General features: G+C 50.2%; 6 protein-coding genes across 41 annotated transcripts; 4 read left to right on the top strand and 2 right to left on the bottom strand.

The window, feature by feature from the left end:
• Positions 1-941: 941 nt before the first annotated feature.
• On the top strand, positions 942-26,154 carry SEC24C (SEC24 homolog C, COPII coat complex component). The gene is made up of 23 exons (XM_065893725.1): positions 942-955; positions 2,710-2,909; positions 5,583-5,718; positions 14,313-14,488; positions 14,698-15,072; positions 15,383-15,519; positions 18,367-18,478; positions 18,708-18,835; positions 19,986-20,124; positions 20,330-20,445; positions 20,624-20,748; positions 20,908-21,099; positions 21,305-21,398; positions 21,614-21,730; positions 22,072-22,242; positions 22,746-22,842; positions 22,932-23,077; positions 23,301-23,439; positions 23,592-23,710; positions 23,808-23,987; positions 24,249-24,440; positions 24,676-24,765; positions 24,910-26,154. The coding sequence occupies exons 2-23, from the start codon at positions 2,738-2,740 to the stop codon at positions 25,048-25,050; spliced, it is 3,294 nt and encodes a 1,097-aa protein (XP_065749797.1). The 5' UTR covers positions 942-955; positions 2,710-2,737; the 3' UTR covers positions 25,051-26,154.
• A 199-nt stretch (positions 26,155-26,353) lies between these two features.
• On the top strand, positions 26,354-29,622 carry FUT11 (fucosyltransferase 11). The gene is made up of 3 exons (XM_065893726.1): positions 26,354-27,061; positions 27,440-28,065; positions 29,475-29,622. The coding sequence occupies exons 1-3, from the start codon at positions 26,354-26,356 to the stop codon at positions 29,620-29,622; spliced, it is 1,482 nt and encodes a 493-aa protein (XP_065749798.1).
• Positions 29,623-35,267: 5,645 nt separating this feature from the next.
• On the top strand, positions 35,268-36,550 carry CHCHD1 (coiled-coil-helix-coiled-coil-helix domain containing 1). The gene is made up of 3 exons (XM_065894584.1): positions 35,268-35,417; positions 35,543-35,661; positions 36,252-36,550. The coding sequence occupies exons 1-3, from the start codon at positions 35,294-35,296 to the stop codon at positions 36,363-36,365; spliced, it is 357 nt and encodes a 118-aa protein (XP_065750656.1). The 5' UTR covers positions 35,268-35,293; the 3' UTR covers positions 36,366-36,550.
• Positions 36,551-38,372: 1,822 nt separating this feature from the next.
• Positions 38,373-52,531, top strand: ZSWIM8 (zinc finger SWIM-type containing 8). Of its 4 annotated transcripts, none has more exons than XM_065894685.1 (26): positions 38,373-38,890; positions 41,017-41,170; positions 41,417-41,511; positions 41,685-41,857; positions 42,033-42,140; positions 42,253-42,334; positions 42,455-42,575; positions 42,980-43,181; positions 43,330-43,505; positions 43,880-44,873; positions 45,633-45,764; positions 45,897-46,076; positions 46,179-46,362; positions 46,573-46,671; positions 47,268-47,392; positions 47,841-48,081; positions 48,180-48,338; positions 48,447-48,675; positions 48,853-49,142; positions 49,295-49,518; positions 50,026-50,517; positions 50,762-50,921; positions 51,049-51,225; positions 51,386-51,505; positions 51,827-51,937; positions 52,066-52,531. In XM_065894685.1, the coding sequence occupies exons 1-26, from the start codon at positions 38,683-38,685 to the stop codon at positions 52,512-52,514; spliced, it is 5,685 nt and encodes a 1,894-aa protein (XP_065750757.1). In that variant the 5' UTR covers positions 38,373-38,682; the 3' UTR covers positions 52,515-52,531. The 4 variants fall into 4 exon arrangements, with proteins under 4 accessions (XP_065750757.1, XP_065750759.1, XP_065750755.1 ...); XM_065894687.1 differs by having other exon boundaries at positions 51,759-51,937; XM_065894683.1 differs by having other exon boundaries at positions 50,762-50,945.
• A 119-nt stretch (positions 52,532-52,650) lies between these two features.
• On the bottom strand, positions 52,651-60,763 carry NDST2 (N-deacetylase and N-sulfotransferase 2). 2 transcript variants are annotated; one of them, XM_065894971.1, is made up of 16 exons: positions 60,653-60,763; positions 59,928-60,025; positions 58,497-58,538; positions 57,068-58,398; positions 56,788-56,875; positions 56,315-56,469; positions 55,944-56,129; positions 55,554-55,682; positions 55,240-55,422; positions 55,057-55,153; positions 54,567-54,690; positions 54,265-54,439; positions 53,896-54,066; positions 53,681-53,790; positions 53,381-53,483; positions 52,651-53,286 (listed from the first exon to the last, which is right to left on the bottom strand). In XM_065894971.1, exons 4-16 carry the CDS (start codon positions 58,070-58,072, stop codon positions 53,161-53,163), a joined length of 2,652 nt encoding a protein of 883 aa, XP_065751043.1. In that variant the 5' UTR covers positions 58,073-58,398; positions 58,497-58,538; positions 59,928-60,025; positions 60,653-60,763; the 3' UTR covers positions 52,651-53,160. The 2 variants fall into 2 exon arrangements, with proteins under 2 accessions (XP_065751043.1, XP_065751044.1); XM_065894972.1 differs by lacking the exons at positions 52,651-53,286; positions 58,497-58,538; positions 59,928-60,025; positions 60,653-60,763 and having other exon boundaries at positions 53,422-53,483; positions 53,718-53,790; positions 57,068-58,072.
• Positions 60,764-63,161: 2,398 nt separating this feature from the next.
• On the bottom strand, positions 63,162-115,841 carry CAMK2G (calcium/calmodulin dependent protein kinase II gamma). Of its 32 annotated transcripts, none has more exons than XM_065894366.1 (22): positions 115,653-115,841; positions 114,208-114,302; positions 103,089-103,148; positions 95,753-95,807; positions 94,816-94,881; positions 92,522-92,594; positions 92,274-92,376; positions 91,762-91,845; positions 91,232-91,326; positions 90,532-90,654; positions 86,839-86,922; positions 86,574-86,616; positions 84,005-84,067; positions 81,998-82,041; positions 72,615-72,641; positions 71,361-71,405; positions 69,840-69,888; positions 68,495-68,608; positions 66,406-66,481; positions 65,944-66,038; positions 63,976-64,220; positions 63,162-63,366 (listed from the first exon to the last, which is right to left on the bottom strand). In XM_065894366.1, exons 1-21 carry the CDS (start codon positions 115,715-115,717, stop codon positions 63,988-63,990), a joined length of 1,692 nt encoding a protein of 563 aa, XP_065750438.1. In that variant the 5' UTR covers positions 115,718-115,841; the 3' UTR covers positions 63,162-63,366; positions 63,976-63,987. The 32 variants fall into 32 exon arrangements, with proteins under 32 accessions (XP_065750438.1, XP_065750446.1, XP_065750451.1 ...); XM_065894361.1 differs by lacking the exon at positions 63,162-63,366 and adding an exon at positions 74,777-74,809 and having other exon boundaries at positions 63,988-64,220; positions 72,573-72,641; positions 115,653-115,717; XM_065894363.1 differs by lacking the exon at positions 63,162-63,366 and adding an exon at positions 74,777-74,809 and having other exon boundaries at positions 63,988-64,220; positions 115,653-115,717.
• Positions 115,842-116,264: the final 423 nt, after the last annotated feature.

Raw genomic sequence — 116,264 nt, 5'->3', positions numbered from 1 at the left:
CAAAAGGCTGGGGGCATTCTAAGAGTAGAGATTATCAGGCTGTGGCAGTGCTCTGCACCTAAACCAAGGCGCTCTATAAAAACGGTTAACTAATAACGAGTGACCTTTACTGAGCACTTACTACGGTGCCAGGCAATCTTTGTGGCCTAATCCCATACTCTCAACAAGTTTTTAGAAGGGCATTCATATTCTCTTCATTTTACAAATGAAAGAAACTGAGGCCGAGATTAAGTTGCCCAAGCTAGGGAACTGTAGAGCCAGAACTTGAACACATGACCCCAGAAAGCAGAATTAGTGCCCTTCAACGTTACAGGGTTCTAAGGGAATTCCCTGGTGGTCCAATGGTTAGGGCTCTGCACTTTCACTGCCCGGTGAATGGGTTGGATCCCTGGTCAGGGAACTAAGATCCTGCAAGCCTCATGGGTCAGCCAAAATAAATAAATTTTAAAAAGATATATTACATCAGAATAATTATATTAAAAAGAAATTGTACGTTCCGCTCCGCAAATCTCAAGACCGGCAAAGGTCATGGGTGAGAACCTCCAAGACGGAAATCAATGGGGCCAGGGGTCAGCAGGAAATCGCTACAGGACTCTAAATCAGAGGTTTCTAATATGTCATAGGAAGGAGAGTTACTAAACATAGTTCAATCACATCTCAGCTGGTGGGACCAAAAGGTTACCAGGACATCTGGGCAAAACAAAAACAAAAACAAAAACGGAAATGCATAAAAAACTGCGGAGCCCCTAGGGGGCGGCCATCACAAGAGGGAAAAGTAGCGCATGTGCGGCATCCGGGTTCCTCGGCGCGTGCTTACTGCCGACGTGGCAGAAGGAGTGGCCTTGGAGCGTGGGGGTGGAACTTCCGGGGGCGACGCGCCGGCCCCCTCGGAACCGGAAGTGGAGCCTGGGAGCCTTGACGTTAGGAACGAAGTCGAACCTGGATCTGGAGCCGGGTGAGGAGTGGCTTCGGGAGGTTGGTGGGTAGGAAAGCAGAGGACAGGCCGGGGTATCACTGGCCAGATCGGGGTCCTGTCTGAGAAGGAAGGGAGGGGCCCGGGGGCGGGGCCCGGGGAGAGACCCTCACCTCATGCATCCACAATCCAGAATCAGTCCTAGACCCTCCCTTCTCTTCTCCCGGCCCAGATTCCGGCTCCCGCTTCCTGCCCTGAGCCTGTTGAAGGGCGCAAGACGCTCGATCTCCTACTTAGTGGAAGTCTCTCTCATCGCGGCCCGAGAAGCTGGCTTGGCTTCTCGGTCTTGATCCCCGGCGCTCCCAGCCTCCACAGCTCGACTACTTTCAGAGTTCTAGGAAGCTTGCCCCGCCTCCTGGGTTGTCACCCTCGACTGTCCACCCAGAGTGGAGTTGAAACTTGAGCCTGACTCCAAACTCTTGGGTGTGTTTGAGGGGATTATTTCCTCGAGAAGAAGCTCCTTTCCTACCATCCCCACCCCCACACTGACTTTAGGAAAATAAGAGGAGGAGGACATCTGTCAAGCTTCATGTAGTGACCTGTGTGAAGTTTAGGATTTGGAAGAACAGCTCCTGAGATGGCTTTGAATTTAAAGAGTTCTAGTCCAAGAGCAGCTCAGCTTTTCTGTAGTCAAGATGGCCCTACCTAGCAAAGGGGAGAGGCCCATTGTTCCATTGCAGTAGCTGTGAGCTCTTATGCTTCCTGGCTCCCTTCTGTCTATAGGATAGTTGGAATGATCAGGCTATGAAGAGTAGATGTGATCAGATAGTCCTGTTCTTGGAAGGACCTTGGAAAGGCTCTCCAATTTATTCCTTTGTTGCTGGGCAAGATTGTAATAATTTTGGTGGTGGCCTAGATTCATTACAAGCATATAAGAGCAGAAACAGGAGAGTTGGAGAAGTGCATTGGGATTTGGAATACTTATAGTCCCCTCTGCTAGAAGGATAAGGTGAATGATCTTTTTCCATGAAATCTAACTGTGCCACTGATCTTTGAACTGTTTCCCTAGGTTATTGTGAGAAGTTTTTGTGCCAGGCCTGCACTCAGTTTTAATCTGATACCTTGCTAGAGTTTTGAGCTGTCCTTTACATTTAGTGATTTTAATACTTCAGTTCTAAGGTCCATACACTTTTTTGGTGGGAAGACTGGGGATGGTGTAGCACTTGATTTACTGCAGTTTAGCCAAAGAATGTCATTTTTCTAACCGGTTACTCTAAAATTTGTCTTTTGAGGGGGAGGGAATTTAGCCAATCTGTTTTAGACATGTAGTCTGGGTGATTAAAAATGACTAGCACACTAGAGGGTATTCAATTTTGTGGAATGAATGGATGCTAGAGTGAATGAATGGAAAGTGGGAGCATTGTTTCATTTACCTGTAATATCACAATAGTTTATCAGTGGCAGGACTTCTTGTATGACTAGACACTAGAAATCATACCACTGGGGAATGGAGGCTGCTGCTCCATTCCAATGGGCCTATCTGAGGTTGAAATTTATACCCTCTTGGCAGTGACAAAGCATAGGGTTCAGAGTAACAAAATCCTTACTTTGAGGAGGCAGTCTGTCTGCTGTCTGGGGAAGAAAATTACAAAGATCCTGTAGTAGTGTGAGAATGATTAGGCTGATCACTGCCTGATAAGGTCAGTCCTTTTCTATTTCTACTTCCTACTGTGAATAGTGCTCTCTCTTTAGAAAACTGATTTTGACTAATTTCTCTCTTCTCTCTCATCTAATAGGTGAAACCAAGTCGGGGATGCTCTCATAATGAACGTTAACCAGTCAGCTCCACCTGTGCCGCCGTTTGGGCAGCCCCAGCCTGTCTACCTAGGGCATCATCAATCCAGCTATGGTGGGCAACCGGGGTCCACAACTGCCCCCACTTCCTATGGAGCCTACAATGGCCCAGTACCAGGCTATCAGCAAACCCCTCCCCCAGGTATGTTTCCAAGCTTCCTTTGAGCTGAGGAGGGGAATTAGTAGTCTTCAGGTTGGGTTGTATTGCCCTACCTAAGCTGCCTAAAAGGTTGTGGTGACTGGGATTGAGCAACATGAATCTGGCTCTTGGTCACTGAGAGTCCTGTGGGCAGTCTGCCCTTCCCTGTTTTTTTTTCCCTTTTGGCCGCATCACGCAGCTTGCAGGATCTTAACTCCCTGACCAGGGATCGAAACAAGGCCACAGCAGTGAAAGTGCTGAGTCCTAACCACTGGACTGCCAGGGAATTCCCACCTTTCCCTCTTTTTTTGTAAGGTGACTGTGTCTCTGCCTTAAGACATCTAGTGGGAGCACATCTTCCAGGTTCAATGGCAGTTCACTTCCTGGGAGTGTCACCCTGTGCAGCCTCACCTGGCTGCATTGTTCACAGCTGGATGGAAGGGTTGTGGTCGCAGCTCGTCCAGAGCCTGTGACTAGGATTAATTATTTCTGTTGACCTAAAGTCTCTCTGAAATCACTTGTTTCTCATGTATATTGATAAGGCCTCTCATCGGACTCATAGTTCTATCCATAAATGACTCTGGGACTTGGGGAACTAGTTCATGGATGAAAAGTGTGATATTAGTGTGCCTGATTTTTGGTGCCTCTCATATCTTTCTGCTGATATCATTCCTTTTCCTTTGTTTGAGTTTCTTGGCTTCTTAGATATTGTCTAATATCAGGGAAATAAGAGGAAACCAATCTGGTGCTGCCTTAGGATCAGTGTTTGGCTTTTACGTTACTTTTTCATGAAGAGCAGCTGGTAATCTACAGATTATATTATTCGTAGGAGTTTTTTAGAAAATGGTTGACATTTGATCTTTGGTTAGGCTAGCTAAGGACTTAGGTATACCAAATGCTTTATGCTTTTTAAAACAGTAAATTCCATAAAGGGATATGGGAAAAAGAAGGCACCAAGGAGGCATAGGTAAGATTTGGGAAATGATTGAAGTTATGACCATTTTAATTATGACTTTGGAAAAAAAAATTGCGAAGTGGTGAGATTAGGTCTCAGGGCTTTGGAGAGCCTTACTCTGGGTTGGGACTTTGGCTGGACAGAGTCCACCTCTGATCTATCAAGTCCTGGCTTATCAAGATGGAGTTTGGTATTGCCGCAAGAGGAAGCTCTGTTATTGAGAGGAAAACATATCTGGTTCTTTGATGGCTAGTGAGCAGGTTCAGATTAATCATATTCCTGTAGGCAGGTTCTATAGTGTCTAATCTCTACTGGGGGCAGAGCAAAAGAAAAACAATAGTTTGAACAGGGATCAGCAATATTTCCAAAGTGATATGCCAAGTAACTAATTGCTTTCTTCCTGCATCTCATGCGGGAAGGATGCTTGGGGGGAGTAGAAGTAGCTTTGATGGCAGCTCTGATGAGCAGAAAGGATGGAGTACAGCTTTTGTGACGACATAGTGACAGCAGTAATTGGAGGGCAGGTGACCTGTCCTGACTGAACAGTTGGGCAGGAACAAATTCTCCAACCCGTGGGAATACTTTCCTGAGCCATGTGCTATTGGGAGTGCCAACACTTAGAAATGGCTGAAAAGAAGATGCGTAGGATGAGTAGAATATATGAAGAAGAGGTTGGCAGAATAGTCTTCCTAATATTTATTTATTTATTTTGGCTGCGCCGTGTCTTAGTTGCGGCATGCAGGATCTTCATTGTGGCATGTTTAGTTGTGGCATGCGGACTCTTAGTTGCGGCATGCATGTGGGATCTAGTTCCCCGAACAGGGATCAAACCCAGGCCCCCTGCACTGGGAGCACAGAGTCTTACCCACTGGACCACCAGGGATGTCCCGAATAGTCTTTCTAAGAGGTGCCTTTCTTTACAACCTAGTTTAGAATGTTACTTGGTCACCTTCTGTGCCACCTTTCTCAAGTATGCTCTAAGTTTCTGAGTTCTGGAGTGGGATCCTTTCCTTTTTTTAAAAAAAAATTATTTATTTATTTATTCTTTGCTGTGTTGGGTCTTTGTTGCTGCGCTCGGGCTTTCTCTAGTTGCGGTGAGCGGGGGCTACTCTTCATTGCAGTGCGCGGGCTCCTCATTGCGGTGGCTTCTTTTGTTGCAGAGCACGGGCTCTAGGCGCATGGGCTTCAGTAGTTGTGGCTTGAGGGCTCTAGAGCGCAGGCTCAGTAGTTGTGGCTCACGGGCTTAGTTGCTCCACGGCATGTGGGATCATCCTGGATCAGGGCTCGAACCTGTGTCCCCTGCATTGGCAGACGGATTCTTAACCACTGTGCCACCAGGGAAGCCCCAGATCTTTTCCTTAAAAGAGTTGACGTTTTGTCTAGGGTAAGAACGTTAGACTGTCCTGGATTGAGTGAGAGTGTATGGTGATAATAGGAAGGCCCTACATTTTTGTGGCTCTGGCTACAGCTTCACCTGTAGTATACCTGTCTAGGAGAGTAGAGGCTCTCTGGCTGGGCATCCATGTTCAGAATCTCCTGTAGCTGGAGTTGCATGTTGATGGTGTCCTTTTCATTACCAAGCTATGGTATTATGCTTGTGATATTGCAGTAAAGGTCTGAGCTTATTGGTCTGAGCTTATTGATTCTTGCTTTGCATTCCTTGCTCAGGGTGGAGGAGAAAGTTATTTCCCAATTGCTTAGTTTCTCTTCTTTACCCTCAGGTGTTTCAAGAGCCCCACCTTCTTCAGGGGCACCTCCAGCCTCGACAGCACAGGGCCCTTGTGGCCAGACTGCATATGGCCAGTTTGGACAAGGAGATGTACAGAATGGGCCAAGCTCCACTGTTCAGATGCAGAGGTACATATTTGTTTTTTTTTTTAAACATCTTTATTGGAGTATAATTGCTTTACAGTGGTGTGTTAGTTTCTGCTGTACAACAAAGTGAATCAGTTATACATATACATATATCCCCATTATCTCCTCCCTCTTGCCTCTCCCTCCCACCTTCCCTATCCCATCCCTCTAGGTGGTCACAAAGCACCGAGCTGATCTCCCTGTGCTATGCGGCTGCTTCCCACTAGCTATCTATTTTACATTTGGTAGTGTATATATGTCCATGCCACTCTCTCACTTCGTCCCAGCTTACCCTTCCTCCTCGCCGTGTCCTCAAGTCCATTCAGAGGTACGTATTTGGCTCAACCTAAAATTGGTCTGATGAGATTGGAAGAATTAGGAATGTGTGAGGGCCTGTTTACTTTACTTTTCTTTTTTTTTTCTTTGCTTTTCTCGTACATCCCTTTTCCTCTTCCCTTCATCTTTTTGTATTTTGTTCTCATTTTTGCAGGTTACAGGTGCTGCTAATGTCCACCCTATGGATTATTGACCCATCTAAGTACCTGGGTTTTTTTCATATTCTTTCTATTTTTGTGAACTTGGGTTTTTTCCTTGACTAGACATATCTATAATCATTGTTATGGTCCTTCTGAGCTTACCCTACGGGAAAAACAGGAGAAAAGAACCTCAGGATTATTTATGTCTCTTCTGACTTCCCTTTTCCTTTAGATCAGGCACTTAGTAGGACTTATTGGTTAAGTTTGGGTGTGACCAGTTATGAAAGGAAAGATACTCAAAGGAAAACTACATAAATGATGAAAACTTTGGTGGTGCATGACTCAGTAAACCCTTGTCTTTGCATGGAAGTCCATTAAAGGAGGGCAGTCATCTCTGTTGGAATGCTGTTTGTTTTTTGGTAAACAAAGAATAAAGTATAACTACGCATATGGGTATGTGGTAGTGGAAGAGTCACTTAGTGACATTTTTATTAGGTGTCCAGAATATACATTTTTAACATTGAATGTAAGCGCAGAGAAAGAGCCTAGGAAACTCTCCCTAACCCTCTGTGTTGGAAAACTCTGAGAAGCAGTATAGGGAATTCATTAGTTCATTCATCCACTTAAAAATATTTATTTTGTACTACTATGTGTCAGACGTTGTTCTAGAGCTTGGAGATAAAGCATTATCAAACAGATCAAGTCTCTGCCCTCGTGAGCTTATAGTCTCATGGAGTACACAGAAGATAACAAGTAGTCAAATGTAAATAAGAAATAAAACAGGGATTCCCTGGTGGCGCAGTGGTTGATAGTCCACCTGCCGATGCGGGGGACACAGATTCGTGCCCCAATCCGGGAAGATCCCACGTGCCGCGGAGCGGCTGGGCCTGTGAGCCATGGCCTCTGAGCCTGCACGTGCGGAGACTGTGTTCCGCAACGGGAGAGGCTACAACAGTGAGAGGCCCGCGTACTGCAAAAAAAAAAAAAAGAAGAAATAAAACAGAATAAGGATATTGAGAATGAGTAGTGAGGAGGTAGGAAGCTGTTTTAAATACATTGGCCAAGGAAAGCCTCTCTGAAGTGATGTTTGAAACCACAGTGAAATGATGACGGGAGGTACCCAGAGATCTGGGGGATGAGTGTCTTAGATAGACAGAACAATAGTGCAAAGGCCCTGGTAGAGAAATTAATTTGGTTGATGTGAAGAAGAGCAAGAATGCCAGTGTGTCTAGAGGAGAGCGGAGGAGATAAAGTAGGTACATAGGCAGGAACCATATCATGTAATGCTTTCTAAGCCATAGTTAGAAGTTTAAATTTGATTTTAGTTGCAGTGGGAAGCCATTGGAGAGTTTTAAGCTGGAGAGTAATATGTTCCCCATTTATTTGTTTGTTCACTTATGTGATGAATCTTTTCATTGTAATGTAAAACACATACACAAAAACCATACAAAACAAAGGTATGGCTTGGTAAATTTTCATAAAGTGATTACAACCCAGATCAAGAAATAGAACTCTGCCACACACCCCTAAAACCCCTTCCATGTGTTCCAGTTCAATCATTGCTCTCTCCCTCCCCCCATAGGTAACCATTATCCTAACTTTTTCTTTTTTGGCCATGCGGGATCCTGGTTCCCCAGCCAGGATTCGAACGCACGCCCCCTGCAGTGGAAGTGTGGAGCCCTAACTACTGGAACACCAGGGAATTCCCTTCCCTATCCTAACTTTTTTTTTTTTTTTGTGGTATGCAGGCCTCTCACTGTTGTGGCCTCTCCCATTGCGGAGCACAGGCTCCGGACACGCAGGCTCAGCAGCCATGGCTCACAGGCCTAGCTGCTCTGCGGCATGTGGGATCTTCCCGGACTGGGGCACGAACCTGTGTCCCCTGCGTTGGCAGGCGGACTCTCAACCACTGCGCCACCAAGGAAGCCCTATCCTAACTTTTATAGTAGCGACTTTATTGTGTTTTTTTAAAATAGTTTACATCCAAAGGTACATCCCTAGACACCACAGTTTAGTTTTACCTATTAAGAAAAAACAACTTGATGTGTCTTTTAAGTCCATAGGTTCCCTTTTTATCTCTTTCTTTTTCTTACTGTTTATCTGTTGAGGACTCCAAGCTAATTGACCTGAAGAGTTTCCCACAGCCTGGATTATCTGGGTTGTATATTCATGTTGCAGTTAAGTATTTTCCTTTTTCCTTTGTATTTCCTGCAAATTGGCAGCTGAATCCAAAGACTGGATCCAGATTTGATCCCTGTGGATAGGATGGAGCAAGACTTTGAAGGCACATAATATCTTTTTTTAAATATAAATTTATTTATTTATTTTTAGCTGCATTGGGTCTTTATTGCTGCACATGGGCCTTCTCTAGTTGCGGCGAGAGGGGGCTGCTCTTTGTTGCAGTGTGCGGGCTTCTCATTGCGGTGGCTTCTCTTGTTGTGGAGCACGGGCTCAAGGTGCGCGGGCTTCAGTAGTTGTAGCTCACAGGCTCTAGAGCGCAAGCTCATTAGTTTTGGTGCACAGGCTTAGTTGCTCTGCGGCATGTGGGATCTTCCTGGACCAGGGCTCGAACCCATGTCCCCTGCATTGGCAGGCAGATTCTTAACCACTGTGCCACCAGGGAAGCCTGGCACATAGTATCTTTTTTTTGCGGTATGTGGGCCTCTCACTGTTGTGGCCTCTCCCGTTGTGGAGCATAGGCTCTGGACCGGGGCACAAACCGACGTCCCCTGCATTGGCAGGTGGACTCTGAACCACTGCGCCACCAGGGAAGCCCCACACATAGTATCTTGATATCTTTCTTTTTATGATGTTACTAGTTGTTGATGCATATGTATGTTAATTCACTGGGTTTACAAAATGGTGATACTCTAATTCTTCTGTTTTCCTCATTTATTTGTTTGAATACCATTTTAGACAGTTCTTGTCATCTGTTATTTGGTTACAGGTTGTGCAATTCATGTAGAATAAATGCTTGATTCTTTACCTTTATTTCCTAGTTTATAGGGAAATGAGTTGGTTCTCTGTTATGTACAAGGTGACCAACTCTTATTTTTAATATCATTATGAATTTATAGTTTTAAACATATTTGATGGGTTTCAAATCACTGCAACTATCATCATTGTTGGAGTATAAAGTGTCCTGTCTTTGACCAATGCGAGCCTCTTCAAGTTGATTCCTGAGTCCTTTTGACATGACCCTAGTAATCTTTAGGTCTAATGAGATGTTTCAGGCTTATCTTGTACATTTATATTCTAGACCAGGAATTACGCATTTTTCCAAGAAATCCTTTATTTTTTTGGTGAGAAATGTTATTTTGTGACTATAACCTGGGCACTAGGAATGTTCATTGCTGCCTGATTGGTCACTTCCTAGGCCTCTTCAGTGGACATAGCTAAGAAATACATACCTACATATATTAAAGTTACAATACCTCATTAGTTTAAATATGTACTTTCAGTTCAAATTAAAGACTACAGAACCTTTACTTAACCTCTTCATTATATCTGTATCTCTTTTCTTCCATACCAGGAGTCTTGATTCTCAGGACTGTGGGGATGATGGAATTTGAATATTGGAATATCCTACAATTTCTCATTTATTTTATCCCTTATTATACACAACAATCTCAGTATAACAATACTAATACTATCACAAATGTGATTAGTAAAAACATTACTTTTTAAAAATTTTGCTTGTGCTCTCCTCATTCTCTAATAATTAAAACAAATATATTTATTTTTAAAAAGAGGTCACGGGCTTCCCTGGTGGCGCAAGTGGTTGAGAGTCCACCTGCCAATGCAGGGGACACGGGTTCGTGCCCTGGTCTGGGAGGATCCCACGTGCCGCGGAGCGGCTGGGCCCATGAGCCATGGCTGCTGAGCCTGCGCGTCCGGAGCCTGTGCTCCGCAACGGGAGAGGCCACAACAGTGGGAGGCCCGCATACCACAAAAATAAATAAATAAATAAATAAATAAATAAAATAAAAAAGAGGTCACTTTGCTGAATTCAAGAGTAGAAGTAGGGAATCCTATGAGGAGGTTATTGCCGGTAGTTCAGGTAAGGGATGATCTTGGCTTGGTTTAGGATGGTAGTGGTAGAGGTGGTAAGAAGCAGTCAGATTTGGGATATATTTTGAAGGTAGAGTCGGTAGGATTAGATGTGAGTTAAGAGAGAAAGAGGAACTCTGGATGTCTTTTAACCTGTTGACTTAAGCAATTTGGTAAATAGTGCTATTTACTGGGATGAAGAATATTTGAGAAGGAGCAGATTTGGGGGGTGAAATGAAGGGTTTTATTTTGTACATTATAAGTTTAAGAAAGCTACCAGCTACCAAGTAGAGATGCTGAATAGGCAGTTGTATATGGATCTGCAGCTAAGGAATAATGTCAGGACTGGAGATACAAATTTGGGAGTCTTCAGTATAGAGACATTATTTAAAGCCATGGGACTAAATGAAATCACTTAGAAAGTGAGCATTGAGAGTAAATAGTAGAGGTGAGGACTGAACCTTGGAGCTTACCAACATGTAAAAGGCAGTCAGAGGGACTTCCCTGGTGGTGCAGTGGCTAAGAATCTGCCTGCCAATGCAGGGGACACAGGTTCGAGCCCTGGTCCCGGAAGATCCCACATGCCGCAGACCATCTAAGCCCGTGTGCCACAACTACTGAGCCTGCGCTCTAGAACCTCCAAGCCACAACTGCTGAGCCCAGGTGCCGCAACTACTGAAGCACGTGCTCCTAGGGTCCATGCTCCGCAACAAAGAGAAGCCACTACAATGAGAAGCCTGCCACGAAGAGTAGCCCCTGCTCGCCCACGTACAGCAACGAAGACCCAACACAGCCAAAAAGAAATAAATGAATAAATAAATTTATTTTTTTAAAAAAAAGGCAGTCAGAGGAGGAGCTATCAAAACACAATGAAGGGGCTTCCCTGGTGGCGCAGTGGTTGAGAGTCCGCCTGCCGATGCAGGGGACATGGGTTTGTGCCCCCGTCCGGGAGGATCCCACGTGCCACGGAGCAGCTGGGCCCGTGAGCCATGGCCACTGAGCCTATGCGTCCGGAGCCTGTGCTCCGCAGCGGGAGAGGCCACAACAGTGAGAGGCCCGCGTACCGCAAAACAAACAAACAAATAAGCAAACAAAAACACAATGAGGAACTTCCCTGGTGGTCCAGCGGTTAAGACTCCATGCTCCCAATGCAGGAGCCTGGGTTTGATCCCTGGTCAGGGAACTAAGAGCCCTCATGCTGCAGCTACAGATCCCATATGCCACAACTGAAGACCTGGCACAGCCAAATAAAACAAACAAACAAACAAACACACTGAGAAAGAGCAGTAATGAGGTAGGAGATTAGCCATGACAGAGTAGCATCCTGAAACTAGGTGAAGAAAGTATTTTAGGAAGTCAAGAGAATAATCAGCTGTGTCATTTGCTGCTGAAGGGTGAGATGTAGACGAAGAATTGACTGTTGGGTTTGGCAAGGTTCGACATTATTGACAGATGTAGTTTCAGTGGAGACATGAAGGCAGGTGAGAGAATTTCAGCTGGTAAGTAGATTAATGTAACCTAAAACCCTTCTGCCACAAACATCTAGAAAGGGGAGAGGAAATAGAAACAATTCTTTTTTTTCAAATACATAATCAAGCTTAAAAGAAAGAAAGTGAAATCCTCAAGTGCCAGAGACAAAGTGGGAACTGAAAATCAGAGTGGTAAGTTGACACTGTGGCTACCTGTGGAGAGGGTAGAAATTATTATCTTGAGAACCTGCGGGCTTAAGTTTAAGGGCAGAGCAACTAAGCCCGTGCGCCACAACTACTGAGCCTGCGCTCTAGAGCCCACAAGCCACAACTACTGAAGCCTGCGCCTAGAGCCCGTGCTCTGCAACAAGAGAAGCCACCGCAATGGGAAGCCCGCGCACCGCAACGAAGAGTAGTCCCCGCTTGCTGCAACTAGAGAAAGCCCGTGTGCAGCAACGAAGACCCAACACAGCCAAAAATGAATAAATAAATTAATTAATCAATTTATTTAAAAAACACACAACAAGATACTCCTGTGTATCCATCAGATTGGCAAAATTAAAAAGTCTGACAGTACTAATTATTGCTGAGCATATGGAGTATCGGGAACTCTCATCCACTGGTGGTCAGATGCAAATTAGTACAACTACTATGGGAAAATAACTTGGAATTATCTGTTAAAATTAAAGATATGCATATCATATAAACCAGTAATTTCACTCATAGCTATATGCCTTAGAAAAAACTCATGTGTGTATAAACAAGTTGAATATATGATTGAATATAGCAACATTATTGATAATATCCAAAAATTGGAAAACCTCCAATATCCATCTGTAGTAAAATGCTTAAGTAAATCATGGCATATTTATTTAGTGGAATAATATTTAGTGATGAAAGAGAATGCTAAATGCAACAGCATAGATGAATTCATAAACATGGTTGAACAAAAGAAGCAAACTCAGAGTATGTACGATGTGATTCTGTTTACAAAAGTTTAAAAACCTGACATAGCTGAATTATATTGTTTTAAAGATAAGGGAACAATTATCAAGAAGTTGGGAAAGTAGTTATCTTTGGGAGAAAGGAGAGGGCTGTGATGGAGGAGAGGCACACTGGGCCTTTGGTGTATTCTATTTCTTGAATTGCTTTTTGGTTACATGGGTTTCTGTATTATTCAGCAGTACGTATATGTTTTATGTATTTTTTTCTATTTATGTTATATTTCACAATTAAAAAGTAAAGTATTGATACATTGGACTAAGAATTGTGTCTGGGTTCTAGTTCTAGAATAGTCTGCTACTTATACCCTTAGTGTCTTAGTTTTCTATCTGCTCTGTTTCCCTCATTAATTTGCTGTGAGAATTAAATAAAGCACTTAGAGATGCTTTGTAAATTATAAAGCTATGTACAGATAAGGTGTTGGTTTATTGTTATTATGGTATGTGATACAATACCACTGGGTAGTGGAGAGTATTATCCATGTTAATAGAGTAGTACCATGGAATATAATTATTTTGACAAGGATTTATGAGCATCTGCCATGGGGCTAACAGTATGTTTGTTGCTATGGAAGACAAAAAATGCAAAGCCCAACAAAGAGCTTAGGGAGGTAAGTTTCACTAGCATATTGCCCAGAAAATACTAGTTAAATGAACAAATGAAAAGTGTGAAACTGCAGAACTAGTAGAAGCTGACCACACATAATAAAGTTCTAGTTATTTAGTAGAGACAAAATAAGCAGGAAGGATAAATCAGAATTTCAGTTTAACAGGCTATCGTTGTGAAGAATTTGATTCATTCTTGAAATCCCAGAAAGAGCTTGTTATGTATAATAATCTATGTTATAGATTTCTGCAGTAACATTACTGTAAAACACTGTTGCAATTGCTAGTTGGTATACAATGATATTGGAATGATTTTGAATTTATATTTTAATATGCCATCTGATACCATGGGAGTATCCAAGACAGTTATCCAAGTAACGAGGCTTTGCTAGATAGACCCAGCTAGAAGGCTACCTGGTTTATGTCCTGTTTGTCTAGTCCTTAACTCTGGTAGAGTTAGCATCATCTTTCTGCTTAGCATAGAATGCCAGACTTAGCTGACCTGCTCTTCTAATCTTAAGGATATTTCTAACATCTTTCCCAGGATTAAGTGATACTTTGGTTTAAAAGTTAAACAATCAAACTGCATTTGTTTGAGCCCACATTATTAAGCTCCTGTCGTGTTAATGCTCTGTGCACCTTCCCTTCGACTCCTTCAGTGCTTCAGATTACAGAACTGAGGTGGTCTGTCAACAAAGGATTAAGGCAGAGGAGGTGATAATCTAACGAGCAAAGTAAATAATACTCTGATCTGAGGGTGTTCAACACATGTTTTTGGAGTGAACCTAATGGAAAACAGTTTGCCATGAATAATCAGTGTAGATCATGAGGAATGTAATTCATTCACAAATATATAAAAATGTGAAGCCATATAAGAGCCCAGATGAGAGTAAGATGCTGTAAAACAATATAGTTTCCTATATGATGTGGAGTTCCTGCCAACTTTGAAGGGTATCTCAGCCCACTAGAAACCTCTGCCTTCCTTCTCTTCACAGGCTCCCTGGGTATCAGCCATTTGGGTCAGCCATATTGGCCCCTGTGGTCAGCCAGCCAGCTGTGCTTCAGCCCTATGGCCCTCCCCCAACAAGTGCACAGGTGACGGCTCAGCTGGCCGGAATGCAGATCAGTGGTACTGTGGCCCCAGCCTCTCCACCTTCAGGGCTAGGCTATGGTGAGTAGCTGTGACCACAGGAATACTGTCCCCTTCTTTTTAGAAGCATCAGACTCTGGGGCTATACCTGAATCCCTTTTATTTCTTGTGCTTCTGAGCCCCAGCAGATGGGAGAAGTCATTCCTGCCCCTCATGTGGAAAGGAAAGTGATTTACTGAACAAGGAGGCAGAATGACTGGGGTTCTGACTCTACTTCTTCTACTTCTCAGGCCCACCAACATCGCTGGCCTCAGCCTCAGGAAGTTTCCCTAACTCTGGTCTGTATGGCTCCTATCCTCAGGGCCAAGCTCCTCCCCTTGGCCAGGCCCAGGGTCATCCTGGGACCCAGCCTCCCCAGCGATCTGTCCCACTACAGGCCTCCAGCTTCACACCCCCAGCTTCAGGGGGTCCTCGGATGCCTTCGATGACTGGTCCTCTCTTGCCTGGACAGAGTTTTGGGGGGCCCCCAGTGAGCCAGCCCAACCACGTGTCCTCACCTGCTCCTCAAGCTCTGCCCCCTGGCACCCAAATGACTGGGCCCCCAGGACCACCACTACCACCTATGCACTCCTCCCAGCAGCCAGGCTATCAGCTGCAACAAAATGGTGAGTTTTTCCCAAGGTCTACCTAGGAGCCAAAGGCTTTAGCAGTTCACGTGTTTTTGTTGTTTTTATTTGCTTTTAGTATTGCTTGCTAAGTGGTGAACTAGATAGACAGCTTCAGGGTACTATTACTAGGATCTGGGGTTTATAAGATTTTTTTTTCTCTTAGTTCAGATAGTGTGGGCTTTCTCTGAATGGTCACTACTGTACCTCTCAATTCTGCATTTATAGGAGTCTAGTAATTTCCGTGAGGCCTTAAGAAGAGATAAAGAAGGAATAATTTGTTCATCAACCTTGTGTCCTTGTCTCTTAGGTTCCTTTGGACCAACCCGGGGCCCTCAGTCCAATTATGGAAGTCCCTACCCAGGAGCAGCCGCTTTTGGAAGTCAGCCTGGGCCTCCTCAACCATTGCCTGCTAAGCGCCTGGACCCTGATGCCATCCCGAGCCCTGTAAGTATATACTTATGTGGTCCTGGGGAAGGTGCTTGTGGCTGCCAGATAAGTGAGTCAACCTAGAAGAGATGTTTGCCTAGCCTTTTCTGATTTTCCTTTTCGTTCATCATCTTGTAGGTGTAGAACGTAGATGTAATTTTTGACTCTTTAACTAGAACTTGAAGTCCCAGAAGTCTTTTGGGGGCACTTTTACTTCATAGCTGGGCAGGAAAGGAAGGGAAACCAGGAGTGATCAGCAGTATCAGTAGAGCTCTGGGTTGAGTGCTGCATTCTGCCACTGCTGGACAGAGCACGGTAACCTCTGCTCTTCTGTGGAGTAGTGGGTGGGTCCAGGTCTTGTCCTCTTAGATCTAGTAGGATAGCAGTCTTCTTAATGGGTAGAGCTGGTGGAAATTCTCTGGTGTTAGGTGGTAAGAAAAGGAAAGCCTCTCTGGATTCTCTCTGCCCTTATTTGGACAGTGTTTTAGGAGGAAGCCTCCAATACTTTTGTTTGTTAGCCTGCTGCTGTGTGGATGGGGAATAGTGATCTACAATTTCAAGGGTGATGTGGGGAAGTTGCTTCTCCCAGGAAGAGGGTGAATCTCACCCTTAGAGCCATCAGAATACTCAGGCCTTCCTCATCATACACAGAATAGAGGCTGGTACTGTATTCCCAAGTGGAGGCCACTTTATAGTTCTGTCTGCAACATTTGCTATGTCAATTACCTTACCATGCTTAGCCATTGTCATATTCCATTCTGTTCTCTTCCCTCTTCCTTTGGGGAACTATCATGGTGAGGGACCCAGTTGGCAAAGGGGGACTCTAGAGGATTAAGCAGTCCCTCTTTCCTTCTCCCTCCTTTAGTAAGAAGGAGAGTCTGGTTGGATGTGAGGCTTCTTTCAGCATAAGAATAGTTCTTACATGGGAGGCTTGGCCTTTTGGAGGGAACATCCCTCTTCTTCCTTCTTAAAATTTCTCCCATTCAGCCCCTCCGTATAACCCCTCTTGCCTCCTATTTGCCCCCTTCCTTATCTTTCTACATCATAGCCTGAGCCATTAAAGGCTCTTTTTTGGCCCAGAAACATTTGGAATTTCTGATCTGGGGGGGGCCTGATTTCAGCAGTATGAGCTGGGCTCCATGGAGTTAGTATGAGCTAACTCCATGAGTTAGCTGTTCATGTCTAACTCATCAGGGCTGAGAGAAGTAACATCTGCTTCTTGTTCTTTTGTCTCCCTCCCTGTATTCCCCTGCTGCCTTTATTATTAAAACACTAAAAGCAACTCAATGAGCTGCCTCCTCAGCAGAAAACCAGACACAGAATAGACCCTGATGCCATTCCTAGTCCAGTAAGTGCAGGGGGTGGGTGTGTGTGTGTCATCCCTGTGTTAATGTCACCCATGCATGCCTGTGACCTCATCTTCACCTCATCCACCATGTCCATCCCTCCGCATCCTCTTCCCTTAGTCCTTCTAGACCCTTGCTTTTACAAGCTAGAAGGATGTGCATGCCTCGAGTCACCATATAATGAAGTAGTAGCAAGCTGTTAGCAGTGCCTTTAAGTATGGGATGGTAGAAGGTCAGGATCGAAGGGTGGGGTCAGATGGCATATTAAGCTTTGGTTTTAGTCCTGCTGGCTCCTCCAGGAGCCTGCATGTGACATAGGATGGAACAGGACAAAACTGAACAGTAGGGGCTTCCCTGGTGGCGCAGTGGTTGAGAGTCCGCCTGCTGATGCAGGGGACACGGGTTCGTGCCCCGGTCCGGGAAGATCCCACATGCCGTGGAGCGGCTAGGCCCGTGAGCCATGGCCGCTGAGCCTGAGCGTCCAGAGCCTGTGCTCTGCAACGGGAAAGTGAGAGGCCCGCGTACCGCAAAAAAAAAAAAAAAAAAAAAAAAAAAATGAACAGTAGATCTTTCCCTTTTGGGTTTGATTTGTCTACTGCTTGTTGTAGAGAAACATGTGGGTAGGTGGCTACTAATGTACAAATTTGGAAAACTCATTTCTTACGGGGAGGGGTCAGCTGGTTTGGGAAAGTGTGGGCCACTTTCTCATCTAGAGAGTCTGTGTGATATATTTCTAAGCTTCAACTCTTTCTGCTATGGGATACAGAGTCTTATTCTCCCTTTACTTTTTCTGATTTTACCAAACCCATCTTGAAGTAACTGACCAAAGGTTATCAGCCTGCATGAAGGTCTGATCACCAGCTTTGCAAAATCTTTTTTTTTTCCTTTGCTGGGTCTGTCAAAATGTGGGGGACTGAGGATTGGGCTATAATATCCTCTTCTCCCATATTTACACACTGATGCTTACCTGAAAATAAGGCAGCATCTGCTTCCTCACCTTACCTGATCATTTCCTGCTGTGTAATCCTCTCCTCACCCTGTCCCTTTTTCATTGAGTGTAGAGTCATTCCAGGTAGATTTCATTTTTACATGGTTACCGTTGTCTGTTCCCCTGCTCTGATTCAGAATGTGTCTTGGGAAGAGAAGGGGAGGCAGAGGCTTGATGGGGGAGGGAAGTGGAATCTGATCATGTTTGCAGGCTTGTGATAAGAGCTGGAGCTTTCCTGGAGTAGGTATTATAACAGGGTGATCACCATTTATTGGGATCAGGGCGATTCATAAAGAAGCCCTTTCTCAATGTTGCCTGTCCAGCATGTTGCTGCTGACTGTGGAGTGGAAGATTGGTATTACAGCATTTTATATGATCTCCTAAAGGAGAGCAGGCCTGGTGCCTGAGGCGTGTTCCTTGGCAAATTATTAGTTTCTGTGCTGCAGCTCCAGTGTTTCTTTCTCCTGGCTCTCTGCGACCTGCTACTCCCTTTTCATCTGTCACTTCATTCATTTCACCTCTTCCCTACAGATTCAGGTTATTGAGGATGACAGGAACAACCGGGGTTCAGAGCCATTTGTTACTGGAGTGCGGGGCCAGGTGCCACCCTTAGTCACCACCAACTTCCTTGTGAAAGACCAAGGTGAGAAGGGCATTAATTACTCCCTGCGGGGACTCTTTCTCCAGCATTATCAGCTTATGGTTGGGGCTTTGTCAGTCTTTAATCAGAGACCAATCCCTCATTGGTCTCTAGGGGGAAAAAGCCACCATCAGCTCTAGCATTTGTTGGGATGATGGGGTGGATTGGCAATGGAGAGCCAGTGTCTGGAGTGATTCTGTGATCTGACTCAGCTTTTCTACCTCCTCTTCAGGGAATGCAAGTCCCCGATACATCCGATGCACATCCTATAATATCCCTTGCACATCTGACATGGCTAAGCAGGCTCAGGTGCCCCTAGCAGCTGTCATCAAGCCGCTGGCAAGGCTGCCCCCAGAAGAGGTGAGTCAGGGAAGGGACTAGAGTATAATGAAAGGGAGGAAGGGAGGCGGATTGGGGAGTGAGACTTCTTCCTAGATGTGATTCTGGCAGTCACAATGGAAGAAGTCTTGGTTGGGCGGGAGGGGCGAATATCTTCAATAGCTTTCTATCACAGGGCCCATGCCTGAAGGGGTGGTAGGGATGAGAGTAAAAGCCCAAGAAATTGCTGGATGGGAGCAGAGTCCACAGGGGAAACACATTATGGAAAGAGTCAAGGCCAGCTTGTAGGGGAGAAGACAGCTGGTTGCAGGAACCTCTCATAGCATGGTCATCTCCAGATGATTAGAAGCACATCATTCTGTTTTTTCTTGTATGCTGTCCTGTCATCCCAGGTGAGTCGAGATGTTAGGACAGCATATTAAGGAAAAAGGTAGATTAGGATCCAGTAGTCCTTCTCTTACCTGGAATCAGCATTGAAAGAGAGAGCGCGTGGCAGCTGCTCTGCCAGGCCTTGGTAGGATACCCTCATATTCATGCCTAGCTTAATGAACTTGGGGTGGATTTCTCTATAACTGGATACTCAAGGCTCACTTTACATCCTGCTTCTCTGTCTTGTTCTGTGTTTTTCTCTTTCTTTTTTCCTGGGTCTCAGTGGGGATGGTTGGACACTTGGCTGCTGGTCTCTTATCTGTAGGGTGACATCTGCCTGGGCATCAGTAGGCTCACAGAAATCCAGGGATTGGAGAGGACAAATGTCATAGATACTTTGTTGGGAAAGGAGGTTGGAGTCAAGATCCTAGAGCAGGAGTGAAGGGGATTGAAGATTGGGCCAGAAATGAGAATCCTGGGTAATCTCTGGTTTTCTCCTCATACATCCATGTCAGCCCCTGGCTTGTTTGGGCCAGTTCCACAGTTGCTCTTCTCTTTCCAGAAGAAGTGAAATTGTAGAGATGAGGAGTAAGGAGAGGGGACTATAGAATTTAGACTCTTAGGGACATTCCTTAGAGACATTTGACATTTGTCCTCATTCCCCTTCTCTCTGCTCCCTCCCCAGGCAGAGTATCTGAGCCATGCCCTTCTCCCTCCAGGTTGTTCCTCCTCATCTGTTGCCACATATAGCTCCCTGCTGTAGCTTCCCTCTATGTCTGAGCCCCTCCCCTTTGCTCTTTAGGCTTCACCATATGTTGTCGACCACGGGGAATCTGGCCCTTTGCGCTGCAATCGCTGCAAAGCATACATGTGCCCTTTCATGCAGTTCGTTGAGGGAGGGAGGCGCTTCCAGTGCTGCTTTTGCAGCTGTATCAACGATGGTATGTTCACAGAGGCTGGGGTTGGGGGGGATCTGGATTGCATCTTCATTGTTCTCTTTCTAGTTAGATAGATGAGGGTCCGTTGGTTCAGGAGTTGGGGAAATAAGGCGCCTGTGGGGATGTGGGGCAATAGAGTGAGCTCAGCCAGGACCCAACAAAGATTGAGCGTGGACCTTTGAGTAACACTCTGCCCTACTCCCCACAGTTCCCCCCCAGTATTTTCAACATCTGGATCATACCGGCAAACGTGTGGATGCTTATGACCGTCCTGAGCTGTCCCTGGGTTCTTATGAATTCTTGGCCACTGTAGATTACTGCAAGGTGAGGGAAGGTAGCGTGGGGAGCAGCAGTGGGTGGACAATGAGACAGCTAAGACTTGCTGTGGTCATTTCCCTCACCCCGTCATTGTCCCCTTTGGTGTTGACTTCTCTCTAGTCAACTGACCTGCTTACTAATACCCCTCTCCCACCCCCGCCGCCAACATTTCCTTCCTTTGCAGAACAATAAGTTCCCCAGCCCTCCTGCCTTCATCTTCATGATTGACGTCTCCTACAATGCCATCAGGAGTGGTCTTGTTAGGCTCCTCTGTGAGGAGCTCAAGTCATTGTTAGACTTCCTGCCTAGGTGAGTTAGGAGCCAAGGTGCTTCCTTTGGATAATGATGCCTGGGGAGGGGGCTTAGGGGTGGGTGGCTGGGTTAACTCAGCACATCATGGATCCTGATGTCATGAAGTTGGGTGGTGGAGAAGGTGCCAACCGTGGGTAACAATGTCACCTTCTACAGGGAGGGCGGGGCAGAAGAATCAGCAATCCGCGTTGGCTTTGTCACCTATAATAAGGTGCTCCACTTCTACAATGTGAAGAGCTCATTGGCCCAGCCACAAATGATGGTTGTATCTGATGTGGGTGACATGTTTGTGCCACTGCTGGATGGCTTCCTGGTCAATGTCAATGAGTCTCAAGCAGTCATCACCAGGTAGGAGTTAGACTGTGGGGGTAAAGCAGGGGTGGGGTGGATACAACCACAGAAAGCCAGAAAGTTGAGCAGAGGGTTCAGCAGATGGACAGAGGCTGTGCCTCAGGAGTTCTCAGAGTCTGGGGGCCAGATGACTCTTCAGGGAATTGAGGGATTTGAAATTTGGATAGCAATTTTGATTGCCTCCTATCACCTATGTCTTCAGCTTATTGGATCAGATTCCAGAAATGTTTGCAGACACAAGGGAGACAGAGACAGTATTTGCCCCAGTTATCCAGGCTGGGATGGAGGCTCTGAAGGTAAGGCTTGAGTCCCTGGCAGCCACCTCTGCAACACTGTCTTCTGACCATCTTACCCCCTAGGATACAACCCCTGTATCTTCAGTGATTGATGGCTGTGCAGTGAGTCAGCTTGTCTGACATAGTTGGCACTGAGTAAATGACGAGGGAAGGGATGAATGAATAATGGATGAATAAAGGAAAGAATGGACAAGTAGATCTCTCTTCTTTTCTAGGCTGCTGAGTGTGCAGGGAAGCTTTTTCTGTTCCACACCTCCCTGCCCATTGCAGAGGCCCCAGGGAAACTGAAGAACAGAGACGACAGGAAGTTGATCAACACAGACAAGGAGAAGGTGTGGGATTGGGACTTTCTATTACAGAGGAACATGCTGTCTATTCACAATGCAGTACTCTTAACTTTCTTGAGGGGAACTGGGACTGGATCCTCTGCCCTTTCACATGTCACATCTGTGACTGCCAACCTTCTCCACTGCTCCCACACCTCTACCCCATCCCAAAGCCCTTGGTAGACTTTTTTTTTTTTTTAAGAGACTGTTCTGTTACTATTGCAAACTGAGAGGTGGATCTGAAGTCTTACATGTCCTTGAATATCCCACATTACATATACAGCATATACAGTTCTCAAGCAGGGTGGAACTGAGATCTTTGAACATTTTTTTCTGTTCTTCCCCAGACTCTGTTCCAGCCTCAGACAGGTGCCTATCAGACCCTGGCCAAAGAGTGTGTGGCCCAAGGCTGCTGCGTAGACCTCTTCCTCTTCCCTAACCAGTATGTGGATGTGGCCACGCTCTCTGTTGTACCCCAGCTCACTGGTGGCTCTGTCTATAAATACGCTTGCTTTCAGGTACGGCATGGGACTCTGGGTGGCAGGTGGAAGCAGGACTGGGAATGCCAGCCTGCATGTGGAGTGGCCCCTTAGCTGCTGACTCATTAATAGGAATAGCATTGGAGGAGAAGACTGCACAGTGTACAGAAGAGAGTGTGGCAGTCAGGAGCACGGGGCTTGGAATCAGTCCCGGGTTGATATTCTGGCCCTACTATTTACCAGCTGTATGACCTAGGATAAATTACTTAATTATTCTCTCCTTTGTTTCTTCATCTACAAAATGGGACTTTTATAGCTATTAATTAGGATTTGTCATCAGGATTAAGTAATTATATGTAAGGCACTTAATGGGATACCTGGCATGTAATATGTAATAAGTGCTTAAAAGCTATCATTATCATCAACATCATTATCTTCACTGTTACTGTCATTATGATTCTGCAGGCTTGTAGAGTGGAGGGGGTGCAGGGAGATTGTTTATATGTAGTCAGTGATGTGACTCTGAGCCTGGGGGGATGCAGGTGGAAAATGACCAGGAACGGTTCCTGAGTGACCTGCGTCGGGATGTACAGAAGGTCGTTGGCTTTGATGCTGTGATGCGGGTCCGGACAAGCACTGGTCAGTCCTAGTTGGAGAAGAGCAGGTGGGGGGGCTCAGTCTGGAGGGAGGCACCTGTCATACCTTTAGCCCTGTCCATGTGGCCTCAGGTATCCGTGCTGTAGATTTCTTTGGGGCTTTCTACATGAACAACACAACAGATGTGGAGCTGGCTGGGCTGGATGGGGACAAGACGGTGACTGTGGAGTTCAAGCATGACGATCGGCTCAATGAAGAGAATGGAGCCCTCCTGCAGGTAGGGGACAGGAGGCAGGGGTTGGGGAAGAAGTGTCCGTGGTCATTTCACTGGATATAAATAGGCTGTAGGGAAGCGGGTGAGGGATGGGTAGAGAAGACTAGAAGAGACTGGAGAAGGGATGGCTCCTGTCTGTCTTCTAGTTTAATAATACAGCAGAGGCAGTTTTCCAAGGGCTATGCTGAGGGAGGGGTGTGAATTCCGCCTTTCTCGCTTCCCCTAGTGTGCCCTGCTCTACACCAGCTGTGCAGGGCAGCGACGGCTCCGCATCCACAACCTGGCCCTCAACTGCTGCACTCAGCTGGCTGATCTGTATCGAAACTGTGAGACTGACACGCTCATCAACTACATGGCCAAGTTTGGTAAGGGCAGAGGCAGGGCAGGGTGGGATTGGGGCTAAGAGAAAGGTCCAGGATGGTCAACAGTTCAGCATTCCTGAGTGGGTGTGATGGTGGGAAGGCACATGTGATGGAGGGGCTGACCAGTGACTGTGCTGTCTCCCTTTCCCATCCAGCATACCGGGGGGTCCTGAGCAGCCCTGTGAAGACTGTTCGTGACACTCTTATCACTCAGTGTGCCCAGATCTTGGCCTGTTACAGAAAGAACTGTGCCAGCCCCTCCTCTGCAGGACAGGTAGGGAAAGCATATTGGTGGAGGAGTTGTTGGGATACATTTTTGCATTGGGAAGGATTTCTCATGATTATTGACTTTGTTTTGATAACCCCCTTAGTTGATCCTTCCTGAGTGCATGAAGCTACTCCCAGTTTACCTGAACTGTGTATTGAAGAGTGATGTCCTGCAGCCTGGAGCTGAAGTCACTACTGATGACCGGGCCTACGTCCGACAGCTGGTTACCTCCATGGATGTGGCTGAGACCAATGTCTTCTTCTATCCTCGGCTCCTACCGTTGGTGCGACTGAGTGCTGGAGTGTGAGACATTGTAGTGAGAAAGGGACATCATAGGAGGAGGAAGGGAAGGATTAATATTATCTGTGCCTGACACTCATGAATATTTTACCTATCTTATCTGATGTAATAATTTCATACTGAGAGTTACTCAGGTACTTAGCTTTCTGAAATTTCTTGTGTATGGGGGTGGAGGATGGGGGTGTGGGTGGGCAAACGAGTCTTATGGTCCTTGGTAACCGTTTGCCGCCTTCCTTTTGTCTAGACAAAGTCTCCCATTGAGAATACCACTGAACCACCAGCAGTTCGAGCATCTGAAGAGCGTCTAAGCAACGGGGATATATATTTGCTGGAGAATGGGCTCAACCTTTTCCTCTGGGTGGGAGCAAGTGTCCAACAGGGTGTTGTCCAGAGCCTCTTCGGTGTCTCCTCCTTCAGTCAGATCACCAGTGGCTTGGTGAGGGCAGGGAGTCAAGGAGAATGTGGGTGTGGAAGTAGACTCTGTGATATGAGTTAGGAGCCAAGAAAAGTGTGCTCATTCCCTTAAATAGCAGGGTACACTTAGAGAGGGAGGGTGCTGTCATTCTTCACAGGCTTCCATATTTCAGATAATGCATAAATCTGTGCTGTCCCATCTTCACTTCTGGATTCAGCATACCTTACCATAAGGATAAATGAATTTTGTGTTCCAGAGTGTTCTGCCAGTTCTGGATAATCTACTGTCCAAGAAGGTGCAAGGCCTCATTGACAGTTTGAGGGCACAGAGATCGCGGTACATGAAGGTAACACTGATCCGAACCTGGATTTCTTACCTTGTCAAGTCCTCACTGGGAAGGGGGATGGGGAGTAAGTGACTAGATAATGGGATTTTAGGGCATGTTTAATTCCCTTTAGCCCTGCCTCATGACCCTGTGTTCTGGCCGTAGCTTATTGTGGTGAAACAAGAGGACAAGCTGGAGACACTGTTCAAACACTTCCTGGTGGAAGACAAGAGCCTGAGCGGCGGAGCATCCTACGTGGACTTTCTCTGTCATATGCACAAGGAGATTCGGCAGCTACTGAGCTAGAGCATGTGGTAAACAGCATAGGGTCCAGGCCAGCTTCCAGAAAGTACCCCAGGACAGCAGAGAAATTGGGACAGTTCCATATATTATAAGTCATATAAGCTGACCTCAGTCTCTTTGGGGGGAGGGGGAGGTATAAGGAGACACCTTCTTTCTGGGCTCAAGTATCCTACCACTCTGTCATGTCCTGCTGTTGGAAGGTGCCCCTGTCCCCTCACTTTACCATTTTCCTGCTAATCCTGTCGTAATGAATGTAGTTTCTCAGTTCACTGTATATGATTTGGTGTTGGGGGATTTGGAGCCACCCAGACCCTGATAATATTATGTGTCCCTTTGGACCAGCCTCCAAGAAGAGAAGGGCAGACAGGAAGGAGTGAGGATCCCAGGGTATTACAGGGGGAGGGGCTGCGAAGTCAGCTCATTGTCATCAACAACTTCCTATATTAGGGATAAACATACTTACAGGTGCACAAGAGCTGGGGTATAGACCATAGATGGTAGAGAGAAAAGTGGTCAGTCTTCTTGGGCCTGGAAGTCAACAGCCAACTCAGAGTGACTGAGGGTGGTTGATTAGCTTTCTTGCTCTGCTTCCACTGATCTTTCTCTCTCCTGAAATGATTGGTGATCACTTGGTGAATAGAGGCACGTAATCAGAAATGAATGAGCCTGGGAACAGAGTTGCAAATTATATTAAGACCTGGTAGCGGTATCAGTCTCCTTTCTAGCTGGAGAGGCCCCAACACTGGATGGTTCTGTAGGGAGCCTGGCCATCGACTTGCAATACCTCACAGAGCCAGCCCGCATCCCACTCTGAGCTCCCGCTGGAAGCACTGCTCTCCAAGCTGGAGGTTGTTGGAGAGAGAGGCAGAGGTGGCTAGTCTCTCCTGCTAGGACACCACTCAGGCTTTCGTACTGACAGAGTGGCTGACAGTTCTCTTCCAACCCCACCTAGCTGGGGCAGGACAAGGGCTAGGCTTGATGGTGGCCAGGCTTGCCTGCTCCCAGCCCGGGACGCCCCTGCTCTGGACCTCTCATTTCTCTTCGTTGGTTTATTTTTCAATGCATCTTTAATTTGTAAAGAAATAAAATAAATTAAGATGTAACCAGCAGCCTCCGTTTTATCTGTGACGTACCACTTTCCTTGCAGTACTTCCTGCCAGGATTAGCGGCTCCGGCGAAGTGTCCGGCTGAGGTGGCCACTGAGCTGCGCATGCGCCATGTGCCCCTGCGGCGTAGGACCTCGTCGCGTTGCGACTCACCGCGAGGCGGGGCCTGTTGCTGAGGGGCTTCGGCTGTCAGAGTAGACATGGGGGCCGGCCGCACGGGGGCTGTGCTTGCCGCCCTGGGAGTGCTTAGTGTCTGTGCGGCCAGCGGCTCAAGGCCCTTGGCGGAGGGGGAGACCGGCGGGGAGGTGGAGTGGGCGGAGCCGTGGGACGGCGCAGTTTTCCGGCCTCCCTCCGCGCTGGGCACAGTGGGGGTGGCGCGCGGTCCAGGGACCCCGCGGCCGGGGAGGGGGGAGGCGGTGGACCTGCCGGTGCTGCTTTGGTGGAGCCCAGGGCTGTTCCCTCACTTCCCGGGCGACTCGGAGCGCATCGAGTGCGCGCGCGGCGCGTGCGTGGCGTCCCGGGACCGACGGGTGCGGGGAGACTCGCGGACGCGCGCACTGCTCTTCTACGGCACCGACTTCCGCGCGTCCGAGGCGCCGCTGCCGCGCTTGGCGCACCAGAGCTGGGCGCTCCTGCACGAGGAGTCGCCCCTCAACAACTTCTTGCTGAGCCACAGTCCGGGCATCCGCCTCTTCAATCTTACCGCCACCTTCAGCCGTCACTCGGACTACCCGCTGCCGCTGCAGTGGCTGCCCGGGACCGCCTATCTGCGCCGCGCGGCGCCTCCGCTCCCGGAACGCGCCGACTGGCGCCGCCGGGGCTACGCGCCGCTGCTCTATCTGCAGTCCCACTGCGACGTGCCTGCGGACCGAGACCGCTACGTGCGCGAGCTCATGCGCTACATCCCGGTGGGTGAGGGCGGGGCGGGAAGGGGAGGGTGGCGCGCCGGGCTGAGGCCGCGACCCCTGGTGTCCAGGCCGACGTGCCGTATCTTCTTTTTTTTCACATTTTTACTGGAGTATAGTTGCTTTACAATGGTGTGTTAGTTTCTGCTTTATAACAAAATGAATCAGTTATACATATACATATATCCCCGTATATCTCTTGCGTCTCCCTCCCTCCCACCCTCCCTATCCCACCCCTCTAGCTGGTCACAAAGCACCGCGCTGATCTCCCTGTGCTATGCGACTGCTTCCCACTAGCTATATATTTTACATTTGGTAGTGTATATATGTCCATATATACGCTACCCATACCCTCTTGACGGCGTGCTGTACCCCACTCAGGTGGACTCATATGGGAAATGCCTGAAGAATCGGGAGCTGCCCACGCCGCGGCTACAGGACACAGCCACAGCCACCACTGAGGATCCAGAACTCTTGGCCTTCTTGTCCCGCTATAAGTTTCATTTGGCCCTCGAAAATGCCATCTGTGACGACTACATGACGGAAAAACTGTGGCGCCCCATGCACCTCGGTGCTGTGCCTGTGTACCGCGGCTCTCCCTCTGTGAGGGACTGGGTGCCCAACAATCACTCCATCATCCTCATTGACGACTTTGAGTCGCCGCAGAAGCTGGCAGAGTTTATCGACTTTCTGGACAAAAATGATGAGGAATATATGAAATACCTGGCATACAAGCAACCTGGGGGCATCACGAACCAGTTCCTTCTGGATAGTCTGAAGCAGCGGGAGTGGGGAGTGAATGATCCTTTACTGCCTAACTACCTTAACGGCTTCGAGTGTTTCGTCTGTGACCACGAACTGGCTCGGCTGGATGCCGAGAAGGCCCATGCAGCCTCTCCTGGGGACATCCGTGTCCCTGAGCCTCATATTGCCCAGCCCTCACACATGGACTGCCCAGTGCCCACACCTGGCTTTGGCAGTGTGGAAGAGATTCCTGAGAATGACAGGTAAGGGTAGCTGGGGTCCCCTGTGGCTGTCAAATCAAATGATTTACTGACTTGCTTCCTGCAGGCAATAAATTAGCACTAGGTGCTGAGGGGATGTTGTATAAGGAAATTATGACATGGGATCACTCTGCCTTTAAGGTAACAAGAGTCTAGTTGTGGGGATAAGACAAACTGCGAAAGCTCAGTAAAAGATGTGAGATATCATTCAGGGCAACAGCATACAAAAATCAGCTTTTGTAAACAATGTTTGCAGTAGTTTAAAAAAAGCTTCAACTAGAGCAGAGGGCCCGTTCAGGGAAGCAATGGGGGAGAGACAAAGCTGGGCCAGGTTGTACATATGAATACTAGGCTCTGGAGCTGGACTGTCCTGAAAATCAACTCAGCTATTTATGGAGCACCTTCAGCATGGTGGGGCTGGGGATGAGAGATACAGAAGAGAGTATTCTGAGGGAGGTTTGTCTGCAACAGTCAGGGTTTATACCTGTTAACCTGGTGTAACTATTAACAGCACCTCCTTTCACTCTTAAAATTACCCTGATTTGGATGATAAATTATATGCTTGTCCTAGACAGAGTAGAAGGGATGCTTTCAAAGGATGATTAACAATGGTGGGCAGTGTGGATTGGAAGGGAAGTGAGGGGGCTACTGCAGTAGGTGGTGACATTGGGAAACAAGGTCAGCATGGGAGGTGGGGTGGGGAAATGTTGAAGCCGCTTGCAGCAAACCACACCTGTTGGGGGAGGGGTGATAAAAGATTATTAGCCGTGAGAAAGAGAGGCTGCTAGAATGTCCTGCAGAGATCACCTTGGACAGTGGATGGCAGCAGAGGGCTGGCTGGTCCTGGGAGTTTGGTCCTGGGAGTGGAGGTAATTTGTATCCAGTAATTTACATCAAGTAATTTGTATCTAGTTTGTGCTGAACATAATATTATGATTTGTCAGAGGAAAAGTGTAACACATTAAAAAAAGAGAAACATTCAGGTTCTGTCTCATCAAGACACTGGATACTATTGCACTTTCATTTTGATTATTGAAATAGGTGTAACATGAAAGGTAACCATCTAAATATGCCCCCTTGCTTTTCTTAAGGAGATTACTGTGTCCATAGTTTGGCCCCTGTCCTGCCTGCCTCTTAATTCCCTCCACATTTAGGGACCAAGAGCAGGCAAGTCAGGAAATTTAACTCATTGGGGGAGGGGGGGTGTTGTGTGATAAATTTGTGTTTGTGGCTTACTGCCCATCACTTGGACTAGTACTGGGTTTACTTCACATTTCCTTCCCTCAAAGCGGATCCCTCGTCCTAGCCATAAACCACTGTATCTGCTTAAGATTTCTTTGGCCATTCAGAGAAAGGTAGGACTCATAGCTGTGCTGAGGTTCCGTAATCCAACTCCCATTTTGATGTTTCAGCTGGAAGGAGATGTGGCTGCAAGATTACTGGCAAGGCCTGGACCAGGGGGAAGCTCTCACTGCCATGATCCACAACAATGAGACACTGCAGAGGAAATTTTGGGATTACCTAACTGAGATCTTCATGAAAAGGAACCAAAATCTCTAATTACTCTTGCAAGAGTCCTTAACTTGATAGAGCTAAGGAGATGGAAGTCCTTATTCTAGCGTGGGACATGAAGGGTATCTGCTACGCAAGTTCTTAATGAGCACTGTCTTACCATGAGTTCAAAGAATAAGTTATATCTACTGATATTTTATCCTAAAGATGTGTAGCCAGGGTCTCAGCCTATGGTAATAGGGCCTCTCCTCATGGAGAGATGGAGGCATCCAGTTCTTGGTTTAGTGGGAACCAGAAGCCTGAAACACCTATTTGATTAAAGGTGCTGATCAACAAAAATTTTAAAGAACTGCTTATTTCTCTAGCCATATCATCCTCTCAGTCGTGATTGGGACAACACGTTAGTACTTGGCTGTGAATGAGGTAAGATGGGCCAGGTTTAGCATCTTTAGAAAACTACTGTGCTATTCCTCAAACCACTCATTATTCAGTACCTTTCCCAATCTCTTTTCCTCATCTCTTGCTTTATAAACTGTTATGTTGGTGGTGAAGCAAAATTCCTTGGGGGTTGTATTCTGGCTCTCTGGAGTTGTATTTTTTATATCATTTACATTGCTTTTCATGTCAACCTTTTCATTTTGAATGGCTTTTTCTTTCCTGGTTTTCCACAATTTCTGATGGAGACGGAGTAGCCTTGCCACCATTCCCACATTCATTTTCCCCAGCATTAAACTGCCTGTAGATTTGACAGCTTTTCTTACTGCTGGTTTGCTTCTTATCTAGGGCATATCTGAAATTCCTTCTCCACTCATGAGTAGAAAGATTCAGTGGCTAATAAATGTCATGCCAATTTAATGAATTGTCCTGCTCTATTTTAGATTAGAGATGGAGTTTCAGGCTGGAAATGACAGCAGAAAAAGCTATAATGATTTTGAAATGTTGAAATAGGCCAATGTGAATCTAAGTGCAGATTTTTATAAGTCCTTGATCTCTTCTGTCTGCCTAATGAACTCTTCTATTATTTTTATATGCTACAAAAGTCCATTTCCCCCCAAAACTCATGAAAATTATGGCAGAAAAAAACAGCCCAGCAATATAGCTCTAGTAATTCTTTCATATTCTGTGGCACTTTTCACTTTAAGTGGGATAAATATTCCAACTTCATTCACTCTATTACTGTTACAACGCACAACTTTATAGTACTTACTGAGACTACATTTTGATGGAGCCCACCCACCTAAGCTCAAGGGCATGAGAAGCGAAGCAAGACATTTAAGCCATCACAGTGGCTGGCTAAATAAAAAGTTGTTAGTCAGATTTAGGGAGGTAGCCAGACCCTTCTATTCCTGTGGTTTAAACATACAGCTTAATGGACAGGGAGACCATTTACTTTTTCTGGGGCAGTGGAACAAGAAAGAATACCTTGGATCTTAGAACTACCCTGGTTGTAATGTATTAATGAGTTATCACTAGAGAAGTTCCATAGCTTATCAATATGTCTGGTTTAAATTAGTGTGTGTATGTATGTATATATACACACATTAATTTACAAACATATATATATAGTTGTAAAGACTGAAGAGGAAGATGATGCTTATGACTTCAGTACAGACTATGTATAATAGAATCTTGTCCTTCTATAAGGTTTTGTTGGGTTTTAATTTTTTTTTTACATCTTTATTGGAGTATAATTACTTTACAATGGTGTGTTAGTTTCTGCTCCATAACAAAGTGAATCAGCCATACATATACACGTTCCCATATCTCTTCCCTCTTGCGTCTCCCTCCCTCCCACCCTCCCTATCCCACCCCTCCAGGCGCTCACAAAGCACCGAGCTGATCTCCCTGTGCTATGTGGCTGCTTCCCACTAGCTATCTACCTTACGTTTGGTAGTGTATATATGTCCATGCCTCTCTCTCCCTTTGTCACAGCTTACCCTTCCCCCTCCCCATATCCTCAAGTCCATTCTCTAGTAGGTCTGTGTCTTTATTCCTGTCTTATCCCTAGGTTCTTCATGACATTTTTTTCCCTTAAATTCCATATATATGTGTTAGCATACGGTATTTGTCTTTCTCTTTCTGACTTACTTCACTCTGTATGACAGACTCTAGGTCCATCCACCTCATTACAAATAGCTCAATTTCGTTTCTTTTTATGGCTGAGTAATATTCCATTGTATATATGTGCCACATCTTCTTTATCCATCCATCCGATGATGGACACTTAGGTTGTTTCCATCTCCGGGCTATTGTAAATAGAGCTGCAATGAACATTTTGGTACATGACTCTTTTTGAATTATGGTTTTCTCAGGGTATATGCCCAGTAGTGAGATTGCTGGGTCATATGGTAGTTCTATTTGTAGTTTTTTAAGGAACCTCCATACTGTTCTCCATAGTGACTGTACCAATTCACATTCCCACCAGCAGTGCAAGAGTGTTCCCTTTTCTCCACACCGTCTCCAGCATTTATTGTTTCTAGATTTTTTGATGATGGCCATCCTGACTGGTGCGAGATGATATCTCATTGTAGTTTTGATTTGCATTTCTCTAATGATTAATGATGTTGAGCGTTTTTAATATTTTGAGCAGACTGCTAAGCTGTTCTGTGTGTGATATACCAGCTTTTTAAAAAATTAATTTATTTGTTTTTATTTTTTTTGTGGTACACGGACCTCTCACTGTTGTGGCCTCTCCCTTTGCGGAGCACAGGCTCCAGATGCGCAGGCTCAGCGGCCATGGCTCACGGGCCCAGCTGCTCCGCGGCATGTGGGATCTTACCGGACCGGGGCACGAACTCCTGTCGCCTGCATTGGCAGGTGGACTCGCAACCACTGCGCCACCAGGGAAGCCCATATTTGTTTTTATTTTTGGCTGTGTTGTTTCTTCGTTGCTGTGCGCAAGCTTTCTCCAGTTGCAGCGAGCGGGGGCTACTCTTTGTTGTGATGAGCGGGCTTCTCATTGTGGTGGCTTCTTATTGCGGTGGCTTCTCTTGTTGCAGAGCATGGGCTCTGCTTCAGTAGTTGTAGTTGTGGCACGGGGGCTCTAGAGCGCAGGCTCAGTAGTTGTGGCGCACGGGCTTAGCTGCTCCGCGGCATGTGGGATCTTCCCGGGGCCAGGGATCGAACCCGTGTGCCCTGCATTGGCAGGCAGATTCTTAACCACTGTGCCACCAGAGAAGCCCACCAGCTTGTTTTTAAATTTAGGAAATCTAGCTCTTTAGAGCTAGATCAAAGCTAACATCAAGTGTTTATTTAAAAAAATAATGGCACCTGCTTGGAATGGGGTGAAGATTTACAGAGAATTTACCATTTTTGGCTGACGTGAAACTATATAATATACTGCAAAATGGAAATTCTGCAACAGACCTCGCAATAAACATTTATATATATGGGGTGCTCATATATTGTTTATATATGAGATGCTCCAACAACTAGGGTCCTAAAGATGTGGCCAAGCAAAGCTATAATTTAGTCTGGGTTTCACTGCCAGGGTGGTTCTTTTTCCTTTTCCTTTTTTTTTTGGCTGTGCTGCATGGCTTGTGGGACCTCAGTTCCCAGACCGGGGACTGAACCCAGGTCCTCGGCAGTGAAAGCACAGAGGCCCAACCACTGGGGAACTCCCCTTTTTTCATTTTATTTAATAAAAAATGCCCTTCATAACAGCATGGAAAGTTTTCTGTTTGGACTTTTGCAGAAAAGAATAAGAGAGAAAGACAGACCTTCGAAAATAATTATGTTAAAATTTGATATAGTAAGGACTCTCACAAAAGAAGCCAAATTCAGGACTCTGATTTCTAAGCTTCCAATCTATTTAAATGCAGATGCTAGTTTATATAGTGCAAAATACATTATTACCCAAGTGCAAAATAAGGTTAGGACTCAAATTTCATTATGTGCAATGAAAAGGGTAGGTGATGGTTATGCAAGGTGTAGAATCATCCCTACCTCTCCTGTCTAATTACAACAGTTCACACTGGCATTACCTTAGCACTTTTATGTACAAAGTAGGCCAGTTTTTTATGAATGATTGTGGCTGGAGACTCATGCCTACTTTGTGGTCAGTGCTTCCCAGACTTTCTCCTTTATTCCTCTTACTATAACAGTATTCAAAACCAGGTGCTACATTTCTACAAGGGAAAGCAGAACCAGGAATAGCCACATGGCTATCTAACTAAAGGCTTCACTTTCTCTGTGGAGAAAGCAAGCAATGTGAATTTTCTCTGGATTGGGGCCCAGCCTGCTCTGTATACAGTAGCAGACTTGGGGTTATTGGTGGTAGAAGTTCTGATAGGAATTAGCTTTATTTGTGTTGCTGCAGTGGGGGTGGAGCATGGGGCTGATGCCTTTATTATTCCTGAGTTGCTTCTTCGATTATCACAGGTTTAATTTTGTATAATAAATGGCTTCTTTTTAAACATTGTCTTCTGCTTGGTTTTATTTCTGGGGTGAAGATGGTAAAGCTGGAGACTTGCAAAAATATTTCAAACATTTGTTCATTTAACAAGTATTTATTGGCACTACTCTAGGCCTTGGGGATAGCACTGAACAAGATAGACAAGGTCCCTTCTCTCATGATGCTTACATTTTAAATGGGTGTTGGGGGGTAAGGCTGTAAACAAACAATAAATGAACAAGATAATCCAGACTATGATAGGTATTCTGAAGAAAATAAAACAGGTTGGTGGTGGTTTGGATGGAAGTCAGGGAAGTCCTCTCTGACATGAACTGGGACTCAATAGAAGAAAAAGAACCAGTCATGCAGAGATAAATGGGAAGATTCCAAACATCTGTGATAAGTGATTAGCACACACTAAATATTGCTTCTCCATAGTAGTCATCTTATGAACTACAAGCTTGTCCAAGTTATGCTTCCATTACCAGAGACACTTCTTGGAGCTCATGTGTAAATGCCTTGAGAATGAGTGGTTCATCTTTGGATTGAGTTTTGTAAACAGCTAAAAGTCACTTGGTGGGGAGGAGGGGGCGGGGGGAAGAAAGTAACTTAGAACCAAGTCTGATTAAAGGTAGGCATCATAATTGAAGGGCCAAGTGTATAAATAGGAATGGTACTGCTAAGTACCTTCAGAGGATTGGCGAGAGGATTAACTAAAACGATGAATGCGAGAAAGTGCTTAAACCTCACCCAATCCAGTGAGATCACTACAAATGAACAAACGATATCTAAGCGCAGCAGCTGTTAGAGTAAATGAGCCTATTTTTCTTCGCGGCTTCAGAGTGGCTCTAAAGGTAATCAAAACCAACAGTTCTTAAAGGTTTATTAAAATAAAATCATTCCCAATGTAGCATCTTAAACTCTCATATTTTGGTTCGCTCCTATTCTCTCTGCCCTTGCCTGTGTCAATCACCCTCTAACCCAGACTTTACCACCAGAAACTAGAGTCCATTTATCAGGCCTCTTTCCTGGGTGTTCCCGGCCCAGTACTGCCCCAAGACTTCAGAGCCCGGAGCCTACAAGAGTCAGCGTAGATTCACAAAAGAGTCCCAAAGACTCCCCTCCTAACCTGCACACGGGTCTGCACCAGGCGGGATCCGAACCCGGCATCAAGACGACTCCGCCAAGAAAAGAAAAAGGTGCATGCTGGGGCGGGAGCGGGGGGGTGGGGGGGTGGGAGAGGTTGTCGCCGAGTCTCGTCGAGCTCGTAGGGGTCACGCAGGGTCACGCACGGCGCCGCAGAGCCTGCTGGGAGCTCGGTGAGCAATGGCGACGCCCAGCCTCCGGGGTCGGTTAGCAAGGTTTGGAAACCCGCGGAAGCCCATACTGAAGCCCAACAAGCCCCTCATCCTAGCTAACCGTGTCGGGGAACGGCGCCGGGAGAAGGGCGGTGAGCAGTCGGATCCGTGGAGGCCCCAGAGCGGAAGTCGGAGGAGTGCAGAGGGCTGCTGGGTGGGAGGGCCGGAAGGTAAGGGTCTCCTTATGACTGAGGGTCCCCGCGTTCTGCTCTTCCAGAGGCGACTTGTATCACGGAGATGTCAGTAATGATGGCTTGCTGGAAGCAGAATGAATTCCGCGACGAAGCGTGCAAAAAAGAGATCCAGGACTTCTTCGATTGTGCTTCGAGGGCTGAGGTGACAGGAGACTCCTGGGGTGCCCTTTTGGGAGGAAAATGGGGGGCATACAGTAATGGTTCTTACTGTCTCTTGCTAGGAGATAAGAAAGTCCCTCTCATTCTAAAAGGGCGAGGAAGTTTTTGGAAGCTACCTGAGTCACGCCAAAGTGGGAAAGGTTACCGTTTTGAAGGCATTGTGATCTTGAGCGATTTGTTTCACTGGTTTTAGCTTTACTTGGTGCAAGATGAGGTTAATATTAGTATCCACCTTACAGAATTTTGTGAGTGTCAAGTGAAGAGATGAATGGGAAAACCACTTTGTAAAGTTTAAATTGCTGTTCAAATAGACATTATTGTCTGAAGTAGAACTAAAGATAGTAAAGGACAGGTTGTTTGGTTTCCAGCCTAGACTTAATTGCCAGCTGGCATGGTAGCTTCAGACCATACAGTCATTCTTGGGTCCCAAGTCCTTCTGATGAAAGGGGACTGGGAAGATGACACAGATCTCCAGGCTGGTTAATACCTTAGTGTGATTTGGGGTGTTGTGAGAACTATTAGCTTAGGTCAGGGCCAACTTTGGAGCTATCATTTTAATTTTTGTTCTTTCAGGCAGCCCGAAAAGTGAGATCAATCCAGGAGGACCTGGGAGAGTTGGGGAGTTTACCCCCCAAGAAATTGAATAAGTTGTTACATAGGTTTCCTAACAAACCTCATGTCAGCTGAAAATGGAGAAGCATTTTCAATGACTGGACTATAGCTTCTGAGAACTATGCAGAGGCATTTTAGAGATGTTTGCACTGCCATGCTGTCTTTGAAGAGTAGGAGGCAAAACACTTTATTTTACCCTTTGGAATCATTATGTGGGTGGAAATTATGCTTTATGTTGAAATAAAATCCTCTGAAGAGAACTTGGCCTTTTGTTGTGGATTAGGTACTCCCACCATAGTTGAACCTTGTGTCCTCCCCTACACTCTGGAAGGTCTTTGCTCCCTAATTTGCACCAGGTGCAGGACAAAAACCTTTGTCTTGTCCTGCATTTGAAGTCCTGTATACCATTTAATGCCCTTGCCTTTGGATGCATTAAGGATGTTGGAGTCTGTCTATATGCAGAGTTTTTTGCCATCATCTGTAAGTATTTAGCGACTACCTATTTTGTGCATAACCCCTGCAGCGTGCTGCGGGAATAATCAGAAGTTCACAAACTGATGACCCAAAGTTACTGCAGATGAATTTTATTTGGCCCACACAGTTAAAATTTTGTTTTTAAATTAGCTGGCCACATTCAAAAATAGGAAAAATGTCATAAAAAGCCAACTTTTTAGCTTTTCTTAAAAAAAATCAAAAGATCTGGCAACCGTAGTTTCTTATTCCCACATGGAAATAAAGATTAATCAAGCAGAGCTGATTGTCCTTTGTCTCCATTCTCCAGGGATCTGGCCACAGGACTCTCCCAAATGATGAGACTGAGACTTAATTGGCAATTATCTTCTTTGTGTATCACCTGTTCACTTCTCTCATTAAGTTATCTGCCTAGCTGCTGAAGGCATTTACTTTTGTGACCTCCTGATATTAGAACAGTTGTATAGCATTTTATGTATACTCTGCCCTTCCAGGCATAACTGAGTTAACCTTTTCTATATACTTTACAGCATATACATCCCTTTAAATGTACAAAGGGATCATTGGGGGTTTTAAAGCTCCTGTGGGATAATTATTAAGATAAAGAAGGGGCCTCCTTGACCCCCCCACAGTTACCTCTTTCTATAGTCCATATACCCCATTGGTGGAGCACTGGGCAGTTGCCTAGTTCTGCAAGCTGTTAGGAAGAAGCTCAGTGCTTAGGCATTTTGGACTAGCCTTGGAAGTTCTTAACCTACAGTCAATAGACTCCCAGTAAGAGGTCTGTGAATATGGATGAGAAAAAAATTTTATCTTTAACCACAACTTAAATTGAGCATTTCAATTAGGGCGGTGGGAAACAAACCACAGTATTACTAGCAATACCTATGTGAAATCACAGTATCTCAATATTTAAATTCATCACTTCAATATTATGGTAGTTATTACACTTGCTGCTGGATCTTATTTAATGTATAAATAAAGAAGTACTATGTTACAAATTTGTTTTACAATTTTGATAATTGTATTTCAACATAAAAGGTTTCCTTTGTAATTCTTTTATTTTGTTTACTTATAAACAATCTGAGAAGGGGGTCTCGGGGCTTCACCAGGCTGTTAAACGGCCCATGGCACAGAAAAAGGCTAGGAACCCCTGGACTCAAAGGCCCCACTGACAAACAGTGCAACTATCTCCTGAAATCAAACGCCGCCTTTTCCTGTTGCTTCGCCAATTAAACCCCATTAAAAAGTCTTCTGGAATGCAGGCTTCTGAACTACAATTCCCAGAAGGTGATGCGGCCCCCGGGACCTATCCGGAGTTAGGACAATAACTCCACCCAATGGTTCCTGTGTTTGTCTCTTGACAGCCTACAACTCCCGATATGCGTGGCGGCTGCTTATTTCTTCGGGACATGATGGACGCCGGGTTATTGCTGGGATCTGTAGTCGTTTCGAATATTTTTGGGGGTTGGCTTCCTCTTACGGTATCTGGGGGTGGGCTCGAGGAAAAAAAGCAGGAAATGTAGCAATTAAACAGGTTCCTTATACCCGCGCGTACCGGCTCGGGTTCCTGGGCGCGCGAGGGCGGAAGTGGTGGTGGCCGGCGCGGCCGGAAGTTCAGATCAGCTGATGGGGGAGGCGGCGCCGCAGCCGCCAAGAGGCCCCGGCTTCCGAGCGCTTCGTCCGGGCCTTGAATCTCGGAGACTGGCCACGATCCCCGTTCACACCTCGCAGTTGGGCAAGGCCCCGTCCCGTGTCTCTCCCAGGCCTGAGATCCTCGCCCGGCACGGCCGCCCTGAGCGCCCCGGCCACCCCCAGCCCCGGCTCGCCCCTCAGGCCCCGGGCCTCCCCACAGCCCCCGGCCGGCGGCCCAGGCCCCGGATCCGCGGGGGGGGACCCGGCCCCGGGGGGTGCGGGCCCCATGGAGCTGATGTTCGCGGAGTGGGAGGACGGAGAGCGCTTCTCTTTCGAGGATTCGGACCGCTTTGAGGAGGATTCGCTCTGTTCTTTCATCTCCGAGGCCGAGAGCCTCTGCCAGAACTGGCGGGGATGGCGCAAACAGTCAGCGGGGCCCAATTCCCCCACTGGCGGCGGTGGCGGAGGTGGCAGTGGCGGTACCAGAATGCGAGGTGAGGATGAGCTGGAAGGAGGGGAGCGGGCAGGCCCTGCTCCGGCCTTGCTCGAGAGCTGTCCTTGCTTGGGAGCTGTCCCAAGCTGTCCCTGCTCGGGAGCTGTTCAGGACTCGCTTTTCCGGTCTTCCTGGGGCTGCCTTCTCCACACCTGCCTCTGTGTGTGTGTGTGTGTGTGTGTGTGTGTGTGTGTGTGTGTGTGTGTGTGTTGGAGTGATGGCTGGGAAATTCTGGGTTGGATAGGATTAAAGACAGAAAGTAGATCTTCTGTGGTTCATTTGCCGTAAGAGATGGGGTAAAGGAGAAGAATTCCCTCTTTGACTTGGGAGTACTTACCGAGTTCAGCCTGAGGCAGGCCAGAAAATAGAAAAGAATGTGGGTAGGGGGTGGATTGTGAAGAAGTGACCACTTGAGGTGTGTCACCCCATTGCAAAGTGTATTGGGAGCTTCTTGATTCAAGGTGATGATCTCTGATCCCCGATGCACCAAGAAGGAATTCCACCCAGAGCAAAGTGAAGGTGAACTGGCCTACGAGAGGGGTGTCACATAGGTTTAGATCAGAGACTTGGTTCCTGGCCATATTGAACATCTGTCAGAAGCCAAGCCTGGGACCACTGTACTAAAGCCTTAGATTTCCTTCATCTGGGGCCTGGGGAAGAGTGTGCGTACTTGACTCTCGAGTCTCGTGAAACACTCTTCTTGCTTTTCACTTGAGTTTCTTTCATCCTTGGGTCTTTCTGATGAGTGCTGTGAAGAATTTTGCTTTTGTTAAAGAAGATGGAGAAGAGAGTGATAACAGAAGCCCCGCAGACTCATGACTCACCACATTCTTGCCTTCCTCAAGGCACAGTTTGAGCTTCATTGGAAGTGGACATTTTTCACCAGTTGAGGGGTTTAATTTGTGATTCTACTCTGGACATGCTAAGGTCCTGTTTTCCAAAAGGCCCCGGAGAGATTTCCAGCACCCCTTAGGGACAGAGGGAAATTTACATGTGTCACTGTTTAGGAGTGGTAATATTTACCTTCATTTGGAGAGATAGCATATGCCCTGTACACACACACACATCATAGGTAGTTTCGCTATGGGTCTTCTATGGGCTCTTTGCTTCTTTCATATTTGCATGTGTGGGTAGGCTTAGAGCTCCCTCACTTTGAGGGAAGTAACTGAAGATGGTGGTGAAGATTTTCAGCATATTGGTATCTTTATGAACAGGTTAAAATCTAGGAAAGCATGGCATTCCCCCCCTCCCCTGCCAACCCTACCCTTTTTCAGTTGCTCATTTATAAAATAAGACTGACTTTTTTTTTAGAAAGTTTCCTTTCAGCACCATTATTTTCTATATGTCTTTTAATCTGACTAGCAATTTGGTGAGATATGCAGTCTGTTGCGTTTCACTGCTTTTTGATTAAAACAGTGTGGGAAACTTTGAATGGTAGCTCCATCTTACTCCAGGTGAGTCCAAGAGTGACAGCCAGGTTCCCTCGGGGTAACCTCTCCACCCCCAACCCACACCCCAGGGCATCCACTGTGGGAAGCCAGGGCTCAGGTGTGCCAAAGAAAGTGCAGACTCTCTCTTGCTTCTGGAGGTCCCTCTCAACTCTTCTGGCCTATCTTCCCTCCTTAGATGGAGGCATGGAGTCATTTAGAGGGATAGTTAAAAAAAAAAAAAAAAAAAAAAAAAAGGGATAGTAAAAAAGAAAGGGACAGTAAAAAAAAAAAAGCACTTAGAGAAGCGAATGCCAGGGGAGATATATACACAATGTAATATGAATCTCAAGTGCTAGGTATATGGGAAATTAGATGCCAAGCCAGGTGAAACTCATTACTTGCTAGGATCCTGGGATACACCTGTTTGGCTAGGAGTTTCTGGGATATCCCTGGTATCTTCTAGCAGGCTGTAGGCTGGGGATTGTTTAGCTCCCCTTCCCCAGATGGAGTCTTAAGGGTTAGTGTATCCTCACAGGAGGGTCCCTTGGTTTTTCATCCAGATGTCCTCTTTCCTTCATAGTGAAGGCGGGGAGGGGGGAGGGCGCATCAAGATGAGGCATTGGCATTGGTGCCAAGTAATCATGGCCCTTTTTGTTTCCCCTCCTCTTTCCCCTTACCTCAACCTTTGTTTCTAAAGATGGACTGGTGATCCCGCTGGTGGAGCTGTCAGCAAAACAGGTGGCGTTTCATATCCCATTTGAAGTGGTGGAGAAAGTTTACCCCCCGGTGCCTGAGCAGCTCCAACTCCGAATTGCTTTTTGGAGCTTCCCTGAGAATGAAGAGGATATTCGGTGAGGCTAAAGGACTGACGGTGGGGAGTGGGGTCCTGATGTTCCACACCGTGCGCTGGGCTTCCTATGGAACAAAGGGCACCGTACTTGGGGCTGCGGTAAGGAGGCAGCCAGGGCAGGGAGTACCTGGGATTTTCCCCAGCACGATGTGACACTGGGGAGAGTGCCTGGGGCGTGGTGGTCTCTGACAGGGTCTGTGGAACGGTATTTGCTGCATTGTGGCCATGTCTTCTTCTTCACTCCCAGACTGTATTCCTGCCTGGCCAACGGCAGTGCAGATGAGTTCCAGCGAGGGGATCAGCTATTCCGCATGAGGGCTGTGAAGGACCCCCTGCAGATTGGTAAGGGCCCCTCACCAATTGGTACTTCCTGCTCCTTCCACCCCCTGTGTTAAGAATTAAGAAACTACTGCAAGAAGCTGGAGCGGGTTGTCTGAAGAACTGCAGGGCCAGGGTCAAGGGCAGAGACCTGTGTCTTGGTGGCTCTCCCTGACCATACCTATGTTTCTCCCCAGGGTTCCACCTGAGTGCTACAGTGGTGCCACCTCAGATGGTCCCCCCCAAAGGGGCCTACAACGTGGCTGTGATGTTTGACCGCTGCCGGGTCACTTCCTGCAGCTGCACCTGTGGGGCTGGGGCCAAATGGTGCACCCACGTCGTGGCACTCTGTCTCTTCCGCATCCACAACGTGAGGCCCTCCCAATTTATCCTGGCCCTATTCTCCGCTCCACCCCCCCTTCTCTGCTGCATGCCTGGCCACAATGTGAGCCCCCTCTCCTCTCCTACTCTGCCTCCCTGTCCCCAGCTCCGATGTCAGCAAGCCTTTTCCCAGATTGTTTCATTTCTCTCGGTGTTCCCTTCAGGCTTCTGCAGTCTGCCTGCGGGCCCCAGTGTCAGAGTCCCTGTCTCGACTGCAGAGGGACCAGCTGCAGAAGTTTGCTCAGTACCTCATCAGTGAGCTCCCTCAGCAGGTGAGGGAGGTTGACACACCCTCTCTGACTAGTCCAGGGCTGCATATTAGCCTTCCTGTTAGGCCCAGGCCTCCTTGGGTCACCTCTGCCTTTGTGTCCCTTTCCCCCTCAGATCCTGCCCACAGCCCAGCGTCTCCTGGATGAACTCCTCTCCTCCCAGTCAACAGCCATCAATACAGTATGTGGAGCCCCAGGTGAGTGTGGTGAGAAAGAAGGGCAGCAGGAAGAAAGCAAGCTTGGGGGTGCAGAGCGCCACTTACTAAAGGCGAATCCAGGCTCCTACCTCTAGGTGACGGACTGCCTGTCACCCCCAGACCCCACAGCAGGGCCGTCTGCCTCCGATCAGAGTACTTGGTATTTGGATGAATCAACACTCACTGACAACATCAAGAAGACACTGCACAAGTTCTGTGGCCCCTCCCCTGTGGTGTTCAGGTAAACAGGATCTCTTCATGCCTGTGTCTATGGTGGGAGGGGCACATCCCTCGGGCCATGGCCAGTTTCTTTGTTTTAGTAATGCATACCTCTCCCACTCCCCCCCCCCCCCCACTCAGTACACTGCCTGGCGCATACGACATGTTACTAGTGAAATCAGTGGGTGATGATAATTTTATGTAGTCACAGAGTGGTCTGTCCTTAGGTAGAGCAGGAGTTATTTTGCTTCCTTTCAGCGATTGGGAAACTGAGGCAGAGGGCGATTAAGAATTTTTGTCTGGGTCATACTTTTTCCCCTGTACTCTGTATTTTGACCCCTTTTGTGTCAAAGTCCTGTTGCTCTTTCACCTGCTTTATTCAGCCCCATCTTAGGGTCATCATTTTCCACTCTGCGACTTTCACAGTGATGTGAACTCCATGTATCTGTCTTCCACGGAGCCTCCGGCTGCTGCTGAATGGGCATGTCTGCTGCGCCCACTGAGGGGCCGCGAGCCAGAGGGAGTCTGGAACTTGCTTAGCATCGTGCGGGAGATGTTCAAGCGGAGGGACAGCAATGCTGCCCCCTTGTTGGAAATCCTCACCGACCAGTGCCTCACCTACGAACAGGTAATCCCGCAGAGCTGGGGAGGCCCGTGCTGGCTCATCCTCTCCCTCCCTTAACCGCACTCCCCTCTTGCTGACAGGGACACTGCGTGGGGCTCCTCTGTCTTCCTCTAAGTTGTTAGGCTCATCTCAGAGTCCTCTTTGTTTCCAGATAACAGGCTGGTGGTACAGCGTGCGCACCTCAGCCTCACACAGCAGCGCCAGTGGGCACACAGGCCGCAGCAACGGGCAGTCAGAGGTGGCGGCCCACGCATGCGCCAGCATGTGTGACGAGATGGTCACACTGTGGAGGCTGGCTGTGCTGGACCCTGCGCTCAGCCCCCAGCGGTGAGTCTCCCCCAAGGCTCACCACCGCCGGGAGATGGGGCCAGCCCTGGACAGACCGAGCCCTCATCTCCTGTACATAGACACACGTACCATTTTTCTAGTCCTAGGGAAGTGGGAGGTGCTGAGCATTAGGGTTTCCAGTGATTTATGAGTTCTTTTCCTGAGAGGCTTTCTTCCATCCCTCCTCTAAATAACCCACTTTCCCAAATCCCTGAGTATTCGAGTGATGTCTATGGGGCTGGCTCAAGAAGCGCTTCCTGGGGTCCTTCCCTGTGCCCCGCTTCCGGGGAATACCATCTCCCCGTTTCCTCCCATCCCTGCTCGGCGCAGTGTAGGCCCCACAAGCCCTCCTGGCCCCCGCTTTGTTCCCACAGGCGCCGGGAGCTGTGTGTGCAGCTGCGCCAGTGGCAGCTGAAGGTGATTGAGAACGTGAAGCGGGGACAGCACAAGAAGACCCTGGAGCGGCTCTTCCCTGGCTTCCGGCCGGCGGTGGAGGCCTGCTACTTCAACTGGGAAGAGGCCTACCCCCTTCCCGGTGTCACCTACAGTGCCACTGACAGGAAGCTGGCCCTGTGCTGGGCCCGAGCCCTGCCCCCTCGGCCAGGTGCCTCCCGATCCGGGGGCCTGGAAGAATCCCGGGAGCGGCCCCGCCCTCTTCCTGCCGAGCCAGCTGTGCGGCCCAAGGAGCCTGGGGCCAAGCGCAAGGGATTGGGTGAGGGGGTCCTCTCATCGCAGCGGGGTCCCCGCCGCCTCTCGGCCGAGGGGGGAGATAAGGCTCTGCATAAGATGGGTCCAGGTGGGGGCAAAGCCAAAGCATTGGGGGGGGCTGGCAGTGGGGGCAAGGGCTCAGCAGGCAGCGGGAGCAAGCGACGGCTGAGCAGTGAAGACAGCTCCCTGGAGCCGGATCTGGCTGAGATGAGCCTGGATGATAGCAGCCTGGCCCTGGGTGCAGAGGCCAGCACCTTTGGTGGATTCCCGGAGAGCCCACCACCCTGCCCTCACCCTGGTGGCTCCCGAGGCCCTTCTACCTTCCTTCCTGAACCTCCAGATACTTATGAAGAAGATGGTGGCGTGTACTTCTCAGAAGGGCCTGAGCCTTCCACAGCCTCTGCTGGCCCCCCTGGCCTACTGCCCAGGGAGCTTTGTTCCCGGGACGACCTCGCTTCCACAGATGAGAGTGGCAATGGGCTCCCTAAAACCAAAGAGGCAGCCCCTGCGGTTGGAGAGGAGGAGGATGACTACCAGGCGTATTATCTGAATGCCCAGGATGGTGCTGGGGGCGAGGAAGAGAAGGCTGAGGGCGGGGCTGGGGAGGAACACGACCTGTTTGCCGGACTGAAGCCACTGGAACAGGAGAGCCGCATGGAGGTGAGGGGGCTTGGAGGGGACTCTGAGGGTGCCTCTTAGCCGTAGCTGGGAGAGGGACCACCTGCCTCTGGTTGCGATTGACAGGACTGTTGTGTGACTGTTAGAATCCTGCAGCAGGCTCCTAACTGGCCTCGCTGCCTGCAGTCCATTCTCTTCTCTCCATGTTGATCTTCCTGGAATGTATAATTTTGTCACTCTGCTGCTTAAAACTCTTCAGTGGTTTCCCATTACCCTTAGGGTGAAGATGAAGGTCCTTGGCATGACCTATGAGGCTTCACTTGTTCTGAACTTTGCCTGCTTCTCCAGCCTCATCTAGCTACTATGTCAGTTATACTACACTCAGTTGAGCCGTTCCCGTAGCTTGCCATGCTCTCTCTTACATCCATAGTTTTGTACGGATTGGCCTTTCTGTCTGGAATATTCTTACCTCATCTTACCTGGTTAGCCCCTGTTTCTTCTTCAGGCCTCAGAAATCTTAGAGATCATGTCCTCTAGGAGGTCTTCCCTGAGACTGCCCCTCTGCCCCAAGTCCCATTGAGGTATCCTGCCCATCTGCTCCCCTCTGGACCTTTCCCAGTAGTAGCCAGCTTCACACCTGTTTGTGTGTTTATGTGTCTGTTTCTCTAATGTGCTGTGAGTCTCTGTGGTATACCCAGGACTAGCATAGGGCCCAGTGTATAGCAAGTGCTCATGGGATATTTGCTGCATGAGTGAGTATGGTGTCCTGCAACATGTTTGGTGCCCATGTCCTCTTTCCAGATATTATTTGCCTGTGCTGAGGCCTTGCATGCTCACGGCTATAGCAGTGAGGCCTCCCGCCTCACCGTGGAGCTTGCCCAGGACTTGCTAGCCAACCCACCTGACCTCAAGGTAGAGCCGCCCCCTGCCAAGGTGAGAGAGAATCCCCCCTCCCTCCCCAGTTACCCATAACCCTCTCCCACGCCCCACCCCAGGCTAGAGTCTCCTCCCTCCACCAAGGCGAGTCAGACTCATCTGCCTGCCTCCTTGTGCTTCCCTCTTTAGGGCAAGAAGAACAAGGTTTCTACGAGCCGTCAGACCTGGGTGGCTACCAACACCCTGACCAAGGCGGCCTTCCTGTTAACAGTGCTAAGTGAGCGCCCAGAGCACCACAACCTGGCCTTCCGAGTGGGCATGTTTGCCTTGGAGCTACAGCGGCCCCCAGCTTCCACCAAGGCCTTGGAGGTCAGAAGTTCTATCTGAGTCTTGCCCTGCCATCTCCTCAGAGACTCACACCTTGATCTCCATTGGGGTGATTGAGGTCTTAGTTCCTCCCTATGCCCTCAGGTGAAGCTGGCATATCAGGAGTCTGAGGTGGCCGCCCTGCTCAAGAAGATTCCTCTGGGTCCGAGTGAGATGAGTACTGTGCGCTGCCGGGCAGAGGAGCTTCGGGAGGGGACACTCTGTGATTATCGGCCTGTTTTGCCTCTCATGTTGGCCAGTTTCATCTTTGATGTTCTCTGTACTCCAGGTATGATGCCTGACACTACAGAAAGGGGAACTGGGGCAGGGGTAGCTTTCTCTAAAGAGAAACCAAGAGCCCCAAGGCTCTGAATCGCCTGTAAGAAGCATCGGGCAGCTTCATGGAAGGATCTGGAATGATGAGTGTCTTGGGTTTCTTCCCTTTTCATTCTGTCCCATGCTACTTCTGTCTTCTTAACTTACCCCAAATTTTATCCAGTGGTTTCTCCCACGGGTTCCCGGCCCCCAAGTCGCAACTGGAACAACGAGATGCCTGGGGATGAGGAGCTGGGATTTGAAGCAGCAGTTGCTGCCTTGGGTGAGTCTGTCAGTGTCTTGAGCACGTCTGTGAGCTAAGCCTGGCCCAGGCCTTGAAGTGCATGAGACGTGAGCCCTCTTCTGAAGGGGCTCTATGGTAAGGGGAAAGCCAGCATGACATGTATGTGCCATGACACATAGTGCCTACGAGACTGAAGAATTGAGGGCAAAAACGTGGGCTATGAATGTTCGGTGTTATAAGGACAGCAAAACAGGACTCTAGGGAAAGGCCTTAGGAAGGGGATAGAGTATTGAATATGGGTTAAAAGATCAGTTAAGTTCTAGGTAGGGGGACAAAACACTGTGAATAAAGACACAGGGGCAATCAAGTCTTCATGAGAGTGGGGAGCCCAACTTCCCTGAAGTGATGGATATGTTGGGGTGATAGAGAAGGCCAAATTATGAAGGTCTTAAAAAGCAGACCAGAGCTTAGGCCGGATGTATTAGGCAGTGGGCACCTTCCATAGGGAAGGTGGGTTGGACCAGGAGAACTCCTTACTTCACATGCTAGTGGCTGGGGAGCCCTGGCCTGTTTACCCTTGGCTGTCTTGCAAGTTATGGCTACTCACAAACCCCATGAGCGCCTCTTTCTCACAGGCATGAAGACAACAGTGAGTGAGGCGGAGCATCCCCTGCTATGTGAAGGCACACGTCGGGAGAAGGGTGACCTGGCCCTGGCACTAATGATCACTTACAAAGACGACCAGGCCAAACTCAAAAAGGTAAGGGGTTGAGGTACTGGGATTTCGACAGGCAGAGAGAGCAAATTTTATCACCTTTCTCAGGGGTTACTAGTATAATGGAAGGGCTATTCTACCTACAGGAGATACCGGGGGAATCTTGGGAACACCTCGTAAAGAACGTGAGAGACCAATGGTTCTTATAGGAATGCTTGGGCTTGGGGTGGAAGAAGAGAAACAGGGGGCATAAAGTTGTTCATTCATTCATTTATTTCAATATATATTGAATATCAATATACTTAGTCCTGTGGTAAATGTTATAGGGGATACCAAGATATGTAAGCCAGCCCCTGTCTTCCAGCAGGTTCTCCTGTGGTTAGAACTGGGAAAGTCTTCCTGAGGAGGAAGTATTAAGCTGTTTCAAGGAGAAAGAAAAGTAATAGAAGTCAGGAGATAAAGGGCATCCAGTCACCGCTTCTCTGTCTTTCAGATCTTAGACAAACTCTTGGATCGAGAGAGCCAGACGCATAAACCACAGACACTGAGTTCGTTCTACTCATCTAGCCGCCCGGCCACAGCCAGCCAGAGGTCTCCTTCAAAGCATGGGGGCCCATCTGCTCCAGGGGCCCTGCAACCTCTGACCTCAGGCTCTGCAGGGCCTGCTCAGCCAGGGAGTGTGGCAGGGGCTGGGCCAGGCCCCACTGAGGGCTTCACAGAGAAGAATGTGCCTGGTGAGGTGGGGGCACTGGGCAGGGGGGATGTGTGGTATGGAGCTGTGTTGGGCCCCCCTTTCCCAGGCTTATCCCAATGTCCTGTCTTCCCTACGCAGAGAGTTCCCCACATTCCCCCTGTGAGGGTCTCCCATCTGAGGCAGCTTTGACCCCAAGACCAGAGGGAAAGGTCCCCAGCCGCTTGGCTCTTGGCAGCCGTGGAGGCTACAATGGACGGGGCTGGGGCTCACCAGGGCGGCCTAAGAAGAAGCACACAGGTAACAACCCACGGGATGACGTGGAGGGAAGGATATTCCTGAAGGTTGGAGTCTGAATTCTGGAGCTTCTGACTTCTGAGACTGTCTTGTCTTGGGGGGGGGGGTTAGGCATGGCCAGCATTGACAGCAGTGCCCCTGAAACGACGTCGGATAGCTCCCCAACCTTAAGCCGGAGGCCACTTCGAGGGGGCTGGGCCCCTACCTCCTGGGGCCGAGGACAGGACAGCGACAGCATTAGCAGCTCTTCCTCAGACTCCCTTGGCTCCTCGTCCTCCAGTGGAAGTCGCCGGGCCAGTGCCAGTGGAGGGGCCCGGGCGAAGACAGTTGAAGTTGGCAGGTCAGTGGGAAAAAACATCCTTGTCTTCTGACCTGGCCCACCCCGAGAGCCACATCCCTAGTGTAATCCAACTGTTGTCTCCGTCAGCATCCTCACTTACCCTGGTCTTTTCCAACCTACCTGGACGCCCACCTCAGAGAAACCCCAATCCCTGTCCCTACCCCATTGCCCCTTCAGGTACAAGGGCCGCCGTCCTGAGAGTCATGCCCCCCATGTACCCAATCAGCCGTCAGAGGCAGCTGCACACTTCTACTTCGAGCTGGCGAAGACGGTGCTGATCAAGGCAGGGGGCAACAGCAGCACTTCCATTTTCACACATCCATCTTCCTCAGGGGGCCACCAGGGTCCTCACCGTAACCTGCACCTTTGCGCCTTCGAGATTGGGCTTTATGCCCTTGGCCTGCACAACTTTGTTTCTCCCAACTGGCTCTCACGTACTTACTCTTCCCACGTTTCCTGGATTACAGGTAAATCCAGCATGTTGATTTGGGTATGGGAAGGGGATTAATTGATGATGATGTCATATCTTTGTGGAGTTACTGACCTGATAGGAGAGATGCCATTCCCATTCCCATTGCCCGTGCTAACCCCACTCTGCTTTTCTCTCCTTTTCCTGAAGGCCAGGCAATGGAGATTGGCAGCGCAGCCCTGACTATACTGGTAGAATGCTGGGATGGGCACCTGACACCCCCTGAGGTTGCATCCCTGGCTGACAGGGCATCACGGGCACGAGACTCCAATATGGTGAGGGCAGCGGCGGAACTAGCCCTAAGCTGCCTGCCTCATGCCCATGCGTTGAACCCCAATGAGATCCAGCGGGCCCTGGTGCAGTGCAAGGAGCAGGTATTTTTACAGGCAATTGCGGACCTGCTTTGGGGCATCTGGGCAGGGAGGTTGGGTCCAGCTCCTGATTCCCATATCCTGGAGTTCACAAACTATCCAGTTGGTCCTCTCATGGTGACACTTGACATAGTAATGTGCTTTCACATCTATTACATCCTTTACCTTACAACTCTGAGAACAGGATTATTCGTGTTTCATAGGTAAGGAAATGTGGCCTATAGTCTAGGGACCAAGATGATCACCAGGATGGAGTCCTTAGGGGAAGCCTCAGGGAGATGATGGGACTTGGCTGGGAGGAGCTAAATTAGTTTGGAACTGGGACTGGTCAACAAGTGTTTGTTCATTGTGTGAAGCATTCACTGCTCTGACACTGACTCTGGGCACTGGCCCTGACCTTAGATGCCTCCCCAGGAACCAGCTAACTCTGAGGGAGACATTGGAATGTCATCTAGAACTGTCCCTGAGTAAAGCCCTTCCCCCTTAACCCTCTTTGCCCCTCCCTTCCAGGATAACCTGATGTTGGAGAAGGCCTGCATGGCAGTGGAAGAGGCGGCTAAGGGTGGGGGCGTATACCCCGAAGTGTTGTTTGAGGTTGCTCACCAGTGGTTCTGGCTATATGAGCAAACAGCAGGTGGCTCATCCACAGCCCGTGAAGGGGCTACAAGCTGTAGTGCCAGTGGGATCAGGGCAGCTGGGGAGGCTGGGCGGGGGCTGCCTGAGGGCAGGGGGGTCCCAGGGACTGAGCCGGTTACAGTGGCGGCGGCGGCAGCAGCAGTGACAGCAGCCACAGTGGTGCCAGTCATCTCGGTGGGGTCCAGTTTATATCCGGGTCCAGGACTGGGGCATGGTCATTCCCCTGGCCTGCACCCCTACACTGCTCTACAGCCCCACCTGCCCTGCAGCCCTCAATACCTCACCCACCCAGCTCACCCCGCCCACCCCATGCCTCATATGCCCCGGCCTGCCGTCTTCCCTGTGCCCAGCTCTGCATACCCACAGGTGAGTATGCAATGTTCTCCTGGAGACTGGGCATGTGGGAGCACATTGGGAGTTCACGGGGGGGTTGGAGTGGGGTACTCTGGGAGGATAACAGCGCTGTCCAAGAGTCCTGGTGAGGTGGCGGGAGTCGGGGGACCCAGCCCAACTAAGATAAGAAATGCAGGATACCCAGCTGTGGGATGAACGGGGAAGAGCTACATCCTAATATAATTTGGAATCTTCCTTTTTTTCTTCCCGCCTCGAGGGTGTGCATCCTGCATTCCTGGGGGCTCAGTACCCTTACTCGGTGACTCCCCCCTCACTTGCCGCCACTGCTGTGTCTTTCCCCGTCCCTTCCATGGCACCCATCACAGTACATCCCTACCACACAGAGCCAGGGCTCCCACTGCCCACCAGTGTGGCCTGTGAGTTGTGGGGACAGGGAACAGGTGAATGGAGGGGAGGCACACCGGGCAGGGGACGGGGGGAGGGAATCCTCTCTGTCCCTCTCTGGGCTCTGAGTTCCTCATGTGGCTTTCATCCCACCCTCAGTGAGCAGTGTCCATCCAGCTTCCACGTTTCCGGCCATCCAGGGTGCCTCACTGCCTGCCCTGCCCACACAGCCCAGCCCTCTGGTGAGCGGGGGTTTTCCACCACCCGAGGAGGAGACTCACAGTCAGCCTGTCAACCCGCACAGCCTACACCACCTGCACGCTGCCTACCGTGTCGGTGAGAGGAGGGCCCTTCCTGTGCCCCCACCTGCAGCCAGAGGCTCTTCCGTGACCCCTCCCCACCATACCTCTTAATTGGTTTACCGTGGGGTCAGGTACGAGGCTGAGGTAGAGGGTGGAGGACGCACCCTCACCACGTGCCCACCCTTTTCTCCCAGGGATGCTGGCACTGGAGATGCTGGGTCGCCGGGCACACAATGATCACCCCAACAACTTCTCCCGCTCCCCCCCCTACACTGATGATGTCAAATGGTTGCTGGGGCTGGCAGCAAAGCTGGGTAACACCTCCCCTCCCCAGGACCATTGTCCGCCCTCACCTGCTCCCCCCACCTTCCCATCCCAGACCTCCTTCCTAGCTCTTGCTCAGAGTTGAGGCCTTGGTCGGGTATGTGTGCGTGCGCGAGGGGCGGGGGGCTACCTCAGCTCCTGGGGTGGAGGGAGGCTCTCTGCCAGGCCAGAGCTGAGATTAAAGTTGGGTCCCTAGGGCAGAGGTGGCCACCCCCGTCTCATGCCCCTCCCCCTGCCCCCCAGGAGTGAACTACGTGCACCAGTTCTGTGTGGGGGCAGCCAAGGGGGTGCTGAGCCCGTTTGTGCTGCAGGAGATCGTCATGGAGACGCTGCAGCGGCTGAGCCCCGCTCATGCCCACAACCACCTACGTGCCCCGGCCTTCCACCAACTGGTGCAGCGCTGCCAGCAGGCATACATGCAGGTGATAACCCAGGAAGTATGGAGCAGGGTGGAACACCTCCTGGGCAGGCAGGGAACAGATCACCCAGCACGCCAGGGCGGAGGGGCCTGGTTCTGTGCTTAGTGGCTTATCCTCCCCACGTCTTCCAGTACATCCACCACCGCTTGATTCACCTGACCCCTGCCGACTACGACGACTTTGTGAACGCGATCCGCAGTGCTCGCAGCGCCTTCTGCCTGACACCCATGGGCATGATGCAGTTCAACGACATCCTGCAGAATCTCAAGCGCAGCAAACAGACCAAGGAGCTGTGGCAGCGGGTCTCACTCGAGATGACCACCTTCTCCCCCTGAGTCTGGCCCCCCTAGGGCCCTATACAGGGACACAGGCCTGTGGCTATGGGGACCCCTCACAAAGGGGGAATGAATCTTGGCTGGACAGATCATCCCCACTCAGTTCCCTGGTAGCCCAGACTGGCAGCTGTTCTTGGGGCCAAGATGTCTCAGATCCTAGAAGCCTAGGGTTGGGGGAGACAGCCCTGTCTGGGAGGGGGCGTTGGGTGGCCTCTGGTATTTATTTGGCATTTATAAATATATAAACTTCTTTTTTACTCTCGTCTGCCTGGGCCTTTCCCTTCTTTCCCTCCATGTGTGGATGAACCTTGAACTGGGGCAGAGGAAAATCTTGATACTTGCTTTTATTCTAGGTTTCTCCCACTCCAGTGAGGCAGACAAAACACAAAAATAAGGATGTTTATTAAACTCATTTCTAGCCCACAGCTAGGGCTCATATTCAGCTCTGTGAGCCACCGTCTGACCTCATCCCCATTCAATGTGAATGACATTAGAGAGGCCGGGCCACAGGTAGATCCCATTGATCCCACAGTAAGGGGTCCCTCCCACGGCCACTATAGATAGATACACTGCTGGGGATAAAAGAGGGAAAGCACTGGATTAATACATTCCTCTACACCCTGCCTGGACCCTCTCATTTCCCCCCCTACCTTCCAAGACCATGGGCCAAAGGTGCCTAGTACCATCTTGTGGGGTATCAAGGGAAGCCCCTTTATTAGACCCCAGAGCTATGGGAAAGGGATGCCCTTCCCTTCTTAGCCATCCCAGGCCTCGAGGCCACTGAGGTAGAAGGGGGAGGGGCCAGGCCACTCTAATCCCCCTTGTGGGCCCTGCTCTGGGCTTGCCCCTTAGGGAAGAAGGGGGCTTTTCCTGGTACGGGAGGCTGATACATCAGCCCAGACTGGAATGCTGCAGTTCTTCCCGAAGCCACGAGGGCACTGGCTGTCCAAGCCGGCTCAGCAGCTTCGACAGCTCCAAATTATGGTTCCGGAAAAAATCCATAAGGAAAAGGCGGGACTAACAGGAGAAAAATGAAGTCAGAAGTGGTAAGGAGTGGACAAAATCAGATCTTACAGGTGGAAAGGGATACCCTGTCCCTGGCTTTGCTTACCTCAGTGTCCATATCTGGGTACTTCCGGCCTTTGCTCTTGCCTAGACAACGAGTCTTGCCACCTTCAAGTCCCTGGCACCAGAATCCCTTATCTTCATCAAACCTGCTCAACAAGAAGAGGCCATTAGGTGACAGAAAAGAAATCCAAGCCTCATAAATGTACACTACCTCTCCCAGCCCAGAGGAACACATGTCTCTCCTTGCAAGACAGGGTAAATCCATGTCTCTTCCAATCAGACACGGTCGACCTGCTTCCCCATTTCCCCCAGAGTCATCCTCCCCTGGGCCATGCTCTCCCACCTGAGGGTCCGTGTGTAGTTCAGAAAGGGTGTGATACCCAGGAACTTCTGGATGCTCTCCATTGAGGCAGCTGGGTTGGTACGCAGTTCTTGCCCATCCACAATCAGCAACTAAAGGGACAGGGATGTGGTTCCCTCTGTATTCCTTAGAAGCCTCTGGGCTGAAGGGAGAAGGAGGGGAAGGGGACCCCCATGTGGGCTACTGGGGAACTGTACCTGTCCAGAGGGGTAATATGTCAGCCAGCGTTGCAGATGGGTGGAATAGTAGCCAGGGACAAGACAACGGTCCTGTAGGGAGCGAAGTGCCAGAGGGGCATGGGAGGAGGCTGAAATCACCTGGTAGAAGGTATAGTTCAGAGCAACTGGGTCTCCATGTGCTCGCTGATGCTGAAGGACAAGGAACAGGAAGGCAAGGAATTGGTGATTTGACAGCATTGTTCTGCCCTTCCTCTTAGTCTAGTGAACAGACCGCATAGGCACCCCTCCCCAAGGCACTAGCTTAGTTTCCCTACCCTCATTCCTTTCTGTCTCTCTAGCAGTCACCACCTCTCTTAAGTTCTGATGTGTGCCTAGCTTCAGGCTCACCTGGTACCAGGAGTAGGCCCTGTCAGCAGGGTTGGTGAGCACAGTGATGATCTTGGCTCGCGGCAGGAGGGCAGCCCCCCGACGTGGTACAACCTCTGAGTCGAAGTAGGTGGCACTTTTTTCAAACAGGAAATCAGTGCTGGCATTAGAAGGGACAGGGAAGAAATCCATGTACCTAGGAAGTAGTAGAGAGGAGAGGCAGAGAATTTGCAGAGTGAAGGGGCTGGACATCTGTGCTGGGAGAAGCTGGAATGGGGTATTTTAGGGGAAGGGAGTGTCCTGAGAAGCATTCCAGGTCTCACCAGTCAATGCCCTTGTGGTAATTAGGGCCGCTGAAAAACTGAATCTCCTCAAAGGTGCTGGGGCTCGGGAAACTGCTAGTCACAGCTGGGTGCAGGCTCAGGAAGAAGTGAATAGCTGTGGTCCCTAAATGAGAGAGAAAGTCCAGGCCATTGTGGGAGAGAATCCACCTCAACAACATCAGCTTGAAAGAGGTGAGAAAATAATCACTCTGGGTGGTAAAATACCGTTTGGCCAAACTAGAGCGAGAAAAGGAAAGCCTGAGAGAGGCCCAGGAAAGGGTTAAAATGGTAGTTCTCAGCCTTGATTGTGCATCAGAATCACTTGTGGGTCTTTCAAAAAAAACTCAGCAGATGATTCTGATGTATAACCAGGTTAAGAATCACTCAAGGGACTGGATTAATGAGGGGTGGGTATGAGAAGGGAGTTCCTTGGCCAAAGAATTCTTTGGGTTTAAGGCAAGGCAACAGAAGTTGCCTAAGGATGATTCACCTGTCTTCTGGGGTCCCACAATGAGGAACTTGGGGAGCCGATCACAGGTTTTCTCCTTGGACCAGATATCTTTGTGCCTCTTGTCGTCACAGGGATTCTGAAGGTGAGGCCAAGAATCAGATAATCTTTTCCTCAACGGCCACCCCCATCACATCTCTAGGTCAGCCTGAGCTCCACCTATACCTGCCAAAGGGGGCTTCGCTCTTGAGGGAAGAGGTCAAAGTACTTCCGTGCGAGAGAGACAGGAGGAAGGGTCTGTAGGCGCAGCCGTGTCCAGCACTGGAGAAAGCGCACCAGGCTCTCAAAGGTGTACAGGCCCAGCCGATCATTTCCATAATTAGACAGATGAGTCATAAAGATGCTGATCTGAAAGGGGGTGCCTGCATGTCAGATTTGGAGAGCCTACCCCACTTCAGAAGTGGGCTTGGTGAGCAAAAGTCTCAGTATGCAAACACTTTGGCTGTCCAATCTTCTAGCCCTTCCTCTCGGCACCTTACCGGATTAAGCAGCACTGTCAGAAAGAGTTCTCCACCTCGGATGCTCCGGTCTAGTTCGCGAGAGCCTCCGGGATACTCATTATAGAAGATCGTGTGAGTGAAGAGGCCACACGTCTGCCGTGGCAGCACCTGAAGGGAAAAGAACAAACAGGGACAGATGAGATTTGAAAGGTAGAATGAGAAGTAGATTAAGGACAAAAGACCTGAGGCATTAGGATTCCCTGGGTTTGTAGAGGACTCAGTCTGCAGTTACAGCAACAAAGCTCTTGCTATGTGCATTATGACTTTTCATCTCTCTACCCCTTATTATATGGATGAACTTGGACAATGCAGGTTGGAGGCTGTCCAAATGTGGGAGTTTGATTCAAGTCCGTATTGGGAGTCCCTCACCATAACGCCATTGTGAATGAAGCCACGGCGGTAGCGGGCAGGGCGGAGATGGGGATACTCCTCAGTGCTGGTCACCTGGATGCCCCACACGGATTTCCAGGCCTCATAGAGCTGTGTGTGGATGGGATACACGCCGGAGTGGTGGGGGGCCACAGCGTACCCCAGATCCGTGGGAATCCCATGCTCCTGGGAATGGCAGAGACTCTCACCAGGACCTGGTGAGGTTTGGGGAGTAGAGGGTAAAGAGGGTGGGGATGCCTCCACAGAAAGTAAAATGGAAAGGGTGGGGAAAGGGTACCCCATTAGGGTAAGGTTGAGAAGGAAGCATCATCTTTGGGAGAAAGTATGGGGAAGAGATCCAAGGGTCTCACCAGAGCAAACTGTTTGTTGAGCCTCATCTGGTCAGCCAGCACGGAGCGATTGTGGAACAGGTGTGGCTGCATGTGGCTCCACATGTGGGGGAACCACCAGAACTCTTGGCGGTGCTTCAGCAGCATGTCGTCCCCTGCATCCTCCTCCTCTGTCCCTATGACCACACACTGACCACTGACCACAGCCGGTCAGCCCCTGTGCCCTCCTTTGTTCTGTAACAACACTGACCACTTTCCATCCTTGGGACAACATTGCTGACCTCTGCCCACCTAAGACTGTCTATTTTCCCGATTGCCAACCTGCCCTCCAGCCGCCCATGCTAACCTAAATTCATACCCACTGCTAGCTCCTCATAGCATTCTGACCCCAAACCTTGCCCCTTTTCTCCAACCTGTCTGCCCAGGAGGATGGACAGTGAAGAGACAGATCAAACTAAGACTGATACACTGAAGGAGCAGGGGAATAAGCTCACCAGTATGATAGAACTTGCCCGAGAAGCCCAAGTTGAAGGTGAAGTTGGGGACTAAGGTCCTGAGTTTGTTCTGGGTGGTCAACAGAGCCTGGGAAGAGTAGCAGGGACATGAGAAATCAGGAGACTAAGAAGGAGAAAAATGAGAAGTAGCATTCTTCTTGCCTAGAAAGGGTAGGGAGCGTACCTATGACAAGCTCAGAATCAAGGAAGGGAGTCTGATAGGACAGAGCTTGAAACAGCTTCTAAGGAAAGAAATGAGTCAGGAAAAAGAAAGACTGACCTCAACATCAGCCACCTTCATGCGGGTTCCTTCCTTGCCCACAAAGATGTCATCGATGTCTACCAAGATGTAACGGTCAAGGTCCAAGCAGAGGCGCTTGCCAGTGAGGTACGCAACAGCATCAACAAAAACGAGTTTGTGAAGCCAGAAGGAGAGGCCATGGCCAAAGAGCACCCGCTGGATGCCATCGTGAAGCCCCAAGTCCTGTACCACAGTGGGAAGCCGAGCCCGGCGAGGCAAGGGTCCTGGCACCGGGGGCTCAGCTGGTCGAAGGCTGGCAAGAAGCACTGGTTCATATGTGCTATGATTGGATTGGAAGATGGTCCAGTCATCACCGGGCAGTGGACCCGGCTCCAGGCGGCTGGGGCGTGTGAGATGCAGTAGTGGGGCAGAAGGATTCACTTGGTAGTCCTGGAGCCCCAAGTTTGAATGTAGAAAAAGGGGAAAGCCCTTGAGCTGGGCACTCAGTAAGCTATGCTCATGGGCTCGGAAAAAGCCAATGATGCCCACACCATACTCCACACAGTACCGGTCTAGCAGTTCCCGACTCCAGGCATCCAGGTTGACATACTTGAGCAGGTTCTCATAGATGACCAAGACATACCGGCCATGGGTATGATCAGTCAGTGTGGGCATGTCCCCTCGGCCAGGTGCCAGCTCAGTGCTATAACGAAAACGGCTAGACTCCAAGATGGCCACAATCTCCTGCCCCAGCTGTGAGTATGCGCTCTCCACAAACACAAGGACCACGGGTTCAGTTCGTGCTGTCTCTGGCGGCCTGGGGGGCCGGGGTGGGACTGGCGGCCGTACAGGGCCAGGACCAGCTGCCCCACCACTACTGCAGTCTCCCAAGGGCAGGGGCAATGGTTCCTTGGCCTTGGGGCTGGTGGATACGTAGTAAGCCAAGAAGCCCATGGAGCCCAGACTGAAAGCGATCAGCAGCAGTATGAGGCGGTGCAGTTCCAGCTGCCGAGCTGGGCGTACCACCTTCCACAGCTTGAGCATGGCGGGGGAGGTGAGGCAGGGATGGGGACCACCTCAGGGGATGGGAGGTAGGAGTTCTATAGGCTGAGGCTCTCTTGGGAGGGTAGAAGGATATGAAAAGAGGGGAAAGGGATTCCTGCAGGGTCAGTTCCCTGAAAAGGTGGAAACAAGTCCCCTTAGTATAGGATAGGGGAGGTAGAACGGGCAACAGGGGGCAACTGGACAGAGTCCATTGGTCTCAGGTCACCATGGCCCACTGGCCCATGGCTTCAGGATGCAAATCTAGCCAGGCTCCACCTTTGGTCCTGGCTGAGCTCCTCACATCAGAGGTCAGCAAAGTTCACAATCTCTACCCTCACTATCTGTAAGACAGAAATCAATGGGTTACTTCTCTCCTTGAAACCGTGTCATTAATCCATTCCCCTCTTCACCCCATTTCTCTTACCTCCTGCTCACAGGCTGGTTTGTTCTCCAAAAAAAAAAGCTCCTGTAGAAGAACAACATAATCTGAGTCTCATACTTTAGCTTCACAGCCTGTTCCCTTTCTTAGAATACTGTCTAAATTCTCCCCCCTGAGCTAAGCTCAGAATTGAAGCAGTATATCCAAGGTCTGGAAGGGAACAAATTTCCCATCGACAAGAGGCCAAACAGCCCAGGAGGCTGAAAATGAACCTGCTCTGAAAGGAGTTCCCAACCCGTGACAGAGCAGTTGGTCAGCCAGCAGGAGCTCTGTTCATCCTGTGAAGAAGGGACGGAAAGCCCCAGAAGTCCCGTGCTCCAACCAAATATCAGATAAGAGGAAACTCATGTGTCTGTTAATGTTCCTCATCTATCAAACCCAACACCACAGGTTAACAGCACTAACGAACTTGCAGTCAGGTGGGGAAATTCAAGAGGGAAGAGAAATGGTGCTAGCTAATCATTCTATTACCTTCCAAATCCAGAACCTGGGGATTCTCTTTTCCATTGCTTGTGAAAAATTACCCATCCCTCCCCTTTATTTCACTTGTGCTAGTGTCAAGAGGGGTGATAACAATGTAGCCCCAGAGCAGGCCACATCACTGGCACCTAAGAAAAGCTAGAGAGCTGAGTCCAGAGTTTGTCTCCCTATCCACTCCAGTTCTCTTTCCTAACTTAGCCTAGGTGGTACTACACCCTCACCCCTGAACAGCTCAGAAGGGTCCTGAGCTAGCCTGGAGAGACATGAGGGATTGAGTCCTGTTACAAAAACAGAGCAAACTGAATGGGGCTGCATGACAGAGAGCAACAGGAGCTTAAGTAGTATACAATCAATTATAGAGAAGGAGTAAGAACAGTCGGATCAGAAAATAGTTTTAAGGAGACCTAATTCCGGAGACTTTTTTCCTTAAGTATATAGACTACTTCTAGAAGCTTTACCGTCACTCTCCCCACCTCAGTCACTCGAAGTAAGTCCAGTGGCTGGAGATCTCTCTCTACCACACATCCCACACACACACATACACATCTCCGGGTGATTAAGCAGAGATGGGGTCCTTCAGAACTGAGAGAGACAACTTAAGAACAGTTCTGCTTTGGCCTGGGTAAAACTAATCGGCGTGAAAAGAGAGCTGGGAAAGGATCAAAATGGTGATGGGAAGGGACGAATCCTAAGAATCAGAGGAAACTTTTTGGGGCAAACACAGTAGTGAGAAGAAGTCACTGTGGGGAAGCAGATACTGGAGGTGTATCACCCACGAGGTTAAGAATAAGTTAACATTCACTGAGGGCTTACACTTTGCCAGACATTCTTCTAAGAGCTTTCCATATATCTAATGCTCACACCGGCCCTAAGAGGTAACTAATATTCCCATTTTACATATGACTAATTTGAGGTCCAGAGAACTTAGCAACTTGCCCAGGATCACACAGCTCAGTCAGTGGAGGAAATGGGATTCAACGTCAGGCCTGTCAGGCTCCAGCCCTGGTCTTAACCACTGCATTTTAGCTTCGAACCTAGAAGAAACAGCAATATTCAGGAAAGCGGTGATGAGGGAGTACTGGGGTGGGATGATAAATGCTGAAGCGGGACCACGGCGGGGAGGGGGCTAAAGGTGCGGGCGCAGCAGGAGGAGAGCAACAGAGGGGGGTGCTGGGGAAGGCGGGGGTGTGGGCCCCGCGCTGGGAGACCAGCACTGCAGATGCCGCGGGAGGCGGGGGACAGAGCAGCGACACGGGCGTGGGGGGCTGGCACACGGGGGTCACGGATGGAGGGCCCTGCTGGTGGGAACATGGGCTTACAGGTGGGTATGGAGAGAGTCGGGCGTGGAGCATTAAAGGGGATGGGGCAAGGGGCGCGTGGAGGAGTCTGCGGGGACATCGGGGCGGGCGTCGGGCTAGGGGGAGCCCCGAGGGGAGGAGGAGCCCCGTGCGGAGGGGACGAGCCGAGGGGAATGAGGCCACTGCCAGGGCGGCCTGCGGAAGGGACGGGGGAGGGGAGCGCAGGCCGCCCCGAGGGGCGGCCGGGGACGCCCCTGCGGGAGGTTTCCGTGGCCACACTGAGGGAAGTCTGTGAGGGGAGAACTGCGGGGACCGTGGCTGGGGGCCACACTCTGAGAGGGGGTCTCCTCAAGGGCGGCTCACCCGGCAGACTGGGCGGCGTCCCCGCTGTCCCCGGGCTCCGCCACGTCCCGGGGCTGCCCGGCTTCCCTGCTCTCGGGGCCTCGGGCTGCGTCGCGGCGGCTCCGCCATCTCCGAGCGAACGCTCTGCCGCAGCCGGGCCCAACCACCGCTCCCAGCGGGGGGAGGCGGCGCGCAGCCGCTCGCGGCCCCACTTCGGGTCCCCCCCGCCTCCGGGCCGGGCCGCCGCGCTGCCGAGGTGCCGGGCCGCCGAACGGTGTTCCGCAGCTCTCGGCCGAGCCGCAGCCTCATAGACGGCGGGCTCCGAGCGCCCCGGCAGAGGCGCCCCCCTCCTTCCCGCGCCGTGGCACGGTCCGGCTAGCGTCGGCGCCGAGGGTCCCGGTGCCGGGGCGGGCCGAGGGTGTGGGCTCTTCCACTCGGCCCGGCGGAGGGGGAGCCGGGCCAGCCCACTGAGGGGCGGGAGAGCTGTCCTGGACGCGGGCGGGGCCCGGGGGCGGGGCGAGACTCAGAGCTCACCCGCTAAGGGCCCGAGTTCTTCCCGCTGCTCCAAACTCGCCTCAGCAGACCGGGGGACTAATTGGAGGCTGATGAGTTTATGAGGAAGTCTTATTCTAAAATGAGCCCAAAAGGGGTGGGAGAAGGTACATCTCTCCACCTGAAGCCTTGTAACCCAGGCTGTTAAATCTAAGCCTCTAACAGCAGTAACACAATGGAGTGTTTAAAGGTTATTTTATTAAATATCTTCAAGGTTTCATTGTAACAAAGCTATGAAGGGTCTACCAACATTCAGAACAAACACTATTTTTAAATTATTTCTATGTCATCATGCAAAAATTCTGCATCAAATGCCTTCTCATTTCCTGTTTAAAAGGTGATTTTTTTTTTTTAATAGTCTATTGTCTATAGATGCTGACATTAGCCCCAGAAGAGGATTAAGAATGCTAAGAAGTGGGGCTGGAGCAGCCATATGAAGCTATGGGTCTTAATGAACTCTAAGACCATTTGTCTTCAAGCCAGCAAAACCAAACCCTGTGGTGAAGGTGTCTGCGTGCTGGTACTGCAGGCTGCAGGGCAGGAAAGGGTTAGGGCCCAGGGGCTGGGGCATGCAGGAGGTGCTCAGAGGAGCCTGGCTAAATCCAAGCACCAGCACCTGTGAGTCTGCTCTCTTCTCACCTGGCTCCAAGGTAAACCTGTAGCTTTGCCTCTTCTCCCAGGTCCTGTGACTCCTTAAGGCAGTCCAGGGAGCTGGGGCCTACCCATCTATCCCCCAGTAGTGCAGACATTTGTGCAGACAGATCTGCACGGTTGTTTTGGGGGAAACCAAGGCCATGACCAATTGCTCCTCCATTATCTTCTCTGCTATCTGCTTATACATTTTTCCCTCCTGGAATGGAACTCCTTGAGCACAGAGAGGGACAATGAATGTAGGAGCCTTGGCTCTGGACATCTCTTTTGGGTACATGCAGGTGAGAGACAGGGTGATGCCCATGCAGATTGTCCAGCAGTTAAGTCTATACTTCAGTTGGTCAGTAAAGAGGTCTCTTTGTGGAGGATACCTCTTCTTGCCCGAGTAGTCAGGTCAATCTCAAAGACAGGAAAAGAGATGGGCGTGCAGCAAGGGAAGAGTAAGAAGGGAGGCAGCCCCGAGGGCAGCCTGAATGCATAGAAACAACCATCACTCAATCCCACTGCCTCACTCTTCCCATCCCACAGGGGCACTTGGCAGAGGGCCCAGGTCCAGATGAGGGTCAGCACAGGGACCACCAGCATGAAAAGGCAAGACAAAGATGATCCAAATCAGCACGGAAACAGAACTGCCAAAGGCAGCAGGGGGAGCCCAGACCAAGGCCTGGCTCTCTCCTTGCTAAGTTATAAGAAAACAAACACAAAGCAAAGCGGCAACCCCTCCCACTTCCCAGCTGCAAGGATTGGGCCTCAATAGCAGGGCCCACGTGCATTGTGCATCCTATAGAAATGGATGAGTCAGTGAGTGCATGTCAGACTAACACGAGGTTTCTCATCAGCTTTGTAGCGGACACACTTCTGCAGCACCAATTCTCTTCCCGTCTATACTAAATGGTACAGTACAGCAATGTCCGGGCCCTGCTTCTCAGTCCTGAGCCCACTGTTTCTCAGCTGCCTCCACGGCAGGCTGGGAGCTCCGCGTTCTCTCCCAAGTAGGTCTGTTGGCCATGATGTTCTTCATCAGCCTCATTCTAGGCGTGTATACAAATTCTGAAGACGTCCATTCCTAGACCTGGGGCAGGTAGGCCACCTCAGGGGCTGTAATCACATCACAGCCCCCAAAGTTCTGTCAGAGTTCTTGCGTGGTCCCCTGAGTCCATGGAGGCCAGAGGCTAAGCTCACCTCTTCAGGGCTGGTAGGTGAGCCCATTGCTTGTGCCAGGATGGGCATCACACAAACTCCTGCCTTCTTGCTAGCCCAAGGGCTATTGGTGGTTTTAAAACGCATCACGGTATGGATCCCATTTTTTTTTAAACGATCTTCTTTTCTTAAATGTAAAAAACACCTCGGTACAGCAGAGACAGACACGAAGGGCGGGCGGGAGGGCTGCATGCAGGGGCGTGCATTGGCTGCTGCCGCTTTGTAATTTAATTGTTTTAAACCTCAAACGAACAGGACTGCCGCTGTCACTCAGGCCCTCCAGAGCCACTGGCTGCGAAGGTTTGACCTCCGGCTGGGATCTCCTTATGCCCCTGTCAAACAGAACAGACGTGGTAACAGAACAGAGGACAATACCCACACAGAGGAGTTCCAGAGACTTAAACACACTACATACGTGGTCAAGTCTGCCTGAGAGGGTGGAGGATGGGGGAGAAGCTAGTATTTAAACATAACACTGCCTCACATTTGCTTACTAAGTGCTTTACTTACAAGTATATTATTTAATCCTCACCACAACAAAGGAGGTAGGCACCGCTCCTTTTTTTTTGGGGCTGCACTGCAGCCATGTGGAATCTTAGTTCCCTAACCAGGGATCAAACTCGAGCCCTCTGCAGTGGAAGGGCAGAGTCTTAACCACTGGACCGCCAGGGAAGTCCCTCCTTCTTCCTTATTGACAGCTGAGGAAAATAAGGCTTAGGGAGGGGAAGTAACCTGTCCAAGGTCACCCAATTTGGAGTCAAGGAGCCAGACCCAAGTCTGTCTGACTTCAGAGCATGACTTATTACAACCACCACACTGTCCAGCCTTCATTAGTCTTCTGGGATGGCCCATGTATCCTCCCCCAATGCCACCTCTCAAAGTCTTCTTCCTCCTCTGACCCCACTTGTCCCAGCCGCTCCCCAACCCCCCACCAGGTGCACCTGTGGCTGAGCTCACTGCAGCGGTGCGGCAGGGGCCCCTGAACAGTGATAGTGGACATTGAGCCACTTGCCATCCCGGCGGTGCCAGACCCGGGTCTCCTCTGACTGGCTGGTGCGAGGCCGGCCCTGCCCATCGATGTACTGGGTAAGGCGGATGTAGGCGATGCAAGCCGCGTCCTCTCCAATCACGTGGACGTGCGGGTTCAGGATGGTGGTGTGGATGGGCTTGCTGTTCTTGGACAGGACTGTAGGGGGCAGGGAAGGGTGGGGTAGGTAGGAGGGTGTCAGGCCTGGGGACTGGCATTTTCCTCCCAGCCTGCACTTCCCAAGTCTCACCCTCGCTCCAGTAACCATTCTGTGAGTCTCCAAGTCCCCATACACCTTCCAGAGGCTGGGAAGCCCCATCAGATTAGTCTTGATTATTCAAAAGGAAGAGAAAGGTGTGGAACAATGATAATAGCAGCTACTGTTTTAATCAGACATTGTGCTGGGGGGTTTTACACGCATGAGTCATATTCCTTGGTCAATATTATTTTCTTCTTTATAAGAGAAGGAAATAGGCTCAAGGAGGTTAAGTAATTTGTCCAAATCACACAACATTTGAACTCAGGACTATCTTAATGAAAGCCTATGATGATCTTTCTACCCTAATAGGTAGGTTTAGATTTCATAAGGGTTGGCTTGTCCCTAATTAGGGCTATAGAGCAAAATCAAGAACTTAAAATATTCAAAATTGATTTCTGATTTTAAAAAGATCCAAAGTTAAAAAAAAAAAAAAAAGTCACCAAAGCACCAAGCTCAGGATATTCCCAGGGTTCTCAGGTCCTCTGGGGGAAAACCAAAAGAAGATGGGTTGGGGCTTCCCTGGTGGCGCAGTGGTTGAGAGTCCGCCTGCCGATGGAGGGGACACGGGTTCGTGCCCCGGTCCGGGAGGATCCCACATGCCGAGGAGCGGCTGGGTTCGTGAGCCATGGCCGCTGAGCCTGCGCGTCCGGAGCCTGTGCTCCGCAACGGGGGAGGCCACAGCAGTAAGGGGCCCGCTTACCGCAAAAATATAAAAAAAAAAAAAAAAAAAAAAAAAAAAAAAAAAGAAGATGGGTTGCCATTATCAGCAAACACTATGGATTGTGTTGCTTTTATTGAGATTCATATTTTACTTCAATTCAAATATTAGGGGCTACATGAGACCTTTTGGAGAGCTTCTATAAATTCTGGAATTGCTTCTGGCTGACAGAATTACCTAGATAACCTAGGGTTTATAACTGCAGCTAAGACATGGAGAGGATGGCAGTTAGTAGAGAAAATAGTGAGAAAATAAAATCCAGGGCAGGATCCTTTCCCAGGATAAAGTGGGAAAGATGAGAAAAAAATAAGAAGGGGGACGGTCTTAGTGGAAAGAAAGATGGGAGGAGGAGATGAATCAGCTTCTTATCCTCTGGGACTTCCAGGAACTGTCCAGAGCATATACCCTGCCCCCCTGGCTCCCAGCCAGGACTCCTGTCTCCCTCGCGGCTAGGAGGACCCTAGCCACAACTTCCGATCTCACAATCACCAACAGCGCCCTGTTACTTGCTTGCACATTCTTATCCTGGTTTTAATTTCCTCTATTCTGAAACCTGCAGACACAGAGCTGAGATCATTTCAACCTAACCTCGCATGCTTTCCAATCGTCTTGGAACAAGGCAAGGCTTAAAGAAATACAGTGGCCTTGATTATGGCAACTGGCATTGGCACTGCCACGAGGCAGCTGCAGAATGGAGGGGCAGGCGGGGCTGTGGAGGCGGCCCTTTGAAGGTGCCAGTTGAAGACCATCCTCAGGGCCCAAGGGGGCAAGCACATAGACCAGGGTGCGGCAGGCAGGTCCAGTAAGGGAAAAGCGGGCAACTGGGAAGAGGAGAAGGTGAGCGGGGACAGAGGCAAGGGGGTGAGGGGCAGGCAGGAGTATCTCAGCAGCACGAACCCACTCACGATTCTCAAAGTAAAACTTATGGAAATCCATCCCTTCCACGAGGTTACCGAGGGCCTCAGGCTCAAAGGAAGTGAGGCCTGGATCACAAATCTTCCTGCAGGGGGGGAAAAAAAAGCAGCCCATCAGTCTTGTATGAGAATTACTTGTCTCTCTTCCCCATCAGTGGTGTCTGTCCCACAGCAAGTTATCTGTGGGCTGGGCCTGACAAGACGGCTGAGATCTTAGAGCCCTGCCTGCCAAGCCACTTAGCTCTGCCCTTTCAGCCCACGGCCCAGACACCACAGGCGGGCTCAATCACTGATGTCTACCTGGAAGGGCTCCCAGGCTAGGGGCCTGGTGTTTAACTCAGACACTGTGTGCAAGGCCCAGCCTTCTCTTTACCCCTGGTCCCAGCTGCTTTTTGGGAGGAGGGAAGGCCTCGAGAGATGACTTGGGTCTCAAGGAAATAAGTCTCTACTCACGTGTAGGCCTCAAAGTCCCCATTGTTGATGGCCTCAATTAGTTGTTCTGTGATCTTAATGATCTCCTGTTTTCGCACTGTGGGGGGAAAAATATAGCAATTTACCCGTGTGAGACTGGGAATCTCCCAAGTGACGGAAAGCCCTCCCCAATCCTTCAGAGAATCCCCTGTGATCTCTCTGACAAAGACATCCCTGTCTTCTCTGTCTTTAAGGCCCTTTGCAGGAAGATGAGCCCACCTTTCTCTCCATTTCCCCTCTGTTGTCCATAGAGCTAACGACCCCCCCCCCCCAAAGCCCGCCTTATGATCCTCTGGCCTTTGCCTCCCTCTCCATCAACAACCAGGATGCAGAAAACACTCTTGTCTTTAACAGCTGAGGAGCCTGACACATTGTGAATATTCTGCCCTCAGTCTGTGTATCTGATCCCTAGCAGGTTTAGCTTCTCAAAGAACCATCTCCCGATAGGGCTGTTTCCACCACCCACTTGCTTCTCTCACCTGAAGGGGCTCAGTCAGGTCTCAGTTACCACCTCCCCACCCCCAGCCCTCACTTAGTGGTCCAGAACTTAGCCCTGGGCGACAGCCAGCCTGAGAGCAGAATCTAGCCAGGGATGAGGTCTCCAAAGGATGAACAGAGCCCTGGGATGGATGCTTAATTCTCTTCACCCTGCTCATCTCCTCCACAGGGCTTTTCTGGGATAAAGGATCTTGGAACTACAAACACTCTTTTTTAAATGGAGCCTCTCACCAGTGAGACAGTTCCGTTTACCCTGGACAAGCCTTGGAAAGGCTCTAAATCTCATACCAGCTCTCAAACCAGGACGTGTCCCTCAGGAAAACCAAGACAAGCTTCAGACTGACAGGCAGGCAGAGTTGGTGCCCTCAGAGCGCCCCCAACCCCGATCCCAAGCCAAGGGACTGCTGGTAACATCCTGCTCTCCTAGGCAGCTCACTTACAGGGAGCGCCACTATTAGCAGAGGGTACCGCCAGGGTAAGGGAGGCCTCGTACTGAGCTCGGGCTAACCCTGACTGGAGCCCCAGGCTGGCCCAGGCCACAAGCCTTTCCTCACAGGAGCGAGAGGCTGCAAGACAAATGTGAGCATTAGGACAGCACAGCTAAGGGGCACCACTGGGAGAAGGCAGAGCAGCCAATGGTACAGCCACCAGCACCACCATGGGGGCAGCTCTAGGTGAATAAACAGGAGGTGAGGGGAACCACAGAGCTCTACCCACTTTCTAGAGGCAAGCAGGTAGGCACACGTACACGTACACACACACACACACACACACACACACACACACACACACACCCCTCTACAACCCCACCACACCCATCTGCAGGACCTGACTGGGACCCTATGGGTGAAGAGGATCGTGTTTAGAAACTCTGAAAGGACAGACGGTAGGAGGGAAAGAAGCAGACAAAGGCATCCTCTACAAAAACACAACTAAAAATATAAATACAAGCTACCATTAACCCAGCAAAGCATCATACCCAGACATTCTACTATCCCATTTATTTTTCGTAATGCTATGAGGTAGGTGCCATTTTATCCCCACTTTACAGATAAGTAAACTGTAGCTCTGGGAGGTTAAGTTACTTCACACATCTTTGAAGGTAGTGTAGCTGGATTTAAACTCAGGCCTGTCTCACCCCAAGCTCTTAATATGATATTACGCTTAGCCTCAAGAAGCACCACATCCCGACATGGTTTCTTGACTATGGCAAATTTCACCCCCCCACCCCATGCCCACTACCCTGGACCTGACTTCTGACTCCACCTTTCTTCCCGCTCGGTGCCGAGGCAAGGCCCACTGCACATCCCAGTGGCTTTCTACTCCTTCCCTCCTGCAACGATCTTCCACCCGCTCTTCATGTCTTTGGGCCCCGGTCTCAGGGCCCCTGCCTGGTCTTAACAGCACCTCCAATCAGCTCCCACACCCAGCAGAGGCTGAGCTCCTGAGGCTGACCAAACGGACAGCTGGGCTGGGCTGACAGCTCTGGGGAGGGGCTGGGGGGGGGAATCCCCGAGGGGCTTCAGGACAAGCCAGGGAGACGGAAGCCAGAATGTGCCTCCCTCACACTTACTGGCTGAGGAGCAGAGAGAAGGCTGGGGCTGCATGCCTGCAGAGGGGGCTGTTCTGTCCCGGGAGCTCCGTCCTTCAGGCACCGAGCTGCCATTCCCAGTGCGGAGCGGGGCAGCTAGCCAGCCAGGGCAGGGCAGGGCAGGGCAAGGCAGAGCAGCCAAAACAAACAGAACAAGGCAGGTGAGCGAGCAAGCCGGACAGGACCCGAGCCCGTGGCACTGAGAGCCGGGGCAAGGCGACGCCTCGGGCTGCTGTGGACGCTGGACCACGTCCCACGCCGCCGCCTCTGCCACAGAGGCCTCCCAGCTGAGAGCCCCAGGAAGGGGCACAGACCTGGGTTTGTGGCTTCCAGAGGAGCCTGCGAACAGCCTGTACAAGTCCTGGGGAAGATGTCCTAGGGGGCAAGGCTACAAGGTCAAGAGCCCAGCAGTGAAGGAGGCGCTTACCCTGCCAGCATTGCCAGAAGTGAACTGATCTGACCTCAATCCCAGCAGCCCTGGAAGCACTGTTATTTACTGCCTTATACGTTTATGCTTTCTTTTTTCTTTTCCTTTTCCTTTTTTTTTTTTTTTTGGTATTACCAGAGATTTGTTGCTCCCTTATCGCCGCTGGGCATGCTCTCTCAGCTCTGTCCTGTAACGTTCCTCCAACTTTTCTGAGGACCTGGCCTAAGGTCACTTACTGAAGGCAAAGGGAGCAATTCCAGGAGGCCAAACCAAAGAGCAGGACAGAGATTCCCAGCAGCCTGGCCTGCCATGCCTTCCCACACCCCCTGGCACTCTGGCCAGGCCCAAACTTAAGCTGGTGGTCTGCACAGGACCACTGGGACAGGGCCAAATGTGGTTCTGACTCCGTCACTCATACCAAAGCTTTGTGATAAGAGTGACCAACCCACCCCGACGTGTCCAGGACTGTCCTAGTTTTAAAACCGAAAGTTCCACATCCTGGAAATCACTTCAGTCCTGGGGAAATTGGGATGACTGGTCACCCTACTAATGGCTCATGACATCTATAGGCTGCTTCTGCAGGAACTCAAGATGTCCCTGTTCTGGGATATCACATCACAGCAGCAACAGGAACAGTTCTCTGAGCCCTGGGCCTCAGGAACAGCCCTCGTTTAGCTATCCCAGACTTGGGGTCAAAGAAGAGCCACTTGCCCAGCCCAGCAACAAGAGACAGGGCCTCATATCTTGGCCCATGGAAAGTAGCTTTTATGCCAAACTTTCTCCTGGCATATAAGGAGCCACCAATCTCAGTTCTGGGGACAGACAAGGCAGGTGCCCCACTGGAGCCTAGGTACCTGGGACACTGCTGGGGCCCCTTCCCCACCAAGGGCTAGCACCTACCTTTGAGGTCCTCATCTTCTGTGGTGGTGTTGCAGCTCTCTGTGGAGCCCTGCAGGCCAAAAAGAACAAGTTCCTATAAATGAGGGCCTTGGAAACCAGAGGAGCCAAGCAGAACAAAAGCAAGAGCATGTGCTCCTACGGGAGCTGCAAGGAGGAATCAGAAGGTTCTATTTCCACCCTTGCCATCTGACTCCTATGAAACTCTGGATTCCCAAACACCATCCTGAGTCTTCCCCAAGTCAGTAAATGTACCACTTATCCAGTTGTTCAGGCTAAAACCTAGAGTCATCTTCTAGGTTTGATTTTTATGCTGATTCTTTTCTTTCTCTCTTTCCCTCGTATCTCAATTATCTAATCTAAAACCAAATCTGTCAGTTCTACCTCCAAAATAAATTACGTGTTTTACCTCTTCTCCTCAAATGCACAGCTACAACCTCAGCCCAAGATGCCAACATCTGGCACCTGAACTACACAATAGCTGCCTGGTCTCCCTGCTTCCACACTTGCTTCCTCCCTAAAGTTCTTGCCCATAACACAGCCAGAGTGTAAATCAGATGCCATTACTCCCCTGCTAAGAGCCTCCAACAGCTTCTTATTGCTGCTGGAAAAAAAATGCAAACTCCTATCAAGTCCTACAGAGCAGGTCCTGTCTGCTCCTCCAGCTTCACCACCCTCCTGCTACTCTCCCCCTTGCTCACCACACCCTTAGCTCTGATTTCTTCTGTCCCGTATATGTGCCAAGCCCCTGCCCTTGCATTCCCTCTGTCCAGGGCACTCTGCCTCAGAGTCTGCCTGGTTGTCTCCTTCCAGTCTTTTAGTTTTTAGCTCAAATATCACCTCCTGAGGAAGGCCCTTCCCCGACCACTTAATTAAAGGCCCTGTTCGTTATCTATTTACTTTGCATCATTTCTTCATAGCACTTATCACTACTGGGTTTTACCTTATTTATTTGGTTTTTGGTTTATTATCTGCCTCCCCTACACCTGTGGAGAGGGATTTCGTCTCGTCACCTCTGTAAACCAGAGCCGTGGATGGTTTTGGGCTCAATAAGTATTTACTAATGGTAGTGAAAATACGGAGACAAGGTTATTGAGGTCATAAAGGAGTGAGGCAATGGGGAATGACTGCTCTAGGGTCTGACTGCCTCTGTTTTTCTAGCTAATGTTTACTCTCATTTAAACTTCACATGGAAGAAGATTCTAGTTTTATTATCCCCATTTTATAGATAAGGAAACTGAGGTGCAGCCTGGGAGAGTGACTGGTCCAGGCGTCCAGGGCCAGGATGCAAACTCAGGCCTCTCTGGCTCTAGAGCCTGAGCTCAGCATCACTAAGGTATGATGCCCTCCCTGGCAACAGAGTGATAAACAGGCATGTGCTACCCCCAGCCTAGACTCTGCAAATACCTTGGCCTTGAGGTGCAGCCTGTAGGCTGCCATCTGCAGGACGCTTAAACCCTGTGACCCAGCCCACCTGTTTCCTGCTGACCTGGAAAGCAGGAGACTGCTTCAGGAGCCACTTACCTTGATCCCATCTGTAGCGTTGTGGACCACAGTGGTTTGTGGCTCCTGTGAGGGAAGATGAAAATTACCCTCCTGACCTGGAGACAGACCTACAGCTCTTCCCTAAGGGACCCCACCCCTACCCCAGCACCCTCATACATTGACCCTATGATGACCACTGAGGTCTGCTCGCCAGCCATGCTCACAAGACAAAATATCCTGGCTCAACTGGGTCCCAGGCAGCTGGAAGCCCCAGATTTAGGGGACAGCACTGGCTGGTAAGGAGGAGAGGCCTGGCACTTAATGGAAGCAGGAACCGGGGAAGCCGAGGACAAGGGCCCCTGCTCCCGAACCCTGCTGAATCTGAGTGTCCTTTCTCCCATGGGACAAGTACACTGGAGGAGCTGTAGGCTTGAGGGCATAGGCTGGGCCCTGACAACAGTGTTCATCAAGGGGAGTGCAGGAGGCAGGGATGCTGGGAGAGTGGACTAAGGTCTCCCAGAAAGACCCAGGATGGCCCTCAGCAAGCTGAGCCCAGAGAGCTGCCTGCTTCACCCACCCTCTGCCTCTCCCAGAGTTCCTGTCCCTACAGCCCCACAGCAGGCAGCTCCAGAGGCCACAGGAAGTAGGAGGAGGGGCAGCACAATTCCCCCTCCCTCTCTCCCAGACACCCCCTGCTAACTCTAGTTAGTCACCAGCAGAGGGAGCTCTGAGAGCACACAGTGCCCCTGGCTGAGCCCAGAAAGAACTCGGACAGCATGGGGGCTCTCCAGGAACCCAGACACCCCAGCACCATCCAGAGGTGGGGGACCCCAGCCCCCCTTCCTATTCATTGCTTTGCAAAGGAGAGGCTGAGGCAGATTTTACAAGGAGGCCTCTAAGAACTGATGTACAGATCCCAAGAAAGCTCCTACCCTCTCCTTTTATAAGCAACTCACCTTCCCGGCCCCTGCAGCAGACCCACTGAGGGCCCAGCCTGGGGCTGGGAGGCTTAGCTGAGAGCCCTGATCACTCTCCCCCACCAAGAGCAAAGAAGCAGGAGCAGCAGTTCTGCCATGCAGGAAGGAGCACGGCCAAGCACGACAGTGAGGGGGAAGGGGCCTATGGGGCAGTGCGCAAAGCAGCCTGCTCTACAGGGATGAGAAAGGAAAAGGGCCAAGGAGGCCTGGGAGGAAGCGGGAAGGAGGGGAGGCAGCCAGGGGCAGGGGCGGAGAAGCGGTAGTCAGGAGGTACCATGGCCGTCTGCAAGGGCGCGGGCTCTTGGGCTGGGCTTACGAGACTGTTTTTGTTGTTGCTCTGTGGCTGAGACAAGAAAACAGATGGTTTAGTTCCTCTAGAGTCACCAAAGCCGCCTGACTCCCAGACCTCCCTTGCACCGCCGGCCTGGCTCGGAGGAGCTAGGCCTGAGGTGGCCTCCATAACACTATGGGATGGGAGCAACGGTTGGAGAGATGATCAGAGGAGATTATTTGGAGGGACCCAGAGACCTAGCCCAGGAGGCATCCTCAAGGTGGGATGAGCCCGAAGACTTGTTTTAAAGCATCTCTCCAGAAATCTTTGCTGATGCCAGGTGCTATGTCACTGCACAATTATACTTCACACCCAAAGAAATTCAGGATCTTCTCACTTTATAGGGGGAAAGGAGTGTGGTTTATAAGAAAGCAGAGCAAAATTCAGAAACTCTGGGTCTCCTAACTGTGGGCAGTCCCCTGCTGCCCTTTCAACCTGCCACCTGCATTTCCTTCCCCTTACAACACCAGACTGAAGCCTGATCTGAAAAGAAGAGGAACAAGGAGAGGAAGAAAACCTGGCCTAGGAGATGGTGTCCAGAGAGGAAAGGGGCGGAATTTGGATACAAAATGCATCCACTGACCCTAGGGAGTAGAGACAGGGCTGTGCTGTTGGCCTTTCTGCCTGATCAATCTTCGACCTGGTCAGCTGGGAATGAGGGCAGAGCTCCAAGGAGTAGCAGGTGAATCCAGAACCCAGTCCCCAGGAAAGAGTAGGTTGCCCAGCATGCCAACATTCCCAACAGCAGACCACTGGGATATCTCCTTGCCTTTCAAAATATTACACTGAGTGGCACAGCAAGGGAGGGTGGGGGGAGGATAACGAGGAAGGAAGGAGGACGATCTCCAGGGCAGGGAGTCCTATTGATGCTCTGTGCCTCTTATAATCCCCTAACCAATACACTCAGTCTCACTGGGAGTGCCTGTGGAGTCGGTGGCCACTGATGAGCAGCCTGATGCCTGCAAATTCTTCAACAAGCAGAGAGACAAATGTACAGCTACCATCTCTGTGCAGGGCGCAAATGAGGGCACACTGGCAGCTAGGATGTGCTTCTTCTCTCCTAGAACACATACAGAAAGCCATCCAGACTGTCCTACTTCTTCTTGCCTGGAGGCCTCTTTTATGGCCCCTTGGACCAGACCTGAAGCTGTAACTTGCTATCAATGGTTGAGATGTCCCCAAACCCAGGGCTAGGCATGGAACCTCAAGCCAGGTACCTAAGTGCTATCAGACTCCGCTGAACTCTGCAGGCTGGAGAAGGGGGGCCCCAGGAGTAGAAAGGATGTGGATCTAATTTCACATGAACTCTGCTCTCTTCCATATCCCCCCCAGAAAAGAGCAGACCCCTCCTAGCTCAGCTGCTGATATGGACCTGTTTGGGGCTGATTGGACAAAGCTATTCTATTTGCAAAGCCCAGCTGAGACAAAGACCCTGGCAGGGGGCAAGGACTGCAAGGTGTCTGCAAAAACTGCCATATTTGCAGAGGGCTGGGATGTCACCCAGGTGGCCCCACCTCTGGCTTTAATAGATGGTTTCATAAGGATTCAGGCTGCTGTGTTCCCCTGGGTGTCCTGTGTCCCATGAGAAAGAATATGCGCTCTCTGCAGCCTTTCAGCTGTTGCTCCTGCGGGCAGGGTGGGAAGGACGAAACACCGGACACAGTGTGCTAATGGGCACTTGCACAGGGGAAAAGGCCAGGAGAGTGAGGCTCAGAGCCGAGAGCCTACAGCCGGCTCCTCCGCACACCACACAGAGGTCCGCTGGCTGCCAGTCTGTAGGAAACGGCTGCTTGTGCCCGGTGAGCAGGGCCTCTCCTCCTGAGCGACCGTGAGTGAGGGTCTCCCCCTGTGCTTGCCACCTGGCCCCGAATCCCTACCAGCTTCACATCCTGCCCTGGGCTGCTGGGGGCAGTCCAAGTGCTGCAGCAGGGAATGCCATACCACACATTCCAGTGCCCGTTTCTTAGGCCGCTGGGCCACCTTGGGCAATGGCTCCCGCCTGGCAGGACAGGCCACACCTGCCCGCACAGCACAGACATGCAGTGAGGATGAGTGAAGCACACGCACATGGCAGAATGGGTTTGCGTGGCTGGCAGGCGGGCGCAGGCAGCATGGAGCGGGCGGATGGGTGGGCAGGCAAGGCTCACCATTAGGTGCACGCTGGAACTCGACTTCCTTTTCTGGACACACCACAGCAAAAGGGAAAGAGAAGGGGAAAGAGGAGGTAAGAAGAGAAGCACAGAGACGCTGCAGGTTAGTGCACCAGCATGGGCTCTGCCTCAGGAGAAAAGAGCAGAAGGAGGAGACCTGGAGTCCAGCACCAGAAGGGTTAAAACAGCATCTTGACAGACAGGCACACACCCCCCTCCAGACCCTGGGAGAGGAAGAACTCCTCTGCTGTCAGGTTCACAAACACAGATTGAGGATATTCTGAGGTGTCTCAGATTTGCTCAGAGAAACCTCTTAAAAGGAGATTAAATCACAAGTCTATGAGAGTAAGTAACATTTTGCTGCAAATTTATAGGTTTGGGCTTATCTAGCTCACCTACAGGATCATTTATTTTTCTCTCATTACTAGGTCTGCCTGAAATTCGAGTGAGCAGCTATCAGGCAAAGAGCAAAAGCTACTCTAGGTCATCCTGAGCTTTAAAACATTTGACTTCTGAACCTAGACTTTTTTTCACTGGACTCCTAAAACTCCTTTTCAGAGAAAGATGTTGAGCTTTTGAAAATCATCTGACAAATATTACATTTTGGCACTCATTTCTTTGTTGGTATGGTCATGCTCATTTATAAGATTTCAATGTTTTATTGCATTTTGTAATTAGGGGGCAATGGAAAAGCAGGCGTGCTGGTGATTAAAAGTGCAGTGATCTTATGGACACAAAGATGTAAACAACAGGGAATGCTGAAAGCAGGGATGCCTTAGTCTCAATTAGAAGCTCAAACACTTTATGTTCAGACATGAAACAAGAGCAGAAAAATAAAGACCACAAGGAACACTAAAAATATATCTTGGAAGACTGTGTCTTAAAGGTGAAAGATAATTGAGGATTTTATCATTAGCTCGCTGGGAGACAGAAGTCCCCTAGGAACATGTCTGTGTGTCGTTTACTCACATATTCATCTAACGATAGCCAACAAATGCTTACTGAGGGCTATTCTAGGCATACTGAACACAGATAAATGTTCCTGCCCTCAAGAAGCTGACACTCTACTTGAGAAGACATTTTTGAGAATGTATTCTATTCAAAAGAAGGGGACTACAAGTATTTAAAAGAATGGTCCACAATTTAGAAATAGGTCTAAAGAAAAAGAAAGCCTAAATATAATAAGGCCTCTTGCTTTAGCCTTTTTTTTTTTTAAATAAATTTATTTATTTTTGGCTGTGTTGGGCCTTTGTTGCTATGCACGGGCTTTCTCTAGGTGTGTCGAGCGGGGGTTGCTTTATTGTTGCGCTGCGCGGGCTTCTCATTGTGGTGGCTTCTGTTGCTGAGGAGCACAGGCTCTAGGCGTGCAGACTTCAGTAGTTGTGGCGCACGGGCTTAGTTGCTCCGCGGCATGTGGGATCTTCCTGGACCAGGGCTCGAACCCATGTCCCCTGCATTGGCAGGTGGATTCTTAACCACTGTGCCACCAGGGAAGTCCTAGCCTTTCATATATACCCACATATGAGATTTTACTTCCAAATTATCCAAAAAAAGGGAGTTGCTTTACATTCATATATATACTTCTCCCTTTATCCAACCAGAGTGGTAACACTTTGAAGGAAGGTCCTATCTGATTTGTCTTGGTAATCTCCATGGTTTCTAGCAAAATGTCTAAAAGTCAGCATACGATCAACAAATGTTTGCCAAGTTCAACTGGGTTTGTTGACTCTAGTTTTTCCCCAGGCTGAAGCAGAGTACAGGCTTCTAACTTGCCTGGAACTACAGCACTGAAAACTCTGCAGGGGCACAAACCAGGGCCAGTCTTGGAGTCAAAAGGCCATGCAGGTTGCTTTCACCCAGACCTTGCCTTAGGCAGGGTACTTTCTGCTATCTGCTTCAACTAATGGGGAGTAAGTTCCCAACTTGCTCCCAGCTGCCTCTCTTACTTAAACTGTCCTGCATGAAAACTTGAGATAATCCTTTCTACTCATGGGTTAGTTTCTACCAGGTGAGCAGGCTTCTTTCAATTTCTTTCTCCATCCCTTTAGGGTTTTGCCCTCAGCCATGCATAGCTGGCCTCCTCCTCTGGCAGCCTGCAGCACTGTTTAATTACCAGATCATTTTAAACAACCATACTTCACTTATGTTTAAAAATTAAATATTAAAAATTTTAAACCAGAAAAAGGTTCAAGCCTCCTTTCCACACTTAAACAAATATTCAAACGGTACTTAAGGAAAAAAATAGCATCTCTCTCTTCCTTTTCTTTTTCCTCCCTTCCTCCCTCCCTCCCTCCCTTCCTTCTTTCCTTTCTTCCTTCTTTTCCTTATTTCTCTCTCCTTTTCTTTGCTTCCTCGCTCTTTCTTTTAAGATTGGATGGTCATTCTGGCCTGGGACTAGTGGAACGCAGAAGTTGTCCTCAATTAGGGGCCCCTCAAGTCTTGTCCTCTTAAGTGGCTCTCACTCCTCCATAGACCCTGGGTCACTGGCATCTACCTTCATTCTTCATTCTGAAGTCCCCAAATTCAACTGCACAAGGTAGACTCACTGCTCAAACCAATGCTAATACCCGAGCAACTGTGAAAGCTTCTGAACAGCAAGAAAGAAATCTCCCTATGGACTTTAAGCAGAAGAAACTGGGTTGGGGGGGCGGGGGTGGTGTGGTGGGCTGGGAAAGGAGGATGGGGTCTAAAAGAAAGATCCAGGATGTGACAGATCAGGATCTTCTGAGCGGCTTCACAGGCCTCCCTCATAACACAGGTTATCACCTTGACTTTCAAGAAGGCCCAGAAAAGCAAAACCCCGCATACCTTGCCTTGTCTTTTCCTTCCCCTTTTGCAGTACTTTCATCCAACCACGCTGTTCATTATTATATACTTGTTCCTGATTATAAAAGGACTGCAGCCACATTACAAGCAATTTGGAAAAGAGGGGAAAAAAACACCCATAATCCTATCACTGTTACCAATCTTTTGTGTATGCAATTTGAACATATCATTGTAAGCTCTATACCAGTTTATGCCCTACTTTCTTTTAATGTCTTACTTAAAAAATAAATAGTATCTTAATTTTTATTCTGATTATCAAAGTAATATACGGTCCAGGTGAAAAATGTAGAAAATACAGAAAAATGTATGAAATAAAAGTTTCCCAAATTCCCATCACCCAGTGAAGTTACTATTAACACTTCAGTGGGTTTTCTCCCAGTTCTTTTTTTATTCACATATCATACACTGAATATAATCTAGAAGTACTTTTTTTTTTTTTGCGGTACGTGAGCCTCTCACTGTCATGGCCTCTCCCGTTGCTGAGCACAGGCTCTGGACGCGCAGGCTCAGCGGCCATGGCTCACGGGCCCAGCTGCTCCGTGGCATGTGGGATCTTCCCGGACAGCGACATTAACCCGTGTCCCCTGCATAGGCAGGCGGACTCTCAACCACTGTGCCACCAGGGAAGCCCAGTACTTTTTTTTAAACAAAATTTAGACAGTACTGTATGTACTGCTTTATATCCCACTTTTTCCACATGAAACATTTCTGTCATTATATAGTCATAAAAATTAATAACTTTGTAATGGTCGATTAGATTTCCCATAATTATTTAGTCATTATCCTTTGGGCTTTTGATGTTTCCCATCTTCTCATGGTTATAAGTAATGTCATGTTGAACATCTTTCTGCTTTCAGTTTTTCCATATTTTGAGTGATTCCTTTAGGACAAATTCCCAGAAGTAGAACTAAAAGGTAAAACAGGTACATTTTTGTGTATTTTGACACACAGGCTGCTTTAGGAGGGGTCATTCCGACTTACACCACCATCACAAACTTAAGAGTCAAAAAATGGCACCTTGTTTCAACCTGCATCTCTCTGATATGAGGAGGCTAAACATCCACATTTGTTAACTCATTCTACTTCCTCTTTTCAGATTGTCAGTTCATCTTCTTTGACCATTTATCTGCTGGATTTTAGGGGGTATTCTTATTTATTAGAGAAAGCTCTTTTGTATAAAAATATTAACTCATCCCATCACACCTGCTATGAATATTTTCTCCAACCTGTCTCTTGTTGGCCTTTGAATTTCGGTTGGTCATGCCCTTCTTAAACTCTTGCATCTTAGCTTCTGTTCCCACCTCTATATTCAAAGTCTTTTCTCAAGCATAAAACTCATTTATGGAGTACCTAATCAGGGTCAGAACCTGGGCTAGGTTCCCCACATACGTTCTCATTTAAAGCAATTTAACTACCGATTCTGGTTGCCTAGCCTGTATCCTTCTCAGCATTCCTGTAAGGGCTGGCATTGTTGCACACCTCTGTTCTTCCTCCACCTCTTTCTCCATTTCCTTTGCTAATTCCTCTTCTTCAAGCTCCTTAGTAACAGATAACCCTGAAATTCTGCCTTTCCTGGACTCATCAACATTTGTGTGCTTTGGATTCATATGGAGGAATGGGAGTGTTATTAAAATTCAGATTCTGCCTCCCGCCCAAAGCTTCCTGAATCTGAATTCCAGGCTGGACCCTGGAATCTGTGTATTTTAACTAGCTCCTTAGGCAAGTCTTACGTGGCTGTGCCTGAGGCCAGTATCTACAAAGTTCTGCCAGAAACTTACTCCTTAATGACACCTTTAACCCATCCTCTCACCATCTCAGCTGTCACTGCTTCATTTCAGGTCCTGTTTTGTGCAATCACTCTCTGCTTCCGTCATACAAAAGCTAATGGAGTTCCCAGAATCATTGTGCTGTTTCAAACTTGTGTATTCCCTTTGCCTGGAATGTCCTCTCCTCTCTGCTCCCCTCCTTAACTTGGCAAAATCCAACTAGTCCTTCAAACTCAGTTCCTCAGCCATCTCCTCTGAGAAAATTTGCTGTTCTGGCTCAGGTGCTCATCCCTCTGCTCCTCCAGCGCCTGCCTGGCACGTACCTCCCTCAGTGGACATGAGACTCACTCACGTGAGTGTCCCTCTGCACACCTCCCTGGGCTACACCAGGTATTTCCCAGCACCTCTGAAGACCTCTCTGCCCAGATATTCACTTGTCTCTCGGTCTCAGTGTGGTCAAAACAAAACTTCTCTTCTCACCAAAACATTCCTTCATGACTACTCACATTTCTAGCAAAGATACCACCATTTCTTTCAATATTCAAGACACTTTGCCATTACCTTTGATGGACCCTTTTAAAATCTCCCGTATCTAATGGGAACTTCCTTTGCCACACCTCTCATCAGAGCTAATGTCTAATCAGAGCCCAGCACCCATGGGTAGAGTTGGACCAATGACCTACAGGCAGCACCTATTCCAAGTGGTTGGTCTGTGCTCCTCTGGTGGTCATTTTGAATATTAACCCCTTCTATTTCTCATCATCTTTTCTTCACCGTACACCCAGACTATAATAAATCCTAGTTGATACCTGGGTGTCCTGTGTCCCATGAGAAAGAATATGCGCTCCCTGCAGCCTTTCAGCTGTTCCTACCCTCTTCTATTCACCCTTACACACTTAGCCAAGTCTTTCGAAAACATCACTCTTAACCTTCCCTGCTCAGTGGTCTATGGTGTTTTCTGTGGTCTAACACACAAACCTCCAATTCCTCTGCTCAACCAGACCAATCCAGCTGTATTTTTTATATCCCTCTACCAAACACCCCATGTTCCAGTTGGGCAGAGAACATCAATATGTATAATAGAACCCATAAAAATATTTTTTGTTGTTTTTAAGTTACAGAAAATACATTCTCATCTTAAAGAAAACACATGTGTACAAAGTAAAAAAACAAAATGTGTGTCTCCCCACCCTGCCTTCACCTCCAATCCCATTCTCTAGAGGCAATCACTGACTTGGTTCCAATCTTCCTACCTATTAGCTTTCTCCAATAAGTCTCTTCCCCAGAAGCTTCTTGGACTGAACCATCCCATGTAGGGTCCAGTGCCATATACCATTCAGGGCTTAGCTGATCCCAGATGTGTTCACTTTCCTTTTTAATTGACCCTGCAATTCTTGAGGCTGGATGAAACCTGCATCTCCTCTTATACCTCTTGTGCGCCTTTAGAACTGAATGTAGCACTGAGCCTCTGACAGGTACTTAATAAATACTTTGTAAAGATTGACTCTAGCTTCTCCTCCAGAAAAATATATGCAAAATCTCTCTCTAACTAGCCACCTTTTCCTAACCTGGCTCCACCATCGAGCTCACACCCCTGTAACTGAGGGGCTGCCAGTCAACCCCAGCTCCATGTCAGCAAGTGTGCGTGGAGCCCAAGCTCCCCTCCTTAGGGCAGAAGTACATGGAAGCAGGCATGCAGACAATGAGAGAAAGAGGAAGGGGTGGGGGAAGGGAAAGGGGCACACAGGTATATCTCAGCTGGGGACATAAGATCCTGGGGAAAGGTCTAATTTAAACTTTTGTTGGAACTTAAAGGTTTGCTTAATAATGGTTTGAAATTCTCCATGGTGTAAATTGGCAGGCTTCAAGATAGCATGAACTCCTATCCAATGCCCCAGCCCCAGGGCCCTTTCTGCCCCCAAAGCCTCTAAGAATACCTTGGCTGTGTGAGGACCCCTCTACCTTGGCCAAGCAGCACCCCCCACTAAGGCTTCTTGTTGGTCCCTATGGGCCCCTGTCTTGCCCTCATCCCCCAGGAAAAGTTCCCTCACCAAATGAAAATGAGCTGTGAGGTACCATGTCCCTGGCCTGTGTCTAAGGTGCCTATGCCTTGAGAAAGTTTGACGCTTTCACTCAATGGTATCTGAGCTGGGTTCTGGAAGTGCTTTGGAGATAAGAAAAAAGAACAAAAGGATAGTGGCTTCAGGTGCCAAGTCCTGTACCCTGAGTCAACCAGGCAAACTTTGCTTTCATTTGATTAAATCGGTTTGTGCTTTAAAAAGAAAAAAAGATTAACCAGTGACCTAAAAAACCCAGAGAGTCAAGCCCTGGAGATGAAACCTGTGTCTGCAAGTCACGTTCAGGATTCAGCTCTAGTAAACTATAGTTCGGATCACCTCCCCTGGGTCTTTCCAATCAAGCTAGGGTCAGGTGAAGCACGTATCCCTCTGCCCTCTCAGGCCAGTGGAACCTGCTGTTCTGAGCACAGAGGTTTCTGGTTTAAAGCAGAAAAGCAAGGATAGAAAGGTTCTTGGGGAAAGGGGGAACAAAGTGCCAAGGAGTCCCTTGGGAGTGACTGTTGGAAGAGAAAGGCCAGACCTTGGGCTGGAGGAGTGGAGACACCTACCTTGACACCGCCGTCCGACTTCTTGTTCAATAGGCTTTTGGCAGCTGTGAAAACAAAGAGAAAAATCAAGTCTCCTGTATTGTATCCTCTTCCCATCCTGAAGTCTGGCAGCTGGATCCGCAAGAGACTGATGTGTTTGACAAGGGGGCCAGGAGTCTCCTGAACCCCCTAGAAGAGGCCCTTCCTGATGCCCCAAAGCAAGAAGGGCATCTCAAGCAGCGTCAGACCCTCAGGGTGGCACCCCAGGATCTCCTCTGCCATGGAAGAGGGCTCAGCAGAAACAGGGACATTCCGCATTCAGGAGGAGAAACCACATTCAGTACTGGGGCTGCCTGGGCCATTGGGAACTCTGCCTTCAACAGCTTCCACCTAGGCCTGGAAGCAGAGTGCCAGGGTGAAAGGTGAGGGCTCCGTCCCTAGATGCCATGGAGATTCTCAGGACAGCCAAGCTGCAAGGATGCAAGACATCTCCTGAGTGTTCTCAAGAAACAAGAGTGTCACAGTTCATGAAGGAGACCAGACGTGAGGACAGACAGACACAGACACAGAGACTAGGACCACCTACAGGAAGGTTTTGCCAGGGGGTTGAAGCCTTGACTGGGCATGTCCTCACTGCCACCCTTTCCTCAGTCTACTCTCTGGACCCACTGAGCAGAAAGGACTGGGTAGAATAATGAGGTATTAAACAGATTCTAGCCAGGCACAGGGTGATGCTCAAGGCTGATGAGCTCCACATAGGAAGGCTGGTGATGCCTGTTCGCCACAAAGGTCACAGGAAAGTAGCAGACAGTGGATGGGAGATTCCAGGGACATTGAATCAGTCCAACTGTCTGATCCACCTAGACTTCGATGGGTTTGCATCTTGGTTCTACTGCTTGCTAGCTGTGTGAGTTACTTAACCTCTCTGAACCTCAGTTTCTTTATCTATAAAATGGGATAATGGCATGAAAAGCACTAAGCAGAGTGCCTGGCACATAGCAAGAACTCAGCAGGTGTTAACTACTGTCACTATTGCTGCCATTCTTCCCTTCAGGTAGCCTTTCCTACCCAAGCTGGGTCTCCAGTGAGAATAAGGGTCCTTGCATCACAAGAATTCTGACCTCCAAAAATGGCCTTTGGTCCTATCTCCAGTTTATGCTGGGGTGATTTGAAACATTTTTAAAATGTGTTTACTACTATGCCTGACCACCGACGGTGTTAAGTGATTTACATACGTCTAACTTTTCTACTCTGACAGCCCATTAGAATCACTTGGGAGTTAGGGGAAAATGCTTATGCCTATCCCATGCCCTAGAGATTCTGATTTTATTTGTCTGGGGTGGGGTCTCAGCATCAGGATTTCTTTCTTAACAAGTTTTCTCATACAGGCAGGGTTGAGGGCCTTAGACATACATGATCTTAATCGTCACCATGTTATTTCTTAGCCCCATTGGAGAGCTGAGGAAACTAAGGTTGGGAGAGCTGATGTGACTTGCTCAGGGTGTGGCAGGGCTAGGATCCAAACTCAGGAGCGACTATCTGCACAGCTTCTGTACTCTACCGCATTTCAGACCCGAAGGCCGGCAAATGCCAGACTTCACAATTGTGAAGGGCGTGGCTTCCCCTTTGGGGCCGCCCACCTGTGCCGCTGAAGCCTAGTCTTCCGCTGTGGGCAGCTCAGCTCCGGACCACGCCAGGGCTGTCTCGGGCCACCTTGGCCGCAGCCCTCACAGGCAGGCCATGCTCTTGGGCGGGTGGCGTCGGGAGGAAAGCCTCCTGCTGCCCAGCTCCACGTCCCAGGCTATTGCCTCCTGAGAGTTGGCAAGCGCCCAGCATGCACGGCTGGTTAGGGGGCTCCGTAACACCGATGCGCTCGCAGATGCCAAGTTAGGTGGTCCGTCCGGCATGCCCATCTCAGCCCGCAAGCATGGGACTCGCCTCCCTGGTGAGCGGGCCTGGCATGCTGGCCCTCCTGGTGGGGTGGCAGGGAGCCGAGGCAGGCGGTCGGGGAGGACTCATGCCACGTACCTTGCCCGGCCAGGCCGGCGGCGCTCGCGGCAGGCGAGGCGGGGGCGGAGCTCTGCCTGCCAACTGAGGGGATACAGTCTCTGAGTGCACAGAGCTGCCGCAAAGCCACGGGGGCCAGTCAGCAGCGAGCATGCCCCAGCGCGAGGCACAGGAACCCGCTGCCGCTGTGCACGGCAGGGTCCGGGCAGCGTGGCCAAGCCGGCCGAGCTGGGGGAGCAGAGGTGCCGGGGGCAGGCTGGTGAGCAGGTGCAGCCAGCCCTGCAGCAGTCTGGGAACCTGAGAGAACCGGGCTCGGACAGGGCGTGGGGGATCCCGCAGCTCCACCTGTCCCACGACCACCTCTGGTGAGGGTCTGCAGGTCAAAGCCTGACTTGGCAAGGGGCGGTGTCCCTTCCGAGGCAGACCAGCCCTAGCTTAAGGCTGTCAGGAAACTGAGCCTCATCTGCAAACCTTCCTCCCCAGGGAACCTAAAGGAGGACATTTTCAGAGGGCAGCCCTTTCCTCTGGCCGCATTCCAAACAGTAGAGAGACCGGCACTCGGGGCCCAGGGAGGGTTCGGGGCCCAGGGAGGGTCCGTGGCCCTTGTGCAGCCAGTTCACTGATGTTCCACGGCCCCCAACTCCTCAGAGACACCCGTCACTTTCCCTCTTCAAGACAGGTGGCCAGGAGAGGCTGCATTTCAGAGTTCCAAAGGTGTAGGTGCCCCAAAAATGAGCGCCCAGAAAGTAAACAAAGGCCGCTTAAGCAATACATTCTAGAAGCCCCGATTGCACCACAAGCCAACCTGCTAGAATCCAGGGATAAGCTGAACCTTCTATTTGGGATCAACTCAGAAAACAGCCTCACTTGTTCCTAAAGAAGCACACAAATGCCCTTCCTTCTTGATTATACTTCTCAACACCTCTTCCTACAGAAGCTTCTGGAGACTGGCTCTGTCTTCACCTGTCCCAGAGTCAGGGCAGAAGAGGTCATCCTGGAATGCTTGCAGCATTCCTTTTTGTTTGTTTGTTTTTTTGCCTCCTGCGCCAGGGCAAAGTGAGTGCCACGGCCAGACAAAGTCTGGGCAGCAAGGACAGGAGGCTCTTTAGGGATCAGTGAAGGTGCTGTGTTGTAACAGAGAGACTGAGTTCCTGAAACCAGGACACCAATTTCATGAAATGGACGGGGAGAGGCTGATGCAGAGGCCGGAGGCCACGGGATGGGGCACATGCTATTGATTTCCTAGCAGCCTGTTTCACATCTCTTCCACTCAGAGAGAGAAGAGATCACCTCATTCTAGGCACATATCTGCCCTTGAGCGTCCTCTAGAAAGGCTTTCTTAAACCCAGAAAGTAGAAGGTGCAAGTAATTAGAGGACCAGAGGCCTGATGTGGGACAACAGCTCCACCTCTGCAGGAGGTGGCCCACTGTGCCCTCCTGTCCCCACTTGTGAGGTGAATCCAGAACACAAGATCGAGCCCCAACTAGGGTCACAGGGGATGGGCCTGAGGGGGACACTCTCCCAGCTTACTCTCCAGTCCTGACCCTCCAGGGCCCTGTGGCTCTCACTCGGGCTAGAGCTCATCAAGTCCCAGAGCCAGGGCTGGAGGTTACCGGGAACCAGTACAGCCAAGCCCGTGGACTCAAGCTCAAGGGAGCAATCTCTGCCCAGGCAGCTGCCCACCTGAGCCTCCCACACAACCCCCCCACCGCCATGGCTGTGTAGAAGGAAAGCAAGGGAGGGAGTCTGGTTATGAGAATGAGAAGGGGGTCTTGAACCAAAACAGTGGGGCTGGGGGTTAGGGGGAGGGAAGATCAGGGGAAAAGGCAAACTGGGAAGAAACCTTTCTGTCTTAAGTCCCGTCATTAATCTTTTCCTCACAGAAAAGCCACTGTGCTTCCCAAGTGAGGGCAAACAATGATGAGGGTGGGGGGAGGGGGAAGGTGGAATGTCTTGCATCTTAAAAAGAAATGTCAAGTGTGATTTACAAATTACTGGTCCCAACTCTCCCAATTCCTCACGCAACATTAAGCAAATTCCTTTCCCTCCATCCTGCTGGTCTCTATTTCTTCACTTTTACAGTTGGTACAAAAGAGAATATTTTAAGCACAGTCCCTGTAAAAGGTTTAAACATCTGGAATAATTTCTATCAGTCATCTCCACTTGGACACAACGATGTAGTGATCGTCCCAGTCAGCCAATTAATGGTGGTGTCTGGGAAGATTCACTACATCTCATCTCCTTCTTTTTCCCAGCACATCCTCCAATGCCCTTGAGACTGGCTAAAATCTTAAAGTGCTGAGAGTCTTCAGAGAATTAAGAATACCCAGGGACAAGGTAAATGGAAGACTGGGCAGACTACTCCTTGGGAGGTTCTAGGGAATACAGTTCATAAACCTGAAGTCAAGTAAAGCCCCCCAGAATTTCAGGTTACAAAACTCAGCTGCAGCAGCCCCTCCAAACAGGATCCTCATCATCTTGGTCAAGGTGTTGCCTGAGACACCCAGTGTCAGGATGGCATGGTATATGGCAACAGCCCATTCTGACCCACTCACCTCGTAGAGTTAAAGTGCACAGCTGAAAACATACCTGAAAAGTTCCTGGAGACAAGCATGGTCGTGAGGATGGCACCCTGGGGAAAGAAGAGGGTCCTGTGAATTCCATCAGGCTCTAGAAAAGCACAGTCTGTTCTCAGGCAGAGGGCAGCTGCTGGCTAGGGGCTCCCAATGAGTACAACCTTCATAGCTCAGCTCCAGCCAGGAGGGGAGCTTCCTTCTGTGATGGGGCAGGGGGTGCACGGCTGAAAGGTATGATTTCAGGATGCTGGCAGCCCGGCTCGGAAGGCTAGACTCACCTTCAGTTTTCTCCGGGCATTGAACTTGCGTAGGCACTCCACGGTCTCTTGACGATGCATCATAGATGCCACTGTGGACCGTTGCTGGAAGCCAAATAGACAGGCCTGTGAGCCCCCCACCGGATCCTAGGCCCCTCACCATAGTCCCAGCACCGGTGGCCATGTGCTCAGCCGCCCCAGAGTTGCTCTGAAGATAAGATGAGGTCACAGATGTGAAAATGCTTTTACAATAAAAGCACTACCCCAAAATCAAGGTTATGTAAGGACAATAATCTGGACATGAAAACACCACCGGTAATTGATGCTGGATGAAGGTGCCCAAGAGAGCATTCTAATCTTCCTTGGGAGATGGAGGCTATGGAACGGGAGAGTATTTTGTGTGTTGTGATCCTCATGCAGTTATTCCTTCAGCAACTATTTAGTGAGCACCTACTGCGCTCCAGATTCTGGGCAGTGAGAGAACAGAAAGGGTTCCTGCTCTCCAGAGAGAACACTCATTCCTTCTAAGAGTTCCTCTCAACAACCATCCCACTCGCCAACAAGGTCTTAAATGAAGCTGTGATCTGAGAAGCTAAGGATCTTTACCTTGAAGCATTAATTCTTTTCACCGTTTTGGATGGGAATTTTTCTTCAATGTATTACTGCTAACTTCCTCCTTAAACAGAGTCCCCTGAACATGATTTACATTTCCCTGATGACACAGGGTCAGCAAGACAAGCATCAATGATTACATATCCTAATACAGAGATGTTCTCAGGGTCTGCTGAGATATATAGGAGGATGGAGGGTGGGGTCCACAAACACGACCCCAGAACATAATGCTTCTGCAGTTCCTGAGTACCCATTTTAAGTGGCTCATCCCCTCACTCTGCTGTTGTTACCTTGGCTAGCCTGCTAAAAAAATAAATCCTACAACATGCAGCCTGGTGCCCACACCCCCACAGGGCCACCCTGCCTTCCTTCCCCTCTGGCCGCTCCCTTTCCTAGTTCCCGAAGCAACTCTCCCAACCTTATCTACCTTCCCCAGATCTCATATTTCACCTCCTCCTCCAAAGTGTAAACTTCTCCACAAAGTGAAATGAGAGATCATCAAGCAAGAACTTCAACTTCAGCCTTCTAACCACAAGCTGATTTTCACACCCCTGCAACCTAATCCCAGGTCTCAGAAGCATCATCCCTCATGTGCTGACCCCTTGACCTGGGCTCAGGAGTCCCTCTCTCATTGTGCTATCCAAACACTGGTTCCTCAATTAGCCAATATTTTTAACCCCTTATATTCTGGATTATATTCTTCTCTGTAGTCTACACAATACAGTCAAGTGCAAGATTTTAAAAACTCCCCTGACTCATCCATCTTCTCTAACTAGTACCATGTCTTTCTCTCTTCACCCTCATTCCCTCCTCACCTCACTGTAAACAGGCTTCAGTCTCTCTCCCTCCACTGCCTCTATCAGTGAAATAATGAAACAATGCTTCTAATTGGTCAGAGCCAACAGGCTCTCTTCTGTCTTTATCATGGACTCTCTGAAGCATCTGATTACAGAACCTCCCTTCCTGAGACCTCCTGTTTCTTAGGATCTCCTGATCCTCCTTCTCCCATGGAAATTCTCATTCTCAGTCTCCTTTGCCGGCTCCTCCAACTTTCCCTGGCGCTAAATGCTGGTGGCCATCTCTTCTCTTACAACAGCCCACAGTAAGAATTCAATCAGGGGCTTCCCTGGTGGCGCAGTGGTAAAGAATCCACCTGCCAATGCAGGGGATACTGGTTCGAGCCCTGGTCCGGGAAGATCCCACATGCCGCTGAGCAACTAAGCCCATGTGCCACAACTACTGAGCCTGCGCTCTAGAGCCCGCGTGCTGCAACTACTGAGCCTGTGCGCCTAGAGCCCGTGCTCCACAAGAGAGGCCACTGCAATGAGAAGCCCGCGCACCGCAACGAAGAATAGCCCCCGTTTGCCGCAACTAGAGAAAGCCCGCGCGAAGCAATGAAGACCCAACACAGCCAAAAAAAAAACCCCCCCCAAAACAAAAAAAGGAATTCAATCAGCATAGAAACAATCCCATCTATTTCTATAGCCCCAACACCACCCAAATGACTACAACCTATATTTCCAATTTTTAACTTCTTTTCCATATTTCTAACTACCCACTGGATATCTCCAGCCAGAGGTCCTCAAACACCACACTTAACATGTAGGAAACTAAAATCATCATCTTTTCTCACAAACAGGTTCCTCCTCTGGGTTTCCTCTGGGTCAGTGAATGGTACAACCCTCCACTCAGTTACCAATTCAAAACCTGGCAGTCCTCATAGATCCCACTCTCTCCTTCACTTCCCAAATCCAGCTGGTCACTAAATCCTTTTCATTCTATGTCCCAAACATCTCTCAGATGTGTCCACTCCTTGCCATACCGCCCACTCTCCTATTATTACCCTTAGCCGAGACCTCATCTGGACTTGCTTAGATAGTCACGACAGCTTCCTGAGCTCTCTGCCCCTGCCTCTTTCCTCTTCAATTCCATTTTCTACACAGCTTCCAAACTGATCTTTCTTAATTAACTGCATACTTCATTCCCTCTTTAAAACCCTTAAATGGTTCCCTGTGCTTTCAGAGTAAAATCCAAACTCCTTAGGCAGAAACCTGTATGTCCTGGAATCTTTTTGGCTTCAGTCTCTTGTATTCCTGTAGTCCTACGTTCATCTACAACCAAACGACTTAATATTCCTTAAACTCGCCACAATTTCCCCATGGCCTCTCACCTTGGCCCTTGCTAACCTCTGTCTGCAGGTTATCATCCTGGGGAACTCCCAGTCATCTGCCAAGAACCAGGACAGAGCCCACCTCCTCCATGCCTTTAGCAATCCCACTGCCCACCAGAGACGGCAGGAGCTCCTACATACTCATTAGCTTCTTTTACGTACTTGTCACATTGCAGAGTGGTTGCCTGCTTGAGTGCCTGTCTCCCAAGATAATCTTTGAGATGTGTGAGGGAAGGCACCATGCCTTATTCATCTCTGTATCTACAGCACCCACACAGGGACCAGCATCAAAGAGGCATTCAGTAAACACGGGAAAGAACAAATACATAAATGCATCGTAGCTGTCAGAAGGCCTAACAAGAGGCAGACCCTCTTGTTTGAAAAAAGATATTTCAGCCCGATAGAATTGTACACGAAAACAGAATATGCTGACCCACAATGATAGCCCTGGGGGCTTCTCCTAGGGCGAGATTTATGACTGAACTTCAGGAGGCTCTTTTTCATTGCTCAGAGGCCCCTTCTGTTTATTTGCTGGGTCTTGGTCACATTTCCATTAGAGTTGTCTAAGAGCTGAGATCCGAATAGGCACTCTAGGCATGGCAATTCACTTTGAGTTCTGCCAGCTGCTTTCCCTCATCAACTAGAGTCTGCAAGGGTCAACCTAAGCCCTCATTCAAGATCAAAGCTAAACCACACCTGACAAGTGAGTGGGGGGGAGACAGAGTCCAGTTAGTCCCAATCGCCTCCCCAACTCCTCCTGATGACACTTGCTGCCCCTGGGCCCCATCCAGTGCCCCCTCCCCTCTGCTGGGTCTTAGCTCAGGGCCCAAAATGATTATTCTCTATTCGTAAGAAGGAGGGTAAAGACAGTACTATGGGCACATTGAAAGCTGACATCCCTGATCTCCTTGATCTCGGTGGAAGACACTTACACAGACCCATGGATGCTTGAGAGCCTGGTCAGCTGTGATACGCTTTGCAGGGTTTATGGTCAGCATCTGGTTGATCAAGTTCTTGGCTTCAGGAGTCACCGTGTCCCACTCTGGTGATGGGAACTAAGGAGCGGGAACAAGAGAAGGAGGGATATGAAATTTGTGAGCCTCATACCCCCTATAATTGGGGTACTCTGTGTTACCTAAAGCTGCCCAGCAGGGTGTGGGAAAGCCCTGGGGTATCCCAGGATCAGGGTCAACTTAAAGACCGGGAAAGGAAAACAGAACAATCATGGTTAGAATGCCAGAATATCAGACTGGGAGACTCTGACATCTTCTGGTTCAACTCCATCTCTCTACTAGGAGGAATCAGGTGTTCAGCGCTGTGCCGAAGGCCCCACTGCAGTGGGAGAGCCACCAGACTTCTCATCCCTATGTCCTGCAGCACACCACACAGCCACATCATTCTTTGCAAATAACACACCAAAGGGCTTCCGTGGACTCCGTGACTTTACAGCTACCAAAAATGGCTGTGCAAAAAAGCTGCTCCCTGGGACAGGTGGTGTCAAGAACTGAGGCCTATATGCCATGCGCATCCCTGGGTCTTCGAAGTCCCTGACACTCCCTGTACCCTGTGACACACTCAACACGCCCCTTCCCCTGGTCAGAGCCTGAGGGGCAGGAACAAACAGGTCCTTACATCATAGGCTCCAGCCTTGATCTGCTGGTACAGCTTGTGCTGATCCTCATCCCAGAAGGGAGGGTAGCCCACCAGGAGGATATACAGGATGACCCCTACAAGACAGGACACAGGTCACTGGGGTCAGTCACCTGCTTTGCTGAGGAACCAAGAAAAGCCACACAGGGCTCAGAGCCACCCAGAAAGTCAAGGCCATACCAGAAGGAGAAGTGAATGGCAGCCAATAATGCTGTGCCACTATGCTTCACTCCCCACGTCACCAAGCCGCGTCCGGGATTTCTTTAGGCACAACCCACCTGCTAAGGCATGGGCAAATCCCTCTTCAAGAAGGATGCAACGTCATCTAGGAAATACTTGGGGAGAAGGGTGTGATGGAAACAGCCATCCCGGGGACACTAGAGCAAACACCGTGAGCTCACATATACCAGACGCCTGTGGGACCCACAAGGAAGAGCAATGCCTCTTTCTTGCCATCGCTGGAAGTCGAGGGCCCTTAACACCAAAAAGCTGAGTGTGTGGAATGGGCTTACCGCAGGCCCAGATATCCACAGGTTTTCCATAGGGATCTTTCCTCAAGACCTCAGGGGACAAGTAACCTGGGGTGCCAGCAAAACCTGTAGTGGAAGAGACAGCGGAGGCACACTGAACCCACTTTCTCTTTCATTAAACCCACATTAGAAATTTCCCCCAAGTCCCTTCTTACTCCTGTTGCTTTTGCTACATAAGCTCTCAGCACACGGGCAGCAAGAGATGACGGGCTGGGCTTCTTGTAGTGCCCGGAATCTAAATCAGAGGGTAAGTCCATGTGTCTACCAGGAATTCCCATCCTCCCCAGAGGCAGCAAGAACACAGTGCTAACAGCAGCAAGTCTCACTGTACTGAGTCATGGAGGGCCAGGGGGAGTTCTGCACCCTCCCCTCCTCCAGTCCCTGAGGAGCCCAGGGCCATTAAGGGTCTGGCTTCTAGTTATGAAAGAGGAAGGCAGATCAGGAAGAGGAGGAAGGGCGGGGGCTGCATTCCAGGAAGACAGGGTCACTCTTACCAAACCAAGCCTGTTGCTCTCCCTGTACTTCGATGGCTAGGCCAAAATCAGCCAGCTTGACTGCGGCACCCTTGCATTTACTCGCCAGCAGGAGGTTCTCAGGCTGTATAAGGAAGACAGAGAACCTCGTGAGGCACCCACCCCGCAGCCCAGAGGGAGCCTAGTTTGGGCCTCGCAGTACTACCATCTGGCACCAGGTGGCGCCAATGCTTCACAAGCAAGAGGCAAAGGGGGAACCTGGGTAGTACCTTCAGGTCCCGGTGGACAATGTCATGCTGGTGGATATGGTTAACACTCTCCAGAATCTGATGTATACAGTGGCTGCAAAAGCAGAAGAAAGGTCAGTTCAGGGTTAAACCATCCATGACCACACGCTGTGGACAAAAGCACTTATCTCTGGGTCAGGGATTCACAGAGAATCACTCAATGAGGAGCTAGAACCTTGGACTTTGGACATCATCTGTTCAACCTACTTTATAGAAGAGGAAACTGAGGCCCAAGCAGATTAGGTGGTTTTTCCAGGCTCTCCTGCTAGATAATGGCAGAGGGCAGACTAGAACAGGGTCCACCATGCCTCCTTAGACTGTAAAGGCCCAACATATTCAATTGGTTTCCAAGAAACTGGGGGACATCTCAGACTCCTGAGAAAGAGAGACCATCCAACTCCTTCCTTGTTTCTCTTCCCTGCTATGGTAACTCTGTTCTTAGAGAAGAGGCCTGTGGTAGCAACTCAGGAAGGATAGTCCAACTTATTAGCTTAAGTCGTTTCGGGGGTGGGTACACTCATTCTTTCATTTAAATGTTTATCGAGCACCTACAGGCACTATGCTTGGTACCACATCAGCTGTAAAGATGACCCAGTGCCTGCCCTGAAGTTTATCATCTAGTAGAGGAGATAAAACAAGTACACAGGCACCATCAAGAAACAAGGTACTAAAGAGGGTTCCAAACAGGCACCTGAGGAGCATTTCTGATCATGATTTTTCATAGAAAAAGACAAACTAGAGTCACATTCAGCTGCTGATTCGTGAATCCACCTTCCAAACCATCCTGCCACACTTGCAGTCAAACTCCTGGTGGGGTGTACTGGCAGTCTAGAGCACTGGTGAAAACTGGGGGATGATTATGGCCCCCAGAGGACATCTGGCAATGCCTGGAGACATTGCTGGTTGTCACAACTGAGAGGGACAGTGCTACTGGCATCTAGCAGGTAGATGGTTCTAAACCTACAATGCACAGGAGGGGCCCTAACGACAAAAAATTATCTGGCCCAAATGTCAGTAGCGCTGAGGCTGAGGCACCCTGGCCTAGAGAATGGAGCAGGTACTACCAAGTGTCTGCTGAGCTGGTGACCTGGACTTATTTTTCCTTCCTTTAAAAGCTGATGCTGGGGCTTCCACAAGAGCCAAAGGGTCTTGCTGGGCTCCTGGAGGCTGAGGCTCAGGCCTCCCTATAGGACACAGCCCAAGAGTAGGCCAAAGAGACTTTAAGACTGAGCTGAAGAGGCGAGTCTCCACAGAAATATATAATTAGAACAGAGGCAAGCTAGCAGGGAGAGCCTTCTGGCCAAAAATGGCAAAAGTGCGAACTGTCCCAGCAGAGCCAGGCCAAGCCCACTGGTACAGTCACCCGCCCCGGCCCCCCCTCCTCCCCGCCAGGCTCCCTGAGCTATCACTGCCTCCTCCCGCCCAGAGCCTGGTCCTCCCCTGCTGGCACTGGAATTCATCTCCCACTTGAGAATTTTTCCTGAGGCTGAAGCATCTGAGGTTGATCAGCAAACAATGGCCTCTCAGGGTTGAGAAATCTGTGAGGAAGCTGTGCTCCCCCACCCTCCAGAGGCAGCCAGAGCTGCCACATAGGCCTGAGAAGCTGCAGGCAGGATGATCAAAATCAGGTTGTAAGGACATCACCCGAGAGAAAACTCAGGGCGGGGGAGGAGCCGAGGAAGGAAAGGCAGGCCAAACAAGCGCCCCAGAGCTGCGGTGTGGGAGGAATTCTGCTGTGTCACACGGAGGAGCTGCCAGGGTTTCCTGGAGGGCTGGGGGCTGAAGGGTATGGCCGAGGAATGGTCCTCTAGCCTGTGGAGCCTCACATGGGGGCTGGTGATGGTGGTCAAGACACAAGGTGATTCAGGTTGAAATCTCCCAGGAAGGGTTCCCCGGTTGGATTATTAACCCAGACATTTACACTCCTTTGGGACACAAACCATGTTTTCTCCATCTCTGGATCATCCCCAGGATGCCTCATTATGCAGTAGGATTTGTCAAAAGAAAGAAGCAGGGATAGGGAGGGTCCTTGGGCCCTTGTGAGTAGGCGGTGGTGCAAAGAAAAGGTATTTCTGGTGTGACGGCGTAAAGGAGATATGTAAGAGCTTTGCAAAAAACTGATCTGGGAGTGCTGAATTATTAACTCCTAACAATACCCACGGAATGTAGCCTGAGTCCAGCTCTACAGAATCCTTGTCCAGATAAGAGCTCTTCTGATCTCCCCCAAAGATGATTCAAATAGGCAGGACGCCTGGCCCCCAGGGCCCTCATCTCACCTGGCATCAGCTTCACTGTAGTATTCTCTGGCCACAATGTCTTCAAACAGCTCCCCACCGGTAACACTGCAACCAACAGAGAGTGTCAGAGGAGGCAGGTCAGGTGTCCAACCCCAGCATCCAACAGGTAACAGGTCACACTGTACAACAGCTTTAGAGAAGTGTCAGCTCTACATGCATTTTGTCTGAGAGCCCAGAGCACGCCAGTCCTTCAATGACATGGAGCTTCTCCTTGGGACAACATGGGCCCTCCCTTCCCCCTGCACATTTCTGTTTCTGTAACCTATAGATTAGCTAATACTCTGGTAAAGATGAATATACAGGCATCTAAGAGAAAATAATCAACCTACTCAAACAGTCATAGCTTTATTTGAGACCAATCTGAATACGAAGATAAAGCTGCCCAAGAATGACAGACCTACCACTGAAGTTGAAGAATAATGAGACCAAGGACACAGAGACCCAACCCGGAAAATACCAAAGAGGCATTTCTAGGAGGTGAAGAGCCACTTTTAAGAAATTAAACCGTAACCAAAGTGGAGGAGAGACCAATGGGAGCCTAGTTTATGACTAATAAAAGGTACCTTCAATTTCCCAGAATTTTTAAGGTCATGCAAAGACCTATGTTCTATTTCTCCACTAAGGACAACACACCAAGAAACAAGAAAAAAGCATCTGCACAAGGTGTGCTGCTGAACAGAAATGCAAGAGCAATGCCATCCCGGGGTTCAGAGCCCGGGGGAGATACTGAGTGAGCAAGGAGACCCTCGGCAACCTGCCCATTACCAGAGGAAGTTCAAAATCAAACCCCTCTCCATGGGCAAAGGAGGGGGACCCTCGGCAGAGGCTGAAGACCCAGTTTAGGCCTTTTTTCCAAGCCTTCCTCTTGAGCCGGCTGGAGGGAAAGGCCCCCACACCCTCAGAAAGCGGCACTTACAGGTCAAACACGAGGTAGTGAAACCCTTCTTCAGAAATACTGTCATGGAGGCGTACTGCAAGAGAGGAGATGGGGACAGAGATTAACAGAGAGAAAACCTGGAAATCCTACTCCTCTCCTCCTTGGCCACCCCAGCCCTGCCCCATCCTGTCAGCCCCACAGGCTCTCTCCTGAGAATGGGCAGACGCCCAGCAGCCCCGGTCCAAGGCAACATGGCCACAAAGCAGAGACGACCAGACCCCAGGTCCAGCGCTCTGGTTGCCACCTCAGACTGCCTACAATGTAGGCGAGAGACAGAAGCTTTGTGGCTAAGAAGTAAGATAGGACGGAGAAAAGCAAGAACCTTCTTCCCAGAGGGGGCTGGTCCCAAAGAAGGTAGTCCTGGGATATGACACGTGAGGGTGCAACGCAAAGCGAGCAGCACCGAGAGACACAGACTGCAGGGGGACAGAGAATGACAAGATGGGAGAACCTGAGAGCCTGGAGTAGATGGGAGCAGAAGAATTAGAGGGAGGGGAAGAAGTGGGAAAGGCAGAGCCCAGCAGGGAGGCGCGTGTAGGGAGGATGACGGATGGTGAGCACGGGAGGCAACACACAGATTCAGGCGACGACAACAGTAACCATTTATTAAGTGCTCACTACGTGCCAGGCCTTGTATTAGGCTCTTTGCGTACATTACTTATGCTACAAGCATTTACTGAGTGACTACTGGGTGTTGGACCCTGTGGTAGATGGCGGGATTTAGGAAGGACACAGTACTGGCCTTCAAGGAGTTTATTATTCCTGATGACCACCCCGAGATAAGTATTACTCCCATTCCACAGATGAGGACACTGGACGCTCAGGGACATACAGTATCTTGCCAAAGGCCAAAGATGTAGTGGGTCCAAATGTGAACCCAGCTCTTTCTGACTCCAAAGACTGGTCCATATCACTGTTTCCTATAAGAAATGTGGAGTAGCCCACATACCCCGGCAACAAAGCAATGGAGCCCGGAGAGAAACCACTCACGAATGTGCCTACAACAGCATCAAAGACGGCTCCGAGAGGCTACTGCATGTAGCTGCAGTGAAGGCTGCAAGAAAAGGCTGATGAGCAGAATCCCTTCCCGCTCCCCACCTCCAGAGCTGGTGAGCAAAAGCTCAACCTAATGTCTTCTGAAGTCTCCTCTTCAAGCCTGTGCCCACAAAGCCACCTCGGGGTTAAATGCCAACCCCTGAGCATCATTCTAATGCAAACACAACTTTGTTTTGGCCAACCATCCTAGCTGCTCCTGTCCCTTCCCTCACCTGCACTCTCTTGATGGGGAGCCTATGTTCCAAAGGGCTTCTTCTGTTTGACCTTCACTCCATCCCTCAGCAGTTCCAGGAGCACCTTGCAGAACACTTCAAGAATGGCCTGACACCAAACCAACCAGTGAAGTTCTTGGATACAAAGAAATCACAGTGTCTCTTCCATGTCCGGCCCCAACCAGCTCAAATGACAACTACCGTTTCCAGTGTGAGAGCGTTTCATCAGGGCTGAGGCACTTTCCTACGTACCCTTCCCACCAAAGCAAGATCAGCCGAACGTAAAATATAGGCACTCGGCCATCACTAGAGCCCTGTGGTTTTCCTCACTTGATAAATGAGGACTCGGGCCTGCCAGGGCTAGAACCGGGGCCTGACAATTGTTTATACTTCATATTGCCAACCTTACTAGATCTGATCTGTTTACTCACCCTAAAATTCCCCCAGAACTCAGTATTTCTGCAATTTACCGATGGGATCAAAGGCAGGTGGTACTTCTAAAACCCCTCCTCCTCAAATGATTCTCTCCTATACTCGGGCACATAAGCTCCTACTTCTCTAGGCCTGTGGGGGACATAAGGAAGGAGCCATAGCCAAACCCTGCCTCCCTTCCACCCTAACTGAGCCAGGCACGCTCAAGCGAGCTCCCCCAAAGCCCTGCCACCCTCCCTTCTCACTTGTGGGTCTCTGGCGGGAGTTGGTGTCTCATGCTGAGTCCTGCTGCAGCTGCTGCTCCCTTGCTTCCAAGAGGACTTTCCATTTAATTAAAAATTTGCTACTAAAAAGTATTCAAGTGTGTAATACAAATAATCCCCTGGAAATCAGCTGTCCCAGAAGCTAAAGACCAGCTTCATTAGGGAGGTGACCAACAGCAGCAGGATGATGCACTAACAGGGCAGCAGGTACGATGCTAACAGCCACTCCCAGGGGAGTCCTGCCGCCTGGCCCTGCCTCCCCAGGATCCCTGCCCCCAGACCCACCCCCCGAACCCAGCACAGCAGGGCTGAGAACAGGGCAAAAAGGGCAGGCACCCATGCCTCTGCCCAGACAGGGAGTCACTGGAACTTGCCCTTCTCCAGAAAGGCCACACACGGAGCCCAGGTGGGAGGAAGCTGGGAGGGGAATCAGAAGAGCAGAGCAGCAAAGGAAGACTAATCCTCCCAGGCCACCCAACCCAGAGAATGGCTTTGATGTGTGTCTCAGAGCATGGCAACCACCAAGACGAGGAGGGACAGGTGTGGAAGGCTCCATCGCTGAGCCAGACGGCTATCTTTTTGTTTCCATTTGTAAAGAAAATTAACACAGGACTGAGAACAAGACAAGAAACGTGAATGCACCACTCTAACTGCCAACCTAGCAGATTCTTGATATTAATGATCCAAATTACAATACCTAACTCTTAGTTGAGCTGTTTCAATGTGCTCGGCATTGTGCCAAGTGCTTTTATACACGTTATTTGACTGAACCCTTGCGTTAGCTCTGTTGGGTAGGTACTTCTATCACCTCCATCTAACAGGACAGGAAACGGTGGCTCCAAAAGAAACTCACCCAAAGTTATAATGAGAGGCAGAGCTGAGACTTGAGGACACAGCAAACTGACAGCAAGATCCCTGATTTTGTGGAACTGCCTGCCAGGGAGTCACTTTCTCCATCCTCTTAGGCAAAGGAGCTCCAACCTGTCCCCACTAGCCCTGGCCATTCTGATTCACTCAGCAGTGCCCATTCAGCACCTCCCTGAAGCAGGCGTGACTGTACATGCCACGGACACAGCTGTAAACAAGGGAAACCCAGCTCTGCCACCGTGCAGCCTCTGGGGGATCGGGGAAGACGGGCTTTAAAGAAGCACTTACACAAATGCATAACCAAGCGGTACTGTGCTGAGGGCTGTCAGGGAGAAGTAAAGGATGCTATGGATGCATGGGGAAAAAAACAATCCAACACCCAGGCCATTCCACAGTCATGAGAGGGTACGAAGGCCAAGGAGGACCAGACCAACTCTAGACAGGAAGATCTGGAAAAGGAGTATGAAGCAGTTACTGCACTACAGTGATAAACCTAATTATTGTTCTTTACAAACTGTGGAAGGAAGAACAGGCCAAAAAAAACCCTCGATGTCTCATACCTTCAAGTACTGACAAAGCCACAACCCAAATTTTGTGGCTGTTTCCAATTCTTTAAAAGCCACCAACAGTATGCCACATTTTAACTAACAAACTTTGGTCAAAAAAGCACTGACAAAGTATCACTGTTCATGTCCATGGAAATAACACAGTGGGAAGGAGGTCCTGTCATCCCATGGGCTGGTGAGGGATGAACGCTGTCCTCCAGAAGCGGGTGGGCAGGGATTTGGGAGCTGCTCAGTTATGATCCAATGTTTCCTTCTCTTTCTTTACAACCGCTTTTGCTACACTTACTATTAGCTGTATGGACCCTGGGCCCAAGGTAAAACGCAGCCAGGCTTGAATAACTTGCGAACTGATTTGGGTCTGGGAGTCTAGGAGGGGTCACTTCTGGGAGCTGGAATCTCCATTTTCATCATTTCCATTTATTTCCTAGGCCTCCTTTGCTTGCTGAACCTTTTCAAAACAACTCCACGTAGAGGCACAGGTGACAAAACAGAGGCACAGGTGGGTGAAACCATGTGCCGAGGTCACAGCTAACCAGCAAATCCCAGATTCAAACCCAGAGGACTTGACTCTAAAGCCACAGACCTTTGCTTCTCCACGTGCAGTCCATGGATCAGCAGCGTGAGCATCAGCAGGAGATGTAAGGAAGCTCAGGTCCACCCCAGACCTACTGAATCAGAATCTGAATTTTAACACAATCCCTAAGTGATTCACGAGCACATGAAAGTTTGAGAAGTGCTGCTCTAAACCACAATGCTAGACTGTGATGAAACTGCTGGGGCAGCTCAGCACGAAGGAAGACAGAGTCTATTCATTAGAGGAATTTAGAGCAGAGAGCAAGCAGAGCACAGGTAGAAGACACTTCACTCAGACTTTAGATGATTAGCACTACTGCCGTTTCCTCCTCTCAACTCCACGCCTCCGGCCACTCTCCCAGGGCTGTTTCAGGTCCTGCAGGATGCCTGAGAACCAACAGGCTTCAAAAAAAAAAATAGACTTTACCTTTTAGAGCGATTTTGGGCTCATAGCAAAACTGAGAGTAAAGTACAGAGAGCTCCCACCTACCCCCTGTCCCCACACACGCACAGTGTCCCCCAACATCAACATCCCCACCGGAGCAGTACATTTGCTACAGCTGATAAGCCTACACTGACACATCATTATCGCCCAGAGTCCATGGTTTACATTAGGGTTCACTCTTCCAACAGGCTTTCAACTCCTGGGGCAGAATATCTATCAGGGAAAAAAACTGGGGGTGCCTGGCTCCTTGTACCAAATACCCTTCTGAACTCAAGTGCCTAAGGGTCTGACAATAACCAGAGGTGGACCATATGCTCTCTGCTCTCAGCTTCCTCAGTTCTGCACCACTCTTGGGCTGGTCCACTTGTATCCCTGAGGGACGGAGTTAGAGGCTAGAGCCAAAACGGCCACAGCTCTGAAGGATGGAGCAGTGCAGAGAGGAGATGAATACTGAAGTAAGGGGACCAAACTGCCTCCCCTTCTGCCACAAGCCAGGCTCCATGGCAACCCCGCCTCCTGGACCTGCAGCTCCCCCACATCTCCAGGAGTCCTGGTTCCCACTGGACGCCAGATAGCCTGGCTAGCTCGCTCTGCCAGGACACGGTCCTGACTCACCCTTCCCTCCCCCTGCTCTTGACCCCAAAATAGGGCCTCAGACCAACACGCCCAGGATCTGGGAGCAGTCGTGAAACGGAAGTACAGTTCTAGGAGATCAGATGCTGACAAAGGGAGTGTGCCTTGCCTGGCCTTCCCTGGGTCCTGCTCCCTCCCAAACAGAGCAGATGGCTGGGGTACATGGTCACTCCACCTGCCTTAATTCTGAGCTGGGGTCAGGTGGTTAAAAAGAAAAAAAAGCCGGGGGGGGGGGCGGCTACCAAACCAAGTAAAGTCTAAAAGGTCAAAAAGTATATATCTAATTTAAAAGAAAACATAAAAGAAGGCTCGGGCATTATTCAGCTAGAATCCCAGTTTCGTACTTGCCGATTGATTCTCGACTGTCTTCATCCTACCCTAACCCTGCTGTGGTCAACCACGCCCGTGTCGCAGGTAACGCAGACATGGTTCTGCCTCCTGCCTCATCTATCCCACCCCTCGTTCTCCACCCTCCAGGAGGACAATTCATCATTGCTCTACAAGTTGGTCACCTGGGACATAAGGAAAGGAAGTTGCCGTCCGCAGACCCTGAGACCCGGGGCTGGAACACCAAAATGCTTCTGTGCTCATGGATGGCTTTAGTCACCCACGTTCTTTTTTCCTCCTACTCTGGAACTGCTAGGTCAGAGGTCTCAAGCTCACAAAGCCTAGAGGGACCAGGTAGGCAGTACAAACGTGAGATAACAGCAAAAACAGTGGCCAGCGGGCTGAAGGGGCAGCCACTGCCCAGCCCCAGCTGATTCCAGCCACATAATGGATGTGGGCTCAGCAGAGCCAAACCTTCTGATTTGAAAGATTGGGAAACAGAATTTTTTTCAAAGTGTGAAATCTCGTTTTAAAATACTGGCAAACAATAAAAATATTTTTAAACCACTGAGCCAGCCAAACAAAACACGCCTGAGTTTGTGCCTGCTGTTTTAGCTGCTCCTCTCATCATTTCTCTTCTACCTAAGGCAACACTTTTGTCCCCACCGTCCTGTTTGCAGGTGAGGGTCTAACTTCAGAGAGCTCCGGTAGTTCCAAACCCAGGACTTGTGGGCTGAGAAGTGCTGGCTCCTTGGAAGACTGCACCAGGCAGAGCTGAGCACCAGCTATGCCAATCTGCTTCGGGTGTAATCCAAGCTGCTGATTGCCATCTATAAAGCCCTGCATGGTTACAGTTCTGGTTACCTCACAGCTCCTCTCCCCTTGGGCTGGAGTACAACCTCACTCTCCTACGTTAAGAGCTCCCGGTGAGCATTCCAGCCCAAGATCTGGGAAGCCGGAGGCTGAGTAGCTCTGGAGGAAGCATCGAGCTTCGGCAAGTCGCCTTACAGCCCCCAGCTGCCAACCCAGTGGAGTGGGAGGCCTCCAGGGCACTGTGGGAGCCCCGATATTGAGGCCGTGCCTGAGGAGCGCGGAAAACGTGTTGTCCTTTGTGATGATCACAGCTTTCAGGGAAAACCTAGGAGATGCTCCCTGCTCTGCCTCAAGTCAAGCCCGGGGCTTATGCCCAGACACTGCAGCCAGCCCAGTTTCTGTTCCCTCTGCAAGAAGCACCGAATTGGGGCCAGCGTTTTTGGCAAAGACTACTTCAGCTGAACAATGTAAAACGGAGCCGGAGTGGGTTGTGGCAGGCAAACCTCCTCGGCTTTACAACAACCAACAATGTGCTCCTCTCCCCCATGTCAGGGTGGGAGCAGGGAGAAATCCTCTTATTTTTCTCCTTCACCATCCAAGTGGCTCCTGCCATCCCATCTCCAGAGAAGCCAGGCGGGTGGGCAGCTTGCTTTCCCGGCTCCGGGGAATACAAACGGGAGCACCATGGAAACCCCCAGAGTGTGCACGACACCGCCAACAGGAACAAAACTTTTTCAAGTCCAGAAACAAAATCCGGACCCTTTTATGACGGCCATGGAAGGCCCCTGGTGAGGGATGCTGGCAGGCTACTAGCCCAGAGCCTCACACGCCGAGGACCTGGACCTCAGCCCAAAGACGGAAGGAGAGGGGAAGAAAGCGAGTCTGAAACATATTCTGATACCTCACTCCCAGCCCTGAGATGGCACCACAGGGATGGAGACACTTAGGTCTCTGAACTAGAACACCCCAGAATTCTGAGCAATACATGGCTGCTATCCTGCTTGGGCAAAAAAAGACACCAGGCAAAGGCCCAGGGACAGAAGTGGTTCCCTACACAAAAACAGTGGATTTCTGTTCTCTCCAACTTCCACAAAATGCCCAAGAAATGCTCTATATAAGGGCACTTACCAATGTTTGGATGCTTCAAAAGTCGGCATATCCGGGCCTCACGTTCTAGTTTCTGGTGATCTAAGAGCAGAAGAGAGAAAACAAAAGCCATCAAACACCCATTCTATTTGTGGCCACCTGGCTATTCATATGCTTTCAATTCTTAGGCACCAACTATGCCCTTTTTACAATCTGCTGAATTAATACATCAGGTCACGGCAATTCTGGAGACAGGTATTAATGACAACCTTTTCCTGATGAAGTGCCTTAGGAAAGCTTCCCAAGTTAGCGAGTGGCAGAGCCAGGATATGAAGCCAGGTCTTTAACTAAAACTGTAGTGCTCTTTCCACCACAGCAGGGATTTCACTGGGCCAGTGTGTCCAGAATCCCTTCCTTGTTGGAAATACTAATAATAATGGCTAAGTTTTATTGAACACCTACTACAAGACCAGATATTGTGCTAGGAGTGCTGCATATATTCTCTAATACAGTCTTCATGGCAACCCTGAAACATAATGATGCTGACAATGAAGATGGTGATCATTTGAAAATAATAATAATACTAGCTAACACTTATTGAGAGCTTACTTCTACACCAAGCAGGTACATATTTTAATTTCGTCTCATAACAATGCTATGAGGTTGGTAGTATTATGATGCCTGTTTGGCAGAAATCCTGCTTCTCCCCAGGATCCTCTTGGCTGTCCACTGCTGGGAGCTCTGACCTCTTGGCACTCAGGCTCTGGGGTTACTCTGCTTTGGTGAAATGACCAGAATCCAAGAGCCCACAAATCTAAGCAAGCTGTGTTTGGTCAGTTCCTTCCCCAGGAAGGCAGAGCTCCAGGAAGTAGAAAGAGAGGCTGCTACTACTCAAAGCAAGGTGGCCTAGAAGCCCTGCCCACCCTACCCCCCATCTCTACTTGCTGGAATCCTGCCAAAGTCACCTGCTCACAGAGTCTTCCCTGTTCCTCATGGTAGTCTGTGACTTCTCTCCCCATGACCCACCCCCATCTCCCACAGCACCTCTTATAATTCTCACATCACACATTAAATCACACATTAAATCTTTCGGTCACAAGCTTTTCAAAGGGTGGGATCTCTCTGCGTGATGCTTCCTAGAGTTCCTTCCATATCAGAGGCTTAATAACGGTTTGTCAATAACATTGACAGTAGTAGTAAAAACTATTATTTACGAAGCATTTACTATATGCCAGGCAGAGGCACGGATTATCTTATTTCACCCTCACAGAAACCCCGTGAAGTGGAGGATCTGATTAGTTCCACTACATTGTAAAGGAGGAAACTGAGGCTTAAAAGGTTCAAGTAACCTGGCCAAGGTCCCACAGACAGGCAGTGGATACAGGTGGTCCGAGCCTAGAGCCCTCTTTCTCATTGCTATGATGTGATGACAAGATAAAGAAAAGTGAGAGTATTAAGTAAAGACTCCAGGCTTTGGGGGGCATAGTCCAGTTCACCTCAACTTCCCCAGGTCCAGGCAGGTACCTTCCCATCCATAGCTGCCAAGCAATTCCCACCTCCCTTGGTAGGGGCTTCTGCCCATCCACCTCTACCTAAATAGCAAAGAGCCTCTGTAAAGCCTCCCATGACCCTCACAACCATCTTACCAGGCAGGTGCATTGATTATCCCATTTCACAGATGATAAAACAGGCCCAGAGAAGTTAAATAACTTGCCTGAGATCCTACAGCAGGAAAGGGATAGAACTGTGATTTCAAGCCCAGGCCTGCCTGAGATAATGTACGGATTAGAGATGAGAAGGAATTCATATTTACTGTTTCACCAACCACCCTCAGCTTTGTCCTAAACTTTCCCTCTAGGGACAGCTCTGCTTTGTGGAAGAAGGACGTGGGGACAGGCAGAGATTAGTTCCTGCTGCCCAGCTAATCCATCCCAGCTGTCCAAAGATCTGGGTCAGGCCTTCCTTCCCATCCTCGAGTTCAGTATGACCACTGACCAGGATGCAGCTAGGAGAACTCCAGGTAACCCCACATTGCCTGGGATCCCTCAGGGCCAGGGACCTTCAGAAGGTAGGCAGTTGAGGAAGCAACACTAGCCCTGCCTAGTCCCCCTGCCCCCCCTGCAGGGGGCCTTGCTTCTTCCAGATCTTCCAGATCTGGCCAGAGGATGTCAGGGCAACCCCACCTTCCTTCCCATCCCTGGACGTGGGATGGCAATACCAAGCTAGTCACCCTAAAGCTGAAGACCTACCAGCCCTCTCTCTGACCACTCACCTCACACCCTCCAACCCACAACTCTCGGGCTTGGCTGCCCGGGCAAGTGCGGGAGAACAGTATCTTGCAATGTGGAGGTGGCAGCTGAGGAGAAGGCCCAGAAGATTAATGTTTATCTCCTCCCTTAAGACTCTTACTGGCTAATAATTACAGTTCCACAACAGCAACAGCACTAAAAATACGGGTGCTCTGGCACCCGTATTATCAGTGACTCAGAGTAAGAAGAGAAGAGACACAGAGTCACACTTCCAGCTCCTTGAAGGAGCTGCCCAGGGTCCAGAGGGTCCTAGATAGTCACTTAGTTCGACCCTAACTCCAAGGAGCTGAGCCCCATGTTCTGCCCAAGGCCTGTGTCTCCTCTGAACCTCGAGTCCTTGCTCTGATCCTTAGTCATGGAGTCTGGCCATGAACACATCAGCTTTGGAGTCAGAGAGCCCCAGACTGAGTCTCAGGGCCGCCATGTTGGGTGAGTTATTAAACCCATCTGAGACTCATTCATTCACTCAGAAAATATTTACTGAGGCCTACTATGTGACAGGCACTGCTCCAGATGCTGGGGATATGACAGTGAACAAAAGAGATAATAATCCCCACCCTCATCGAGCTGATATCCTAGAGGAGCTGAGGGGGAGGGACAGACAGTAACAACTGGATGGTACGTTAGATGTCGTGGTAAGTGCGATGGAGAAAAATAAAGCAGGGAAGCGGGAGAGTGGACACTTAAAATAGGTGGTCAGGGAACACCTCAGCAAGGAGGTGACGTTTGATTAGAACCCGAAGGAGGTGAGGTGAGAGAGTGAGCCAGGCACACAGCTTGGGAAAAAGTTTCCTCACTTCTAAAATGGAGGCAGCGATATTCGTGGATTAAATGATGTATTTGGGTAAACGCTCAGCACAGTGCCTGGCACACAGGGAGAGCCTCCTTTCCAAGGGCCCAGTGATAAGACAGACGAGACCTCCCAGGCTGGGCTTCTGCCCATGGCCATCACCAGAGACACGAGACTCAGGCCCACTCTCCCTCAGCCTGGGCAGTCATGGGGTCCACAGCACAGCAACTGAGCCCTCCGACCTGGCTCCATCACAGCCTCCTGTTTGGGGGTGGCCCACTTGTGTCTAGAGCCTACAGGGAAAGGTTAACAACAGGGGCCCATCAGACAGAGGACAGCCCAGGAAACGCTGCTGCCCATGGGATCCCTGGTCTTCCTCGGCCTCAGCCTTGCTGGCTGTGGCACCCTGCCATCCCGAAGCTCTGCTCAATGAGCCGTGTGGTTTCTGCTTACCACGCTCTCCCTGACTCCTTACTCCTCGCACAGCCAGCCAGCACCCCACCTCTCCAGCTGTTGTCTCTTGTCCCTTTCCCCCCTCACTTCCGGTCCTGTTGTCCCCTCCAGGGCTGCTCCATGTCTGGGAAAAAGCAAAGGGCTCCACCCCAGCAGCAGTGGTGTTTGAGGAACAAGTAAGGTTTGCAGAGCATCTTTTCCAGATGCAAGGTCTGTCCTGTAAACTCGCATCCCCAGCCCCAAAAGGGCTAAGGCCACTGAACTGGCCTGGTCCACAGTGGTAGATCCAGTCCTGGCTTGGCATCCCAAGGTGATTAAACATCAGCCGGTGCTCTTGTCACAAAGGCAGCCTTCTCCCTTGAGACGCCCCCTCCTTCCAGTGACCACTGAGTTTGCCGTTCCTAGGGAACAGCCCAGACCTTCCAAGGCTGACCCTCTTCCCACCCACCTTTCAACTGGGCTCATCCCCACCCCCTCACACGGCCCAGCCCCCCCTTCCTGTTTGACAACGGCCACTTCCCGCTTTTGCACAGGGCCACTTCCTGCCTGCCTGTGAGCTACTGCCATGGAGAGACCCACCCCTGCCGGCCTTCAGCCCAGCTCCAACCATAGCCCTCTGCAAGGATTTCCCCTCAAGAGCAGAGGTGGCAACAGGCGCAGAAAGCAGAAGCGGCCGTTATCAAGATCCCGCTTCAGGCTTTCCTAACAGCCCACCCAGGGCAGAGCCAGGCCCTGGGACACAAGGATCCCTGGAGGCCTCACGTCTCCCGCTTTCTGCCTAAGTGCTTCAAGACTTGGTTCAGGTCACCACAAAGGCCGAATACCCTTGACAAGAAGGGCAGCAAGGAGTGACCAGATGCAGAAAAGAGGAAGCAGACAGTGAGGAGACGGTGCGTGGCAAAGGGGGGACAGAGCCCTAGAAACACCTCTCCCTTAGGACCCCAGGGGAGATGCCCACTCCAAATTCACTTTCCTTCCCCAACAGGATCGGGGCCCAGGGAGGGTCGTCCAGATTCTCCACAGCCCTGCAGAGACACGCTGGCTGATTTAGTGACATTTCTCTAAAACCATGAATGCCAGCACCAGCTTCAACTAAGATCCTACTGCCACCTAAACATACAACCCACTGTAAGTGGGAAAGGACACAGAGCCCTGCTCTGGCTATGGGGACTCTCCCCAAGTTCCAACCTCAATGACACCCTTGACTTTTCAAAGGGTATTTCAAAGGTCTGTGCCTGTGGCCCCAACATGGGTTAGGAAAAGCTTCCCAGAGCCTATCGAGTTCAGATGCTCGATGTGGGTCTCTCCTCTTGTTGCTCTTCCAAGTGCCCCCCTCCAGGCCCCCCGTAGATATCGCTCCGAGGAGTATAAACAAGGGCAGCATAGGGATTTGGTGTCATAATCCACATTCCCCAGCTGCTTATAAACAGCCCCTGGCCTTGTGCACTGACTGGTGGGAATCCCAAGCCACAGTCTCACTGACCTTACCCTGACATTGTGATGCCACATCCCTTCCTCTGTGAATCTCACTCTAAAGGTGCAAAGTCCCCAGTTAAGAGCAAAGTCCGTGTATCATGTAAGAGCAGGGGCCATAGCTTCTAATTCCTTCACACCCATACACCAGGGAACTAGCTGAGGGCTGTGAATACAGTGAGACGGAGCCTGAAATGTGCCCACGTGAACCCCCGGGGCTCTGTCCTTTAACCTGGTGTCCGCCCCTTCTCTTCAGTCCTAACTCGAGCAGTTTTAACTGGGTGACACAAAGACCTGAGCCCTACTTTGGTCTCTGAATCTTAAGACAAGAGAAGCTTTAACTAAGGAGGAAAAGGAGGGAGGCACCAAGAAGTGCCCCATAGTGAAAGTCTCCCAAACCAGCTTGGACAGGGAAAATCCCCATGGGGTCACTAGCAAGCCCCAAGAAGGCAAAGCTCTGCCTCTGGACACTCTCAAGGGCCAGAACAGGGTCAGCTGCCGAGTTCTCCATGCCCCTGGCAGGGCTCTGGGTGCCTGCAGCCTTTGCCCACTGTTTTGGTGACATTTCCTTCATGGTAACCAGCCCCAAGTAAAACATCCCAGGAAGCAGCCCCTAAAAATAGCTCCTCCCAGGGCAGCAGCAAGCAGGGGGAGGGGAAAGAGAGGGAGGAGACAAGAGGGGAGCAGATGGGAAGCTGCTGCTGCTGATAGAGCCCAGGAAGTATAGGTGGTGTTGGGGGGAAGTGGCTGGAAATATCCCCATCATAGAGCGGTCTCTACCCACAGAGGTGGTTACAGATGACAGCAAGACCTAGCCAGCCGAAAGGAGGGATTTGCTCCACTGGGCTTAGAGCTCTGGGCCTAGATGGAGAGGTATGGGGGTGATATATCAGGATTTATCACAGGAACAAAATATCCAGAATATGTGTTTTAAAGGGAAGAGTCAAAGGGTAAGTGAAGTCCATACTGCTTAAGGATGCTGGGATCTGAGCACTGGCAAAATCACTGGCATGCCTACATCTCAAAACAAACCAATCTTTTGTGTCTTGGTTTCCCCACTGGCTGTGGGACAGATCTGGCTGGCCAGGGGCAGAAGACAAAGGGCCTCTGCCGAGAGGCACTCAGAAGGTGCAAAGTGCCCATTTCTTCCTGTCACCACCCTTTTGGCACCCATGGGATCAGGCCCATGTCAGCCCGCCAAGGCTGTCCAGAGAGCAGCAAGCACAGAGATGGGGCAGAAGCCTGTCACACCCACTCCTCCCCTTCCCTGTCTCCAGCCTCAGCAGAGAATGGGGTCAGCCACTCACCTCTAGGGTTTCAGCACAGCCTCAAAGCTTGGAGCACAGCTCCTAACAAGGGACCAGAGCAAGCAGCAGGAAGAAGCAAGCAGCAGGGCTTCCCCTACTGCCACCTTGGATGGGGCCACCTTCCAACCTCCATCTCCACCCTATGATGCCAGCACCCCAAGTCACTCTGGGAAGGGGTGGGAGGGCAGGGAGGCAGGCCAGTGTTGTGCGAGCTAAGTCACACAGCTCAAAGCATGACTGTGTGATGAAACTGGCCCTTAGCACAAAGAAGGGGCCTCCAGGCTGCTTCCTCATCTACCCAGGGAGAAGGGTCAGAGGAGCTCCTTCACTTATATACAAGTTGCCCATTTCTCTGTCAACAGAAATTGGTTTGTTTTATCCTCAGGAGGAAAGCACGGTTTTGGATCTAATATCTAATCTTCTTAAATGCTTCCTAAAGTCCCAGAGTCCCAGCGTTCCCATGCTGCATAGATTTCTCTTTCTTCTGCCCCTCCCTCATTGCTGTATCACCCTCCTCTCTCTTCATCCTTAACAGGAAAGTCTCACTTGGAGATACCACAGGGGACACAAATGTCATGGGGGCTACTCAGGCCAACACTAAGGGGGTGGAGACTTTTAGCTGGCACCACCCAAGGGGATCCTATTTCACTCCTCAGGGCCAGCTGGACCCAGAAAGGGACAGTCTTTGCCCTTCTGGTGGCCAACATGCGACAACTCCAGCCACTCAGCTTGCCACAGCCTTGGACACGAACTGACACCCCAAATTGGGGGCTCAGAAGCAGGCCTCTAATCACAGAACAGCCCATGAACACAGATGGCCACATACCGGCCAAGACACCACCTGAAGAAGGCTGGACTAAGGTGTGTCTGGTAAATCTCAGAGATCATGGCAACAGCAACTGTCACAGCTGTCGCTGATTTTAGACAGCATTTCTTAAAAGTGTGGCTCAGGGTCTACCTGCATGAAATTCACTAAGGCACTTGTTAAAAATGTAGATTCTGAGGCTACACCCTAGACCTCCTGAAGCAGAATCTCTGTGGATAGAGCCCAGGAATGTGCATTTTTAACCAGTCTTCAAGGTGATCCTCTTGAACACTAAAATTGAAAATTGCTGCTTAGAGGAAGTCCCAGCATTGCCCTATAAGGCTGTTTATGACACGGAAGGAAGATGATAAGCTGCACTGTCTTCCTATATCTCCCACCTGCTTTATTCTCCAAGCACAGGTCTTTAACCTCATCTGTCCTCCCCTACAGCTGTGTCAGGCCTACAGCCTGGCTCCATGGATGAGAAAGGGGGAACCCAAGCCAGCACCAGGGTACAAGGGATCCAGCAACTTGGCTATGAGTTTCCTGAGCGCCAAAGCCAAAAGGCAACCAGGCTGGTTACACAGTCCATTCACTCAACAAGTATAGGAGGCTCAATATGTATCAGGCACTTTGCTGTATCAATATGTATCCGGCCCCGCCCACACCAAAGTGAAAGAAACAGATATGGTTCCTACCGTTACCCTCCCAGGTCCTGGGGAAGGGGAAAGCTTTTGCTTGCATTTAGCTTCAACAGAAATTTCTTCACATGGGGTATACAGATTAAATAAAGAAATAAGCAAAGCAAGTGCTGTAACAGATTTCATAATATTGTTACCAACAGCACCTCTTAGTAAGGCTAAGTATCCCATCATAGTGAAAGCAATTGGAATTCAGATAAATGGTCCAAATAGAGAAGTTTCTTATGACGTGAACTGCTCCAAAGATAAATCCTGAACTATGTAGAGAAAAGAAAGGACCATTTGCCCTTCAACTGTAGCAATATGGGAAATGCTTTGGATATAAGCAAGAGAGTGGGATATAAAATGTTATGCTCTATGAGGTGAAAATCTATATGCATATGAATAAAGATAAGAAGAGAATATGAAGATTTAAAAATAAAAAAAGACATAAGGGCTCAGGCTTCTGGGGGAGGGGGTGCTCTTAAATCTTAAAATAACGACTTATCATTGCCATCACCTGGCCCACTAGCTCTGCATCCAAGCCTATTTTAAATGCCTCCTGCAGCCTAGCTGAGAGCTAAGCTTGGAACCGCCGGCTCCCTTAAGAGCCCCAACTCTACACCTACTGCTGTTCCAAAGCAAATGGAGTGACGTTATGTGACTTCAAGTGACTCTACGTAGACAGGCCCGCAGACAACAACAGCGCTCAAGGCTCAGCCACGTGAACTCATGCCCATGGGATCCCTGGTCTTGTCGCACAGCCACCACCGTGGGCCCCCGAGGCCACCATGACAAGAAACAACAGAGCAAAAGAAGGATTCCCATCCAGAGCTGACCCCCCAGAAGACCAGGTGATCTCTCCCCATGCCTCCTGGGCCACCTTACCATGGATGCCAAGGAGGACCAGCCCGATATGCTCTTTTTCACTCGGCAGCACAGAGGATCACAAACAAGAAAGATAACAGGCAGAGAGACTCAGCAAACACAGCAAGCTCCTTCAGACCCTCATGGATGACCCTGGTGGGCCCACCACATTCCCAGACACAGAAATCCAACACCTGTGGAGCCCCAGACAGACAGACAGCGACGAGTGAAACCCAGCCCCAGCCGCTGCACCTTTATAAAATATACAGCGTAAATTGAGAGGCTTCAGGGAAGCCACGGCCTTCACTCCCTAACCCCATGGGCACCAGCCTAGTGGGCACTGGCCCAACCCTCCCCAGGAGCTCACACCCCCCCACGTCCACACCTACAGCACAGCCCCTGGATGGCTCCCTCCATCTCCAAGACAACATCCTCCCACTCTCAACCTCCAAACAGTACGGGCACTTACATGTTCCTGAACTCTCTTGTTGGCATCTGTGCCTATCAACCAGGACCAGACCTCTGTCCCAGAGTTAACCTGGCACACAGGCCACGCAGCAGAGCCCCAGTTTTGGCATAACCATCTCGAGAGAGGGGGAGTTGCTGCCTAAAGCATATGATCTTACACAAGAATCTTCTTGGGGAGAAAAAAAATCAAGGAGAAATGAAACCTCATCCCATTTGGGCAGGGAAAGAAAGATATCAGCTGGGAAAGATGGGACACGGTTGAAAAAAGGTGAGGACTGGAAAGGGACATGATCACATCGGTTAGGGAAGTTCAGGTGGGTAGGGAAGGAGTAGAAAATGATGGCCCAAGGCAGGCAGCTCCACAAAGTCGGCACACCAGCTATCCTCATCCCAGAGTTCAGCTCCCAGCTGTCTCTCTCTCTCCCTCCCTCATCCCTGGGTCAGAGGACAGTGGTGCGATGAGGAAAGCAAAGCACTGCATCATTAACTGGAGACACCAGACACCAGCCCCATTTCTGATGCACCAGGGCTATGCTGTGTGGGCACGGGGAGGTATCCATTCTCAAACCGTCATCCCTGCCTGCGCCCTGCATCCTTGGCCAGAGGATGTCTGCCAAAGAGTCCAGCCCACCACACTGTCCCGCCTCCCCATGGAAGGAGGGCATCTGACTGCCCACATATCTCTATGGCAACCATCGCCTCCGACTCAAGGTACCCAGAGAGAAAGAAAACAAACAAATAAGTCAACTTAATAGCCAATGTAGAGGAACAGCAAGAGACAGGGGCTGGGAGGGAGACAGCAAGACAATCCCTGCTTGTGAGGATGGAGAGAGGCCCTCCCAGCCAGGAGGCAGACACAGCCCTGCTAAACAGGTCCCAGAATAATTGACATGATAGAAGCCCACTGTCATTTTATAGCTTCTCCAATGCTTAGGGACATCTATTACATCTCTTACCCCAGAGACGCCCAGGTCATTACTGGCCATGGCCCACATCTTCTCCAGGGCATCTGTCCTGGCTCCTAATATATTTATCGCATCCTATTGCCTAGTCTTAATTCCTTTCTATGAGTCTCATAACCTTTGTCTTGGTGCTACACCCTGCAGCTCTCGATGACCTGACCCATCCACATACCTCCATAGTCACCACACCTGTTCACAGAGCACTTCACACATTGTTGGGTCTATATACCTATCAGATGAGGTGAGTTTGGCAAGCACCCAATACAAGGTGCAGGGAGTGTAGGTTCAAGGTGTGAGAGACAGGGCCTGACCCTCCTGGCCTCAGGTACTTGGAAGGATCTCACAAGTTAGGCCCTCAGGCCTGGGCCTTCACAATTCTCAGATCCTGAGGCCAAGCTGCTTCCACTCCAACCAGGCCATTGAGATTTCCAGACCATGAGGCATCCGCCTCCACCCAGGACAGACTGCATCTGCTGTTGCTGCACCACCAACTTTGTAATTTGATCAAAAAAGCAATCAAGTTCATCTGGCAGGATTTGTTCCTGAGAAGCCCTCCACAGTAGCAGCCTCCCCTGATGTTTACAGATTCCCTTCCCTTGGGAGTCTGTTCTGCCGCCTGCTGGGCAGGGGGAGGCTGGATTTGTCAGAGCTGTTCACTTACTGCATTTTCATCTTAAGTCCCCACTGGGGCACAGGGATTTGGACAGCCCTGGAGTGGTTACCACTGCCCCAAACACAGACTCCAAATGACCCAAATGAAGAGCTAGCCACCCACCACTCCCCATATCCTCCACCTCCATAAAAACCAAACTCCTTTGAGCCTTCACAGACTACTCCTCCCAGTAGCAACCTACAACTCTTACATCTTCATTCTTTTCTACCTGTTCCCCATACAATTCCTTGCCTGGTTTCAAAGTCCACCCACCCTGAAATTCCAACGCTTCTCCAAGTGCTAAAACGAACAATCCCCAACTCCTGGAGCATCTTCAGAAGAATCCATAGCCCTTGGAGGCACCCTTGGGAGAGACCAAGATGGGGAATACTCACCCCGGGCAGATAATTTCTTGGTATTGATGATTTTTGCTGCATACTCCTGCGTGGAGGTTTTCTTCACACACCTGCGGACCACAGAGAAAGCACCCCTGGAGGGAGAAGGGGGGAAGAACTGGGAAACGGAGCAAACACACTTCAGGTCTGAGGACAGTGATGCTCCCAGCACTAGACCTTTAGTCAAAATCACACACACACACCAGCGTAGTACCCATCACCACCCAACATGGGGCAGAAGGATGTGGCCTCTGCAGGACACTCAACAGATGTGGGTGGAGGACCACCCTACTCCCACACCCACATCTAGTTCTGGGCGAAGCAACAGCCCTAACCTCAGGCTGTGCGTCAAGCTGGTGGCAGATGCTTAAAACACACACCTGCTGCATCTCACAGCCAGCCCTGCAGTCCCGGCCTAGAGGAGAAGGCAAGAGACCCTGCCCTCTTCTCAGCAGGAATAGTTGGGGGTAGGAGGAGAGATTAGAAAGAGGGTATAATCCCCTGAGAGAGAAATCTCCCTCAACCATGGGGGAAGGTGGGGAAAGTGAGGCTCAAATCCCCCTCACCCGGCTTCATCCCACTGCATCCTGGCTCAACTGACAGCAGGGAAAGAGAGGATCCAATTGTGGGTCTCAGACATCAACAGCTCCCCTTCCCCATGATATTTCCCTCTACGTCCGCGCCCCCCCCACCCGCCCAGTCCCCCAGGGGAGCTTCCACACTCCAGCTCTGGAAACATCTAGGGGGGCGGGCAGGGCGGGGGCTGCAGTGGCCGGGCTCGCCGCCGCGGGTGGGGGTGGGGGGGCTGGGGCTGCTGCAGCGGCCTGCTCAGTGCGGAGGGGAGGGGGATGCTGCGGCTGCGGCGCGCGGCTCCCGGGACCGCTGCAGGGATGGGGGGAGGGGACGGGGGTGCTGCAGCACTGCCCAGCAGTGGGGCTGGGTTCCTGGAAGCTGCACTAGCCGGGGGCGGGGCCGGGTACCAAACATCCCCCCACACCCGGGCACCGCAGCGGGGTTGGAGCTGCAGGGCCGGGGAGGGTCCTGAGTGCCAGGCGCGTGGGACATAGGACGGGATGCTGAATGAGCTCCTGAACTGAGTGGGAAGGGGGCAGCGAGCAGGTGGGGTCGGGATGGGGGGCGCCTGAAGGCTGCAGGAGGGGCGGGGCTGGGGGCGCCCAGGAGCGCTCCAGGGGCTGCAGTCCCGGCGGCAGCGCGGGGTGCAGCAGCCCGGGCAGCTGCTGCAGGGCTCGGAGGGCGCTGCGGGGCAGGGAGCTGGGGGCGACGGGGCCCCCGGAGGCGGCTGGCGGGAAAGGCTGGGGGTGGGGCGGGCCGAGGGGGCGCTGCAGCGGCTGGTGCAGGGCCGGGGGGCGGGGCGAGGAGCCGCATAGCGCCCAGGCGGCTGGGGCAGGGTGGGGGGGCCCCGGCGGGCGGCGGGCGAGCCGTACTTGCCGAGCTCCTCGAAGAGCTGGTAGTCGTCGGTGAAGCGGGTGCAGGTGGCGGTGGTGGCCATGCTGGCGGGCGGGCGGACGCGGCGGTGCAGCCCGCGCCGACGTCGGTGCACAGTCACCGCCGACCGGCCGAGGGAGCAAGAGGAGGAGACGGGGCTGAGCCCGGCAGCACCGCGAGACTTTACCGGGGAGAGCGAGGGAGGGAGGGACACCCCCGCGCCGCCCGCCCGCCCCGCCCCCAGCCCCGCCAGCCACCCCCCCCCCCGCCCGGCCCCCGGCCCGCCCCCGGGGAGGGGCCTCCCGCCGCCGGCCCCGCCCCGCCCAAGGGAGCCGCCTGGGCTGGGTCGAGTGCGCGGGGGAGCGAAGGGGAGGTGGGGGGTGGTCTCAGACCTGGGCCGCCCGGAGGGAGCTGAAAGGTTCGCGACCTGTGGGCTTGTCTCAGGGCGGACCCTAGAAGTGCTCAGAACGTGCGTGCGAGTGTATGTGTGTGTTGGGAGTGTGTAGGGGTCTGGACCACCGAGTTTTCTGGTGAAGCTCCACACTCGAGTCCGGCGCACACGATGTGGAGAGAGGGCCAAGGTCAAAAAGCCCGTGTCACACTGCACACTC

Source organism: Phocoena phocoena, chromosome 16 (assembly GCF_963924675.1).
Source record: "Phocoena phocoena chromosome 16, mPhoPho1.1, whole genome shotgun sequence".
Taxonomy (NCBI): Eukaryota; Metazoa; Chordata; class Mammalia; order Artiodactyla; family Phocoenidae; genus Phocoena; species Phocoena phocoena.
Note: the sequence above shows the minus strand (reverse complement) of the source record. Positions and strands in the feature narration are given on the sequence as shown.

What these genes read in the sequence shown, in the direction of transcription:
- CAMK2G (XM_065894361.1), bottom strand. Translation starts at nt 115,717, where the DNA reads ATGGCCACCACCGCCACCTGCACCCGCTTCACCGACGACTACCAGCTC. An exon ending in TCAAGCATCCATGGGTCTGT is followed by an intron (nt 86,923 to 90,531) that starts GTAAGTGTCTTC and finishes TTTGGCTTCCAG; the next exon opens with CAACGGTCCACAGTGGCATC. An exon ending in TGTCTCCAGGAACTTTTCAG is followed by an intron (nt 84,068 to 86,573) that starts GTATGTTTTCAG and finishes GTATCCCCTCAG; the next exon opens with TTGGCAGGCAGAGCTCCGCC.
- CHCHD1 (XM_065894584.1), top strand. Translation starts at nt 35,294, where the DNA reads ATGGCGACGCCCAGCCTCCGGGGTCGGTTAGCAAGGTTTGGAAACCCG. An exon ending in ACGGCGCCGGGAGAAGGGCG is followed by an intron (nt 35,418 to 35,542) that starts GTGAGCAGTCGG and finishes CTGCTCTTCCAG; the next exon opens with AGGCGACTTGTATCACGGAG. An exon ending in ATTGTGCTTCGAGGGCTGAG is followed by an intron (nt 35,662 to 36,251) that starts GTGACAGGAGAC and finishes TTGTTCTTTCAG; the next exon opens with GCAGCCCGAAAAGTGAGATC.
- FUT11 (XM_065893726.1), top strand. Translation starts at nt 26,354, where the DNA reads ATGGGGGCCGGCCGCACGGGGGCTGTGCTTGCCGCCCTGGGAGTGCTT. An exon ending in AGCTCATGCGCTACATCCCG is followed by an intron (nt 27,062 to 27,439) that starts GTGGGTGAGGGC and finishes TACCCCACTCAG; the next exon opens with GTGGACTCATATGGGAAATG. An exon ending in GAGATTCCTGAGAATGACAG is followed by an intron (nt 28,066 to 29,474) that starts GTAAGGGTAGCT and finishes TTGATGTTTCAG; the next exon opens with CTGGAAGGAGATGTGGCTGC.
- ZSWIM8 (XM_065894683.1), top strand. Translation starts at nt 38,683, where the DNA reads ATGGAGCTGATGTTCGCGGAGTGGGAGGACGGAGAGCGCTTCTCTTTC. An exon ending in TGATGTTCTCTGTACTCCAG is followed by an intron (nt 46,363 to 46,572) that starts GTATGATGCCTG and finishes AATTTTATCCAG; the next exon opens with TGGTTTCTCCCACGGGTTCC. An exon ending in AGCAGCAGTTGCTGCCTTGG is followed by an intron (nt 46,672 to 47,267) that starts GTGAGTCTGTCA and finishes TCTTTCTCACAG; the next exon opens with GCATGAAGACAACAGTGAGT.
- SEC24C (XM_065893725.1), top strand. Translation starts at nt 2,738, where the DNA reads ATGAACGTTAACCAGTCAGCTCCACCTGTGCCGCCGTTTGGGCAGCCC. An exon ending in CTGATGCCATCCCGAGCCCT is followed by an intron (nt 15,520 to 18,366) that starts GTAAGTATATAC and finishes TCTTCCCTACAG; the next exon opens with ATTCAGGTTATTGAGGATGA. An exon ending in TCTCAAGCAGTCATCACCAG is followed by an intron (nt 21,100 to 21,304) that starts GTAGGAGTTAGA and finishes CTATGTCTTCAG; the next exon opens with CTTATTGGATCAGATTCCAG.
- NDST2 (XM_065894971.1), bottom strand. Translation starts at nt 58,072, where the DNA reads ATGCTCAAGCTGTGGAAGGTGGTACGCCCAGCTCGGCAGCTGGAACTG. An exon ending in TCAACAAACAGTTTGCTCTG is followed by an intron (nt 56,130 to 56,314) that starts GTGAGACCCTTG and finishes TGCCATTCCCAG; the next exon opens with GAGCATGGGATTCCCACGGA. An exon ending in TACCACAAGGGCATTGACTG is followed by an intron (nt 54,440 to 54,566) that starts GTGAGACCTGGA and finishes ACTACTTCCTAG; the next exon opens with GTACATGGATTTCTTCCCTG.